Here is a 120,479-nt window from a genome sequence, read left to right on the forward strand (position 1 = left end):
CTGAGGGATGGGATGCGTTAAGGGAGGAAACAGCTTGGGGGAAGAAAGAGGTCTGGAGACGTTGAGTGCGTGCCCCCAGGGATCGGAATCGACGACCTGAGGGCAGGCGCTCGAAGAGGGGATGGCCAGGGTGGGACTCGTCAGCCACAATTTTCTGGGCTCTGGGCAGCATGCGCTTGGCATAGAGGGATGCTAGGGAGGGCAGCTCACAGCCGACGATCCTGCTAGCAGTGCGCACCACACGCTCCAGCTTGTTCTTGAGCAGCTGGGAGGTGTTGCCGTACCACACTGTGATGGAGAATGTCAAATAGACAGAGGTTGTGAAAAAATTAAATAAAAGTGGTTTGGGGTGGGGGTAAAACGTGAGTCTTATAAAGGGGGCTCCAATGTATTATATATTCAGGGTTTGAGTGTGCCTTTCGATGGTGGTTGTATCTGTGAATTTTGATCAGTATTATTCAGTTAATAAATTAAATGTTCATGAATATGAATGATTGAATGTCTATTTCTTTACCTACTTTTACAGCATACTAAACTCGACTTACTCAAAAATCATGCATGCGCAAATACACTTTCACAACAAATAAAAACATTCACCCCAGGTTCAAATTCTTAAATCTAGAACAAAAAACACAAGCAGAGAAAAACAAAATGATACCAGAATAATGAAACGAAATTTTAATCGAAAGGTAAGCGCAACTAATAACACCATACAATCACTCATTCTGATTTACACCTAGTTTCACCACAAGCACCACACTATTCAAAGTACAGATATTCCTAGGATGTTTTTCACCTGCACAAATGTGTCGGCTGTTCTTTCTTTCTTTCTTTATTTGGTGTTTAACGTCGTTTTCAACCACGAAGGTTATATCGCGACGGGGAAAGGGGGGAGATGGGATAGAGTCAATTGTTTCTTGTTCACAAAAGCACTAATAAAAAATTTGCTCCAGGGGCTTGCAACGTAGTACAATATATGACCTTTCTGGGAGAATGCAAGTTTCCAGTACAAAGGACTTAACATTTCTTACATACTGCTTGACTAAAATCTTTACAAAAATTGACTATATTCTATACCAGAAACACTTAACAAGGGTAAAAGGAGAAACAGACACCGTTCGTCGCCTCTTACGACATGCTGGGGAGCATCGGGTAAATTCTTTCTCGTCCCAACCAATATGGGACTCCCCCTAACCCGCGGGGGGGCGTTGGCTGTTCTCATAGCATTTTAACCAATCAACATATTAGATACGGAGGTCCCTTTCTTGCAAACACAGAATAGAAGCAAAAATAAAGCCACCAGAAAGCATAAAAGAAATCCACATCCCAGTTTCTTATACTTAATTTATTATTTTACATTCTGATGAAGGCCAACCCTTCTTTTTGAGCACAATTTGTACTTCCGCACATGATGTGTGAACAGGTTTGGCTTGAGCTACTGTTGGTTTTCGATTTGGTTATAACATTGTGGTGGTGGCTCACCAACAGGGAAACATTTTAAGCAAAGAAGATGATACCTAACATCACGCAGGTTGACCAATGAGATAATATCTACACACCTCATCCATGAAAAAACCCACCAGGGATCAACAACTTGACAACTTCATTCATCATGCACACTTAGACTGGAGCCACACTGTTGCAAAGAAAGCAAATAGTAGAAATAACCTTCTGTTGTAAGAAGTCTGTGATACAACGTTTCACCCAAAACTCCATCCCTGGCTTATCCTAAACACCATCACGTATATCCACAAACACAGAAATAAAATGACTGTAATCTGTGTCCCAAGAAAACAGCAGTCAAACTTGTCCAGCTGACCTCCGTCAACCACAAGTGGAAAAGGCAGGCTTACTTCACACCTGAACTTTTGAAGTACTGGAGTGAGCAACCACTTGTGTTGGCTTTTCATTAACACTTGGCATCAAAAGTGGACAAGATTGAACCGGTATGTCAGCTTCATTCTGCACACCAAACATTCAGTTGCATCACATCTGCTCATTTCAAAGCCAAAGGTGAGTGTAGTTTCATCTTCTCGTATTCAAAGTCTGTGGTTTTGACACTGGCGCTTAGATAGACCAGAGCATCTGGATTGCTTTGGTGAATCCCACATCGTTAAAGTTGAAATGGATCATGCCGGCAAAGCCCAGGATGCTGACGGTGTACCATACATACTGAATCCAGGGGACAAATTTCACCAGGTAGTCTGTCAGCACGCCTTTCATTCCCCTGCAAAACAAGACCACAATTAGAACACATCCTTAAAGCTATTTATGACTATTTATGACTTTCCGGGGGTACAGTTTTTTTTGTTTTTTTTTATACCTTAGTTGCATGCAGGATGCTTCAACCCATATTTTTTGCCCGATTTTTTAAATTTTTTTTTAAAGGAGAAACAGAATCCGTTAGTCACCTCTTACGACATGCTGGGGAGCATCGGGTAAATTCTTTCCCCTAACCCGCGGGGGGAATAAATCATGCTGCTTCAAGAATAACATAACATGAATTCATATCAATGTTTTTCCTTCTTATTGTCAATTGGCGCAATAGCCTAGTGGTTAGGACATGAGACACGAAGTTTCGAGGTCGAGAGGTCGAGACTTTGAATCTTCGCCGGGGCGTTTATTTTTTCCCCTTGATCTCTCTTGAAGATAAAATATGATGTCTTGAGAGAGCAAACCGGATGTTATCCCTGCAAAATTCAAGCGTTGACTGAAGCTCTCAAGGTCATACACGCAGTATAGGTGGGGTTTTGGGTAGCGTTTGCTGTACAGAATTCTGTACATGATTGTATCCCTATTTTTCAACCTCGTGGTCCCGGAAAGTCATAAATAGACCACAGCTTTAAGGCACACACTGTTGTACAGGACAAGGTATCAGGCATGGGAATTGTCCGCAAAAAGGAACTTACGTTTCAGCAAAAATAAAAAATTGTCCACGGCAAAAAAAAGGTAAATTAAATTATATGTATACTATTGTCTCTCTATCCATTATTTGCTTACACGAGAACTATCAAAATATTGGTCTAAAATGCTAAAATTCCTTCCGGGGGGCTTTGCCGCAGGGCCTAGGCGGCACCTGGACCTCGGCCTATTTTCAGAGTTTTTTCTATTTTGGAATTCCCATGCCTGGGTATACAGTGGACTCTCATTGTGCATGTATTTAGCCATGTATTGTGTTAGCTTAAACGCCCTTTGGGTCTAAAGCTGAATAAAACCTTGGAACCCCCCTTTCATGAACTTCATAAATCTAAGAAAATCAGGTCGGAAAATGGGGAGTCTTAAAATGGAGATAAATTTACTTAGGTTATGAAGAGTACATCTGAAAAAGGAGGGTCTTCAAAAGGAGGAAGTCCTAAATTGGAGGGAGGGGGGGGGGGGGGGGGGCTGTCCCATGAGGAGGTTTCCAGAGTGTGGAACACAACCATAAATGTGAATTTTTGAAATACTCAATTTTGAAGTTTCTTTTATAAGGTGTCCTCGATCCTCTAGACAAAACATACATGCCAAAATTGGCATAAAAAAGCAACGACAGACTCCTAATTTCCATTGTGACATCCGATAGCAGCAAACTTAAACTAGCTTGATGCAATTACATGTACAGGCAAAAACAAAACCCCATAAAAACAAAGAACAACCAAATAAATGTGATGCAAAACCTTTCTGTGTTAGTATTTCTGTATGCTACATGTGTTTTTCTTTTTGTTTCTTCCCTCTCTTCCTCTCCAAAAATGTCATTTAAGACAATTGGCACTTAAACCAAAACTTATGACTGGGAAATGAATTTTAAGATTTTTTCCCTAAATCGAAAATTTTTATCTAAATTTTGATTTGATTAATATACTTACCCGAATCACATAATTTGCATTGACCCACTTCGATGCTTAGGTTATGATAAAAGCTACCCCGTCTAGGTATAAGGGGAGCAACCCCAACTAAAAAAGTGACTGCACCAGAATGACTGACACCCTGGGTTACGTCCCATGTAGCCTACTACGTCATCAATGGTGCTGGTCACGTGATACCCCTTCAATCGACTAATAGCATACTAAAAATATCGAGCGGGGCAGGCGGGAGGGAATTACTTATGTGATTCGGGTAAGTATATTAATCAAATCAAAATTTAGATAAAAATTTTCGATTATAATTACATATTCTTACGCCGAATCACATAATTTGCAGATAACTCCAACCAGGCGGTGGGTAAGATCAAAAAAGTTCAAACTCACCATCAATTTCTGGAAATGCACTGGCCCGCTGCCACCAAGGCAGGCAGGGACCTTGATCCATCGTTACAGAGCGAAGCAATGTCTCTCAGATAAAAGCTGATGAATACATCGTCTGATCGCCAATAAGCCGTATTCAAAACTTCGCTCATTCTGTGGGACCGCAAGACGGCCAAGGAAGAGGCCCAAGGCAGCAATGTCTCCCTATTAAACTGATAAAGACAAAAGCCGAGCACCAGTAAGCTGTGTGCAGGACATCATCCAACCTTCCCAGACCGTAAAACGGCCGAGGAGGAGGCCCAGGCCCTGGAAAAAGAGCTCGGGCTGAACCTAGGGGAAAGATAGCCGATAGCTACGCCAAGGCGGAGGGGAAGAGAATCCCTCGCCAAAAAACTGGCCCACTGCCAAACATCAGGGAAAGAGCCGGTGAGAAAGAAAACATCTAGCTCACTCTAAAACCCTTGCCAGGAACTGGCCCACTGCCAAAAGACAGAACGAGGACCGAGAACCAACCTAAATGACAGTCGCAATGCCGCTCAGGCAAAAAATGCGAAAGACAGCATCAGAGAGCCCGTAAGCTGTGCTCAGCACTTCTTCCCATCTCCTGAACCATAAAAAACAGCCCAGAAAGGGGCTCAAGTCTTGAATAACCCGAGCCGAGTAGAGGGACAGACAAGCTGCCCCCCCCCCCCCCCCCCTTACTATTGGAAGGAAATGCCAAAAACCCTGGAAACGACTAAGCGTAAGGTTGACCGATCATAAATGAAAAGCACCAACCTTCCCCAGGACCGTAAGACAATCATGCCAAAGAAAAAGCCTTGGCATGGAGAGAGGCCCGAAAGGCCGGAGAGATAACGGTCAGCTCCAGAGAGGAGTGACCTGTTTCCTAGAAAGAGAGAGAGACGTCTGAGTACAAAAAACCAGAGTCAAACTCAAAGAAACAACTCAGAAGAGACGGTCACCAGAAGTCCACTACCAGTCCATGCAGAAGCACAGAGGGAGGTAAACAGAGGAAGAAGCGGCCTACGAAAAGTGTAAGCCGCCAGCAGAGCGGAGAACGCGGTGGCCAAAGCCTGATGTGACCGGTGACTCTAACCGAAATGACTAAAGTCAGAGTGATCACAAAGCAGTCTGCTTGTAGGTAAATGAAAGAAAATCAAAAACCCAAAACAGAAACGAGACTGGAAAGGAAAAACAGAAAACTGTGAAGCTAACCAGCCTTAAGACTCCCTGAACGAGAGTTCTCAAGAAGAAGGGCCCGAAGTAAATTTCGCGGCCGACCGAGCCCAGAAAATTCCTGAGTCTGGCTGAAAAAACCAAACACGTCTGATACCTCAGAACCGAGAATCAGACACGGAACACAACAGGCAAGAGTCCGTAATAGATGCAAGTGGTAGAAGGGTGACCTTAACAGGCAACCCACCCCACCGGAAGTCGACCCGACTCGCCTCATGGCAGGATGAGGGAGAAGAGGAAGACACAAATTCTAGAGACACGGAGACCGTAGTCGCCCATGCCAGGCAGGAGACTATTACACGAGCTAAGGCTGAGAGCCGGAACGCCCGTAGACCTGCCATCAAAGATGCTGGGCTGAAAGCCCGCACCAAGAAACCAGGAAATTAACTAGACCTCCACCGAAAGGGGAGGGTTAGCCAATAAAGCTGAGAAAAGTGATAGGCCACAAGAATGACCCCTCACCATGCATTGCTAAAACCAATGCAAACTCAGTAAAATCTGAATGTAACTTCCGAGGCCAACTCAAGTAAACCTTAAGTTTGGACGAAACACCAGAACAAGTCCGATCGCTAGAGAAAGACAGAGTCTAAATCGGCGAAAGACCCACAAGGACCGAGTCCAAAAGAGCAAACAACAACCACCACCACCAACGGAAGAAATGGCTGTTGTACCAGCCGAGGCTAAAAAACCCGGATGCCCTAATGCCGGCTGTTGTTCCCAAAAAACACAGACTAAGACGTCTGTGAAAGGAAGAACCTCTCCGGATAAACCTGAGCTGAGGACTTAGCCTGAAAAAGCTGAGTCTGCTTAGGTAGAGCCCGTTTTGCTGCTTCAAAGCTTGAAGAGCAAAAGAAGAGACCTGAAGGTCCCTACAAATCTTTATCTCCTTGGAGGCCAGGAGGCCAGGGAGGCCTTGGAAGCCAGGAGACCTTAGAGGCCAGGAGGCCTTAGAGGCCCGGAGGCCTTGGAGGCCAGGAGGCCTTGGAGACCAGGAGGCCTTGGAGACCAGGAGGCCTTAGAGGCCAGGAGGCCTTGGAAGCCAGGAGACCTTAGAGGCCAGGAGGCCTAAGAGGCCAGGAGACCTTGGAGGCCAGGAGGCCATGGAGGCCAGGAGGCCTTAGAGGCCTTGGAAGCCAGGAGACCTTAGAGGCCAGGAGGCCTTGGAGGCCTTAGAGGCCAGGAGGCCTTAGAGGCCAGGAGGCCTTGGGGGCCAGGAGGCCTAAGAGACCAGGAGGCTTCAGAGACCAGGAGGACTTGAAGGCCAGGAGGCCTTAGAGGCCAGGAGGCCGAAGAGAGACCCATCCACCAAGGGTGAAGAACTATGGGTGTCTCATTGATTCCTCACAAACCAGGAATGGGCGAGGAACAAGTCCCGTCTGAACATGACATGGGCATTGTGCAGAGAGGAAGGCCTTCTCCGTTCTAAATTCGCCCTAGCAAAGGTGGAGAAAGCATCCCCTGCGTCCTGCTCTTAACTGAGTGTAAAGGGCGCAAAGAACTCCGTAAAGGAGTGTCTCCGAGATGGAAGCAAGTTCCAAAAGCTGTCTGCCCACTTCCTCAGAGGGGAAGAGAGTCTGCTCAGAGAGCAGGGGACTCGAAACGTTCCCCAAAGAAGAAGTTCCGGCGTGACCGGCAAAGGTGCACGCAGAGGGGCAAAAGACGACAGCAAATTCCGGGACATCTTGGGCAAAGGCAACCTCCTCTGAGCCGCTAATGTCCCGAAGCTGGGAAGGCCGGAGCCTGAAGCCCCTTTCCTGCAGGTCAACGGCCAAACTTCACCCCTGACTAAGAGGAGGATGAGAGGCGTCGAAGACCAAAGGCACAGGAAGTGAGGAGAACGGCAGAACCCACTACCGAAGTGTGTGGTAGCTGCTAATCCGCCTGAGGCAGGGAGCCTGCAAGCCCAAAGGGCACTGCTGACGAAAAAACCAGACTCAAACCAGATGGGACCATAGCAGGTCCACTATCCAGTGAGCCCCCACTTCCGGCCGGAGCCAGAAGCGCAGAGGTCGCGTACGATCGCCGACATAAGGCAAGGTTCAAACCGAACGTGACCATAGTCTGTGCACTAACCAGTGAACCTACGCTTCCAGCCGGAACCAGACGCAAAGCTGTCGCGGACGACTGCTGAAGTAGGGCAAGCTCGAACCAGAAGTGACAGCAGCCTGTGCACTAACCGGTGAGCTCACACTTCCGTCCGCAGCCAGAAGCGCAGAGGTCGCGTACGACCACCGCCGTAAGGCAAGGTTCGAACTGAACGTGCCAGTAGCCTGTGCACTAACCAGTGAACCGATACTTCCAGCCGGAACTGGAAGCACAGCCGTCGCGTACGACTGCTGCCGTAGGGCAAGGCTCGAAACCGGACGTGACAGCAGTCTGTACACTAACCAGTGAACCTACGCTTCCGGCCGTAACCGGAAGCGGCGCTGTCGCGGACGACTGCTGAAGTAGGTAAAGGCTCGAACCAGAAGTGACAGCAACCTGAGCACTAACCAGTGAACCTACACTTCCGGCCGGAACCGGAAGCCCAGCTGACGCTGACGACTGCTGACGTAGGGTAAGGCCCAAACCGGACGTGACAGCAGCCTGTGCACTACCGGTGAACCTACACTTCCGGCCGGAACCGGAAGCGCAGCTGCCGCGGACGACTGCTGACGTAAGGCAAGGCTCAAACCGGACGTGAACGTAGTCCGAACACTAGCCAGTGAGCCTTTTACTTCCGGCCTGAGCCGGAAGCAGCTGTCGCGGACGACTGCTGACGTAAGATGTGGGACGCACCGGACGTGACAGCAGGCTGCGCACGAGCGGAAGAACCACTGCTTCCGGCCGGAGCCGGAAGCCCAGCTGTCGCGTACAACTGCTGGTGTAAGGCGGGGTTCGGTCCGGACGTGAACGCAAGTCGCTCACTAGACGGTGAACCCCTACTTCCTGCCAAAGCAGGAAGCCCAGCTGTCGGAACCGACTGCTGGAGTACGGAGAGGTTCTGACCCGACGTGAACGCAAGTCGCTCACTAGCAGGAGAACATCCGATTCCGGAAACCGGAAGTGCAGCTGCCGTAAACGGCTGCTGCAGACACCAACCTTGAAGTGGCCGGATCCCCGGAGGGACATGCACTGTTGCGCTACCGCAAGCGGAAGGCAACAAATGCCGGCCAGGAAGAGGAGAAGAAGATCCCCAAGGGACCGTCCAGAAACATCGCGGTGGACAGCAGCCTGGTCCGGAGAAGACCCAGAGTCTGAAGGAGAGAACGTCGCCTAACCCCCAGGCGGGGGGCAGAGCTGGCGACGAAGTCCGGCGCGGCAAACCTCGCGAACGAGGGAATCTATTTCTGGAAATAAGCAAAAGATAAGTGCAGACCCCAGAGCCCTAGACTCTGGAGCCGAAACAGACGTAAAACGACAGCCTTAGAGGCCAAAACGGACGGCAGAGAGCCAGACGGCCAATCGTCCGTAACATAAAAAACGGCACAGAACAACGTAAAAAATTGCCTAAAATTGTGCCAACATGAACAACAACGGAGTTCTTCAAAATAAGAGGCTGCTGAGGGATAGAGCTTAGCAGGGCCCAAGCCCTAACCCTCGGCCTTAGCTCCCTCTAATTCTCATTAACGGCCATGTAAGCACCGAGAGAAAAATAATCAAACAACTGAAACTAGCAAAGTCCGAAAGGACGCCAACCTTTCAGAAGCCAGCAAAGAGGGCAGCTAAAACCAGTTTAGGAGCTACCAAAGGCAGCTAAACAACTAGCTATACGAAGAGTTAAGCGTCCGAGTACGGACGAAAAATCAACATAACAACAACATGCTAGCTAAAAATGGCGACCAAGGAGGAAGCCACAAGTCTGAAAATAATAAAGTCCGTACAGACACAAACATTTCAGAAGCAAGCAAGCAAATAGATAAGCACGTACGTAAAAGCTACCGACGGCAGCTACAAAGCAAGCTACGACAGCGTTAATAGACCGAACACGGCTAAAACAACAGAAGCCAGACAACGTGCTAATGCAAATGGCGACCGTGAGGAAGCCAAACAACTGCTGAAAACTTCAGAGTCCAACGGACATGCGAAATTCACAGCAGAAACAATAAAACATACAAGAAAAAATGAACGATCTCACCAGCTGCAAGCCAGCAAGAAGTAGACGGGGGCCGAGGCCGGTGGGTGCCGTAGACACAAAACCAGCCAGAGCAAAAGCGAACACAACCGTCACCCTTGAGTGATAGTAGTCGATTGAAGGGGTATCACGTGACCAGCACCATTGATGACGTAGTAGGCTACATGGGACGTAACCCAGGGTGTCAGTCATTCTGGTGCAGTCACTTTTTTAGTTGGGGTTGCTCCCCTTATACCTAGACGGGGTAGCTTTTATCATAACCTAAGCATCGAAGTGGGTCAATGCAAATTATGTGATTCGGCGTAAGAATATGTAATTATAATCTAACTTTAGTTTAACCATGACATTTGACCAAGACAACTGGCAAACAATTGGCGAGCTTGCTAGAGCCCAATTTTTTTTCTTCTCAAAATTGACAGTTACATTCGTATCAAGTCGCGAGTCAGCGAGCTTGCTAGTGCCCTTTTAGTGTGTACCTTTTTTTTCTTCTCAAAATTGACAGTTACATTTGTATCAAGTCGCGAGTCAGCGAGCTTGCTAGTGCCCTTTTAGTGTGTGTACCTTGTACCTTTTTTTTTTCAATTTGCAACTCATAATAATTGAGCCCAAAACAGCTGCATTTATGAGAAATGAAATGACACGGACTAAACAAACCAAGACGTCTCTTCTTGACCCTCCCTTCCAAAGTGAAGATTCTGACGTCAAAAGCGAGAAAGTTTGAGAGGCGTCACGTAAAAATTCTGTCACCCCTTCTGCATGTCTTCCCGAGGACTGATAAGGAATTAGGACAGGAGCAGAGTAACCGTAAAATTCCGGTATTAGAAGCGGATTGACGCATTTCGATACCGGAAAACTCTGGTATATGTCCAGGAGTTAAAAGGGGGGTTCCACTGTATCAAGAAGCTTGTGTTGACCAGTCCACTGACCAGTGCCCATGGAGGTAAACGAAGGTGGTGAAGAGGTGGTCCATTATGGGTCCCTGGTAGAAGAGCGCTGCAGGCATGATGGCAACCATCGACACAGCAACAAAGCGCTCCACCTTCCAGTGGGTGGACGCCGTCATCATATGCCCCGAACCACGCTTCTCCTCTGAACATGAGAAACAAGTCAATCAAAATGTTAATCAATTCAGTTGAAAAATGAGGTCATCACAGTGCCCCCTCAACTTTCAGTAAAATACCGGATATGACATCACCAAAGACATTATAAAAAAAATTAGAGAAAAAAAGTTTGGGAATACCATCTGGAAGAATTTTTCTGTGAAGTTTCACTAAACCTGCCGAGTGGTTTTCTGTAAATCTGTCTTCACACACACATATACTCACATACATACACCACTACCCTCGTCTCGATCTATCAGTCTATCTGAAAATATTTCGATTTAGTCAAAAATGTAAAAACGATGCACATACAAATGTTCAGTCTGTGTATATATTTCAAAATCAAATTGACTGGAGGAAACTCCTCAGTACAAAATCATATTGTAGTCATTTGACAGAATTTGTCTTTGAAGACTACAGAACCAGCACAATGTTTTTTGTTATCTGACTGTGGCCGAATGACAAGTCTGGGCTCCAGCAGGGATGGCCAAATCTCAACATTTTTACTCGCCAGCCGGGTGTGTAACTTCAAGAAAGTCACTAGCCCGACAGAAATTTCACTGGCCCGGTACATACAGTGATCTGCAGTGTTTATATGGCTTGAAAACTTGATATTAAAACCGAAAGTGTTGCATTTGACCAGAATTTTCATCGGCCAGCCGGGCGAGTTGCCAGGCGATTTCTACTAGCCCGGCGGATTTTTGACTTGCCCCTGGCGATCGGGCGGACAATTTGGCCATCCCTGCTCTAGCAAATGTTTCTGAGGTTTACAGAGAAGAAAATAGACACATCTAATTACGTAATATGCCTACAGAATACCAGCACACACACTAGTCATTGAGAAGAATTCTTCTTTAATTTCAAAGACTTCAGAATCACTGCTCTTACTTTGACAGGGAGGCTGCTGTTGGCAGGGAGACTGCCCCACCTAAATAAACAGTTCACCAGTAGAATTAAGTGCTGTTCAATTGGCAGAATTTTAACCAACTTTTGTCGGATTGAAATCGCTCCCGAGTTGTTGAGGCCAAGTCAGCGAAAAGTCATGTGAGTGGCCCACACGATTTAGGTTCAATTTAGCCATGACTCGAAAACTCAGTTGAGTGCTGCTCTACTCGGCCATGACTTGGCACAGATTATTCGCAAACTTTACTCACAGCGCTTACTGATTAGTTAGCTCTAACCAAACTGCTCTTCCCGCATTAGGAGGTAGCTCCGATAGCTGAACCGGCCTTCAAGTCTTCTGAGAATCACCGCTTACGACAAGTTCGCACTGTTCACATGGGCAGCGATTTTGATTTAACTTAACGCTGACTAAAATCGTTTGAAAGTTGGCACAAAGTCTGCCAATGTGGCATGTGACACTCACTGACTGCACTTTACTTAAAAAATAAACACAAGTTTTCCTGATTAAAGTAGAAAAAGAATATTGCGGGATGGCAACTCCGGAAGAATTACCTGGCGTGAAAGGACCTCTGCGGGCACGAAAGTAGTCCAGGGCCCCATTGCTGGCAGAGCTAGTGGAGAAAATTTTGCTGGTTGTTTCCAGACTCAGTGCACCAGACTGCTGTTGCATTTTCACCAGCAGGCACCGCGTCCCTGTTACACAAATGTAAAATTATTTACGTTTCTTTAAATGTAACACACTTGCTATCCAGCATTTCACTGTTGCTCAATTTTTTTGTCTTTGAAACTATAAAAATCATGCGAACCTTTAGAAAGGTACAATTAATAAGTACTACTTTCTCATCCATCAAGGGCTTAGGAACATTGAAATACCCTTTTCTAATATTCCCAGCTCTTGGCAACATACAAAGCATATAGCAAAGAAAGTAGGACAGATATCTGGCATGAGCTGCAAAGACTTATGTTTCAAGCTCTCTCGACATTCAGAATCAAAGCAAAACAGAAAGGGCATGCACCAACTCACACACGCACAAACACACACACTGTGACACACACACACACATTGTCAAGTAAAGATGTTTTGCTATCTTCCTACTGTGGTCGATTGCTGTTGATTTGCTTTTAGTTTCATCTTATAATATCTAAACAAAGTTTGAGTCTTTGAGTTTGACCACATTACGGAACCGAATTTCACTCTAACTCTAAGTTGCCGGTCTGTGTGAAAATAAGTATACGCTTGTTTGTCAAAGGGATGCATTTGAATCATAGTAAGACGCGAAATTAATCAATATACATGTTTGTTTCGTTTGCCTTTGGGAGAATATTGATTCTTACCGCGACTGCACGTCCGAAGTATCGCGAACGTAGCCATCTTCCAAGGTGAGTTCGCAGAAGGTGAAGGTTGGGAAGAGCAATCACTCTGACATAAAGCTTTGACCGGAAGTGGTGGTTGCCCCTACTTGCCTCCCTTTTATTTACGGAGCTCGTTGATCTGGAACTCCTAAAGAGGAGAGTGCGTTCAATGGACAAGGAAACATTCCACTGCTAAAGTTATTTTTTGAACGACATTGAACGTTCGAAACAACGTAGCTGACAGCGCATCGTGTAGGACTTGCTAGCTTTTAGCGTTTGGAGAAAACTTCCAAGGAAGCTGATTGCCTGAGAAAAACAAGAAGCAAAGATGAGTGAGACCGTGAAAGTGGCTGTCAGGGTTCGGCCTTTCATATCCTTTACACGCGAAAACCTTTTCCTTTCCATAACATTTGTTTAACAATTAAATGCGCGTTTTGATCTTTGTTTTTGTTCTGTGCTTCCGATGATGTTTTTGTTTTTTTGATTAGATTTAGATTTTTAAACCGCAGTGTGGGAAAAATGGCATCAGTAAATGAGTAATGATCTGAGTAATTGCAAAATTCACATTGTGCATTGCGAAATGTTGTTTAGCTAGGTTCATTATGTAGCATGTTTTTTGGTTGAAACAGTGGTGTATTTCTCTCCCTGTCCTACATGTTTTATTTTTACAGGATGAGTCATAATGTTGTTACGTGAATTAGCACTACACTTGTATAGACCTTTTCGGTATCTGAGCAGCTCTCGCGAGACACGCTCTTTGTTATGCTTTGAACATCGCGAGAACTTCGAACCTTGGCTTGTGCAGCTCGCACGAGATTGCTGTACCGCATGCTTTGCTATGCTCTGAAGTTTGCGAGAGATTATGAGAGGTTGGAATACCGATAGGGTCTATTGGCTTGCCACAGCTAGTGAAATATATTTTATTGCAAAGAAGACATTTAATGTTTAGACAAACATATGAAGTAATATGGTAAAATGCCAGCACAAAATGTCTAAAGGAAGAAGATATAAATATTTGAATTTTGAGAAAAGAAGGGTGTCAACACATCCAATTATGAGAAGTAAATGATAATCAAGGATCGACCTTCACAGAGGTAAATGGAACATCAACATGTTTTGATGGAGTCTTTGAAGTAGTCGTTTTAAATTGAATAAAGCTTCACACTTTGACATTACATGAAAGTGCATAGTGAACAGCTTTATGAACTAACGCAATACAATGAAATCAAAGCAAGTACTATTTATTTTGAGTTACAAATATGTAACTACTAACAATGAAATCCGATAGGTCTTCTCAATTTGCACGAGTCATTTCAACAGTTTGATTCTTGTTTTTCTGTCTGGAAGGTATGCATATGAGCAATTCAAAGGTAACAGTTCCCAGTGATGTACATTTTTCTAGCAGCCTTTAGGACAATTGTCCTGAAGACTGAAAATCAATAGGACACAGTGTCCTGAGATTGCAATTTCAATAGGACAAAAACACGAATCGTAAAACCGCATTTAAAAAGATTTTTCAGTTTAAATTCTTCCACCTTCCGCGACTGTCATGACTAGATACTCAAAGGATTGAATCACATTTCAAAGTTATTTTATCTGCTTTGAGCTTTTTTTTCGGACCCATGTCGTTTCTCTTTCGTTTTATTTTCGTTCGAACGCACAACGGTTTTTCCGGATATTATGACGAAAAGTAATGCCTTGAGCATGTGCGAACATGCACGGGTGGTTCCCATTGGATTAAACGATTTATTGCCGAGCCAATGAATGCACTCGAGGCACCATATGGGTTCGGTTTTCTTTTTTACATTTAGTCAAGTTTTGACTACATTTTTTAACGTAGAGGGGGGAATCGAGACGAGGGTGTGGTGTATGTGTGTGTGTGCGTGTGTGTGTGTAGAGCGATTCAGACTAAACTACTGGACCGATCTTTATGAAATTTGACATGAGAGTTCCTGGGTATGACATCCCCGGACGTTTTTTGCATTTTTTCGATAAATGTCTTTGATGACGTCATATCCGGCTTTTTGTAAAAGTTAAGGCGGCACTGTCACACCCTCATTTTTCAATCAAATTGATTGAAATTTTGGCCAAGCAATCTTCGACGAAGGCCGGGGTTTGGTATTGCATTTCAGCTTGGTGGCTTAAAAATTAATTAATGACTTTGGTCATTAAAAATCTGAAAATTGTAATTAAAATTATTTTTTTATAAAACGATCCAAATTTACGTTCATCTTATTCTTCATCATTTTCTGATTCCAAAAACATATAAATATGTTATATTCGGATTAAAAACAAGGTCTGAAAATTAAACATATAAAAATTATTATCAAAATCAAATTTCCGAAATCGATTTAAAAACACTTTTATCTTATTCCTTGTCGGTTCCTGATTCCAAAAACATAGATATGATATGTTTGGATTAAAAACACGCTCAGAAAGTTAAAACGAAGAGAGGTACAGAAAAGCGTGCTATCCTTCTCAGCGCAACTACTACCCCGCTCTTCTTGTCAATTTCACTGCCTTTGTCACGAGCGGTGGACTGACGATGCTACGAGTATACGGTCTTGCTGAAAAATTGCATTGCGTTCAGTTTCATTCTGTGAGTTCGACAGCTTGACTAAATGTTGTATTTTCGCCTTACGCGACTTGTTTTGGTTTAAACTGTTTTATTCAACGTTTGTGCATTATTTACAAAAAACGCATATTGAGTAAACAACAACAAGCATAATGCTTATAGTGGTGTTTACAGTTTTCTAGAAAATTACATATAAATGGCGGCTATTGTACAGTTTAAATGAAAAGCAAGCAAACATGAAAGGAAAATTGAATGAAAATTGTACATCAAAACAAAAATCCGTTTAAGAATACATATATAATATTTATGGTGTTAGCGAGTAAGAGATAGGGAGGGAGAGAGGGAGAGAGGGAGGGAGAGAGGGAGAGAGAGAGAGAGAGAAAGAGAGAGAGAGAGAGAGAGAGAGTGAGAGAGAGAGAGAGAGGAGTAGACGTGTCAATTTTGCTTACACTTTACATGTTTATCTGTTCGAAACGGCCGGACTGTCCAATAAATTCCTGCACTGTTGAAAAGATTTTTTTGTTAATTTTTGTTTGCAAGGACGGGTTTCCATGAAGTAGAATATCTGTGTGTATGAGGTTGTTGGTTAGTTTGTTGATTGTGTTGTTTCTTGCAGCTAAGTGTAAACGGCATTCTAGTAAGAAGTGTGTTGCAGTTTCTGTTCCATCACCACAGTCGCATACGCTGTTTTCCGCAAGGTGTCGCTCAACTAAGTCTTTCTTTAGATCACTAATATTAAGTCTCTTTTTTGTGTGGATTATTTGGGTTTGTCGACTGCCACTGTAGAAGTAAACGGGAATTTGTGTGTCGTCTTTTGTTAAGTAATGTTTAAATTCCCCGAGGGACTCGGTTTACTGTATTTCTTCAGGTAGTTGGTTCCAGAGTACTGTTGTCGAAGGAAAAAAGGATGTTTTGTACGTTTCTGTTCGATGTGGGGGTATACTTCGTTCTAAGGGGCGGCGTCTGTGGTAGGGGTTGTTGGCTGCTACGAGAGGTGGGAGTGCTGCTTGTAGGTATGGGGGGGTCTTGTCGTGAATAATTTTATGGAACATTGTTAGTTTATGAATCAAAGAATCAGATCCCATATGGTGCCTCGTTCACTCAACAAACTGGTCACACGCAGTGCATACTTTCGCTTGGCAAAACCGAAACCAGCTTTCCTCACGCAGTGTTTACTTTCGCTTGGCAAAACCGAAACAAGCTTTCCTCTTGAAAATTGAACAGTCCGCATGTCCGCTTCATTGTCAAAAACGATCAAACCCTTGACCACTTCTTCTGTAGGTTAATCGGACCTGTGTCCTGCTGGGGTTAAAGCTATAGGTCCTGGGGAAATTGGATCGGTCAGAGACCGGAGACCGACTAAAATGTACATCACTGAGTTCCCTTATCACAAAGATATGAGGGAAATGGTTATTACAAGCATTTACGGTCCCTGCTTCAAAGATTTGGAGTACTGACATGAATGCTTATTTTGAAATGGCATTCTTTTTGTTGTTGTGTGTTTTTTTCCTTGACTGTTCTCACAACTCAAGAGAGTCCAACCGTAAGGCGGCCGTCATCATTGGCATGACTGGCAACTCCACCTCCATAAAGAATCCTGAGAACTTGAGCGCTGAACCCAAGAAGTTTGCTTTTGACTACTCCTACTGGTCTCATGACGGCTACAAGGAAGAAGCTGATGGGTATCTCTCGCCCAGCGCTGCAAACTATGCAGACCAGGTACTGACTTGTTATAGATGAACTCTGAAAATAACTCCAGACCTGGGAACCCATACGATTTAATCACATATTCTTACTCCAATTCTTATGAATGCATTGACTTTAGTCCCACATGCTAGATGTCGAAAAACCTCTCAAATTACCTGCCCTTAGTAGGGTGGTAACCAAGCTAAAAGCGACGCCATAGCCGTTGCTATGGCCTGACCTTGCTCGGTTACCCATAACACCCTGCGCACCACGTGAGCGCTAGCATCCGTAATGTTCATTCTCGACTTTCGACAACACACGGTGGACGTGTCCGAATTTCGCTCTCACTTTTGGCCTTCACATGCCTGCTCGTCCGTGAGACTAGCCGGTTCTTGGGGGTCTACCTGTCCGTCTACCTTTTGGTGAGATCTTTCCTTTTTACGTTTGGAATGTAAATGTTGATAGCTTTGTTTTGAACACGCACGCAGATAATTTTGTTCTGGGTGACTGTTTTCGCCGGTCTTAAAATGGCCGACAACAAAGCTAAACTGAGTGCGAGACTGGAAGGTGACAAGGCTCTTAGCCCAGTTAAGAAAGCTAAAGCTAAGAGTAAAGCCAAGAGCGTTGATTTGCCTATTATGCGGGTAGAAGATCCGTCAAATAGCACTTCGTTTGATGTTCCTATCCCTCCGAGGACGGGTTCCGTTCGCTCACAGCTCGCGTCCCCTGATAGGGGTGAGGAGCCGGGGCCTTCAGCCCTGGGCTCGTTGAAGTCCGAATTGTTTGATTTTATTTCTCAACAGTTTGCGTCTCGCTCTGGGGTCCCTCCTCTGCCTCCGGCGGTAGGGGATCCTTCCTCCCTGGCTCGGCTGGGGTCGTCGTCGTCGTCGACTATGGCGACTCCCGCGGATGGGGGGGGTGGCCGGGCGGCCATTTCTTCTGCGCACTTGCTTGGTGCACCTGACCAGTTCGGGCCTTCCCTCTCTGCCTCTGGTAGTGCTGCGGTTGCGCTCGAACACTCTCTCCGTAAGGAGAGGGGGTCTGCTTCCTCTCTTTTTCTTCCCGCTCAGCTTGCTTTTAGCAACACTGCAGTGGGAAGTCAGCTCTCTCCCCGGGTGGGAGAGGGAGAGAGGGGGCATGGTAAGTCACAGCCTGGGCTTGGTCCCACCTTGCCCCACTGGGGGCAGGGGGCTGTGTCAGCGTCTCACTCTTTCCCACCCACTGGGCGGGACTGGGTGGGGGCTGGTGTAGCGGCTCACCCTTTCTCGCCCGCCGGGCATGATCGGGTGTCCGCTGTTGGACTGGCGTCTCAGTCAGTGCCGCTATTGTCCACTGCTAGCAGCCGCCCCTCTCCCCAGCAGGGGTGGTGGGGTGGTGGGGCATCGGGACTACAGCAGGTTGACGGGTGGGGGCGGCCTTTCACGGTCTCGCCTCTCACTCAGTCTTACCCCTCGCAGGGTTCGCTTGCTACAGCTACGAGCCAACTCCCACCGCATGCAGCGGGCGGGGTAGCTCAAACTGGCCAGACCGGTTTTGACTGTTGGGGCCAAGCGCCCGGTCAGCGGTCTACCGACAATGGGCCTGGCGCGGCTTTGTTGGCTGGCCCCCTCCCCCCGCCTTCTTGGCGGGCTTCTGTGCCTACTGTCTACCCTTCTACCCCAGTGGGGCAGGGGGGGGATGGTGGGTGGCAAGCGGGATCGGGTCACGCTTTTGCTGCTCCTGTCTCCCCTCCTGTGTACAGTGATACTGTACAGGCTGGGGATTCGGATTCTTCTGTGGAAGATGAGGAGTGTGTAGTCTTGCCTTTTGGATTTAGGCAAGCCATGAGAAGAGCGGCTTGTGTGGCAGCTCGTTACTTTCCGGAGGGGGTGGTGGATTCAGGACAGGATGTCTCTTTTCCACCATCCGCGGCGAATGATTTTCGGCCTTCGCAGGAGAGTTCACAATCGTTTCGTTTTGTGGAATCACCTGCCGTGGCTTATCACATGTCGCAACTTTTGGCTCGTCCGGCCCCTCAGGGCAGCGGTCTGTCGCCAACTCCTTTCCCTTTGTTGCATGCTCATGATACAGCGCCTGCTTCAGCCGATCCATGGCTAGCGTCAAACGCGCAGGCCACTGCTTTTTCGCCGTTAGTGCAGAAAAAGCTGGACTGGAATGTGAAGTCTAGGAACTTTGTTCAGACTTTTGCTTTGCCGAGGGCAACTTTGCCAATTCCGCCGGAGTTGCTTGCCTTGTTGCCAAAGCAACCTTCTGCTAAGGAAGGGGTCTCGTTCTCGGACGCTTCTCTCTCTTCTCTGGAGGAGATTGGGCGTCTTGATCTGGAATTGGCTTCTATGGCAGAGTCTTTGCTCCGAGCTCTTACTCGAGCTGTGGCTGGCTCTTTGGAGCCGTTTAGACTCAGGGAAGACGCCTCAGCCAGTGATATCTCCACACTGCTTGCTGCTTTGGGGATGGTGAATTCTGAGAGGATGAGCATTTCAGCGAGGCTGTATGCTCATGCTGTCTTTTCACGACGTGATTTGCTGCTGTCTCAAGCAGGTTTTTCCCAGCAGTCCACTGTGGACTCGCTTCGTTCCTCGCCTTTTGTTGAGGGCTCTCTCCTGGGTAGAGTAGCCCTGGATGCAAGGCAGCGGGAAGTGCAGGAGGCTAAAGACAGACATCTCGTTGGGATTTCGTTTAAAATCCCAAAGAAATCTCAGTCTTCTTCTAAGCCTGCCTGGAACAAGAAGCAGCACAACGCCTCTCGTCCTAAGGAACAGGGAGATAAGGGCGCACCAGCCAAGGGTGCTCCTTATCCTAAGAAACCCTCGTTCGGGAAGGGGAGGGGGGGGGCTCGAAAGCCCTCCCCCCAATGAGGCTCTCCCGATCACATCACCCCTGTTCCCCCCACTTTTGTGGTGGCGGGGGGCCCCACCAGGGCCATTTCCATGTGGCAGGCGTTAGTGCACAGCCAATGGATTTTGCGGGTGGTGCGATCGGGATTCCGCCTGTTGTGGGAGGGGGAAAAGGCTCCCTTGACCAGGGTTCCTCCTCCCTTTCGTTTTCCGGCCAGCCTGGAGGCCAGAGCGGCCATAGAGACAGAGATCAGGTCTCTTTTGGCCAAAGAGGCTATAGAGGAGATTGTGGATCACTCCTCGCCGGGGTTTTACGGACGCCTGTTTGTTGTGCCCAAGGCGTCGGGCCGCTGGAGGCCTGTTCTCGATCTTTCGGTCTTGAACAAGTTTCTGCGGAAGATCAAGTTTCGTATGGAAACGCCAGCTTCGGTCAGGGAGGCCCTGCGCCGGGGAGATTGGGTGACTTCGGTGGATTTGACGGACGCCTACTTTCATATCCTTATGTATCAAGTGGACAGAAAGTGGCTCCGGTTCCGCTGGGGTCATCGGATCTTTCAATTCAGGGCTCTGCCCTTCGGGCTGTCCCTGGCCCCGTGGGTTTTCACTTTGGTGATCAGACAGTTGGCCGCGCTGATCAGGCAAAGAGGTATTCGTCTACGGACGTACCTCGACGACTGGTTGATTCTGAGTCAGAGTCAATCAGTGTGCCTCTTGAACACTCAGGTAGTGTTGAACCGGGCTCTGAGCCTGGGGTTCTCTGTGAACCAAGCGAAGTCGGAATTGACTCCCTCGCAGAGGTTTGTTTACCTCGGTATGGCGTTCGACACTGTCGCTTGGACGGTCCGGCCTACGCAGGAGAGGATTCAGAAGCTTCATGCTCTCATTTCGGCCGTGGCTGGCAACCAGCAGGCTTCGGTGAGGGTCCTTACCTCGATTCTGGGCCAAATGGAATCTATGGCAACTCTGGTTCCCTTAGGGAGGGTGTACAAGAGGCCTTTCCAGGCTGCGCTCAGCTCTCTCTGGGAGCCGGCTTCGCAAGATTGGGACAAAATCGTCTCCACACAGGGATGGTTCAGTCACGCGACGGCTCGGTGGCTGGACCTAGACTGGATCTCTCAGGGGGTCCCCATCTCTCTGCCCCCTCCGGACATAGATCTGTTTACGGATGCGTCTATGGCTGGGTGGGGGGCCCACATCGGGGGCCAGGCGGCCTCCGGTCTTTGGACTCAGGCCCAGCGTCTCTGGCATATCAATCGCCTGGAGTTGGAGGCTGTTTCCCTCGGTTTGCTTGCGTTTCTCCCTCTGGTGGGCGGCAGACATGTCCGGTTGCACACGGACAATACAACTGTCGCTGCCTACATCAACAAGCAGGGAGGAGCTCGGTCGTTTTCCCTGTCAGACAGGGCATGCGAGGTTCTGGTGTGGTGCCACTCGCATCGGATCATGATCTCAGCAGAGTTCCTGCCGGGCAAGCTCAACGCTCTGGCGGATGCGCTCAGCAGGTCCTCTCAGGTGTTGCACACCGAATGGACGATCACTCACGGGGCGCTCCAGCGCCTGTGGGCACAGGTGGAGAAACCCATGATCGATCTATTTGCAACGAGATTTTCAAAGAGACTTCCCATTTTCGTGTCCCCCTTTCCGGACACGGAAGCTTGGGCAAGCAATGCGTTGGAGATCTCGTGGAGCGGCCTTCAGGCCTACGCATATCCTCCCTTTCCTCTACTCAGCAGAGTGGTGAGGAAGGCCGAGCTGGATCGTCCGGAGCTCCTGCTGCTGGTAGCCCCCTGGTGGCCTTCCCAGCAGTGGTTTCCAGATCTGCTGTTGCTGGCAAAAGGGGTTCCGATCCCTCTAAATCTGGTGCGGGGAGAGCTCGTTCAGCCAAGAACAGGCATCCCGCACAGAGACCCGCAGGCCCTGCGCCTACACGTTTGGAGACTGTGAGGTCGGAACTGCGGAAATCTGGCGCTTCAGACTCTACGCTGGATTTGGTTTTTAAGGCGCATAGGTCCTCGACTGCGTCTGTGTATGCTTGCCATTGGGCCGCCTGGGCCAAGTGGTGTAGGGAGACGGGGGTCAATGCGGTGGCGCCGCGCTCCTTACAGGTGGCAAATCATCTTTCTTTTTTGTCTGCTCAGGGCAGTTCGGCCTCTGCTTTGAGAGTCCGACGTTCTGCTATATCTGCTACTCTGAGACAGATAGGCAGATTGATTAACGTTAACGGAGTGATTGCTAGTGTGATCAAAGGGGCCGCTCTCCAGGAAGCGCAGAGACGGACCTCTGTCCCGGCATGGGACTTATTTTTGGTTTTAGAATATTTGCGTTCTGCGGCGTTTGAGCCTTTGCAGGCTGCTAGCCTGACTGATTTAACACGCAAGACGGTTTTTCTGCTTCTTCTGGCTACTGCTCGGCGAGGCAGTGAGATACATGCCTTGTCGGGTTTGTCGGAAGACATCGCGTTTGAGCGCGATGGTTCAATGTCGCTTCATTTCCGGCCTGGTTTTCTCGCGAAAAATCAAAAGCCAGGCCAATCCCCGCCCGTGGTCCGAGTCCCCCCGCTTGGGACTATCTTAGCTTCGCACGATCCAGACTTAGCTAACTGTCCAGTTAGGGCCTTGAAGTCTTACTTGGCTCGCACTCAGTTGGTTAGGGCCAAAAGCCAAAAACTTTTGTTCATTTCATTGAACACGAAATATGACAGGGACATATCGAAATTGACCCTTACAAGATGGGTGGCGACCCTCATTAGACGAGCTTATGAGTGGTGGCTCTCTCAAGAGAGGGGGGGGCGTTCAGTCCTTCCTCTGACATCAGCTCGAGTACATGAGGCCAGGGCCTGGGCGTCCTCTGTGGCCGTCTTACGTTCAGGGCGATTAAGCGATGTCTTGCAGACAGCTTACTGGAAGTCAGACGATGTATTCATCAACTTCTACCTTCGTGACATCTCTTGCACGCGACTGGATGGCTCCAGTGCTTTGCCGGCTTTGGTGGCTGCAGGGCAGGTGCTTGCAAGGACATAAGTAAGTTCCCTCCGCCTTTAGGAGGAATCTGCATTCATAAGAATTGGAGTAAGAATATGTGATTAAATCGAAAATTTTTAATTAAATTTTGATTTAATATAATATACTTACCCAATTCTTATAGTTAATACCCTCCCATCCGTCCCCGCTGGATTATGTCCTTGGGGGTTTGTTTGACTAATAGTCTCGAATGAACATTACGGATGCTAGCGCTCACGTGGTGCGCAGGGTGTTATGGGTAACCGAGCAAGGTCAGGCCATAGCAACGGCTATGGCGTCGCTTTTAGCTTGGTTACCACCCTACTAAGGGCAGGTAATTTGAGAGGTTTTTCGACATCTAGCATGTGGGACTAAAGTCAATGCATTCATAAGAATTGGGTAAGTATATTATATTAAATCAAAATTTAATTAAAAATTTTCGATTTCTCTGTATTTTGTACCCTTGATTGTCTGAAATTATATGACCAGTACGGTCGATGGGACCAAAAAAAATTACCAAAAATCCCTAGACTACTTTTCTACACAAGCGCATCTTGAAGCCGATCCAGTATTTTGGATGTTTGAATGCAACGCGGAGTGCACTCCTTTTTCTGAAAATACGCCATGTTTCTTAGAGAATGTTCCAAGTGCAAAACAGGGGTTCCCAGATCTGTAACTGACTAACTCTGTCAGGTGTGTATGGGTTGTGAAAGGATGAAGACTTACTTTTAGTGTGGCAAGCTTTTATCATGTGCTCCTTGTCCATGTGTTTCAGATACATCCCTCGCTAATACTAGCTAAAATGTCATATGGGAAAGTTTGCCTCTCTAAAAGCAAAAGTATCCACTCTTTCACAATTCATACAAACCCGACTGCAATTTCCGAACACTGTCTAGTCAGGTTAACAGAACAAGAACATTTATTATTGTTTAAAATAAACATAAATTTACGTTAAGGCCTGCCTCATATAGTGGTAATAGTCCATTTGGTTTTCTGTTTGTGTTTTATTTTACAATGTGGTTACCAAAGGGGAGAGGGTTACAAGAGACAGAGGTTGGAAGTGGGGAGGGGATGACAGAGTCCGCACAGCGGTGAAGAGAGGGGAAGAGAAAGTATGTGTGGGCCCATGTAGGTGTTATAGTAATTATGCCTGCCTGGGTGTGTGCATGCATTTATGTGTGAATGCACCCGTGAATGTGAATTCTTCTTTTGATGGATCGGTAGAAATTAATTTGGAACTCTTTATTCAGGACTTCTTAATTGATAAATTCCGCTGCAGTAATGCTTACAAGAAGATAATTTCACAACTTAACCAAGTTTTAGAAATGCATGCAAGAAACACAAGCCATGTTGTAGAAATGCATGCAATAAACACAAATCTTGTTGCACAAATGCATGCAAAATAAACACAATGTTGCTGAAATGCATGCAATAAACACAAATCATGTTGTAAAAATGCATGCAATAAACACAATGATGTAGACATGCAAGCAATAAAAACAAGTCATGTTGTAGAAATGCATGTAAGAAACAGAAATCTGAATGTTTTTCTTCTTCTTGAACTCCAGCAAAAAGTTTTCAAGGATCTTGGCCTTGGCGTTCTGGAGAATGCGTGGAAGGGATACAACTGCTCGCTGTTTGCGTATGGCCAGACAGGCAGTGGCAAGTCCTACTCCATGGTGGGCTACGGAAACAACAAAGGGATTGTGCCGCTGGCTTGTGAGGAACTCTTCAAGGGCATCGAGGCCAAGCGGCAAAAAGCCGGCAAAGATGAGGACTATACGGTATGAAGAAGGAAATGAAGGGGAAGTGCAGTGAAACACCCTCCATATAAGACCTCCAAAATCTGACAATGTCATTCTCTTTATGAAGTAGGGAGGAGAAAAAAAAGAAAACTTTTGAGAGCAGACCACACTTGCAAGGAGTCTCAAGAAAAGGGTACACTTATAGAGGTTATGTTAAACAAAATTGAGAAAACAACAGGACTTGTCCTATTTAGAGTTTTGTTTTGTATCTATCAGTTCGTCAGTTTAGTATTAACTTTCATGCAATGTGGTGGCTTTTTCCGATTCTGATCAACACATTAATGTATAGAAAAGTTTAAAAATGCAGATGATATTATGAAATTGTACATGTATGCATATTTGATTGTTTATGAATATATTCTTTTCCCTTAGGATTTGTAGATGTTTGTCTCCATCATCCATGCCTCTGGAACTTGTAACCTTATTTGTGAATTCTGGAGCAAAGATACATGCAAGTAAGAGCTAACACTGGTAATGGTGTTTACCTGCAGGTGACACTGAGTATGCTGGAGATCTACAATGAGCAAGTGCGAGACTTGTTGAGCAAGGCGCCGGCACAGAAAGGTGGACTCAAAGTCAGGCAGCACCCCACCAAGGGATTCTACGGTAATTTTATTTTTGCTGTGCGTTTATTTAGAGCGTGGAAAGTTTGGCATATATTATAACCGTTTGAGGCTACACACAAGGGATGAATAAAAAAAAAAAGAAGGTTGAAACGTTTAATTATGGACAAAACAAAACGTTACGTTCACAGATATATATCAACCCAGTGGTCTTTTAAGTGCACAGACAAAGACTAATTAGACAAAACTTATCTGACAAAATGTTCAGCTGCTTGCAGGGAAGACACAAGCTAGGCAATCAATTACAGTAGGGATGAATTGTTATTCATAGACACACTGGTATATATCAGATATTATAAATCCCTGTTTATGTTAAGTAAAGTTATATTCTTGGCAGTAGTTGAAGTTACATGTACAAAGAGTCGAACGTAGTGTCATGAGAAGAAAAACAAGTCGCGTAAGGCGAAAATACAATATTTAGTCAAGTAGCTGTCGAACTCACAGAATGAAACTGAACGCAACGCAACGCAGCAAGACCGTATACTCGTAGCATCGTCACTCCACCGCCCGTGGCAAAGGCAGTGCCCGTGGAATTCGTTTTAACTTTCTGAGCGTGTTTTTAATCCAAACATATCATATCTATATATTTTTGGAATCAGGAACCGACAAGGAATAAGATGAAAGTGTTTTTAAATTGATTTGGAAAAAAAAATTTTGATAATAATTTTTATATATTTAATTTTCAGAGCTTGTTTTTAATCCGAATATAACATATTTATATGTTTTTGGAATCAACAAATGATGGAGAATAAGATAAACGTAAATTTGGATCGTTTTATAAATTTTTATTTTTTTTCACAATTTTCAGATTTTTAATGACCAAAGTCATTAATTAATTTTTAAGCCACCAAGCTGAAATGCAATACCGAACCCCGGGCTTCGTCGAAGATTACTTGACCAAAATTTCAACCAATTTGGTTGAAAAATGAGGGCGTGACAGTGCCGCCTCAACTTTCACGAAAAGCCGGATATGACGTCATCAAAGACATTTATCAAAAAAATGAAAAAAACGTTCGGGGATTTCATACCCAGGAACTCTCATGTCAAATTTCATAAAGATCGGTCCAGTAGTTTAGTCTGAATCGCTCTACACACACACACAGACACACACACACACACACGCACACACACACACACACACACACGCACATACACCACGACCCTCGTTTCGATTCCCCCTCGATGTTAAAATATTTAGTCAAAACTTGACTAAATATAAAAATCAGTTCTTGGAGAGGCTCTTCACCTTCTGTCCCTTGAACTACCAGACTTTTTGCTTGTTCTTTAGTTTTGATCGACAAGAGGTGCCAAGACATGTGCAAAAATACAATAGTTCTTCAGGGAATTGCCAGTCAAACAATGACATAGAGGAGTGTCAAAGGACTGGTTTTGACGGATTAATTTTTTTCTTTCTGTCACACTGCACTAGCAGTGGGTAGCTATTTTTGTTATTACATTGCTACTTATGACTGAAAATGTGTGATTATGCTGATAATGACTCATGTTCTCTGATAAACAAAGGGAAGTAAGCGCTCTAAATGCATACGAAATGTGTAATAGAGTAAGTGAGAGTTATTCGGAACCATTCTCCTGGCACCTGAGAGAATAACAAGCATTAAAATGAACGAGCAACTTTCATGACTTTCATGACTCTTGTTCTCTTTGCAGTGGAGTCTATCATCAATGCACCTGTGGCTAGTTATGCCCAGATTGACAATCGCATTCAGGAAGGGAATCGAACCCGTACCATTGCTTCCACCATCATGAATGCCACAAGCAGGTGAGTTTGATGAATAATTCTTAATTTTTGTTGTAAAATTTCCTCCTTTAAGTTATTGCTCATCTTGTACATTAAGTATGTGAACAATTAAACTCATTAAAAAAAAAAAAAGAAAAAAAAAGAAGACCTGCACCTGATCCTAGTTAAATTTAATACTTACTGCAAAAGTGAGTTGTCTGAGCATTTGCTTTTTTGTGTGTGTACAGTGGACGCCGCTTAATAAAACCGCGGTTAATAGAGCCAGCCGCTTATAAAAGCCGATTTCAGACGGTCCGGATTTATCACTATATCTTATGTATTAGAAAAAGCCGGTCAATAAAACCAACCCGCCGCTTATTAAAGCCAGTTTTCTCAGAGAAATCACGTAGTTTATGACTAAAACTCACATTATCTTGTTCTGATGTGGAAGACGACCAACAAACAAACACTCATAAAATCGTTCTTCTCTGCCGAGTAATGATTCGTGACGGTGACAGTGAAATTATTGATGTAGAGGAAGGGCCCCTAATATGGACCACTTTTTGTTTATTGCTGATAACTAGCTTGTTTTCTTGCGAAGAAGTTTCATTTTGTGGTTGGTAGTCCTTCTCTCTTAGTTTAACCGTTAAGCCTAATTAGAGTGAAATAGCTTTGATAGACCTTCAGCAAAAATTAAATACAGAAAAAAATCACAAAAGGTCCATATTAGGAGCCTGGGCGCCCAATATGGACCAGTGAAGCGGCCTTCACGAATCACTGTAAAAAGCCCCCTATACTTCAAAATAACATGATACAACTTAGTGTGCAAGTTAGACTAATTCAAATATGCTTTAGATTTAGCTGTTTCGGGTTGATGAGAGTATTATTTGAAGCACACCAGGAAACTAAAGAAGCTTATCAAAAACAGAGTGAAAATAAGTGAAATTATCAACTTTCACACAAAAAAGACTATTTGTTATATTTTTTTGAAATCTTGAGGGCTAGTTATAGATTATTTTCAGCAAGCTTCTTAATGAATTAATTAAAATTGCCTTTAGTTTTTATTTTCTTCGATTTGTTGAAGGTGGTCCATATTAGGGGACTCACACATACTTTGAGGTTTTGCTATTATTTTTTGTTTGCAGTAGAAACTCGGGGTACACACTGTTAAAATGTAACAAATACTGTCTTAGCTGTCATATATAGCCATTTTTGTGTTATAAAAGCTTTGGCTGTGGACAGAAACGAGTCTGTTTTAGGCAGCAAATTTAGAGTGAACGCTGCCAAAAGTGAAAAAAAGCGAAAAAGCCTGACGGTTTTGAGGTTTGTGTTTCTGCAACTGTTTTGACGTGTGCAACTTATCCAGAGAGGGTGAATAAAGCGAATGAAATTGTTTTGAGCGCTCTAGCGCCGTTAGTTTGTCAGAACAGGAGGTGGTCCATATTAGGAGCCGGTCCATATTAGGAGCCTTTCCCCTACCGAAGTGATCAAAGTACACGTACATGTACATAATTAAAACAAAAGTTCCACATCCTTCGTGAAGTTTTGTTTAGATTCAAACAAGTGTAAATGACGAAAGAAAGTGACTGAGTGACGCAAACAAAAGAGAAGATTTTTTTTTCTGTCGAAAATGACGTATTCCTAGACCGCCGGTTAATAAATCCGCCGCTTATTAAAGCCATTTTTCGTCGGTCCAGAAGTGGCTTTATTAAGCGGCGACCACTGTATTATCATTAATTACTAAAATAAATCTTGTTTTGTCTTGCTTTCCAGCCGAGCTCACACAATCGTGGCCATCAATTTTATCCAGAAAGCCCCTGATGAGAGCGGGAAGAGCATGACCAAGACGTCTGTCATCAACTTGGTAGATCTGGCTGGGAGGTAAGTGTTGTGCTTATTTCCACTACTGTCCACAGTTGCATTTTTTGTTTCCTTTAATTACTAACCAACTTGAGGTCAAAGTATGGTGCACGTTTTTCATTTGGTCAATTACTTCTCTTTTTTTTTTTCACATACATTAATTGTTAAGTTTTCAGGTCAGAGCTTCATGTTTTTAAACATTTTGTCAACCAAAGTTAATTATGAATTAAGTTGGCTATTTGCCAGACAGGATTACAATCAATATTCATGCTGCCAGGTAAGTGAAATTTTGCAGCCAACTTACTTGATTGATGTTTCTTATGGGAGTGGATAGGTCCCTTTGTGCTGATTTTTGTGTGTCGGGGTGAGGCAGTTGTCCCCCTTTCACTGCAGCTGCTCTGCATTGACGAAGTTCTCTCCCTGCCTTGAGCGTGAGCTATTTATAGTAGCTCTATGTTTCTGGTACGTCAGTAAACAGCGCACCCATGAGATGTGGATAGCTGTTTGTGATAGAATCTGGCTGTTGTTTTCACCTGGTATGCTCTTGCAAACCTTCGGTGATAAGTGTTGTTTAATGCCCTCACAGCAAAACCATTAGGGGCATGTTCCCGGTGAACCTTCGTGTTCACACAGCAGTTTTCTAGGGCCATATATTTAGCCCAAACCGACTCGTGTTTGACTGGCTTTGCCTCCAAAGGTGATTCCAGTGTTTTGTGCACTTGGTTTCACTTGTGTTTGATGTTTCCCACAGTGAGCGTGCAGACAGCACAGGAGCGACAGGGGATCGCCTCAAGGAAGGGTCCGCCATTAACCAGTCGCTGAGCACCCTGGGAAACTGCATCGCAGCTCTCGCTGCCAACTCTGGCACAGGAAAGAAAAAGATGGGTGAGAGAATGGTTCTTGCTTTCTCTCTTACTGTTTCCGCTGCATGTATGGAATAAGATGCGAGGTCAGAGCTTAATTGCGGTAATTGTAGCATGTAGCAAAGGCAAGGACAGTTTTGAAAGGCTTATGTTTCATCTCTAGTGCAAAATGTTCAAAGAGTTCTGTGATCCATTTACTGTGTCTTGAAAATTAGCCTTTTTTGAAAAAGCTCAGAGCTTAATTGCGGTAATAGTAGCATGTAGCAAAGGCAAGGACAGTTTTGTTTCATCTCTAGTGCAAAATGCTCATGGAGTTCTGTGATCCATTTACTGTGTCTTGAAAATTAGCCTTTTTTGAAAAAAAATTACAAAGTGATATATAGGCAGAGAAAACTTTATTATCTCAAATGAGAAATTCATTTGTGTATGTTGGTACAGTATGGAGGAATAAGCGTAAAACTCAAATTTATTCAATTTCTGACTGATTCAATCTCCTGTGTATCAGAAATATGCATGTACAGTAAAAGAAGTTCATGTGCAAGTATCTGTTATAGAGACCTGCCATGTTACAACGTATAATCATGCAGCTTAACTGGTGTTTATACAATGGTACCTGCGATGTGAGGCCCCTCTGATGAGAGTACACCTCCCATGAAAGGACACCTTCTGTTGTCCCCTTTGTCTATTATCTTTACCAAAACATACCTGTCATTACAGGCCACCTGCAATGTAGGGACTCTTTTGGCTGGTTCTAAAGGTGTCCTTTCATCACAGGTACCACGGTATTTGCATGTGTGTTGATTTGTTTCCGGGGCTCTACTGGTATCCATGCACGTTATCTTCAATGCATACCATGACGTTTTGAACAGGTTGAATGCTTTGTCATTTTTGCAGTGCCCTTTCGAGACTCTGTGCTGACCAAATTATTGCAGAATGCCTTGGGTGGCAACAGCAAAACTGTCATGGTGGGTGCTCAATTTTTAAAATGAGTTTAATCTTTCTCCATGCAATATTTTATTGTGACGAAAGTGTTTTGTGGTCTGGCTGCACATCATTGCAGTTTTGTCTGGTTTTGAGGTTTAAAGGTACTTTATACTGACATCTCTCCTTTCAAAATACCAATTTCAGATATGAACATTTATCAACATTTAGATGTGTCCAGCCATGTGCTTTTTGGCTGTAATGTGACAGCATCTATTCATTCTAAAAAAAAAACCCACCGACATTACATCAAATTCTGTTCTTTTATTATGGATGTATTTCTGTTCTTTTATTATGGATGTTAATTTGCACATCTGTCATGTACAATTTGCACACGCACATCCTTTGAGCTTGATTCACATCATTATAAGTTACGAATATTTGTCTGAACCACTCTTTTCCAGGTGACAATCAGTAAGTATAAGGCCATTGCTGCATGTTTTATTTTTCTAAAACTGTGTACATGTACAGTAGAACCTCCTTTTTAAGACTTCCAAAAATCTGAGAAAAGCAGGTCTTCCAACAAGGAAGGAGTCTTAATATGGGGGTAAATAAACAAATGGTTTATACAATGGTGCCTGCAATGTGAGACCCCTCTGATGAGAGTACACCTCCCATGAAAGGACACCTTCTGTTGTCCCCTTTGTCTATTATCTTTACCAAAACACTGCAAAAAGGACAAAGCATTCAACCTGTTCAAAACGTTATGGCATGCATTGAAGATAACGTGCATGCATGGATACCAGTAGAGCCCCGAAAGCAAGTCTATTTTTGCTGTAGATTTGGCTGTTTAACTTAAATGTTGAAAAAATATTGCTGCATCAAATTGATTAGTTGAAACTTCAGTTCTGCTTGAAATTGTTTGTTAATTGTTTGTTCTTTGTCTTTATTTCTTCACAAACTAATGCCTCGTTTAGTTGGACAAAACCTGGAGATGCTTTGCATGTTGTACAGCAGGTAGAATGAGTCAGATATCTCGTTGGCATAATGCAGTAGAGTATAGTGAAACATGTTTTAGATTTTAATTCACATGCCTGAGTTTATAGCAGAAGAAGTTCCGAACATGTTAACATGCATTTTTTACATACACCCAAAACACAGACAGGCAGATATAGACACACAGGAATTCAGAGACAGACAGACAGACACACACGCACATGCGTCTGCACACTCAGACACACATATGCACACATGCAAACACACACACACACACACACACACACACACACACACATACACACACACACATCCACATACACACACACACACCCACACACCCCCCACACACATACACATACACACATACACATACTCACACACACACCCACACCCACACACACACACACATACACACACACACACACCTGGGTACTCAGACACACATGCACACACAAACACACACACACAAACACACACACAAACACACACACATGCACACACATATGCACACACAAACACACATATGCACACACACACACACACACACACACACACACACACACACACACACACACACACACACACACACACACACACACACCAGTCACCTGCTTATCCATCCAATGGAATGTTTTACTGAAAACTGTTGATCTGAAGGTTTAAATCCTGACTGACTTTGGTGACTAAAAGGCAAAATTGATCGTGGCATACTTCTTTATTTATTTTTTTAAACAAATGTTCTTTTTCATTAACATCTTGTTCCTACTAAACATTGAAACATTTCAGTTGGTTGTAATAGTAATCAGTTGGGTTTTATTGATACATGTACTTACTTTGTACAAACAGCATGTACTAACTGGTTTAACAAACAAAAGCACAATACATGTAGTAGAAAAAAAGTTTGCTAAAATCTTGAGCATGGTTTATGCGGTAGTTGTCTCACATGCTACGACGTACTGCACTCGATGTTTTGTTTCATGACTGATTTATTTGTTGGTTTCTTTACTAAACAGTGGCAAAAAGTTAAATTGTTCTGTTTATATTTTGTTTTGTATTAGAGCAAGTAAAAACTCACATGGTAACTGATGAGATGGTCATAAAAATACTGAATAGTTTAATTGTATGTATGTTTCAAGCACTAGTGTTTACATTCGGTGACATCACTAGTTTCTCACATGTACTTCTTTTTAGATTCGTGGTTCATGTTTCTTTGACTAGACTGGACTGACCCTTTCGTAGTTCTCCAGCTTATAGGAGCTACAGGTCTAACGAAATGGTGGGTCAACATTGTTTTAACCAGGAAAGGCAAATTCTGACAATTATACATATAGCTCAGTAATGTGTTGAGAGAACAGGCGTAGTGCTTGGTATTTGTGAACTTTATGCTGAAAATATGTGTTCCACTGATGCAATATCTCAATTTGTGTGTGTGTTTTAGCGTTTAATAGGATTTTAATTTTTCTTTATTTATGCTCAGATTGCTGCGCTCAGCCCTGCAGATATCAACTATGAGGAAACTCTCTCCACACTGCGTTTTGGTATGTGAACCTTTGTGTCCTTGTTCAGTATTGTGAATGAATAAACATTTTGAAATAATGTTTAAAAACACACCCTCATAAAACACAATAATCTCATGGATGCCTTACAATATGAACATCAAATCTCTTGACCCACAGCCATAACCAGTGTTGCAAAGAACATAACAATGTAGTTAAGAAGTCATTGGTCCCTCGTGTTCTTTATTCAACTGACTGGATTTTCTGTCTTTTTTTACATTTAGTCAAGTTTTGACTAAATGTTTTAACATAGAGGGGGGAATCGAGACGAGGGTCGTGGTGTATGTGTGTGTGTCTGTCTGTCTGTGTGTGTGTGTAGAGCGATTCAGACTAAACTACTGGACCGATCTTTATGAAATTTGACATGAGAGTTCCTGGGTATGATATCCTCAGACGTTTTTTTCATTTTTTTGATAAATGTCTTTGATGACGTCATATCCGGCTTTTCGTGAAAGTTGAGGCGGCACTGTCACGCTCTCATTTTTCAACCAAATTGGTTGAAATTTTGGTCAAGTAATCTCCGACAAAGCCCGGACTTCGGTATTGCATTTCAGCTTGGTGGCTTAAAAATTAATTAATGACTTTGGTCATTAAAAATCTGAAAATTGTAAAAAAAATATTTTTTTATAAAACGATCCAAATTTACGTTCATCTTATTCTCCATCATTTTCTGATTCCAAAAACATATAAATATGTTATATTTGGATTAAAAACAAGCTCTGAAAATTAAAAATATAAAAATTATGATCAAAATTAAATTTTCGAAATCAATTTAAAAACACTTTCATCTTATTCCTTGTCGGTTCCTGATTCCAAAAACATATAGATATGATATGTTTGGATTGAAAACACGCTCAGAAAGTTAAAACGAAGAGAGGTACAGAAAAGCGTGCTATCCTTCTCAGCGCAACTACTACCCCGCTCTTCTTGTCAATTTCAGTGCCTTTGCCATGAGCGGTGGACTGACGATGCTACGAGTATACGGTCTTGCTGCGTTGCATTGCGTTCAGTTTCATTCTGTGAGTTCGACAGCTACTTGACTAAATGTTGTATTTTCGCCTTACGCGACTTGTTTTTCTTTCTTTATTTACGCAAGATTTACTTTTTAGCAGTTACAAAGAACTAAGCCAAGGTGAGCATATTTGAATTTGTATCTGTGTAGGAGCAACTGGTCTACTGATGGGGGCAGCAGGAGGGGGGGGGGGGGGGTGTGTGTGTTGAAAAATGGTATTAACCAGGACAGTCACTCCTTTCAGCTGACCGCGCCAAGCAGATCAAGACGCAGGCGGTGGTCAACGAGAGCCCGACTGACAAGCTGATCCGAGAGCTGCGGGAAGAGAACCAGCGCCTGATGGACATGCTGAAAGCTGGAGGGGGCGGGGCAGCCGCTGCCGCCATGGTTGGTCAAGGCTCTGAAGGACAGGATGGTCAGTTTGTTAATGATGTACAATACCGATATAATTATGCACAACCGGGCTGTGACCTTACAATTAAGTTTCTCCTGCTGATATGTTGAAGTCACTGAAACAAACTTCGTTCTCAAAATTCTTTGTCATTTCCTCGGGGGACATGCAGAAGAAGTGGCAGGATGTTTAGATGATGCCATTATTCACGTTATGAAGTCGTTTCAAAATTTGTTTGGCGTTTGATGTCAGAGATTTCACTTCGAAAGAGAGGGCCGAAGAGAGACGTGTTGTGTTGGTGTTTTTTTATCAATATCTTATGTCTTTAAGATGAGATAGGTTAGATATTAAAATATGAACACTTTATTGTCAATACTCATGCAATAATGAAGGTGTCTTGTTAACTTTTCTTTTATTCTACATATTTGCTGAAATGGCCATAGAAGTTGCAGCCATGTTCAGAAGTTTAAGGAGGTCATTGGTGTCACCTTTTCCCAACTGTAAAAAGATGTTTGGCCAACTACTGATGGTTTTCAGGCTTTTTTCAGGATCTCAAGGCTGTGAATGTAATTCAAGCTTAGTCTCAGCAGGTTTCAAGTACAACATTATGCATGCATACAACATAACTATACATGCAGTGTTGTTCCGAGACTCAGAGATGGATGAGATGAAACATGCATCTATATATATATACGACTTGTGTCTGTCTGTGCGCGATGCGCGGCCAAAGTTCTCAATGGATCTGCTTCAAATTTGGTGGGCTTATTCAGAGAGACCTCGGACACAACCTCATCGATGAGATATTTCAACACGTGCTCTCAGCGCGCAGCGCTGAACCGATTTTGGTTTTTCTGTTCATTTCACCATTCCCAGTAACTCTTCCTTATCTTCTCCAGTGTTTTGCGTTTATCTCCCTTCCTTCGTGTGGCGTCAATCCATATTCCCGTTACTACGTTACTATTTTTAGAAGGTCACTGCACGTTACTATTTTTAGAAGGTCTCTAGTGTTTTGCGCGTTTATCTCCTTTCCTTCGTGCGCCGGCAAAGCCGGCGTACACCCGGCTGAGCCGGGTCCCAGGCACAGCCTGGTATTCGGCTCTACTTCTTCCCGGCAAAGCCTGTACCCGGCGAAGCGGGTAATCATCTAGTACAACATAATTAAATTACATATTCTTACTCCGAATCACATAATAGCATTGACACACTTCGAGATGCCTAGGTCATGATAAAAGCTACCTGTCTAAGTATAAGGGAAGCAACCCCAACTAAAAAAGTGACAGCACCAATGTACTTGCCACCCTGGGTTGCCTCCCATGTAGGGCACTACGTCACCATTGGCGCGTACCAGTCATACACCTCAATCGACTTCTATCACTTGAGACTGACGGTCGTGTTTTGGCTTTGCTCTGGCTGTTTTTTGTGTCTGCCGACACCCACCGGCCACGGCTCCCGTCTTCTTGCTGGCTTTGCAGCTGGTGAGATCTTTCCTTTATAGTCTTTGACTTGTTTTTGTCTTCTGCTGAGAATTTCTTACGTCTGTTGGACTTTGAAGTTCTCAGTGGCTGTTGGCTTCCTTGTGGTCGCCATTTTTTGCTAGCACGTTGCGTTTTGCTATGTTGATGTTTTCGTCCGTACGCGGACGCTTAACGCTCTTGTAGCTTGTTGTTTAGCTGCCGTTGGTGGCTTTTACTCTTGTGTTAGCTTGTTTGCTGGCTTGCTTCTGAAATGTTTGCGTCCCTCCGGACTTGTTAATTTTCAGTTGTTGTGGCTTCCTCCTTGGTCGCCATTTTTCGCTAGCATGTTGTTGTTTGCTATGTTGATGTTTTCGTCCGTACTCGGACGCTTAACTCGTTTGTAGCTTGTTGTTTAGCTGCCTTTGGTAGCTACTACGCTTGTGTTAGCTGCCCTCCTTGCTTGCTTCTGAAATGTTTGCGTCCGTTCGGACTTCGTTAGTTTCAGGTGTTTGTTTATTTTCTCTCGGCGTTAACATGGCCGTCATGAGAATTAGAGGGAGCTAAGGCCGAGGGTTAGGGCATTGGGCACTCCTAAGCCCTAATCCTCAGCATCCTCTTCTTTTGGAAGAACTCTGTCTTTGTAGTTTTGGCACAAGATTAATATTTCGTTTTTCTGTGCCGATTTCTGCTACGGACGATTTGCCGTCTGGCTCTCAGTCGTCCGTCTTTGCCTCTAAGGCTGTCGTTTTACTACGATTTCGGCTCCAGAGTCTTGTGCTCTGGGGTCTACTCTTATCTTTGATTTTTTCCAGAGATAGATTTCCTCGTTCGCGAGGCTTTGCCGCGCTTGGACATCGTCGCCTGCTCTGCCCCCCGCCTGGGGGTTGGGTGACGTTCTCTCCTTGGCGTCTTTTGATGGCTGTGCCACAGACTACGGGTCTTTTCTTGACCAGGCTGCTGGCCGCCGGGACTTTTCTGGACTGTCCCTGTTGGGACCTTCTTCTTCTCTTCCTGGCCGGCATTTGTTGCCTTCCGCTTGCGGTAGCGCAACAGTGCATGTCCCTCCGGGGATCCGGTCACAGCAAGGTTGGTGTCTGCAGCAGCCGTTTACGGCAGTTGCGCTTCCGGTTCTCGGAAGCAGAGGTTCGCCGGCTAGTGTTCACATAGCGTTCACGTCCGGCTCGAGCTTCGCCTTACGTCAGCAGTCGTCTGCGACAGCTGCTTCCGGCTCACGCAGGAAGTAGAGGTTCACCGGCTAGTGTTCACATAGCGTTCACGTCCGGCTCGAACTTCGCCTTACGTCAGCAGTCGTCCGCGACAGCTGCTTCCGGCTCACGCAGGAAGTAGAGGTTCGCCGGCTAGTGTTCACATAGCGTTCACGTCCGGCTCGAGCTTCGCCTTACGTCAGCAGTCGTCCGCGACAGCTGCTTCCGGCTTCGGCCGGAAGTAAAAGGTTCACTGGCTAGTGCACAGGCTTCTGTCACGTCCGGTTCGAACCTTGCCTTACGTCAGCAGTCGTCCGCGGCAGCTGCGCTTCCGGCCGGAAGTGTAGGTTCACTGGTTAGTGCACAGGCTGCTGTCACGTCCGGTTTGAGCCTTACCCTACGTCACAGCAGTCGTCCTCGACAGCTGAGCTTCCGGTTCCGGCCGGAAGTGTAGGTTCACTGGTTAGTGCTCAGGCTGCTGTCACTTCTGGTTTGAGCCTTTACCTACTTCAGCAGTCGTCCGCGACAGCGCCGCTTCCGGTTACGGCCGGAAGCGTAGGTTCACAGGTTAGTGCACAGACTGCTGTCACGTCCGATTTTGAGCCTTGCCCTACGGCAGCAGTCGTACGCGACAGCTGTGCTTCCGGTTCCGGCTGGAAGTGTAGGTTCACTGGTTAGTGCACAGGCTACTGGCACGTTCAGTTCGAACCTTGCCTTACGTCGGCGGTCGTACGCGACCGCTGCGCTTCTGGCTTCAGCCGGAAGTGTGAGCTCACCGGTTAGTGCACAGGCTGCTGTCACTTCTGGTTCGAGTCTTGCCCTACTTCAGCAGTCGTCCGCGACAGCTTTGCTTCTGGTTCCGGCTGGAAGCGTAGGTTCACTAGTTAGTGCACAGGCTACTGTCACGTTCGGTTTGAACCTTGCCTTACGTCGGCGATCGTACGCGACCGCTGCGCTTCTGGCTACGGCCGGAAGTGGGGGCTCACTGGATAGTGGACCTGCTATGGTCCCATCTGGTTTGAGTCTGGTTTTTCGTCAGCAGTGCCCTTTGGGCTTGCAGGCTCCCTGCCTCAGGCGGATTAGCAGCTACCACACACTTCGGTAGTGGGTTCTGCCGTTCTCCTCACTTCCTGTGCCTTTGGTCTTCGACGCCTCTCATCCTCCTCTTAGTCAGGGGTGAAGTTTGGCCGTTGACTTGCAGGAAAGGGGCTTCAGGCTCCGGCCTTCCCCGCTCAGCGTCCGTCTTGGGCTCTTATGGCTTTTAGTCAGCCCCTTCGCTTACCACGTCGGACTCTCGTTCGGTTGATGGTTAGCAGACGCTCTCGGGATATTCGTCCCTCTTCAAGGTTGCTCTTGAAGCGGCGAATGAAGTCTCTTCCAGATCTTGCCCGGAAGGGGTTTATTGCTCGAAATTGCGTCTACCGACGTTTTTTCAATAAAGACTGGTTCCCAGTCGGCGAGAGAGAAGGAAGGCTACTTCCGTTTTAAGGTGTCGCCTTTGGTGGCCTTTCAACTCTTTCCCATCTTTGCCAAACCCTCGTCTTCCGGCAGCGGCTGCCTCTCGTTCCGGTTTCTTTGCTGTCCTCAGGGCCAGCTATGGAACTGGCATGGGTTTGGTTTGCCTCTCCTGCGCAGGCTTCTTCTTTCGGGCCTTTAGCGGCTCAGAGGAAGTTGCCTTTGCCCAAGACGTCCCGGAATTTGCTGTCGTCCTTTGCCCTTCCGCGTGCACTTTTGCCGGTCACGCCGGAACTTCTTCGGTTTTTTCGGAAGCCTTTGGGGAATGTTTCGAGTCCCCTGCTCTCTGAGCGGACTCTCTTCCCCTATGAGGAAGTGGGCAGACAGCTTTTGGAACTTGCTTCCATTTCGGAGACTCTCCTTTACGGAGTCCTTGGCGCCCTTTACACTCAGTAAAGAGCAGGACGCAGGGGATGCTTTCTCCACCTTTGCTAGGGCGAATTTAGAACAGAGGAGGCCTTCCTCTCTGCACAATGCCCATGCGGTCATGTACAGACGGGACTTGTTCCTCGCCCATTCCTAGTTTATGAGGAATCAATGAGACACCCTTAGTTCTTCACCCTTGGTGGATGGGTCTCTCTTCGGCCTCCAAGGCCTCCAAGGCCTCCTGGACTCTAAGGCCTCCTGGACTCTAAGGCCTCCTGGACTCTAAGGCCTCCTGGACTCTAAGGCCTCCTGGACTCTAAGGCCTCCTGGACTCCCTGGCCTCCTGGCCTCCAAGGAGATAAAGACTTGTAGGGACTTTCAGGTCTCTTCTTTTGCTCTTCAAGCTTTGAAGCAGCAAAACAGGCTCTACCTAAAGCAGACTCAGCCCTTTCAGGCTAAGTCCTCAGCTCAGGTTTATCCGGAGAGGTTCTTTCTTTCACAGACGTCATAGTCTGTGTTTTTTGGAACAGCAGCCGGCATTAGGGCATCCGGGTTTTTTAGCCTCGGCTGGTGCAACAGCCATTCCATCCGTCGGTGGTGGTGGTTGTTGTTTGCTCTTATGGACTTGGTCCTAGTGGGTCTTTCGCCGAGTTTGACTCGTCTTTCTCTAGCGATCGGACTTGTTCTGGTGTTTCGTCCAAACTTAAGGTTTACTTGAGTTGGCCTCGGAAGTTATCCAGATTTTCCTGAGTTTGCATTGGTTTTGGCAATGCATGGTGAGGAGTCATTCTTGTGGCCTATCACTTTTCTCAGCTTTATTGGCTAACCCTCTCCTTTCGGTAGAGGTCTAGTTAATTTCCTGGTTTCTTGGTGCGGGCTTTTAGCCCAGCATCTTTGATGGCAGGTCTACGGGCGTTATGGCTCTCAGCCTTAGCCCGTGTAATAGTCTCCTGCCTGGCATGGGCGACTACGGTCTCCGCGTCTCTAGAATTTGTGTCTTCCTCTTCTCCCTCATCCTGCCATGAGGCGAGTCGGGTCGACTTCCGGTGGGGTGGGTTGCCTGTTACGGTCACCCTTCTACCACTTGCAACTATTACGGACTCTTGCCTGTCGTTTTCCGTGTCTGATTCTCGGTTCTGAGGTAATCAGACGTGTTTGGTTTTTCAGCCAGACTCAGGAATTTTCTGGGCTCGGTCGGCCGCGAAATGTACTTCGGGCCCTTCTTTTTGAGAACTCTCGTTCAGGGATTCTTAAGGCTGGTTAGCTTCACGGTTTTCCGGTTTTCCTTTCCAGTCTCGTTTCTGTTTTGGGTTTTTGATTTTCTTTCAATTACCTACAAGCAGACTGCTTTGTGAACACTCTGACTTTAGTCATTTCGGTTAGAGTCACCGGTCACACCAGGCTTTGGCCACCGCGATCTCCGCTCTGCTGGCGGCTTACGCTTTTTCGTAGGCCGCTGCTTCCTCTGTTTACCTCCCTCTATGCTTCTGCATGGACTGGTAGTGGACTTCTGGTGACCCTCTCTTCTGAGATTTTATCTTTGAGTTTGACTCTGGTTTTTTGTACTCAGACGTCTCTCTCTTTCTCGGAAACAGGTCACTCCTCTCTGGAGCTGACCGTTATCTCTCCGGCCTTTCGGGCCTCTCTCCATCCCAAGGCTTTAAACTTTGGCATGATTGTCTTACGGTCCTGGTGAAGGTTGGTGCTTTTCATTTATGATCGGTCAACCTTACGCTTGGTCGTTTCCAGGGTTTTTGGCATTTCCTTCCAATAGTAAGGGGGGGGGGGGGGGGGCAGCTTGTCTGTCCCTCTACTCGGCTCGGGTTATTCAAGACTTGAGCCCCTTTCTAGGCTGTTTTTTATGGTTCAGGAGATTGGAAGAAGTGCTGAGCACAGCTTACGGGCTCTCTGATGTTGTCTTTCGCAACTTTTGCTTGAGAGACATCGCGCCGTCATCAGGATGGTTCTCGGCCTTTTTCCTGTCTGTTGGCAGTGGGCCAGTTCCTGTCATGGGGTTTTTAGAGTGAGTTAGATTTTCTTTCTCATGGGGCCCTTCCTGACTTGCGGCAGCGGGCCAGCTTTTTGTTGGCAAGGCTTTAGAGTGGCTTGGGATCTCCTCACCACCTTGTTAAAGCTTTCCTTTTTTCTTCCCCTTCTGCTCGGCCCGAGCTCATATTTCCAGGTCCCGGGCCTCCTCCTCGGCCGTTTAGGTCTAGGAGGTTGGATGACGTCCTACTCTTAGCTTACTGGCTTTCAGTAGGACGATGCCTCTCCAGTTCTTTGAGTGAGTTTGAACTATTTTGATCTTACCCACCACCTTGTTGGAGTTATCTGCTATTATGTGATTCGGAGTAAGAATATGTAATTTAATCGAACATTTTTATTTAAATTTTCATTTGATTAATATACTTACCCGAATCACATAAGTAATTCCCTCCCGCCTGCCCCGCTTTATAGTTTCTTAGTATTCTATATAAGTCGATTGAGGTGTATGACGTGGTACGCGCCAATGGTGACGTAGTGCCCTACATGGGAGGCAACCCAGGGTGGCAAGTACATTGGTGCTGTCACTTTTTTAGTTGGGGTTGCTTCCCTTATACTTAGACGGGTAGCTTTTATCATGACCTAGGCATCTCGAAGTGTGTCAATGCTATTATGTGATTCGGGTAAGTATATTAATCAAATCGAAAATTTAAATAAAAATTTTCGACTATACATGCAGTGTTGTTCCGAGACTCTGAGATGGATGAGATCAACTTACATGCATACAACATAACTATACATGCAGTGTTGTTCTGAGACTCAGAGATGGATTGTTCCGAGATTCAGAGATGGATGAGATGAAACATGCATACAACATAACTATACATGCAGTGTTGTTCCGAGACTCAGAGATGGATGAGATGAAACATGCATACAACATAACTATACATGCAGTGTTGTTCCGAGACTCAGAGATGGATGAGATGAAACATGCATACAACATAACTATACATGCAGTGTTGTTCCGAGACTCAGAGATGGATGAGATCAAACATGCATACAACATAACTATTCATGCTTTCTAATGTTGCTGTCACATTGGCGTGTGCAGCTGAGATGGAGGAGATGAAACAAGCATTCAACATAACTATTCATGCAGTGTCATGTTACTGTCATGTTTATGTTACTGCCGTGTCTATTGTCACTGTCGTGTTGGTGTGTGCAGCTGAGATGGAGGAGATGAAACAAGCACTGGAGGAGCAGATGAAGAGGAACCAGGAGGAGCTGGAAGAAATGAAGAAATCGTACGAGGAACGTATGAAAGACTCGGGAACTGCTTCAGCCGTGAGTTGTTTAACGCATGATGTAGCTCATGCAGAATCCCGTTAGAGGAAGTGTTATAGTTAGTGTTGGGTGGCAGTAAAGTAGAACCACCCTTTTAAACCCCCTACCCCCCCCCCCCCCCAATGAAAGAATGCCCCTGTTTCAAGACCTTGCTTTTTCAGATTTTTTTGTTCATAACTTCTGTAAATTAACCTCCATTTAAAAAAGACAACCAACTTCGGTATAAGCCTGTATTTTTTCAGATGTTTGAAGGTTTGAAAAGGGACGGTCCATTGTGATGGGAATATATTTTATTCTTGCTGTGTTTGGCAACCAAGACTTCTCTCTTTTTGACATTTACAGTGTTTGTTTCTTTTTGGGGTTGGTGGGGTGTTTTTTTGTATCTGAATGATCAGTTCATTTTCACGATAAAGGGGCAGCACAAAGTGTACACACAAGTGTGTGTTTACTCAAACAACAAAAATTACCTGGCTTTTAATTTTTAGATATTCCACCCCCACCTTAATTGTGTGCATATTCCACACCCACTTTTATTTATTGCACATACCATCCCCACCTTATTTTTGTGTATAATCCATACCCACCTTTATTTTGTGAGTATTTCATACCCACCTCACCCACCAATCATTCATGAGTAAAAGTGTTACTGTAACTCTAAAGTGGAAGTTTAGAATGAAACATATTTCATGCGGTCGACAATCTGTTGCTCAGGGTCAGATCACAGCAGACAAGAAAACTCAGGAAGAACGCCAAGTGGTCCCTCACTTCTGGAACCTCAACGAGGATCCTTCACTGACTGGCATGATTGTTCATTTTTGTCGTGAAGGTGTGTACAAAATGACAAAAATGTTGGTGATGGTGGTGGCGATGATGATGATGGCGATGATGATGACGACGACGATGACGACGACGACGACGACGACGAAAGCAGGGAAGCTACAGGCAACAGGGATTGTATGTTCAACAGAGATGCATAATTCATTAATAGACCGTTTAATAAAATAATGACAGAATGTATTTGAAGGTATTTTCTCCAAAAAGCTTCAGTGCTGACCCTAACATTTAAGCTTATTAATTCTTGTTTGACATGCATAGCGCACTAGGAAGGCAGAGGACATATAGAAGTAGAGCTAAACTTTGAAAGTGCTTAGAATTTGTATTGATATTGGTGTCTTTTCTTTCTTACTTTCGTATTTTCTTTTTTTGATTCTTTCTTTTGTTCGTTCGTTCGTTCGTTCGTTCGTTCGTTCGTTCATTTGTCCGTTCGTTCGTTTGTTTGTTCGTTCTTTTGTTCTTTCTATCTTTCTCACTTACATTCTCTCTTTCTTTCTCTCTTTCTTTCATTTATGTTCTTTCTTTATTTTTATCAGGTACATCCAAGATTGGCAACAAGAAGGCTTCTCCTGCTCCTCAGATTTTGCTGAATGGACTGAGGTAAGCAACTGGTACCAAGAAGAGGGAAGGGTGCACAGGGGTGAGAAGATCATGAGATACTTTTTGTTAACATTATCTTTTATCTCTGCATTGTTGAACTTATTTTGTAATTTGAACTCTGTTTGAAAAACTGAATTTTGATTTTACTTGTTTTTGCTGTTAATTATACAACTTATGTGTGAAACAAATTTGACCCTTTATTTATCAAGGGATATGATACGCCTCTGCTTGAACAAGAGGTCTGATTTCTTTCCTGAATTGTCGGGTGGTTACAGGTGTTAGAACTGTGGAAAACTGAATCAGATATACTGAAATGTTCATGAATAAAAAAAAGATTGATTGATGGAAAGTAATCATGGACAAACAAGCAACAACATTCAAACATTTTGTGAATGCTAGATTTTGTCAATGATTAGGCAGTCTGTTAATTAATCATTATTCTTTTTTGATTTACAGAAAAAAACAATTTAGTCACAAATTAGATGCAACAAGCTCTGAGATACAGGGGTCAGAATAAGGGGGGGGGGGGGGGAGGGACAACTTGAAGTTTGAAAGTTACGCTCTTTATGTACTAGCTGACCTTATTGACCTATGTCTCTTGGACAGTATCCAGCCCCAGCATGCGGTAGTGACCAACAAGAAAGGGGCAGTCACTCTGAAACCTGAGTCTGGTGCCAAATTATTGGTCAACGGCCAGGTCATCAAGTCTGAGGCCACCCTGCATCACAATGACAGGTACATAAGCATTGTTTTCTGTGTATTATTATTATTGTGAACTAGAAGGGGTGCTTATTCAGGAAAATCACCCAGCAACCAAATGGTGCTCACCCAGTAACCAGCCTGAAGCCTGGATAGCTCATGGGGGAGCAGCCATAGTTTGTGAGGACAAGTTTTTAGTGAATGCTCAAAATGTACATAATGTACATCTCTGTTGCAGACACGCTTGAACACATGCAAATTGATACAAAATCCATGACTTCTTTTGTTTTGTGAATCGAAACCTACCTTCTACAAACCAGCAGCTCAAGCTCAGTGTCCAAAATGTGTGTGTGCATGCTTGTCTGTGTATGATGTGTGGTATACATGTGTCTGTGTATGATGTGTGGTATACATGTGTCTGTATGCACCCGTTTGTCTCATTTCAGGGTCCTGTTTGGCTCAAACCACCTGTACGTGTTTCACCACCCTCAGGACGAGGCCAAGAAGGCCAAGGAGGGCAAGCCGGTCAAGGAACCGACGTACGACGAGGCTCAGGAGGAGATCGTCAAGCAGTCCGGCCTGGTCAAGGATGGTGGCAACAAATCCAAAGGTATACAGTGGAACACACACACACACGCACGTACGCACGATGCACGCACGATGCATGCACGCACACACACACACACACACACACACACACACACACACACACACACACACCTGTTAAGACAAATCTGAGAAAATTAAAAATCAAGGTCCCCGGCCCGTATGCTGCCTGAATGGCGTGGCAGAAAAGGTCATACACGTAAAAACTCACTCATGCCAAAATATGAGTGAATGTGGGAGTTTCAGCCCATGAACGAAGAAGAAAAAGAAAATCAAGGAGTCTTACGAATAGGATTAGCAGAGGTAATGAAAAGAAAGTCTGAGAATTCCTCCAAAAACGGCGTATGGCTGCCTAAATGGCGGGGTAAAAAAACGGTCATACACGTAAAATTCCACTCATGCAAAAAACACGAGTGTACGTGGGAGTTTCAGCCCACGAACGAAGAAGAAGAAGAAAGTCTGAGAAAATGGGGTCTTGAAAGGGAGGAAGTGTAAAATTAGGGGTCTTAATTAAAAGGGGGTTCTACTGTACAGTGCAGTGTTTGTGTGTGCTAAATTACTTCATCTTCCTTGTGCAGAGGACCTGCTGCTCCAGGAGGACCTGATAGAGCTGCTGCCCATGGTGAACGAGGCAAACGCCATGTCTGAAGAGCTGGACAAGAAAGTCAAGTACGAGCTGGCCCTCATCTCCCCACAGGCCCGCGGACTCAAAGAGGGACGCACAGAGGTACAGTGGAGCCCCCCTTTTAAGGAAACCAAAAAGGAGAAAATGAGGACTTGCTTCTTCTTCTTGGTTCATGGGCTGAAACTCCCACGTTCAATCATGTTTTTAGCACGAGAGGATGTTTACGTGTATGACCGTTTTTACCCCGCCATTCAGGAAGCATGCGCCGATTTCGGGGGAGTGAAGCTTAGAGGGAGTCTTAAAATGGGGGTAAACTTACAGAAAGTCTGAGAAAACAGAGTCTTAAAATAGAGGATGTCTGAAATTGGGGGGTCTTAAAAGGGGGGTTTCACTGCAGATGACTAGCACTGCTGTTGAAAGATTCTTTAGCTGCTTTCTAATAGATGTAGAACTCTTTGAGTTGCAGCGTAGTAGGAAGCAGCCTATATTTACACCCCCGGTATAGGGGTGTGTATAGGATTCGGTCGATGTGTTTGTGTGTTTGTGTTCGCAAGTAGATCTCAAGAATGAACGGACCGATCGTCACCAAACTTGGTGAACAGGTTCTATACATTCCTGAGACGGTCCTTACAAAAATTGGGACCAGTCAAACACACGGTTAGGGAGTTATTGGTGGATTAAAATTATACAAGGACTTATAGAGGCACACCCCCGTTGGTCAAAGGGAAATAACCATTCTCACTGCCACCAACTGAGAAGGTTATTTCCCTTTGACGGGGGTGTTTTTCCTATCGGAGGAATTTCTTGTTTCTTTATGTGTTTACTGGGAATGTTTTGATATTTAATCAAAAGTGTATTTTTAGGTAAAGGCAATAGACAGAGGGAAACAGCATGTGTCCTTTCCTAGGAACTGTCCTCTCATCGGAGGGGCATCACAAAGCATGAAACACTGTACTAAAAATGAATATAACTTTGTTAAGAGGATTTTTTGGGTCGGGGAAATAGCTCAGACAGAAGCTACGCTGGATTAAAAGCCAGTTGTCGCTATTACTATTAGGGCTTGGAAACATGAATACATGCAGGAAAAAGAAAGAAAAAAATGGGTAGCGCTGTACTGTATGGCAGCTCGCTTTCCCCAGTGAGAAAGTAGCCACAATTTCCATAAGGGCAACCTCACAGGACTAAATGAAATCTTATCCTTATCCTCATCCTTGGTCCTTGTGGTTGTGCCAGGTGATGGTGAAGATGAAGAACCTGGAGAACGGCAACGAGTTTTTGCTGGACCGCAATAAGTTCATCAACCGCAAGTACCTTATGCAGGAGATGTACCAGAACTTCATGGAGGGCGACAAGGACTGGGACGTTCCAAAGGTAACCCAACATTCCTCCATTTCCATTGAGCCATGAAACCCAAAACTATATTCCTGAAACAAGGAAGGGTTGTTTCTGGATTATTTTATTCAAACTACACATCATTACAAAAGGTGACAAGGTAACCCAACATTCCTCCATTTCCATTGAGCCATGAAACCCAAAACTATATTCCTGAAACAATTAGGAAGGGTTGTTTCTGGAACATTGTATTCAAAATACATTACTAAAGGTGACAAGGACAGGGACGTTCCCAAGGTAACCCACTATTCACCCATTTTAGTTTAAAGATCTGCTTCTTGTCTTGTCTTCCTCTTCTTCGGTCATGGGCTGAAAGTCCCATCGCTACAACGTGTATGACAGTTTTTTCCCGGCCATTTGGGCAGCCATACGTCGCTTTCGGTGGATTCTTGTCTTGTAATTCAGAGTTGAAACCCAAACAGGCTGCCTGCCTACATTCCACAGTGAGGTCTGTAAAACAAGGAAGGGTTGTTTGTGGAACATTTAATTCTTCTTCTTCTTCTGCGTTCGTGGGCTGAAACTCCCATGTACACTCGTGTTTTTTGCACGAGTGGAAATTTACGTGTATGACCGTTTTTTACCCCGCCATTTAGGCAGCCATACGCCGTTTTCGGAGGAAGCATGCTGGGTATTTTCGTGTTTCTATAACCCACCGAACTCTGACATGGATTACTGGATCTTTTTCGTGCGCACTTTGTCTTGTGCTTGCATGTACACACGGGGGTGTTCGGACACCGAGGAGTGTCTGCACACAAAGTTGACTCTGAGAAATAAATCTCTCGCCGAACGTGGGGACGAACTCACGCTGACAGCGGCCAACTGGATACAAATCCAGCGCGCTACCGACTGAGCTACATCCCCGCCCGAACATTTAATTCAAAATGCATTACAAAAGGGGACAGGTTTTCCAACATTCCGCAAAATGTTAATTCAGTGATGAAACCCTTACTGCCTACATTCCCCAAAAGGGTTTGTGGAACATACAATTCAAATTACATTACAAAAGGGGACAAGGGCTGGGATGTTCACGTAGTCCAATATTCTGCAATTTTAATTCAGTGATCAAATCCTTACAAGCAGACTGCCTCCATCCCGAAGTCAAATCTCTAAAAGAAGAAAGGGTTGTTTGTGGAATGTTTAATTCATGATACAATATCATGCCTGTTAACCCATACATGATGGTTCTTATATGAGTTTAACCAAAACTGTTCTCAACTGTGATATCATCTACCACATAACTGCATGACTTGATGGAAGCTAAAGCAAAAGAGACCTTCCCTAATGATATAACTGCATGACTTGATGGAAGCTAAAGCAAAAGAGACCTTCCCTAATGATATGCTATACCAATACCTGCACAGCTTAGCGGTGATTTTACACGAGATTTTCTATTGCTGGTATGACAAAGTCTCCTTAGACAAACTACATTCTTGAAATTCTTTGTCAGTCCCTGGCAAACAAGCAGAAGAAGTGAAAGAACTTTTATGTGACGTCATTATTTGCATTACAACGCGTTTTCAAACTATGTTCGGCTTCCAACATCAGAGATTTTCTGTTGAAAGAGAGGGTCAAAAACAAACGTCATGGGTGTATTTTTTAATCGTTATCACATCTGTTTAACCTTCTTTGCAGGAAAAAGCCCCCCCCCCACCTCCTTTTCGCTGCATATCTGTCTCGTTTAAATATAGAGTTTATGGTCGCTGACTGCTCCCTCTAAACTCACACGTCAAAAAGAGACGTCTTGGGTGTATTTTTTAATCGGTATCATATCTTTTTAAACTTTTATGCAGGAAAAAGATCCATTCTGGGAGCCTGCCTCTACCACGGACGTGCAGATTGGCTCGGTGCACGTGTTCCTGCAGTCCCTGGCCTACCAGATTGAGCTTCAGGAGAACCTGGCCATCACTGACTTCAAGGGCAACGATCAAGGTCACCTCAACGTGGAGATCATGCCCTGCGACACCAAGGGGAAGGACCTGCCTGAAGACGTCTACGTGGATGACCCAAAAGAATTGGTGAGTAATAAGTGTAGTGTGACAGGGTGACATAGTAGTCTCCCTTCACAGCAGACTCTGCAGAGTTGTCTGCCGGCGAAAAGCACGGGCTATTTATAGTAGCTTGACGCTTCTTCTACGTCGCCTGCTAGACACCCGTTAATTGTTGAGCTCTGTTTGTGATAGGGTCTGCCTGCTGCTGTCTCAGTGAATGCTTTTGGAAACCTATGTGTACCCTTGGCAGTTTTATAAGGCTATCAACGTAGCTCTAAATCTCAACCCTGTTTGACCTACTTTGCCTCCAAAGGTGATCATTGCGCTTCGTGCACAGCTCGGTTACAGTAGGATAGAGGTTGCTTGTCATTGTTTGTGCTGTTTTTTTCGCTACGGCAATAGACAATGTATCTATTGAACATTGGAATTTCCTTCTTTGAGCCATGTGACGTCAGAGTCCGATAAAAACACTTATTTTGGTGGCTAGTCCAGACTACAAAAGAGTGCATAATTGTGTGCATTCAATTGTAAAAAGTAAAGAAATTCCAACTAAACTTAATTAATACATAAACGTTATTTGTATTCTTGACCAAAATATGACATTTTACACAGATCTCGACAGTCATTGTTCACCCTGACCGCTGGTGCGGTTTCGGAGGAACACTGTAAAATGTCATATTTTGGTCAAAAATAGAAATAACATATACCGGTAATGTTCGTCAGTAGCTCTATCAGTTTTGTATAGGTTGTGAAAAAGTGAATACTCTTGCTTTTATTGATTCTTACTTTCCTAGGACACATTATTTGCCAGTCATAAGCCTGGGGTGTGTCTGAAACAGGTGAAGGTGCGGGTGGAAAGTTTGCCTCATAAAATGCAAGAGTATTCACTCTTTTGCAACGCATGCAAACCCAACAGAGTTATTTCAGGAATTCGTCCATTGCTGTATTGCAACTCTAGTTAGCAGAATGGTTTAGCAGCTGCATTGTGAGACTGTTTTGGATGTTGTTGTTGTTGTTGTTATAGTTGTTGTTGTTGTTATAGTTGTTGTTGTTGTTGTTGTTGTTGTTATAGTTGTTGTTGTTGTTGTTGTTCTTGATTTCATGCTTTTTTCATCTCTGATTAATTCCTTGCTTGATTATAAAGTGTTTTTTGTTTGTTCGTTTTCAGCTTGGTAAACCATTGAATTTCAAAGTGAAAGTGGTGAATGCCAGGGGCCTGCCAGGCAACATGAAGAAGGTAAACAACGTGCATCACACATTCATGCAGACTTACGTCCACAACAAGCGTGCACACATGCACTCCTTCTCTCTTCCTCTTTCGTTTTCTCTGTCTGTCTGTCTCGGTCTGTCTGTCTGTCTGTGTCTGTCTGTCTCTCCTCCTCTCTCCCTCTCTCCCCCCTCTCTCTCTCTCTCTATCTCACTCTCTCTCTTTGTCACTCTCCCTCTTCCCCCCCTCCCTCTCTCTCTCCCACTCACTCTCTTTTCCCCCTCTCTCTCTCTCTCTCTCACTCACTCACACACACACACACACACACACACACACACACACACACACACACACACACACACACACACAAATGTGTGCGCACACATTTGCATGTCATTTCAGTAAATTAACACACACACACACACACACACACACACACACACACACACACACACACACACACACACACACACATGCACACGCACACACAGATACACACTGCAAATGGATTAAAGCCTTGTTCATTATTTCTTCTTGACAGACCTACGCAACTTTCAAGTTTTACGTGGACGATAAAGCCACAAAGACTGGTGCTGTGCCAGATACCATCAACCCCGACTACAAATTTGAAAAGAAATGCTCTTACCCATCAGTCACACAAGGAGTGAGTATCTTAACTTATCCAAGCAAAGAGCCGCACCAAAAGAAACAAGTCACGTAAGGCGAAAATACAACATTTAGTCAAGCTCAGTCGAACTCACAGAATGAAACTGAACGCAAAGCATTTTTTCCGCAAGACCGTACACTCGTAGCATCGTCTGTCCACCGCTCGTGGCAAAGGCAGTGAAGTTAACAATACAGAAAAGCGCGGTAGCGGTTGCGCTGAGGAGGATAGCCCGCTTTTCTATATCTCTATTCTTTTTAACTCTGTGAACGTGTTTTTAATCCAAACATATCATATTGTCACAGGTCAGTTTTCGTCAGCCTGTTTCTTTCTGCGTGCGCCTTCCAAAGGAAGTTTATGGAAGGAAAACACGCCGCCTTTTCGTATTAGCTAAAGAAACAGGTACTGCCTTGACTTTACTTTCCTTCACTCTTTCCCATGCTCTCGAAGTAGCGGAGAAAGGTTAACATTGGTTTACATAATTTAATACATGGATAGTGTTAATACAATTCTTGCAATGCAGCACACATTAATCAGGTTAGTCTATCTTTTTGCTAAATATCAATATCGTACTAAATGTATCACACACTGTTCAAGCTAGTTCATGTTACTTGAATCACACTCTGATCAAATGTCTATTACTGCTGGATTTCAATTCTGTCATGGTAATCTAACGTGACTCCGCCGCTGCAAACGTTCTTCGGAATTTTCCCTTGGAGGACATCAAAACAAAAGGAATACACATAATGTTTATGAAGTTTTGACTTAGCTCGATGTCATTGAAAAGGTACTCGAGATGACGTGCAGCACTTGACTGGTCTTGAAGACCGCGCTCCTGGTTTAGGTCATCACTCTTCTTCTCAAGACACCATCATCAAGTTAATAGCAGTAGTAGTCTGGTTACATCTCTCTCCACAATTACGGCAACATGAGGAAAGGAAGATGAATGAATCAATTGGACCGTGGGTTCCTGAAACAGATCAAAGGGCCATATGTGTTACCTACACAGCCTGTCTAAAAAACTTGGTTTGTTCATATTTTATTATCGTTCTCATTCTATTACTGTGTTTCGGAAAATGGGGATTTGGCAACAGCGCACATTCAAACGTACACAACTTGACAACAACACAATGTACATGACTGACACGATACACTCATCTCCGCCCAGATCCCGTGGAATGATTGTCGATGTAATAATCACAGTCACTTACCTTCAAAGAAGGGGAACGGCTTTTCTTCCAAGCGTTCTTCGTTCCGTGGACTTGCGGAAAACGACCCTCTCGTGAAACGATTTTAGTTTACGTCAGTACACTTGGATACGTCACATGAATACGTCACTTGGCTACGTCGTGTAATGCGCGAGTAGTCTCGGTTGCCTATTCTATTCTTGACAGGTTCGCGCCTCATAATAATAATTCATGACAGCCCCTTTCTTGAGAATGAATTTCCCAAATTTAGTCACAATATGAAGCGCGACTTAAATAATCTGCTCCATGGTTGTCACAACCCGGTATTTCTTACCTCCTTTCTTCTTCACAAAAACGATTGGAGCATTGTACGGTGAGTTTGCCGGTTCAATGACCCCGAGCTTCAACATCTCGTCGATCTCGTCTTCGACCGTTTTCACCATCGCATGAGGTACGAGTCTCGGTTGAACAAACACCGGTTTCTTCTCTGTAAGTTCGATTCTGCACTTCTCCAACTTGGTAGTAATCGGTACATCAGTCAGATTCTTGGAGAATGCACTACAGATCGCTTTCGCCTCTTTTGTTCTTTCTCTACTCAATTCTTTACAGAAGTTCACGCTTGTGACATCTTCTGTACGAGTAGTTTCCAGCAGAGGAATCATCTTCTGAGCGTCTATTCGGAAGATATCATCGTTCATCGTATCATCTTCCTCGATGACTACGGCGATGTGTTCTTCTGCTTCTTCTTTTTTTTCGTCAATTCTGTTTCTGAGGTCGACAACGTATTCTGCTGACGTCTTCTGTTCACCTTCGACCGATTCATCAGTCCATGCACGACGCAGAACCTGCATGGGACCTCTGATGGTCTTGCCATACCGCATTTCAAAGGGTGAGAACCCCAGACTGTCTTGAGGTGCTTTCTTGGTTCTGCCTTTTGGCGCTGTTCTTTGGCATGTGTCACACGAGAGACAGTAACGTTTTATGTCTCCGACCAAACCTGGCCACCAGAACTCACACCTGATTCTATCAGTGGTTTTCTTCTGCCCGAGATGACCTGTCATCGGGTGGTCGTGCCCAAAAGAAAGCACTTTGCTTCTCATTTCTTTGGGAACAACGACTTTACTAGATTCACTCCCGGTTTTGTCGAGGGTTGTCCTGTACAAGATTTCTTTCTTGTATACATATTTCACACCGTGGAATGATTCTCCTGAAACAGCCATTTGGCGTACTTTTGCCAGTGTTTCATCATCATTCTGAGCCTTCTTGAGATCTTGCGGGGAATACATCTTGTGTGTATTTCTGTCATCATGACTAGTTCCCGGCACAGGTTTCTCATTCCGTTTTTTTTTTCTCTTCTCTTGCTTCCGTGTACTGACCGCCGCGTTGGTCTCACCTTGATACCAACTCGGGTCACGTACTGGAAACAAAGGGGTCTTCCTCTTGTTCTGGCCTACACCATACCATTTTCCTATGAGGACAGGATAAATGGGATCTTCGAGTATGACCACTTCGGTTTTGGCATCAAAATACGGACAGTCAATGTGGGCCACAGCCGTGGGACACAATTTCCGTGTTTTCTTCTCTGCGAGCGTAGTTTCTTTTTTCTTTGCCAAGTACCTTTCTTCAGGTATAAGGTCGGCCCTGACCATAATACCTGAGCACCCGGAATCGCGTAATGCTTTTACGATTCGGCCGTCTAATTTGATGAACACTTCCTCTTTGAAATCCTTCTTTTTGCACGACTTGCACAGCTTGTCAAGATGTACGGGGATTTCTTGTCCATCAAATTCATTTCGAACATGAACTGCGTGAACGCTTTCTCCCTTATTGGGACAAAATCGCGACAGGTGCCCTTTGCCCTTGCAAAAAAAACAACAGCCTGTGGCTTTCAGTCTTTGTTTTTCATCATCGCTCACGTATTTATGTTCTTTCTGTGACGATTTCTCTTTCGCGTCACTTTCGACGACGTTCGAACCTTTCGTGTTCGAAAACGCGCTGCCGCTAGAATGGTTTTGGTGAGATTGCCGTGGCCTGATGTTCGAACGTGATTGTTCGTACTCCGTGGCAATTTCGCCCATTTCTTTCGCAGACTTCGGTTTCCGATCAAGTACGTGCAACATCACTTCGGTAGGGAAGGTGTTCTCTAATTGTTCTCTGAGAACTAGATCCTTCAGATCTGCCACATGTTCATCGCACTTGGCTAACTCGATCCATTTATCGAGGATGCGCTCAAGTTTGGTGACATGTTCTTTGTACGTGTCAGATGGGTTTCGCTTCAGCTGACGGAATTTCTTCCGATATTGATCTGCTGTCAGTTGAAATCCATCATACAACGCATTCTTCAAAGTGTTGTAGTTGCGCGCGTCTTCGAAACTGAGTTTTGCATAAATGGTTCTCGCCTTTCCTTTCAGGAAATACACCATTCTCGTAGCTTTGCGTTCGTCGTCGAGGTGACAGTCGGTTGCATAATGTTCAAATTGTGCAAACCAACTCTCGATGTCGTCTTTGTCGTCAAGAAAAGGGATTTTTGGGATAAAGTCGTCATCCCCACGACGCCTCGACGCGTTATTGTTGGCGTTGTCTCGGCGTGCTTCCGTTTGTATCCTCAACTGTTCTAGCTGAAACGCGCGATCGGCTTCTCGTTCACGTGCGCGTTCGAGAACTTCACGTTCACGTTCGAGAACTTCACGTTCACGTTCACGTTCCTCTCGTGCGCGTTCTTCACGTTCACGTTCGCGTTCGTGAGCTTCTCGTTCCTCTCGTGCGCGTTCTTCAGCTACAAACTCACGCAAGTCTTTGCCTTCGAGTCCTAACTCTCGTCCTATCGCCAAGAGTTCGCGAGTCCACTCTAATCCGGATTTTACAGGGTGGATCGGACCTGCACGTTCATTACTCGCAGCGGATACATAAGTCGTTACACGCGCGCCTAACGTCTGAGAATCATTATCGCTCGATTCTCCTTGGGTGTTGACATATGTGTCACCACCTTCAACATCTGAGACTACTGCCTCGGCCGTATTCTGGTTCTGCGGGTCAGCGTTCATTTTTGCTATATGCGCCCTAGTACTCGGGTGTTTGGATGTTTGCATATCCTTTACGTTAACTCACACACAGATATTCACTGAATCAAACTGCAAATACGTGATGCTCGGTTGAAAAACCGATTTGACTAAACTGCTTTTCACACACTATTTACTAGAGAGAGAAAACTCTCCCACTATAGAATGAAGTGTTACTTTAGTGAAGCTCACTTTGCTACTTGAATTCATGAACGTTCAACGTTACCTCAGTAAACGTTACGTGTCCCAATGACACGATTTCTCTGAACCATTCTAATATCCTTTTACAACCACGGATACCTAACACTAGAATTTATGGTTCTTCTGGTATATGTCAAACAATATACCGTTCTATCGAGTGAACTTCATTTTAATATCTCATCGGCGCTCCATCAACGTGGACCTTTCGCCTATATTAATATCAACTCGATTCTATCGCACAGTAAGTCGAAATAAGATTCTTCAATTATCTACTGCTGTATAGACAATAATCTAATTTTCCTAACCCTTACTCTTGGCGTTGTGAAGTGTGACTGTCTGCAGAATCAACTTCACTTCCACGGTCCTTCTGGACGAAGATGAGTGCTATCCCTCGTATATAACCCAATTCGCCCACCAACCTCCCACGGCGACCAACAATATTATAATTTTGTCGACTAAGGGACACAGGATGGCCTGACAGGGTGTTAGTCCACTGTCTTCTGTTATAGCCTTTTGTTTAGCACAGCCAAATAGGGGGAACTAAACTACTATAACATTAGTGCTTTACGTGAATTATTATAGTGACGTCAAAGCCTTGCGTCACTCTTCATTTGGATTATTCCCGTGTGCTGAAGCACACACGTCAGACTCTGTTATCGTTAAATGATGAACTAACTATAAACATGAATAAATACAAAAGTTGATTTATACGATGATGAACATGAACGGACTAACACACAAACGAAAAACGAATAGGGAATTTGTTTGAAGAAAATTTGTTTGGGGAAGCCAAATTGAAATTACGAGTTACAAAATCCCGGACGAAGCCCCCATATGTCACAGGTCAGTTTTCGTCAGCCTGTTTCTTTCTGCGTGCGCCTTCCAAAGGAAGTTTATGGAAGGAAAACACGCCGCCTTTTCGTATTAGCTAAAGAAACAGGTACTGCCTTGACTTTACTTTCCTTCACTCTTTCCCATGCTCTCGAAGTAGCGGAGAAAGGTTAACATTGGTTTACATAATTTAATACATGGATAGTGTTAATACAATTCTTGCAATGCAGCACACATTAATCAGGTTAGTCTATCTTTTTGCTAAATATCAATATCGTACTAAATGTATCACACACTGTTCAAGCTAGTTCATGTTACTTGAATCACACTCTGATCAAATGTCTATTACTGCTGGATTTCAATTCTGTCATGGTAATCTAACGTGACTCCGCCGCTGCAAACGTTCTTCGGAATTTTCCCTTGGAGGACATCAAAACAAAAGGAATACACATAATGTTTATGAAGTTTTGACTTAGCTCGATGTCATTGAAAAGGTACTCGAGATGACGTGCAGCACTTGACTGGTCTTGAAGACCGCGCTCCTGGTTTAGGTCATCACTCTTCTTCTCAAGACACCATCATCAAGTTAATAGCAGTAGTAGTCTGGTTACATCTCTCTCCACAATTACGGCAACATGAGGAAAGGAAGATGAATGAATCAATTGGACCGTGGGTTCCTGAAACAGATCAAAGGGCCATATGTGTTACCTACACAGCCTGTCTAAAAGACTTGGTTTGTTCATATTTTATTATCGTTCTCATTCTATTACTGTGTTTCGGAAAATGGGGATTTGGCAACAGCGCACATTCAAACGTACACAACTTGACAACAACACAATGTACATGACTGACACGATACACTCATCTCCGCCCAGATCCCGTGGAACGATTGTCGATGTAATAATCACAGTCACTTACCTTCAAAGAAGGGGAACGGCTTTTCTTCCAAGCGTTCTTCGTTCCGTGGACTTGCGGAAAACGACCCTCTCGTGAAACGATTTTAGTTTACGTCAGTACACTTGGATACGTCACATGAATACGTCACTTGGATACGTCGTGTAATGCGCGAGTAGTCTCGGTTGCCTATTCTATTCTTGACAGGTTCGCGCCTCATAATAATAATTCATGACACATATCTATATGTTTTTGGAATCAGGAACCGACAAGGAATAAGATGAAATTGTTTTTAGATTGATTTCGGAAATTTAATTTTAATCATAATTTTTATATTTTTAATTTTCAGAGCTTGTTTTTAATCCGAATTTAACATGATTATATATTTTTGGAATCAGAAAATGATGAAGAATACGATAAACGTAATTTTGGATCGTTTTATAAAAAAATAATATTAATTACAATTTTCAGATTTTTAATGACCAAAGTCATTAATTAAATGTTAAGCCGCCAAGTTGAAATGCCTTCGTCGAAGATTGCTTTGCCAAAATTTCAATCAATTTTATTGAAAAATGAGGGTGTGACTTTTACAAAATGCCGGATATGACGTCATCAAAGGTATTTATCGAAAAAATGAAAAATAACATCTGGGGATATCATACCCAGGAACTCTCATGAAAAATTTCATACAGATCGGTCGTAGTTTACTCTGAATCGCTCTACACACACTCACACACACACATGCACAGACACACACATACACACACATACACCACGACCCTCGTCTCGATTCCCCCCTCTATGTAAAAACATTTAGTCAAAACTTGACTAAATGGAAAAAGAATATGGTACAGGAAAATTGACTCCTGAAAGAAAATGTAATTTTAGCATACTTGTGGTGTGTTTTCGAGCAAATCGTGCCATGTGCATCTAGATCTTACAGTGGATTCCCAGATTCTTCAGATTCGTCAAATTCGTCAGAAACTCAGTCAGATCCATAGTATGCCCTCAACCCTTTATTACTTTTGACAGTTGCTGGACTACCTGACCAACGAGTCGCTGGTGATCGAGGTGTGGGGGACACAGAAGGAGGAGGGCTTCAAGTCGGGGGCAGCAGCTGCAGGGGACAAAAACAAGCTGACCACCAAGGACCTCTTGTCCAGGGAACGGTCAAACCTGGGTGCGGCTGGAGCTGCTGGCGCCGGTACTGCTGCTGCTGCTGCTTCCAAGACGGTAAATACGCTGCAGTGACATATGATTTTGTTTTATTCATTTTATTTTATACTCTCGATTGGCCTGATGGCTTGATGGATAAGACGCCGGCCTCCTATGCGAAAGGTTGAGGGTTCGTGTACACACAAACAAAAGACCCAACACACACGGAAAAGATCCTGTAATCCATGTCAGAGTTTGGTGGGTTGTACAAACACGAAAATACCAAGTAGGCATCCCCCGAAACACACACACGCATGCACGCACACACGCACGCACGCACGCACGCACACACTCACACACACACACACACACACAGACACACACACACACACACACACACACAGACACACACACACACACACACACACACACATGTGCGCGCGTGAAAAAAAAGTGTATTTTTATGCTGCAACTGAACATTTTGTCAATCTTGCGTGCAGGACACCAATAAAGCCAAAGGAGACAATGCTGCGGCAGCTAAACAGGAAGAGGCAGCAGTTTTGGTGAGTGGGCTTTCTTCTTTCTTATAATCATTGTATATAGCTATTCTGATGAACACGTGGGGGAATTCGGGGGCTGTGATTGGATGGTCTCTTCCGATCATCAAAGCATAATGCTACGGAAGTCGGCCATTTTACTCAATATCCAAAAGCATATTGTCAATAACAAAGACGCATGGTTCCGGTTTACCCGTCTGTACCACACGATGTTTCAATCGACAACAACATACACTGACAACTTGAAATTCTTCTCGGGAATGTTTTTCAGCTTTACAAATGTCGATAGCATACCCTTTTCTGCTAACTTCCCGATGAAACAGGACTAAACCAATTATTTTCTGTCCCTAAACACCACAAAATGCCCAAAGTCGAAAGATGTAGTACAAACAGGGGAGTAAAACGGAACAGCCGTTTTTGTGTGCCTGTGTGAGCTCAGTTGCCGACTAACACAAACTCAGTTTCGCATTCGGCTTTTCTTATCTCGTAACTCCACACTAAATACCCCACTTCCCCCCTTAGGTATTGATGTACAACCCATGGCACTAACATTCATGTAGTCGTTTATAACTTAGGTTGAAAAGTTCGCTTCATGACGAGACAAGTATAAATGCCATTCACCCAAACTGAAAACTTCTTGCCGTCTGCTCGCGTTGTACGGATTAGCTGTTCTCTTCTCCTCCCCTTTTTGCATCCTAGTTCTTCAGTTGTTTCTAGTTCTCCGTTGATGTTGTGTTTTGGTCTTCTTCATAAGTAGTCTTGTTCAAAATGAAAAAAACTCAAACTTCTTTTTGTTGTATACGAATGAACTAATAAAAAGCTGTTTAACAGCTGTGTTGTCAAATCGAGTTTTTTTTCCAAAGTCAGTGTGGCGCCTGCGCAAAACTAATGCGCATAAGAAATGGCGTCTGCTATCAAAACCTGAGATCAACGCATCGACTCAAAAACTGTCATTTTGTAAGTTTGGAACAACAAATCAAGGTCAGAACAGCTATATAATCGCTATTGTGTTTTCAGCGTAGCAATAGGGTCCGATATTTAGACTCGAACAAGTATAATGCGACTCGTCTTTGACTCGTCGCATTATACTTGTCTCGTCTAAATATCGGACCCTATTGCTACGCTGAAAACACAATAGCTGGTAATAATGCTCTTCTTGTATCATATTATCATGTAACTCTCTTTGAGTAAATATACAGAAACCTCAGCCCTCTGTCATTCCTTCAAGTAACATTGGAAGCCCCCTGGTAAGTCCTCAGAAATTTAAAAATCTGTGAAAATCTTGAGAAAAAAAAAAGGTAGCATTAAAATGGAGGTAAATGTACAGAGACTATAAACAGAAAAGTTCAGAAATCAAGGCCTTAAATATGGGGGAGCAGGGTCTTAAATCAGGGGGTCTTTTGGGGGGTTGCCTCTGTATTCATTTGCTTTTTATCATGCTCACCTTATTAATATATTGATGTCTAACACTCTCGACGGAGATATACAGAAAACTCGGTCCTGGGTTATTTGGTTAAGTTATTCATGATAGTGGTCTCCATAGTATACAGAACTTGTAAGTGTGTATTGTTAAGAAAACTTTAGCTTTGTTTTCATGAACGAGAGACACATGTTTGATTCCTTTTACTTTTTTTTCCAGACAAAACTCTACGGTCTCATTGATGCAGCAAAAGCAAAGAAAATGACAGCAGTGCCCGTATGTATTATAATGTGTGTGTGTGTGTGTGTGTGTGTGTGTGTGTGTGTGTGTGTGTGTGTGTGTGCTGTGTGCATGTGTGTGTGTGTGTGTGTGTGTGTGTTTGTCTGTGTGTGTGTGTGTGTGTCTGTCTGTGTGTGTGTCTCTGTGTCTGTGTGTGTGTGTGTGTGTGTGTGTGTGCGTGTGTCTGTGTGTGTGTGTCTGTGTCTGTGTGTGTGCATTAATATTGCAAGGATGACACTGCAATCGCCAGTAATACACCTGCAGGAAATTATTATTATTTAAAACATAAGTGTAGGTCCAAACTGACTGCTGCAATTTCCCGTGGGAATACTCCATTGAAACATTCAGAAGTGTAAATTTAAAAAAAATCAGACCTGGCAAGTAGAATGGACAAATTTCTGAAATAACTCTGTCAGGTTTGTATAGGTTGTGAAAGAGTGAATACTCTTGCTTTTAGTGAGGCAAGCTTTCTGCACATGCTCTTTGTCCGCATGAGTTTCAGACACACCCCTCGCCAGTGACTGACATTTAATGTTATGTGGGAAAGTTTGACTCACTTAAGTAAGAGTATTCACTCTTTCACAACCCACACAAACCTGACAGAGTTATTTCCGCACTTGTCTATTGATAACAGGTGTTGCCTTATTAGACGTAATTACTTTTTGCAATAAGTTTTCTTGCTTTCTTTTTTCTTTGACAGATTGCTGACATAGAAGCATCACTGTACAAACATTACCCCCACTCTCCAGCTGTGCGCAAACCCTCTACTGCCGCTCCTGCCAATGACAAGAACAAAGGGAAGAAGGACACCACTTCACGCGCCTGTGTTTTGCAATAAGCTGCATGATATCCCTTCTTGTACCTGTGTTTTGTAATCTGCAGGATGCCGCTTCATGTGCCTGTGTTTTGCAATAATCAGCAGGATACCACTTCATGTACCTGTGGTTTTTGTAATCTGCAGGATGCCGCTTCATGTATCTGTGTTTTGCAATAATCAGCAGGATACCACTTCATGTGCCTGTGTTTTGCATTAATCGGCAGGATACCACTTCATGTGCCTGTGTTTTGCAACAATCTACAGGAAACTGCTACAGTGGAACCCCCCTTTTAAGACCTTCAAAAAATCGAAGATAATCAGGTCTGTAAAGGGATCTAGCCTTAAAAACGGAGGTAAATTTACAGAGGCCATGAACAGAGCATCTGAGAAAGGAGGGTCTTAAAAAGTCTTAAATTAAACACGTCACAGCCAATCCGGCCTCTCCCATCATGCAACAGAAAAAGGGGCGGGGCTTAGCAAAAATAGCACAACGCGTGGCACGCGATGTAAACACGAACAGGCCAGATGGAAGGAGAAAGTGGCTTTCTGTCTGTGCGAGCAGCATTTTTTCTTTTAACAGCTCCTTCAGAGTTTTTCACATTTCGTTTCTGAATATTTGTGATATCTTGCATATTGATTGCGTATCTTGTTTATATTTACAATACAATTGAACTTTCACACAGAGAACCTTTGTGTCAAAGAAATCAGTCACACAGAGAAAAACAGAATAACAATGTCAAGGCTGTAGATGTCAGGCTAGTCAAACGGACAAAATGAAACTTAGTCTTGGTTGCTGTAACTCAGTCACCGCTTATGGTACTTTCGCTGATACAGTAGTCCCTTCCATTTCCGGCCCTTTCGTGGGCGTGAACCTACCCGGAGCGGCCAGCTTTCCCATGACTAATGAGTTTTCCTTCTATAATTGACTCTTAATGGCCGTTAACCTGTCTGACGCGGTCAACGGTCACTGATTTTTGCCCTAAGGTGCCCCTCTTACTCGACAGGAGCGGCCACTTAATGGCCACTTGTCACTTTCGCGGGCGAGCGCCTGTGGTGTGGTGTGTGTGTGTGTGTGTGTGTGTGTGTGTGTGTGTGTGTGTGTGTGTGTGTGTTGTGTGCACAGACGGCACAGCACGAGCAGACGACATGAATACTTACGCATGCGCAAACTGTAAATACAGACATGCGCATACATGTACATTTACGGCAGTCACTTCCGGATCGATCACAGCTGATGTGAGTTTGAAACACTTGTTTATCTGACACTCAAATACATATATAATAATCCAAACAACACACATAGAAACATACGAAACAATAGCTTAGCCAGGACGATCGAGTTAAACACGCAAATAATTAAGATGTATAAACGAAAGCAAAACTAACAGAGACAATGAATCGGCGGCTCGTGGATGATCGCTTTCTTTTCTTCATGAAAACTTGATCGTGTTTTGGGGGTTTTTTTGGAGGAGGAGGGGGCCTGTAATGAACGGCCACCTGATATTTGCGGTCACCTTTGCAATGACTAATGGGTGACCGGATATGGCAGGTACTACTGTATTGCAGAAAAACAACACAGAATGAGCCAAAACCGCTAACAATAAACAAGTTTAGTACGTCACAACGTCAATGAACAGAATTCTCGAGTCAATTTTTGCATCAGACTCTGACTAAGTGAGTGGGGCAAGCGTCAAACACCACTAAAATGAGGAGGGAAATCTTGGCGCATTTTTTTGGCGGAATACTTGAACAGACCAATCATTTTCAAACTGACCAAGGACAAAAACAGGCTTGTGAACAGAATGGTGAGAGGGGAGGGTACCTCGAAATGTGTGGGTGATGATTTCACAGCACCAGTCCATTGCTGCAGTCTTAGTATAGTAGCTCCACCGACCACTGTCCCCTCCCCCCTCCCCCCCTCCCGTTCGTTCCCCCTTTCAACCCCCTACCACCTTGGAATAAACTGCAGAAGACCATTTGCATATCCTGGATTCTTCCATTTGTGTTGCCAGGGGCGACCCAAGATCCGAGTCCCGTTGTTTCCCATGTATTAGAACAAACCGAGTTTAGATTTCCCCTTCCTGTTTTCAAAGTAAACTTGGCCATCCTGTGAGGCACTGTCAGGGACAGTAATTATAGTTAGCGGGACCATGTAGACGAAGTCAACGGTGATGATCTGCGTAGTGTATACGCATACTTTGGGACAAGGTCTGTTATTCCACCCAGCGAGAGCCTCTAACACAATCAGTGTTGTCGACAGATGCAGGCAGGAAGACCTCAGTGTTTCACATTCCAACATCCGACGGTGATAGTAACTTAGTAAGGGCTAGGCTGCGGTCTGTAAGCTGTTTTGCACTGACATCTCTTTCTGTCTATGGAAATAAATGGCGAAATTTGATTTAACACTTCTCAACATTAACAGTGACCAGGAGAACGCAATAAGGAGACTATTTACTGAGAATCAGTGGCCATGTGACCTCGATACAGAGGCTGTCTCTCGTGTGCATGATGTAGTACCGTTAGGGTGCAGACGTGGTTATCTGATCCTGGAGGCGATGGTGAAACCGGAGACACGGGTCCTAGTGCAGGGCTCTCCTCTGGGGTAGGCCAGTGTGCCTTTTGTTTTTGCAGCCCGTGTGTGACAAATCATCGCCAGAGGTGGCTAGGTACAGGCCAATTGCCACACCGCAGGAATTTCGGCGTTAAAAAAGTACTCTACAAGAAGTATTGATCCATGCTAAACCGACGCGGTGCTTGGAATTGTGCATTGTACTTGGTGAAAAAGACGTCTTGCTTACATCAAGACAATGCAACACGGGTAAACATTAACCGAGAAATGATGCCCAACTGTGTGCTCAAACTAGTGAGAGAGCTTTATCCCAACCCCACAGGAATACCCTATCAAGGCCACAACTGGTGGTAAAGGTTAGTTGCATTTCTTTCTTCATATCCGATGTAACAAATACACATGCACCTGAGACAGCATGCTCTGGAACCAAATTGCCGCATGCCACGTGTTTTGCTATTTTTGGAACGCATGGTGTAAATCTGTGACGTCGGAGAGTGTTGACTCCGCCCTTTTCTTTGAACAAGATCCCCATTGAAATGTTTCTTTACAAATATCTTCTTTATTATGGAGAATTAACCTTATCTAAGCGCATAGGGCAGTAAATGTGTGAAAACCAGCTGTGTGAACAAAAAATCTGACACCGTAACTCATGCTTAACCGAGATATTAAAGAAAATGTAGGAACAGTATTTGTCCTTTGCCTGCAAGAGGTTTGAAATGATTTGCCAACGCAGAAGGTCAGGCTCCTTATATACTCCTGCCGGGCCTTTAAGTGGTCTTAAAAAGGGGGTTCTATTGTAACAGAAAAATCTTCTGAGGGATTTTTTGGTTGTTTGTTGTGGGTTTACTAACATACAGTTTTCTCTGATTCTAACAAAACTGGTGATGGACATCGCTGTTTTTTGCTCAAGTGATTTGTAAAGGGTTTTGTATCTTCAGCTGCAATATTTGTGTTACATTGTATCTATGTTTTTCATGTAAATGTGAACAAGAAGAATTTATAATCTGCAGCCATTGTTAATTAAGAACACAAATTATTCTAGCCCAATTTGTTTTATATTTTGGCGTGCAATTTTGTAAAAAAAAATTAAAAAAAAGTTTTGTGCAATTTTGTTCAGAGGTTTGAGTGTATCTTTTGCTCAGCATAATTGTAATTAATTGCCTCTGAGTGCAAAAATCAAAACAATTGATATCTCCTTTTATTTTTAATGTGACATGATTTAAAAATGCTGTATTTAGAGTTATTCTTACAGCTGTACTGTGATACATCTCCGTAGTCGCAATTACATGTATAAATGATGTTTGATGCCTCACATACTAAATCGTAAATTGTGTTTGAGAAATCACACTGATAAAGACAGTGACTTTTGGTGAATGGCAAAAAGCAAAAATGTCTTAACTAACCTGATTGACAGTCGGCTGGTTGTTGTTGTTGCTGTTGCTGTTGCTGTTGTTGTTGTTGTTGTTGTTGTTGTTGGTGGTTTTTTTCTTTCTTTTTCTTGTTGTTCTTGTTGTTTGTATCTGTCTTTGTGTGTGTGTGTGTGTGTGTGTGTGTGTGTGTGTGTGTGTGTGTGTGTGTGTGTGTGTCTCCATGTTTGACAAACAATGATCTTATGAGAGAAAACAAATTGTGAGCAAACTTTAGTGCCCTTTGAAGTCAGCAGTTCACAGTATTGGGACAACTTCTCTTTCGGGCCAATTACCTGACACGTCATTTATGTAATGCTGTGAAGGATTTAGAATGTGACAGTTTTAGTTTCCTTTTTACATTTAGTCAAGTTTTGACTAAATGTTTTAACATAGAGGGGGAATCGAGACGAGGGTCGTGGTGTATGTGTGTGTGTGTGTGTGTCTGTCTGTCTGTCTGTCTGTCTGTGCGTGTGTGTGTGTAGAGCGATTCAGACCAAACTACTGGACCGATCTTTATGAAATTTTACATGAGAGTTCCTGGGAATGATATCCCCGGACGTTTTTTTCTTTTTTTCGATAAATACCTTTGATGACGTCATATCCGGCTTTTTGTAAAAGTTGAGGGGGCACTGTCACACCCTCATTTTTCAATCAAATTGATTGAAATTTTGGCCAAGCAATCTTCAACGAAGGCCGGACTTCGGTATTGCATTTGAGCTTGGTGGCTTAAAAATTAATTGATGACTTTGGTCATTAAAAATCTGAAAATTGTAAAAAACAAAACAGTTTTATAAAACGATCCAAATTTACGTTCATCTTATTCTTCATCATGTTCTGATTCCAAAAACATATAGATATGTTATATTCGGATTAAAAACAAGCTCTGAAAATTAAAAATATAAAAATTATGATTAAAATTAAATTTCCGAAATCGTTTTAAAAACAATTTCATCTTATTCCTTGTCGGTTCCTGATTCCAAAAACATATAGATATGATATGTTTGGATTAAAAACACGCTCAGAAAGTTAAAACGAAGAGAGGTACAGCGCTGAACAGGCCTTTTGCACTAGCGGCGGACTACGGTCATTGTGAAAAAATGCAGTGCGTTCAGTTTCATTCTGTGAGTTCCACAGCTTGACTAAATGTAGTAATTTCGCCTTACGCGACTTGTTTTGTGTTGCTTTTGGAGTGCAGAGTTTGCCAAACTCACTAAAAGTTGCCAAATGATTGATATGCAGGATTATATTTGTATTGCCTTTTGGACGTGAAGTTGGTTGTGTTTTTGCAATTTGTTTCCAACGTTTTTGCAATGCATGTCAAGGCAGTCTTGAAAAACTGTTACCGGAAATCAAAAATCTTAGGAACTAACATTTTAGTCAAATAATATCTAGTGCAGACAATGTTTTTCACTTCTAAAAAGTATTACAATGTATTTCTTAAAACCAGATCTGTTATTCAACTTACTGTAAATATCTTCTGGTGTTTTCTTATTGTCTGGCTGTGTGAAATAACAATGTTTTTTTAATTGTTTTTACATTGATCTATAATGAAGTGTGTCAGATATATCTATTCAGTTTGTTTTTATTCTTTTGAGGTTTATGTTCAGTATCCGTCCAATTCAAGTCTAACATTACAATACTGTTGTTTATTTTTGGACATTTTGATTTTTGTGCAGTCTAAAATTCAGCAAACTGATACTTACCTACTGAAGTTTTATTTACAACAGTTTGTATCAATGCTGTCATTTTCCGTCCATTTCATTTTTGTTTCTGGAGATTTTCAGTTCTCTCTTTACCTCCTTGTTCCTTACTTTTTAAGTGATCCGTGAAAGTCCCATGTTATGCCATCTGGGTGAGAATTTATTCTTTAAGTTTAATACACCCTGAATATGCATGTTTCTTTTGAACATTTGTGGTAGTTTTCAGGAAAGCCTGGTAAAAGTCACTTATCACATTTTCTACTTATCGGGAGGAGAAAATTTACTGATTTTTACATTTTGAGATTGGTTAACTCTACATGGTTTAATCGCCCCCCGCGGGTTAGGGGGAAGAATTTACCTGATGCTCCCCAGGATGTCGTAAGAGGCGACTAACGGATTCTGTTTCTCCTTTTACCCTTGTTAAGTGTTTCTTGTATAGAATATAGTCAATGTTTGTAAAGATTTTAGTCAAGCAGTATGTAAGAAATGTTAAGTCCTTTGTACTGGAAACTTGCATTCTCCCAGTAAGGTAATATATTGTACTACGTTGCAAGCCCCTGGAGAAATTTTTTGATTAGTGCTTTTGTGAACAAGAAACAATTAACAAGTGGCTCTATCCCATCTCCCCCCCTTTCCCCGTCGCGATATAACCTTCGTGGTTGAAAACGACGTTAAGCACCAAATAAAGAAAGAAAATGGTTTAATCTATGTACATACCAAATGTGTTTGTGAAATTAAATTTGTAAAATTAAAAAAACAGAACAGTTGCAATTACTAACATCACTGTATCACTGAGCTCAATCCTTCTTGAACAAATGATGTGAACTCTTATCAAAACAAATGAAAGCAAGTCGAATCAAATCAAATTAAATCAAATCCTTTTGTTTACATGGCTGTGATTTTTATTGCAATGTGCAAATCTTTTCTTGTCTACCTACATGTACATGTATTGACTGGCCCTTTGTGTAGCTTCGTTTGAACAGGGATCTGATTTGATTTATGATGTGGTGTGGTTGTAATTAAATGATGGTTGCATTTATATACACAAAAAGCATATCAACTGTGTTCTCGTGACTCTTGGTATCTATTTTATAGTGAGTGCATGGATCTGAGTTTTCATGGGGACACCCTTGTTATGAGGACTTAACTTTTATTCTGGGATTGGAAATAAAATGTTTTAACCCTTTTCAAGACTGAACCAGGACCGCTGGTTTCAAGTGTGTTCTTTTGTGAGTCTATATTGTGCATGACTTGAAAGCTGTGTGTGTGTGTGTGACGCTAATTTTGAAGAATTCTTCATCTGCTTAGGCCATAGAGTTTTTGAATCTGTTTCTCTTTGTGTCTATGTCGGTTTGTGTACATGCATATCCATGAATAACAAGAGGCGAAGCCTTCAAGGCTCACGTAAGAAATCGACAAACAGTAACACAAACTCAATCACTCCGTCACACATACACACACACACACACACACACACACACACACACACACACACACACACACACACACACACACACACAGTAAGCATAGGTGAAACTATGCAAGAAAGCGAGACCCTGGATCTGCCAAGAAGTCTCGGCCCGCTCACAATAACAATGACCGAGACTTTCAGTAATTCCTTTGCGTGACGTCTAACCCTCTTACGTCATAATGTGACGTCTTCAAATAGTTTCTATCACACACGTCGAACACTTTTGACCGAGACTGACGTAATCCATAGACTCGGAAATGTTAAAGTTTCTACCACAGACATACACACATACATACATACGCACGCACGCACGCACGCACGCACGCACAGACAGACAAAGTTTATCATCGCATAGGCTACACTTACGTGAGCCAAAAATTCAAAATAATTTCAAAACATGGGGCTGTGTCACCGAATGTAATACAAATCAATCAATGAGGCTTATATCGCGCATATTCCGTGGGTACAGTTCTAGGCGCTCTGCAGTGATGCCGTGTGAGATGAAATTTTATACGGCCAGTAATTGCAGCCATTTCGGCGCATATTTACCTTTCACGGCCTATTATTCCAAGTCACACGGGTATAGGTAGACAATTATTAACTGTGCCTAAGCAATTTTTGCCAGGAAAGACCCTTTTGTCAATCGTGGGATCTTTAACGTGCACACCCAATGTAGTGTACACGGGGGGGAGTTCGGACACCGAAGAGAGTCTGCACACAAATTTGACTCTGAAATAAATTTCCGCCGAACCTGGGATCGAACTCACGCTGACAGCGGCCAACTGAATAAAAATCCAACGCGCTACCAACTGAGCTATATCCCCTAATGCAACCAAATGTCTTGCTAAACACAAAATCATTCCCCCCAAATCACCCAGCTGCCCCCTTCTCCAAAATAAATGAAGAATCTGTGAATGCATTTAAAACAAGCCGCTTTTGGACACACACAGGTACTTTTGACCTGTATAATTAGCCCAAGACCAAGAGGCAAAAGGTAAGGGGAACAACCTCAGTGTAGGCTGTACCGCAAAACGCGATTTCATTTATACTAAGTTGCTTCCCTTGACAAGTTAGCTCTCTTGTCACGGTACCACAGAGGTAAAGACGTGTATTCGGGACACGCTCTGCGTCTTTTCTGCTATCGGATTAAAAAAAAAATGTTTTAAAATGAAATGTCAAGTTATGTGCACACCTAGCTACTAGTGCCTCAGCCCCCTTCATGTGTACGTACACACAAGCACAAGACAACGTGTGCACGGAAAAGATCCTGCCGCGTAATCCATGTCGGAGTTCCGGATGGGTTATAGCAGGGACCTATATTAGATAGCAAACATGATAACACCGAGCACCAGCATACATTCCCGAAATCGGCGTATGGCGGGGTAAAAACGGACATAAACGTAAAAACGCACTCAGGCAAAGAGTACAAAAAAAAAAAAAAAAAAAAAAAAATCAAAAACAACCACGAGTGTACATTGAAGTGTCAGACCATGAACGCAGAAGACTGAAGAAGAACCTGGGCAAATGCCGGCGGGACGTTTTCAATATCACTGTCCAGTACTGTGACGATATAGCATACCAAGGCTAGGCTTCGCATTCCAAACGATCTTTCAGTTAACTTATTTTATGACCTCATGAGGTAGACCGATAGATTTTCAACACAAATGTTGCCAATGGTATTACAAAATTACGTAAAATCAAACATTTAATCATTATATCAGTAAAAATCGGCACAAATAGAAGCACTAACAATAGACGAATAAATTAATTTAATTAAATTATACAAAAAATGTAAAAACAAAACATAACAAGTCGCGTAAGGCGAAAATACAATATTTAGTCAAGTAGCTGTCGAACTCACAGAATGAAACTGAACGCAATGCCATTTTTCAGCAAGACCGTATACTCGTAGCATCGTCAGTCCACCGCTCATGGCAAAGGCAGTGAAATTGACAAGAAGAGCGGGGTAGTAGTTGCGCTAAGAAGGATAGCACGCTTTTCTGTACCTCTCTTTGTTTTAACTTTCTGAGCGTGTTTTTAATCCAAACATATCATATCTATATGTTTTTGGAATCAGGAACCGACAAGGAATAAGATGAAAGTGTTTTTAAATTGATTTCGACAATTTAATTTTAATAATAATTTTTATATATTTAATTTTCAGAGCTTGTTTTTAATCCGAATATAACATATTTATATGTTTTTGGAATCAGCAAATGATGGAGAATAAGATGAACGTAAATTTGGATCGTTTTATAAATTTTTATTTTTTTTTACAATTTTCAGATTTTTAATGACCAAAGTCATTAATTAATTTTTAAGCCACCAAGCTGAAATGCAATACCGAACCCCGGGCTTCGTCGAAGATTACTTGACCAAAATTTCAACCAATTTGGGTGAAAAATGAGGGCGTGACAGTGCCGCCTTAACTTTCACGAAAAGCCGGATATGACGTCATCAAAGACATTTATCAAAAAAAATGAAAAAAACGTTCGGTGATTTCATACCCAGGAACTCTCATGTCAAATTTAATAAAGATCGGTCCAGTAGTTTAGTCTGAATCGCTCTACACACACACACAGACACACAGACACACAGACACACAGACACACGCACATACACCACGACCCTCGTTTCGATTCCCCCTCGATGTTAAAATATTTAGTCAAAACTTGACTAAATATAAAAAGGAAGAAAAGTTACAGAGAGGTGCCGCTTAACCTCTTGTGTGATTGGTCTCGGAAAATAAGTACCAAGGTAGAGAGATTAATTTGTTTTTAAAACTCCATAACAGTATCCACGAGAACGCGGATTGGTTAGCGTGTCGATGTACACACATAGACAACAAAGTAATGAGCTTTTTTTGTTGGTGCTCAATTTCCTAAGTTGCTAATGACACCTATGCCCATTTTCCAAATTGATTTACATGTATTAAGAATGTCCATTCTGCTGTCGGTGGTGATTTGTGTTTAGTTGTTTTTTGAATCAATGCATCCAGGCTGGAGGATGGTGTTATCCCATACCAAAGCCGAGACAGATCTGTGAGGGGTGAACTTGATGGTGTTATCCCATAACAAAGCCGAGACAGATCTGTGAGGGGTGAACTTGATGGTGTTATCCCATACCAAAGCCGAGACAGATCTGTGAGGGGTGAACTTGATGGTGTTATCCCATACCAAAGCCGAGACAGATCTGTGAGGGGTGAACTTGATGGTGTTATCCCATACCAAAGCCGAGACAGATCTGTGAGGGGTGAACTTGATCGTGTACACACAGGAATACCGCAACACGGTGGCCTAGTGGTAAGGCGTCCGCCCAGTGAGCGGGAGGTCGTGGGTTCGAACCCCGGCCGGGTCATACCTAAGACAATCTAGTGGCTGCTCCGCCTGGCGTCTAGCATTATGGGGTTAGTGCTAGGACTGGGCCCGTATTCTTGAAAAAGCTGCAACATTGTGTCCTTTAAAGTCAAACTATCGTTTAACTACCGCCCAGTATTTATTTTTACTGCCCAGTAATTATTTATTTTCCCCCGGTATTAATGTGTGTCTGGCGGAAGGTCGGCAGCTATCAAAATTGGTTATTTTTTAGAATAGGAGATTCCTCATGCTAGCTCCTCTCTACAAACAATATTTAAAGAAAATGTATTCTTGAAAAAGCTGCAACTCAACTGCTTGGTGTTATTTATGAAACACCGGTAAGTCCTTACCGGGTTGTCTCCGAGCTGTAAAGTAAGATTACCCATCCCCCTCCTCTAAAGTCGCTACCTGTCAGTAACTTCACCAACACTGTCCATTAAAATCGTCAAGTTTGAATAAATCTTGTTCAAATATTGTTCGTAGATTTATGTCCCTCATGGACACACATTGGTGTCATTTAAGCACCAATGCATTGCGGTCAAATACGAGATTCTGCTCGCGAAAGATTTCAACTGATGCTCGATTATAACAGCGTGTTGCGAAAGCGTGCTAACGTCTTCTTTAATGCATTACAGTGGCGAGAATTTGTTGGCTGATTCCGTAGCCGAACGGTTATCGAATTTGCCTGATGCGCGTATGAGTCGACTTTAAATCACCATCAGGCCTTACTTTTTTTGTTATTAATTTTGTTTGTTTTTGTTTATTTTCTTCGTGTGCAAGAGAGTACGTTGTAATATCAAAATTGATTTTTAAAATTAATTTAAGGCGAGAATGAGGTTTTTTAAAATTTTTGGTTAACATGATATTACTGTTATCTACCTTGTATACGCCCACCCACCCTATGCACCAATTTTGCCCAAAAGTGGGGGGTGGGCGTTAAATAGGTACTATACCCTTGGCAGGAGCGGGTCCTTAGCTAGAAAAACGATATTTTGGTCATTTGCCATAGAAGTGTTCAAAGGATGCGTTATTGCACAAAACTCCCCCCCCCTCCCCCTTCTCTCTCTCTCTCTCTCTCTCTCTCTCTCTCACACTCTCACACACACACACACACACACATACACACCCACACACACACACACACACACACACACACACACACCCGTGAATCAACCTCTTCAGACATCACTTCCCGCCAAAGATGAAGCTTTGAAGATGAAGACCATTGTTGGAGCAGTCCGCGGTACAAGTCATCAACAACTGTACGACGAGTCAGGCTTTATTTAACTTTTAGAGAGGCGTAAACGTCAAAAATTGATATGATTTCACAAGATCGTACACCGTAAGGTGCCAAACTACTTACTTGTGATATTGCCACCATTAATATCAACTAATAACCCATATCGCCAGCGCAGACCTTTGGATAGGAAAGTTCCATCGTTTAACACTGAATTATACAGAAACTCATTTCTCCCATCTTCAACACAACTCTGGAATTCTTTACCAGACTACATAAAACTTAATGAGTCCCTAAGTGAATTCAACCACTTTTTGTCAAAAAACGATTTAAGTCCGCCGTGTTATTGGTATTCTGGAGATCGCATATCACAAACAATTCGCTGTAAGCTCAGGCTATATAGGCCTATAAGTGATCTTAATAACGATTTAGTGAGACGTCACGTTGCTACAGATGCATCTTGTGACTGCGGATTTCCGTCCGAAACCGTAAAACACTTCCTATTAGATTGTTCAAATTATCGCGAAGCACGTCAAGAAACCATACATACCCTCCCTAACCACAGTATTCACCTCCCCCACCTTCTAAATGGAGACAGACAGTATTCTCTAGATTTGAACAGGAACATTTTTTCCATAGTACACTCGTTCATTGAACGTTCAGGCCGCTTTGGGTAAACCAACAAGCCCGCTGTGGCTGTCTTCTTCGACACACCAGCATTGGGTTTGTCTCGTCAAAGTATCGAAATACGATCATGATAATTGGAGACGAGAGATGATGCATGCGTGTCTTCGTGTTTTCCAAGCCCTGAGACTTTCGCTGTGAACGTGGGATCTTTTTCGTGCGCATGTGTGCACACGGGGGTGTTCGGACACCGAAGAGAGTCTGCACAAAGTTGACTCCGAGAAATAAATCTCTCGCCGAACGTGGGGATCGAACCCACGCTGATAGCGACCAACTGGCTACAAAGCCAGCGCGCTACCAACTGAGCTACGTCCCCGCCCCCAGATTCTTCCTGTGGGAGGAACGGCACCACAAAGAATACCTGCTCGGTGCTCAGATGACCTTGAATGACCTTCGATGACCCGTGTCCATCTAACATTGGCGCGACCACCCCCACCTCTGACCCCAACCACAATGCCCTCGCTGTCAATATCACGCGGCGTTTCCGACATGAAAAAACATGGCCATTGTCCGGCATAGATCATTTCCATCTGCTGAAACCAGCTGCCCGACATCTCAACAGCCACAGGCTCAGAATTCACCATGCATCTACTGGCTTCTGGGGCAAAATATTTTAAAGGCCCACTCCGCCTCGCGAAACCAGTTTACTGTTCGCCTCACGGTCTCAGGTCTGGTCAGGCTTTTACATGGGATGAGACCATCCCTCCACTTGGTCACGTGCCCAAATTAAACAACCCGTGTGCTCTCTGGGAACACGGTGTGCATTTTTGTATAATTAATTTCGTAGAAGCCACTAGCGATTTTACAAATTCCATTTCACCACATCAAGCAGTCGAGGTGTTCATTTCTGTATTTTTACCAAAAGGAGGGATGGTCTTATCTCATGTAAAAGCCTGGCCACATATATGAGATGGTGAATCGAACTGTTTTCGCGAGAAGGACTGAGCCTTTAAATCAGCGTTGTGTAGCGTAGGGGTGCTCAAAAGCCAACAGTAAATTTTAACAATCTGCTTTCACACACTTTGGCAATGAAGTACCGGGAGATGTACCTGTGAAGGCAGCAGCGGATGGAAGAACCGGGGGTGTCGTGGATACCTGCGTGTGTTCCAGGTGCAGATCTTTTGTGCACGCTCTCCTCATGACTCCGCTTTGCACGGTTTAATGGGAACGGCAGGCGGGCGGGTAGGTATTAATGCCCACACCGCTTTTGTAGACCATATTGACAGGCCCACAATAAGGAGACATAAAAAAGGAGACAGACAAAACAGAGAAGAAGAAAGGATGGTCCGGTGCTTACTGCGGCACAAATCACCCCTCCACCGTATGCAGCCATTGTGTCTCTGACGAGGTATTCAGCAAGGATGCGTGCTCGCCCCATGCGTTTTTGCATCAATTGTGGTCACGATTGCTCCCTCGAGTCCCCTGAGGGTCATCTCACCCAGCCGGCCATCTGTTCGAGCTCCTCCCGTCAGGCAAGCGCTTCCGCGCTCTGAAGAGCAGGACTTCTCGTTTCAGAAACAGTTTCTTTCCTGAGGCAGTCCTTGCGGCCTCAATGGTGGATCGTTCTTAGATCTGTTAGATCTGTGATATGTGTCAGTTAAAGTTTTGAAATGGATCGAGTATCCTTAAATGAAATATCTTAATAGATGTAAGGGTTGTGTCCCTTGAATAACTGTGTTAGCATGTACTCGGATTTATTATATTGATGACTATATTTTTAGATATGATTTTTAGGGAATTCATTTATCTTTATCCATGCAACCTGTGATTGCTCCTGTCAGATTGGTGCTAAAGGAACAACCAGTCCGTTTTGAACTGTCTGGTTGGTGTGCACACGTAGTGGGCCCAGTGAGATTGAACACTTTGTCTGTACATAGTTGTTGTGATATATGCGTGTGGAAGGAGTGTGAAGTTTTATGCATACACCATAACAAAATCCTGTGCTTTGCATTTGGTAAATAAACTGTTTGACTTGACTTGGGAGCAGGGGACCAGGAAAAAGAATCGTCTTTTCTTTTCTCTTTTTGTCTTTTTTTCTATCCCCGTCCACCCTTCGTTTGTTGCCATCCTTTATGCTTTTTATCGCCTCCGAGTCCTTTGAAGCTCCATGCCTACATTTAGCAGTTTGCTGAGCTGCGTAGAGGGTGGTACTAACCGGACCCTTGTTAAGGGTAGGTTTCATTGTTAATTTCTCGATCGTTTTGTGAAACGGTGCACCTCCCTCCGTATGGGAACCATAGGGTTTTAGACTGCTGGACGTACGGGAAAATAATATTAGAGGATTTTGTGCCAATAATGCGTGATGGCCCGAGACTCAATACGTTTTGTGCTGCCAATTTGCAAAGCTTTCGTAGGTAAAGCTATTGTTAAGAGCATCAGTGAATCAACCCCCCCCCCCCCCCACCCCCCCCACCCCCCCCCCCACCCCACCCCAACAGACTCCTCCTTCCCTTCCTCCTCCTGTGTATTGTGCTGAGCAGCTGTGTCTGTTGGAATTATGGAGATGAATGTAGTGGTCGTCAAAGTGCGCGCGCGCGTGCGTGCGTGCGTGTGTGCATGCGTGCGTACGTACGTACGTGCGTGCGTGCCTGTATGTGTGTGTTTGTGTTTGTGTGTGTTCATGTGTGCGTGGGCGCGCGTGTATGTGCGTTTGGGCGTGTCGTGTTTACCGATTTTACTGTGGCTGCTTTTAATATCTGTTTTCACTGAAGATTTCTAAACATTGCCAGATCGGTGTTCATAATTTCAGAACGGTTCGGAACAATGGGGGAAACTTTGAATAGATTATTAAATACCATTACCGTAATTTCAGGAGCTACTGAGCTTGTCAAAACCACCGCTTATTGCATGTGAATTGCAATGATTGCATTACTTTGCAAGGTCAAATTAAGAGGAATATGAGAGCGACAAAGGATGTAATTCATGACATTTTAATATCCTTTATTGTCGACACAAGACATTTTCACGTCTGCATTTGTACCATACCCCTTCAAGAACTATCAAAACTGCTTTTTGCAGTATCCTCTCTAGCGAGTACAGCGGAACCTCACTTTTAAGATCCCCCAAATTTAAGACTTCGATCTTTTTAAGACTCTGCTGCCTTTTTTACTTCTTCGATTTATAAAAATATTGTCTGTTCATAACCTCTGTAAATGTACCCCATTTTAAGAGTCCCTCCTTTTTAAGACCTGATTTTCTCAGATTTTTGGGTCTTGAACGGGTGATTCCACTGTATAACAACTGTCTTCTTCCTGCCCCATGTGTGGCTGCATATCGAGCACAGTCCAGTCTCGTGGGCCGGCAATGCACAGACACTGAATGCCTAATGTCCTGCCATCACTCACTGACCACAATGGCGCGTGAAAGGAAAACGGGGGCCTCATTGACTTTTGTCAGACCTCTATTAGCAGCCCCATCTTCCTTTTGAGGCAAGACTCTAGGCTGACCCGATCTTGTGTAGCATTCTTCTTCCGTGACCTCGTCCCTCGGGGTTTTTCTGAATTACTTCCCATCCTTTTGATCGCCCCGTGTGACCCTTGCTACTCTGTCTCGTAGGGAACAGTGCGGCCTGGCCCTGTGTGACCTCCCCTATCTTCTTTTTCTCAGGACTGTCTTGGTCTTGGGGATTCCCGGCCTGTCGCCCTTGAGCGGGGGTGGGACTGATGCCGAGAAGATGGCTCGCTAGAGTGACAGCGCCTTGTCTTGGTGAACCAGGTCTCTGACCTAACATCCGCTCGTTTTCAGTCTCCAGTTTCATTGAAGTACTGCTCCATTGTTAACAATGCTTCTGGAAGAGTTGTCTTTCCTTGCTGCTTCTGGGCATGTGTCTGTGTACCCTCGGCTTCGCGTGCTCTCTTCAGCAGCTGCTGTTCTAGTCTATCATTTTTACTGTGTGTGTTTTTTCAGTTGTGCCAAACAAATCCTAGAATCAAGTTTCGAAATAACAAAGTTACACGGTCTTTGTACTGTATCATACCCTAGCTTTGGCCGGCCAAATCCACCCCACTGTGGTGAGAAATTGCGAGAGCCATGCCGCGTTGGGCTGTAATCAACTTTAGCTCTCAGACCAAGAGACGTTGACACGAATTTGAGATGTATTACTCAACTTCGCTCTACCTCCCGTCCAAAATAAATATTCGTTGACTATATTTAGAGCGAGTTGAATGATTTAATTGTGTTGCTGGAAACGGCAAAGCTTTGCCGCCTCGCAAACTCCAGCCAGCACTGTCGTTTTACAAGATGAGTTCAACGTCATTTACCAAGGTAAGGCAAGGCAAAGTTTACTTTAAAAACCTATGGGGTTACATGAAATAGGCAAATTCCAATAACAGGCAAAACAAAAAATAATAACAAGACACAACTCTTCACAACTATCTATCAAAAATATACAAACCAAAATTAAGCTAAGACGTGTTTACAGGAAGGAAAATTATATATCAAATGTAAAATAAATCAAAAATCGTTCGTAATGTGCTCAGTGAATAAAATGCCGAAAGTTCCCAAATGAGACCCTTTCATACTGCATACGACTGCATCTCCAAAGCTATCAAGGACGCTGTAAAGAGGTGGTCGTTCGTGACAATGATAGCGGGTCAGGTTGTAAAAACTTGGGGTCAAGGCATTGTCAGTAAGGTGAGGCAGGGTCAGTCTTAATGGATGCAGTCTCCGGACACACAATGAGCGCATCCCAGTGAAACTTTGCCCTTTGGTGAATAGGAAGAGGGTATTGGCATTGAGACAGGGAGGTCGTTAATTTGAGCTGGAAAAATTGCTGTTCTTGTGGGGTGCTCTCGGTGTGTACGTTCTGAAGTGATGATCGTTCTGGCTGAAGCTGAGTCACGAAACTATTTGTTTTTCCCCCATTAGTAACATATAGTAATTTGCTAAACTGGCGTTCTGAACTGTTCTTGTGTACAATATATGTCTGTCTGTCTGTGATATCTGTCATTGTACCTGTCTGTTTGATAAGATGCGTGTAATTGTGTGTGTGCATGAGTGTGCTTACCTTACGAATTCTGCTATTAATGCTACTTCAGGCGGCTCTGTGTGGGCATACGCATATTTCAGCTAGATGCGTGTTTAAATGTGTTTAAGAGATCATGTTTTAAGTTTGTTCTTTTTCCTTTCCTTCTTGGTGAGATTGTTTTTAATATGTGCAGGTTTATCTGTGCGAAATACCACTGTTACTCGGGTTAAAAGCACTGCAATATTTAGCCCAGGTGTAAGACTGGTAATTCAATCACCCTGCGGCAATTTCCGGTCCGTCAGTCTTCCTCCCACAATAAACATTCACCAGACAACTGGACACAAGAAGACTGGACACTCGGACAAGCCACGCTTGACCACAGCAGCATAGTCCACCGCGCAATCGCGCAGGTCACACTAACAACGGGAAGAGGCTTGACCCCGCTGCCCTCCAGGGTCAGGATAACAAAAAGACAAGAGAAGCCACGGGGTCAGCCAGGTCAAGGGATGAGCGCTGACCGACGTGACGTCACAAAGAAACCGTCGCAGATGTCTTTTGACCCTCTGATCTTCTTCTTTTAGTCAAAGGATTTCACACTGACCAGAGCTGTCTTGACCACCGCTCGGCCTGCAGCCCTGCTCGTCTTCTTTTTGTCACGTCGTGCAGTGCTGGTCATTAGCCCTCATCATCCCGTAGACGCTGGTCAAGGCTTCAATCGGGGTCAAGGATTGCTTGACCAAAGCTGTTCCCGTTTTCTTATGACAGACACAAAATAATGTCCTCTCCTTTCTCTGATTTTCTGTGCAATGCGAGAGCAATTTTCTCTTCTTTTAGCGAACCATTTTTGTGGAGGACGTTTGTGATTGGTCCCTTGGACAATGCGAAGCGCTAGATGTTCTTGTCTTTTTGTTTAATGACCTAACAAAAAATACAATATCAGTCTTACCCCGCCAGTTTCAGAGATGTTGTCTTGCACAGTATACGGAGCAACACATCGGGTCGCTCACCGTAACCTTGTAAGACAACATGTAAGCTTACTACAGAATACATCATGCGTTGTGCGTTTTTGTTGCTTTTTGTTATCGTAACCGTATAAGAGAACATGAACTTGCACAAAATATAATATAGTTTGTTTTTCTACACCTGTGTGATTTTCTTCTTAAAAGACAAACTAATAATCGAAAATGAAATTAAAAGAATAAATCGCAAATTACATGGACTCGAGCCTATCAGAACGACGCCAAAAGGAAGACGGAGAAGAACCACGGGGTCAGCCAGGTCAAGGGATGAGCGCTGACCGTCGTGACGTCCTAAAGAAAACGTCGCAGATGTCTTTTGACCCTCTGGTCTTCTTCTTTTCACCACAGAGTCTCGCACTGACCAGAGCTGTCTTGACCACCGCTCGGCCTGCAGCCCTGCTCGTCTTCTTTTTGTCACGCCGTGCAATGCTGGTCATTAGCCCTCATCATCCCCTGGACACCGGTCAAGGCTTCAATCGGGGTCAAGCAATCCTCGACCGGAGCTGTGTCCGTTTCTTTGGACTACGGCGCAAATGATTTGGCATTTCTTTTTGTAATTTCCTGTTTAATGCGAGGATGATTTTCTTTTATTCTGCAAACAATGTGGTCAGGATTTTTGTCTTGGTTCCTCAGTCGAATAACGCGACGATGATTTTTTGCTCTTCTTTCTGCGGACGGTATTAGATTTTTTTTAAATTTAATTTGTTTGATCACTCGATCAGAGTTTAAAAACAAAAACCAATTTGTGCAAGCAAAATGTTTGTGATGCCTGGAACAGTGCAAAAACGTGTAATCTGTTTCGTGTTGTTATTGTGTTTTCTTTCATTTTTTCTTCGGCGATGGATGCAGAGAACCAGATGTAGCGCGAAAGTTAGATCGTTAATTCTGACGTTTGAACAGATATACTGCCCACGAGTAATATACCTCACCAAAAGAAAGCTGTTCGGTACTTAAGAAGCAATTCCACTCTTGCACAACCAATCGGAAAGACACCTACGAAGTTGATGAACAAAATCCTGCATGCGTTTGTCTTTGAAAGGATTATTGTAAATTGACTGTGAGCAATTTGAACAGCAACATGACATGGGTGAGACCAACAAGGTTGAACCAAAAAAAAAAGAATTCTGTTCTTACCAAGACAGTGACAGCACAAGTACAACATCAACATGTTCGCCTATGGTGGCTTTTTCATGACACAAATAAAATGCGAACCAAAAAGTACAAGTAAAAGCAAAGCAAAAGCAAAACGCAGAGAACCAAAATGAATGGGGAAGATAGGATGGAGACAGATGCAACTGAAACAGAGAGGGACATACACAACCTAATAAAAATAGATGGAAATAACTCCAGCCTGAAAGGAATACGGAAGGAAACGCTGCACACTCCGGACAGGAAGAAGACAGAGAAGAACCACGGGGTCAGCCAGGTCAAGGGATGAGCGCTGACCGTCGTGATGTCACAAAGAAGCCGTCGCAGATGTCTTTTGACCCTCTGATCTTCTTCTTTTCACCACAGGGTCTCGCACTGACCAGTAGTGGAATGCATGAATGGAGACTATCAAGCTAGTTGGGAACTAAATCCAAAGTTCGAAACTATCGCTCTAGTGCGCAATGCATGGCACGATATTTTCAAATGTTCCGACCTAAGTTGGTGACTAACTTGGCCAAATTTGGTCCTCCTCCGAGGAGGACCAAATTCCTTAGTTTCGAACTATCGCAAAAACACAAATGGCGGCCGCCATGACAGTCTTTGATTTTGCTGTACAAAAAAATCAAATATTCGGCAGTCCGACGCATGAACCAAAGAATGATGTCGACAAAGAAGTTGAAACATTGATTGCGCTTTGGAGGGGGTTCACATACAAGTCGTGAAGTGACCGGCACAGCTGATTTGGGACACGATCTACCTTGAGTCGGGAGATTTGCTATCAACATTGACTAAATTTCCACTTTTTACATCAGCGACTGTACAAATTTGGCTTGTACATCTTCCTGTCGCTGATTTTAATCGGTTTGGATCATCCAACAGGTAAGAGCAAGATTCATCCGTTGTGTGCGTGTAGTTTGTGTGTCCCACGGTGTGTGTGTTCGTTTGTGCGCCTCGGTGTGTGAGTGTGTGTCAGATTATATTGCAATAATACATTTGTTAGAAAGTGAGAGCAAGGGTAGATCTAGATCTATGGGCCAGGCAGTACTGTCTGAGTGTCTCCGAAACCGTGTTCAGTGTCATAGGAAAATAGGCCTACGAGCCATTGTGTAGTGGTGACGATGAAAGATACAGTTGTTGTTTTTCTGACAGTGACATTGACAATGAACGATCGTCAATGCATCAATGATTATGCACAGCAGCATCGGTTTCTTCGGAACTGTGCACTGTTGACTGAATTTCCCACGGTGGAGCAATGAACAGTAGACACTAAAACAAAGCTAATCTAATGCATTGAAGCATCGCTGTAGATCTATCTCATTCAACTAACAATATAATGCAGTGAATGGCAAATCTATCTCTGAATGAACTGTTGTGTATCCTTATTTGCTGTAAATGTCCTGGCTCACACTGCACTCCCAACATTAGAAGTATGTTTTCTAAGCTGAATGCATGTATAATTTGATATAGTAAGTGTGTAAAGCCAAGAGTAACACTAACTGGCCCAAAACAATTTTTGTGTGTATACAAATGAAGAAAGAAACTGACTTCACTTGAATCACTGCCACTGAAAGTGTGTCTATTGTGTATTTTTAGAAGGGTTATTCAACAATGACTTATTTTTCTGTTTAAATACTTGATATTTACTCTGCATGAACAGAGTCAGAGGTAAATGCTGCTGTATAAACTATGATTGTGAAAGAGGGGATAAAAGAATCAATGAGCGAGTGGTTTAATTATAATACAGTTATTATTTATTGTTAATTAATTATTTTATGGTGTTTTTTTTCAGGCCTCCTAAGAAACCAGAGATGATGTGTGATGAAGTGTTCATACAGCTCTTGCATTCAGATATATATGGATTCTGGAGAGGATTCAGACTGAGTGGACATGCTGCTTTACAGACTACCATGAAGAGTAAGTCACACATTTCTGTACCACTACCAAGTACCTGCTTGTGCCTATTAAATTGTTATTGTAAAATTGATTTATGATATGTAAATTGGCACTGGTGATAGTAGTTTGAAGCTGTGTAGATGTTTTTGGCAGACTTTTGTACGTTGTGTTGTAAAGAGATCTGCGTTTCACATTAGATGCACTTACAATCTAGATAGATACATTCAGCTATGTCAACACTTGTTACATCTGAATCTGAGAGTAGTGGCAGGAGATGCAAGTTTATTGACACAAAAACATTACGGCTTTGTATAAAATAAATTCTTACATCTGTATGTATCCTTGCATAGTACAAATTTGTACTATTTATACAAAATGGTACATAAAGCTTGGTTTTAGTTCTCTTTCTCTTCTCAAATCCTTTGCCACTATTCTTAAAGTAAATTACACAGTGTGAATGAACTAATGCAGCACAGGAAAGTAAAACAAAATTGCAAGATAAAATGAAATCATTACTAATTTACTGGAATTATTTTAAAGGCACATACAGTTATTCTTCCCTTGGCTCACCATCCTAGATCTTGCCAGGCTTTTACATGGAATAAGAATGAATCTGTTCACTCGGATACTTCTACATTCAACACCCTGGCTTCTTCCTGCTCAGACTCAGAGTTAGATTTTGTTGTGGAAACCACTCTCAGATTAACAAAAATGTTACTTCTTTACTTCTGCTAGTGACTTTTGAGAAATTCGTTCATAAACAAAATTCAACTATGCACATGAAGCAGTCACTGACTGTCAGGGTGTCAATATTTTATGTGTCTGGGTGAAGTTATGTTCCTATCCCATGTACAACTGGCCAGATCTGAAATGGCCAAAATCTATGGGATCAACACACATCCCCAGAATCTTCATCACTGGAAAATGTGGTGGGTTGAATGTATTTTAATAAAAAGGCTGACAGGCGAGTGCTTTGGATCCTGAAAGTTCTGTTTTGGACTGAAATCGAGACACATTTCCCAATGAAACTGTATGGCGTTGATGCTGAAGAGCGAAAGTGTGTGGGTTGAGGGCACACTTGTTTTTGACTAAAATCGAGAAACATTTCTGCCGAGCACAAAGTTCATACACGCACAGATTTTTTTTAATAGTTTAGATTACAATATCACACACACCATCCCCGATCCCAATGGTCATGTGAAGAGCAAGTGCTTCCTCACCCCCCCCCCCACACACACACACACACACTGCTCAACACGTACACACCTTCTCCCCCCAACACACACCCTCCCCTCGCTAACCAAAACCCATCCCCGTGAATACTGAAGGTGCTCAGTTATATGTTTTCTTTATTTTTCAGGAAGGACCGCTACATTAAGGGAAGGCTGTTTGCGCCTTGGTTCCTGGGTTCGCTGGGGACGATGGTCAAATTCAGAGTACCATCACAATTCTGTGCTTTTCCATCTGATTCGGCTGAGAATGCTTGCAGAGGTTTCTACACTACCCGTCATAAAAAGTAGGCAGATGCGTTTGAGGGCAGATCTTACTGATGAGGCTGTTGATTGAAAAACCAAGTATATGACTGAAAAGGCCATTAATTTCCCTACTTTATTCAGAAACAAAATTGGGTTTTCATGACGTAGTGTCTATGCAGTGAAACCTGCAACACAGACACCTCCCCCCCCCTCCCACAAATCAAATTCACAAAATCAAGCTTCCCGTGTTAAAATCAACAACACAAATCAGAACAACTAAACCGAAACATGTTTTGCATGTCATTAGACAGAACAATCAAATCTTTATCCAAAACAGTCCGTTTTGTTCACATATATATATCTTGTCTAACATGAACGCTATGGCATGCTGAGCGTGTAGTTGTCAATCCTCTCAGTTTTTGAAGTCGTTTTAGCGGGTAATGAGACCAAAAATGGTACATTTCAGAACTCCTCAACGCATTGTCTTAAAACTGTCAGTGATTTGTGCTAACACACGTCGTTAAGTACAAAAATGAGACCAAAAAATGGTACATTTCAGTAACTCCTCAACGCATTGTCTTAAAACTTGTCAGTGATTTGGGCTAACACATGTCGTTAAGTACACACGGAATCTCAAGTCATGTGAGATATTAGTTCTGCTGTTGCGCGACATGCCAGAACGAATTTTAAAAATAAAAATGTACCCTGTCCAATGAACTGAATTTGTAAAAACAATTAGCATGCATTAAGAAAAATGAAAGCTTCAATTTACCTTTAATTTCATACATTTTCAACTATGACTGTTCACAGCGCACTTGTACGCACACACACATTCTTGGAAAATGCTCTTTCAAGAGCCATGATCAGTTAAGCGTGTCAGCCGTGAGCTTTTCTAGGCGTAGGCCTACATTTGCGCTCAGCGCTCTGAATGAGGCAAAATATTAATGTTCGCGTTGAAATCCTCATACCGCCAATGTCTGATAAAATATGTGTGGCGCATCTGTTATTGTTCTTGAAGATAACAAAAAATTAATTGTTTTTCAATGAGTCAGCGAAGACCTACCATCAATTTAAGAACTCTTTCTGGCATGTCAATTAACAGCAGACTAATGTCTCAAATGACTTTAAAATCCGTATGAACTTTCCCACATGTGTTACTACTGTTAGCACAAATCACCGCAACGTTGAAGGCAATGCGTTGAGGAGTTACGAAAACGTACCGGTTTTTGTCTCATTACCCACTAAAACTGCCTTTTACAGCTTCTCAGAGGAATGACACCTACACAAATCAACATGCCTTAATGTCAGTGTTAGACCAGATATGTGAACAAAACTGACTGATTTGGATGCAGATTTGATTGTTTTTTCTATTGACGTGCAGAAGATGTTTTGTTTTGGCAGTTCTGATTTTTTGTCAATTTTAACGCGGGAACATTGATTTTGCGAATTTGATTTTGCAGGGTGTCTGTGTTGTATGTTCCACTGTATAAACACTATGTCATATAAACCCAATCTGCTTTCTGAATAGGTTTGGGGAATGAATGGCTTTTTTCAGTCATATACAGGATAAACAAAAAAAAATGTAACACTAAAACAATGCTAATAACTTCTACATCTGTTGACCGAATCACTTTATTTTTAAGGTACATAAACCGCAACCAGTGCATGACCCTTCCACAAAGTGGACATTTTGTAGATCAAATGTAACTGGTCAAATGATGGTCTGACTTTTGTGCTCTATTTCAAGAAATAAATTCCAAATTCGGCGGTCGATTCACTAAAACGAAGTTTATCAATACTTACTTAATTTAAACCCTCCAGACTTTTAGCTTTTATATTATCTGAATGTCTGAGTATACACCCCCTAGATCATCGGTGACCTGAAGAAAGCAGTTATATACTCATAGACAGACGCGTGTGAAGCATGTTTAAATGTGGAGTACGCTCATTTAAAAAAAAAAATACACCAAGTTTGTTTGAGAATACTCCAAGTCCAAAACAGGGATTCCCAGGTCTGAATGTTGATTAAGGTATACTTTTGTGATTCGAATTGCCCCGAATGTTACAATCTTGAGCGCTTAGATCGGGCAAGTTTGGCTACCGCTCAATTTTAAAACCCGTACCGTTGAGTCGATCCCCAAAATTGGGAACTTAATTTAAAATTGCACAAAAGTCAGCCTATTTGATCTTCAAAATTGTCACTTTGTAGAAGGGTCATGCATAGGCTGAAGTTTATGTCCACAAATGTAGGTTATTAACTTGTTGTGGGTTGCATTGTTTTTGGGTCAACCTGTATTTGGTTTTTTTAATAAACGGCCTCATCATAAAGATTTGCCCTCAAACGGATCTGCCTACTTTTTATGACGAGTATTATAGTTGGCTCAGTGGCTAAAGAAACATTCTACAGGATGAATAAACAAACAAACAAATCTCATGATTCTCTGTGTTTTAATGTGTGTGTGTGTGTGTGTGTTTTGGGGAGTTTGTTTTGGTTTTTAGTGAGAGGATGGCTGGTGGTTTGGATGGGGTGAAAAGCTGAGTGACACTGTGATTGTGGATAATTAAATTGTTGTTGCTGCTGTCAGTTTCAAGGCACCGTTCTTCTTGCAAACGCCAAGTTTGGCTTACTATTTTATATCTGCATGGGCTCTTACATGAGGTTAGGCCATCTATACACTTTGATACATACCAAACATTTACATTCTGACTGGGTCATGTGCAAAGTTGGAATGTTTGAATGAATACATTTTGCGGATTGATGCCAGTAGAAGTTAAACAAATTAATTGATCAAACATTCCAACACTTCAAAGTAAACACACGTGTTTTTGACAGCTGGTATATGTTAAAGTGGAGGGATGGTTTTATTCCACGTGAAGCCTGCATGCCACATCTGAGACGTTGAGCGAAATCGTTTACACAAAATATGCAATCATTGTTTATCATCATTTAAATTAAAACGTTCATACACAATGACACAACAAATGTTGTCGGAAACTCAAAAGAACACATGAAAGAAAAGATGATCAATGCAGCAAAACGTGCCACTTGTACAGAGTGGGTTACAATTTCATTCTTTGTTTAATTTAGCCTTCACATTTCCCTTATCATATCTTATATTTTAACATCGTTCTGTTCTTATCAGCTTGAAATGTTTGCAGTTTTTACTCACGAAACAGGTTAGTCTTCTGAAGTCAGTGCAACATCAAAGCTAAAATTTCACACATGAGATGCATTTTGATGATCAGCTCTACCATACCGAAGCAATGCATTTAAACTGGCGCAGATTAATTTTCAAATGATGTTCAAGCAACAGCTAGCTTCCTTAGAGACAGTGTCTAAGTTACAAAATATAGTCATCTCAGTATCCAACTTCATTACCTCTGTTTCTTTGCTTGCTTAGAAGAACTTCTCAGAGTGTTTGCGGCATTCATCAAACAAGATCATACACATTAAAATATTGTCACTTCCTACTCATTGAATAATGTATTCATTGTATCTAATTATTCATGTTAAAGACCAGCACAAAATTGCAATCATTTAAATATGTCACTGACATAAAGTATTCTACCCGATCTGGAAAAAAGGAAGAAAATCATAAGTGCATGATTCAAATCACTGATGATGTCATTGTCTTGTAATTCGGTAGTGTTTCCAGTTAATCTTTTCTCTTTACATCTCACAATTCTTTTACTAGTTTATTTTGTAAGTAGAACACCAGGCCAAAACATTGTTGGCTCCTTTTGTATGACATCACACATTTTCAAGGATTTGCTTGCTAACTTGCTTGTTTCTTAATTTGTTTAATGATCGCTCCAAATTACATTCCTTCCTTTATCTGGCACTCTTGTTCTCAACTTTGTCCCTCCCTCTTAGCGGTTTAGAGAGAGAGGGAGAGAGTGAGTGAGTGAGTGTGTGTGTGTGTGTGTGTGTGTGTGTGTGTGTGTGTGTGTGTGTGTGTGTGCGTATGCCTGTGTGTGTGAGAGAGAGAGAGAGAGAGAGAGATAGAGACTGAGAGAAAGAAAGAGAGAGAGTTGATCTATTGTCTTGATTCCCTCATTCAATTTTCTTTTGTTGTATAGTGTAGAACTTAGACAGCTTCGTGACATACCTGTGGTGCGGTTTTATGGTCGTTTAACTCTCCATCGGTGAACCATGCAATTATTTCTCTTCAACGATTACTCGGTCTCTACTGACAACTCTAAACTCCACAAAACACGACTTTTTTCAGTTCAGAAATGTCAGTTTCGCTCCCATAAATTGAAACAAAAACTTAAATACATCCATACATCATTGTCTGTTACAAAGTTCCAGCTTTGCTTTAAAATGCACAATCAGTATGAGGGACACGGACCTTTTCCCAGTACATACCGACTGAGCCATCACTCAAATCTTCGACGACACTGACTCAGTTTTAGCTCTCGTAATGTGCGGAAGAACTGAGAGAAACATTTGCGTTCTGCCTATGTTTGTCTTGTTTGCTCGCCAAAATAATATTGCATCGATCAACCACTCAAGTTCGCACTGTTACCATGCTCCCAATCCCATGCTGGTTTGTTTACCACTTTCGAAGGTGAAGAGTTCACCGCGCCTGCGCAGTGACGGGGATTCCCCGTGACGTCACTTGAAAGTTATGACCTACTCTTTTTGTTGGTAACTAAGTAGTCTCGACCAAGTTCGCTCTCATGCATTGCAGACTGACTAAATCTTTAGTTACGAACTGCGTAGTTCGAACCTACGTTTAGTTGCTAACTATAATAGTCTCCATTCATGCATTCCACTACAGAGCTGTCTTGACCACCGCTCGGCCTGCAGCCCTGCTTGTCTTCTTTTTGTCACGTCGTGCAGTGCTGGTCATTAGCCATCATCATCCCGTGGACGCTGGTCAAGGCTTCAATCGGGGTCAAGGATTGCTTGACCAAAGGTGTGTCAGTGTTCTTTGTCAAAGGGAGAATTACAATCTGTCTCGTTTCTACGTTTGCTCTGCTTTCCCTAGCTTCCTTGCAAATTTGGGGGAGAACTTGTTTTCTTCTTTCAGGAAGTTTCTTACTTTGCAATGAATGGAAGAGTATAGTTATCATTTCTTCGGTATTGTTAGCGGTGGTTAGTTTAAAGATACATAATCACTGACCCGCTTTCGAATGTACATGCTTTTACAACAGCAACTCCAACTTGGACACATACCAAACACCAAACAGCCTGGCTGCTTCCTGTCCTGATTGGGAACTTTTGCCTCAAGGACGTTGTATAACGACACCCGTGTCAACAATCAGCCAATCAGTTTTAGAACGTGTCCATAAGCAGTCTGCTTGTTAACGTTCTTAATGTTGTTACTGTATATAACATGTATATAAGAAATTAATAAAAACACGCTTAAACCAACAATCAGCCAAGGCGATTTCAGTTGTGCACTCAATAGTGGTGCCGGCTACCTCAAAGCTGCATTTAGCTCGGTTGTAAGACGGCATCATTCGTCCCGCTGTCCGGAATGACAATATAACTAGTGTGATCGACAAGAAGAAGAAGAAGAAGAAGAAGAAGAAGAAGAAGAAGAAGAGATCGGTTGTTACTACAGTTTTGAATTTCAAGGCCGAACATGTGAACCTTCGGGTATACTTGCTCTGCCGAGAACAAAAATGGCTTCAAGACAACTATTGCACGGAAGGACACACTGTCATCGACATTAACCGACTTATACGCGTAAGTGGCTTGTGGACTTGGTTTAAACAAAATTGTATTGAAAATACATGACATGAAACAAATAAAAATATGCAACTGGGACACGAACTCAAGCAGATGCTTATCTTACGTGACCAAAGTGGGCTTGTGCGCTTGGCAGTTGTGTTTGCCGTTGTCGGTCCAGTGAGAATCAATAAACCATTTACTATAGAATAGACTATTAATCTATAACTCATACTTTACGCAGAACAGCGCCATGCGCAGGGAAACGGAAAAGAGGGTCAAAGGTAGCACAATGCATAAAACCGGCAAATCCCGAGTAAGAAACAGAAAAAAACCGAAAGTTATAAACATTTTATGAGAGCGAGGCAGGTGGGGAGTGGAAGCCCCACAAACCGCGTCAACTGATGTAAACTTAAGGGATCATGTCGGTTCGTTTCTGCCCTCTTTCTGCTCTCAGGACGTGCGTCCGCAGATTTTGATCAAGTACCCAGTGCGGTTCACTGGTTCGACCTGTCAATTAGAGGGCGGGACTGATAAAACGTGGCTTGCGTTCACCGCCCGCCTTTTTCTCGTCACATCGTGTCGTTTCCCTTTGCTCTGTCCAGACCGTAGTTACCTCCCTTCTTCTTTGTTCGAGAAAAATACAAAATACAGTCTGCAGGGGAATAGGAGAGAGTAAACTACATATGGCATCAAGGACAATTGACGTTGTTGTTGTTGCAACACTGGTTAGCTGCTGGTCCTTTTGAAATCCTCGCGCTTGACCAGAAGGTTGTGGTCATTTTGTCAGGTGACCGTGCAAAACTGATTGGCCACGGTGGCCCGCCTCCATACCCGTGCCCTGCGCAAAACACTTGAAACCAAACACATCACAATGAGGGCATGTGCTGGAAAATTGTTTGAAGTATGAACAGTATCATAAATCAAAATGATTAGGCTCAGCAACGGCCACGGTTAAATCGAACCTTTTATTTTAAACGCCGCCTCCGCCCCGTGAAAACAGATCGCCTGTCTGTCTCCATACCCTACACAAAACCGCAGTAACTATTCTATGCAAACGTACAACAATGAGGGCACACACTGGAAATGTGTTTGAAGTATGAACATTATCATAAATCAAACTTGAATAATTAAGCTCCCGCCCAGCAACGGTCACGTTTGAGTCGAACTTTTTACTGCAATATCTCTATGGAATATATTTTTTACATTTTGTCAAGTTTTGACTAAATGTTTTAACATAGAGGGGGAATCGAGACGAGGGTCGTGGTGTATGTGTGAGTGTATGTGTGTGTGTGTGTGCGTGTGTGTGTGTGTAGAGCGATTCAGACTAAACTATTGGACCGATCTTTATGAAATTTGACACGAGAGTTCCTGGGAATAATATCCCCGGACGTTTTTTTTCTTTTTTTCGATAAATGTCTTTGATGACGTCATATCCGGCTTTTTGTAAAAGTTGAGGCGGCACTGTCACACCCTCATTTTTCAATCAAATTGATTAAAATTTTGGCCAAGCAATCTTCGACGAATGCCTGACTTCGGTATTGTATTTGAGCTTGGTAGATTAAAAATTAATTGATGACTTTGGTCATTAAAAATCTGAAAATTGTAAACAAAATTTCTTTTTATAAAACGATCCAAATTTACGTTCATCTTATTCTTCATAATTGTTTGATTCCAAAAACATATAAATATGTTATATTTGGATTAAAAACAAGCTCTGAAAATTAAAAATATAAAAATTATGATTAAAATTAAATTTCCGAAATCGTTTTAAAAACTATTTCATCTTATTCCTTGTCGGTTCCTGATTCCAAAAACATATAGATATGATATGTTTGGATTAAAAACACGCTCAGAAAGTTAAAACGAAGAGAGGTACATGTACAGTAAAGCGTGCTATGAAGCGCCAAACAGGCTCGTCACTTTCACTGCCTTTTGCACTAGCGGCGGACTACGTTCAATTTCATTCTGTGAGTTCCACAGCTTGACTAAATGTAGTAATTTCGCCTTACGCGACTTGTATTTAGTTACCTCTGTCCGCTGGATGATCGTCAGATATCAGCTTAGACCATAGACCATTATCCTGGACCGCCAACTAGCTCTCTCTCCGCTGTTTCTCTCTATTACGAGGTAGCGGCCTCTCGCATTTAGGAACCTACGCTTACATGGCCTTTCAGAAATCAGGGGGATGTCATATCCGATGTCGATTGTAAACATGGAGGAAGTTGCCGAGGTAATTAAGTTCTGAAAATGCTAAAATAAACTCAGCTAAAGTGCATATGGAACATGTTTTTCGATGAGTTTTGTTAAGTTTAGTTTGGAGTTTTGGAAAATCCAGTTCATTGTCACCTACCATTGTCACAAATAACTGGAGCGTGCTTTCTTTTCACTGTCTTCAAATCGCTGGCCTTTCAAACTGGACGCTAAGCGCCCCTGAAAGTCGAGCGTCGTAACCTCGAAGGGTCACTGACGTGACGAGTTGGAGGTCCAGGCTATTTGGTCTATGCTTAGACTAAAACAATCACGGGATATTTAAATTTGTCTTGTTCTTTTTTTAAATTTTTTTTACTGGCTTTGATTCTTTGTCTGTCCGTCCAGGGTATATAAGTTGACCCCTATTCTTACCTCCGAAATGAGGTATATATGTGTAATTTTTCATTTGCAGTTTGGGCCACGTAATACAAGCGTTGGCTTGGGTTCGTGCACCGATTGTCGTCTGTTCCTTTCATTGCCGTATTATGATTGGATAAATAAAATGTTGTTAAACCCAGTTTTTTAAAATGAAGTCATAAAACAAAATGATGAAGTTGAGGAGGAAAAATCAAGTTTGGTCCTGGTTTTAAACTTGGAATCATTTTCCTATCCATTGGCCAGTCAGACCAGTGCCCTTGTCAAACAGGCAGCATGACAACGGAGCACCTGCTGCAGACTTGCCCACTACACGATGGCCTCAGGAGCCAGATCTGGGCGGAGGCGACCACGGTGCAAGGGAAGCTCTATGGCAGTCTGGACGACCTACAGCGCACGGCAACATTTGCGCGGAGAACCGGCGTTTCCATCTGAGTGATCAACAAGAAGAAGAAGAAGATCTTCCTATCCTTTAAAACCTCGCGTTATCCTGTAAAACCGCGCGAATAAAAACTAAAGTACTGTTAAATCCTCGACAAACAATGAGCTTAGGTCAAGAGGCAGACGACCGATGCAATGCTTGTTACCGGACACTCCGCCACGCTGTCCGGTATGGCGTCAGTCGGAAACGACAAAGCCTAAAGCTTTAGAGTTGACCAGTTGGACGCATAACACAGGAACGCGCAAGGACTACTTTCCACGCCTTGCCATTGTCCTGCCTCTCCCCCCCCCCTCCTTGTTCGAGTGTGTGACTTCACTCCTCGCTCAATTCCCCCCTTGTGACTTCTCGCTTAGGTCAACAGTATGTCCATGGTTATCGGACGCTGCGCGCAACCCCCACTATTGTCTGCATGTGTTGAACGATAAACATAACGGCCCGCCTACATCGAAAAGTAAACTCCAGTTTCGGGGTCCTGTCTGAGATTTTACCATTCGATCATTGCTTTGGGTGGAATTCGCGATTTTCCGGCACTCAGATATTGATTTCCTGTGATTTTCCTGACTCTATGGAAACTGAATCCTTCGTGAACAAACGCTTATGAAGAGTATTAATATTGATTTCCTGTGAATTTCCCGACTCTATGGAAACAAAATCCTTCGTGGACAAACGCTTATGTAGAGTATTAATATTGATTTCCTGTGATTTTCCCGACTCTATGGAAACTGAATCCTTTGTGGACAAACGCTTATGTGGAGTAGGAAGCTTTAATCCCGTACTGCCGCCAGTTTTTGGGGTCTTCGTTTGCGATGGGCAACACATAACCAAACAAAAAGCTTTCTCACAACATGTTATTTGGGAATTTAATCGTAAACGTTCTACAAAGAAAGAGCTCACAGATGTTGACATTGCTAAAGTTGTACATGTACCTTTGAATACGGCATGGTTTCCTTGAACATTATTGGTATTGAAAGTGTGCAGTAGAATATTAGTTGTTTGGAAAGAGTTTTAGTTGTATACCATTTCAGTGCTTGATATCGTGTTCTTTTCTTGGGTTGGGTTTCTTCATTGCTTTTTTTCTCCTTTCCTTCTTTCTTTCCTTCCTTCTTTCTTTCTTTCTCCTTTCTTTCCTTCTGTCTGTTTGTCTGTCTGTCTGTCTTTCTTTCTTCCTTACGGGCTGTATTTTGTGAACAAGACCTTCGATGAGCTACATGTGCAACCTTGTTCGATAACTGTTAGCAAAGTCGATCCGTTTCACTCAAGAGGATAAAACCAAAAATCTTAACATTCCAAAAGTTGTGAAACACCGTGAAGTTTTTCACCGCTAGGTTAGTTCTAAACAACTCTTCGGTTTAAAAATATTGAAACACTGACGAAGGGCAGCTGCAATAAAAACCCACAAATGATATTAAGCACCGACATTTGTTGGTCGGACATTCGATCCTTGCCACACCCTTCAACTGAAGATGCCCCAGTACGGGCAGTAATGAAGAGAAAACATTCCTTGTGGAACTAACCCGGGTCACCAGTACCACTTTAAAGGAGCAAGGATGACATTGCACACGGGGACGAACAAGGTATCAGGAGGTATTGTCTTGCCGAGTGGTAGTGGTTGGGGGGGGGGGGGGGGGTTGGGGGGAAGGAGGGAGGTATCAAATCTTGCGAGGGAGACACGGAACATCATGCAGATGTCTGTGTGGCTCTCTCTGTCTGTCTCTGTCTCCGTCTCTCTCTCTGTCTCTCCTTCTCGTCGCTCAATGATAAGGATGTGCATGCACGAGCGAGTGCGAGAGGAAGGAAGGAAGGAAGGAAGAGAGAGAGAGAGAGAGAGAGAGAGAGAGAGAGTGTGTGTGTGTGCGTGTGTGTGTGTGTCAGTGTGTGTGTGTGTGTGCGCGCGGAGAGGCCAATGCTCTATTATCAAGAGTGAAAAAGCTGGCGGGAGTCGGAGGCGAGGATGAAGTCTCCTTAGCAAAGTATAATCCTGTTTCTATAGGGGTGAAGGGTTAATATCAACACTCAAGGGAGGTAATGGACACAGCGAAGGGAGCTAAGCAGGTAGCTGGATGCGCGCGCAGATCTTGTGTCAAAGGGCAGCGGAAGACGATACTGCCTCTCCAAGCGCATTCTGATTCATCATCGCTCCACGCTATTTAAGTCCCTCTGACCGGACGCTACAGTCCTACGCGAATCTATCAAAAGAAGAATACAGAGTTATCTCCCATATGTTGTTCGCTAGCAGTGTTCGCGAGACAAAAATGATTGCAGATTCAATTTGGCCGACTTCGACAGTTGTCTCCGTTCTGTTCTTCACAGTTATGATAAAGACATCGTTCTAAGGTCAAAACAATCGAAATTTTGGGACTGCTGCCGGAAGGAGACCGTAATGTATGGTTGCATCACTGTCAAAAAATCGTCTGCTCCATCCAGCGACCGCCGAAACCAAACGGTGGATTATCACGTGACACTGTTGCCATATTTAGAGTTGTTTGCACAGTAAATACATCCGCGAAAAATAGCTCGCTTGAAACTGTCTAAAATAAAAATTCCTCTGTAATTTAACAATTACAAAACACCATGAAAAATCATTATTGACGATCGCGAATCTGCTTATATCAATAACACATTACAAAAAGCTCTAAATATGTAAAAAAAAATCGGTTTCCTTGCCAGGAAAGGAAACTCAAGGCATCCTGTCAGGGAGAGAATGAGCCGAACTCATTTTGACCTGAGGTCAGGATGCTCCAAGCGGACAAACAAAACGAAGAAGTGAGGGTTGAAAAGGCGTGTTTAAACAAAGAGAGAAGGAACAAATCAGTCACACAAACAGGAAGCAAATGCTACGATTTGTTCAATACTTCATTCCTTTTTTTGCTAGCATATTATTACCAGCTATTGTGTTTTCAGCGTAGCAATAGGGTCCGATATTTAGACAAGACAAGTATAATGCGACTATATAGCTGTTATGACCTTGATTTGTTGTTCCAAACTTACAAAATGACAGTTTTTGCGTCGATGCGTTGATCTCAGGTTTTGATAGCAGACAAACTTCTTACGTGCATCATGTTTGCGCAGACATGCACACCGCTACACGGTTTCTGACTTTGGAAGAAAAACTGACTCCAAGTGCATTCGATTTCACAACACAGTTGTTGAAACAGCTTTTTAAGTTGTCAGTGTATGCTGTTGTCGATAGAAACATCGCCGTGGTACAGATGGGTGAACCGGAATCATGCGTCGGCCATTTTTCTCAATATGCTTTTGGATATTGAGTAAAATGGCCGACTTCTGCCGCATTATGCTTTGATGATCGGAAGAAACCATCCAGTCACAGCCCCCGAATTCCCCCACGTGTTCATCAGAATAGCTATATAGTCTAATATGCTTATCACAACAGAGGCTTCAATTTGAGAGGCATCGCATAGAACGGGTTTGCTCTAAATGTTGCAACCTAGTAAAGTTTGAACATCAAAGATTTGATATTTTTATGCCAAAATGTTCTTTCGTTAAATCGGCTTGTCATATTGCACGAAATTGTTACAAATGCACAACCGGTTTTTACATTTAGTCAAGTTTTGACTAAATGTTTTAACATAGAGGGGGGAATCGAGACGAGGGTCGTGGTGTATGTGTGTGTGTGTGTGTGTGTGTGTGTGTGTGTATGTGTGTGTGTGTGTGTGTGTGTGTGTGTGTCTGTCTGTGTGTGTGTGTAGAGCGATTCAGACTAAACTACTAGGCCGATCTTTATGAAATTTGACATGAGAGTTCCTGGGTATGATATCCCCGGACGTTTTTTTCTTTTTTTCGATAAATACCTTTGATGACGTCATATCCGGCTTTTTGTAAAAGTTGAGGCGGCACTGTCACACCCTCATTTTTCCATTAAATTGATTGAAATTTTGGCAAAGCAATCTTCGACGAAGGCCGGGGTTTGGTATTGCATTTCAGCTTGGTGGCTTAAAAACTAATGAGTGAGTTTGGTCATTAAAAATCGGAAACTTGTAATTAAAATTATTTTTTTATTAAACGATCTTATTCTTCGTCATTTTCTGATTCCAAAAACATATACATATGTTATATTTGGATTAAAAACAAGCTCTGAAAATTAAAAATATAAAAATTATGATCAAAATTAAATTTCCGAAATCGTTTTAAAAACTATTTCATCTTATTCCTTGTCGGTTCCTGATTCCAAAAACATATAGATATGATATGTTTGGATTAAAAACACGCTCAGAAAGTTAAAACGAAGAGAGGTACAGTAAAGCGTGCTATGAAGCACAGCGCAATCGCTACCGCGCCAAACAGGCTCGTCACTTTCACTGCCTTTTGCACTAGCGGCGGACTACGTTCAGTTTCATTCTGTGAGTTCCACAGCTTGACTAAATGTAGTAATTTCGCCTTACGCGACTTGTTTGTTAGTATAGCCGCAACTTCGCATGTACAAAACTTAAACAGCTTTTCATCCAATGTCAAAGACAATAATCTGACTCAAACCAGCTAAGATACGGCATACCACCACGCACATCCGGCGAAATGGGTTAGAACGATGTCGTAAAAGCTCGAAAACTGCCGACAAGTGGTACAGTTGAGACTGATAACGACATTATACTGTCGAACCTGCCCTCGTAAAAGCTCGAAAACTGCCGACAAGTGGTCCAGTTGAGACTGATAACGACATTATACTGTCGAACCTGCCCTTGCAACCGCCTCTCGACTAACACTCCGAAGGATCTCAGATGAGTTTTTCTTAAATATAAGGTAACCTTCCCATAACGACCACTGGTCTATAACGACCACTTTTGGTCGGTCCCTTGGGTGATCGTTGTAGACAGGTAAACCCCCTTTGAAGACCTCCAAAAATCTGAGAACAGTCAGGTCTTCAAATGCAGATAGTCTAAAAATGGGGGTAATTTTACAGAGGTTAGGAACAAAACTTCTGCGAAAGCACAATCTTAAAACAAGTCGCGTAAGGCGAAATTACTACAAGCTGTCGAACTCACGGAATGAAACTGAACGCACTGTATTTTTTCACCAAGACAGTACAGCTTCGTCAATCCCCGCGTGAAAGAAATCGCTCACCTTCCACGTTCAAAACGTAGTGATATTGACACGCCAGATTAGCGCGGTTGCGTATTGTGCTAAGCAGGAAGGCGCGCTTTTCTGTATTCTTGTTAACTTTCTGAGCTTGTTTTGAATACAACCTATCACATCTAATGTTTTTGGAATCAGGAAATGATAAAGAATAAGATGAAATCATTTTTGGATCGATTTCTTAAATTTTAATCGTAAGACTAATTAATCTATTTTCGTTAATTGTGTTACGGAGGGTATTTACGTGAAAGTGTCTGTGTGTATTAATTACTCTATCAGAAAAATGAGTGTTCTACTCTGTTTACTAACTCACTTCGTCTCACACAAACACAACACTCAAACTAGGCACAAAGACTGAAACACGATTACTGCCCTTTGCCCTCGTACCTGTATTCAAAACATCACAACAAAAATACAAATATGATCTCTCATACAATCAACAATCTCTTGCATTCACTATAATAATAATGATAATAGCTTATGTAGCACGTGTACGTGTAAGAATAACCGTTTCTCGATGACGTCGTCACTTGTTTCACACAATCCTTCTGTTAATCATGTTTCCTGTTAATCACAGTATCTCGTTACGCACATTTCACATGTTACGTATTCTCCAGTGGTAATTCACACTACAGTGACTACTCACAATTCAGCGGGTTCATTGCTGGATCCAATATCACGCCAATGACAGAATAATGCTCATGGTGATATGGGGTGGGGTTCCACCGGGTCCCGGGCCAGAATTCCTGCGCTGCGTTACAACCTTGCGCCCACAATCAAACGATCCGTGGCGCCAAGGAGGGGATGCCAGTCTTCTTCCATCTTCCCCACAGCCGAGGGCATCCTCTCTCCCACCGGGGTGCTGTGTAAAAAGTGTATGCTACCGTAAGTCTCAACCACTCAATTCTTAGATAAACTTCTCCACAAAATAATAATTCCACTCTTACTCAATACTATTCATTCATCCGTCAACTAGCTTATGCTGTTACAGTATTACAACAGCTCATTTACAAATTACTCCATCACAAAAGAACATACAACATTCCTTTCCAAAATGGCTGACAACAGCTCACACTTCTCCAACCCAATTCACAACATTACTTTCACAGTTATTTCACAAGTCAAGATTACTGAGTAAAATACAATTCAATAAATACCTGTATATTCACAGCATTGAATCACACATGATTCATCCAAAACATGAGTCGTATAACAATCGACCTCAATGTCACTTGAGCAACATTCTGAAAACCGTAGAGACACAAACAGAGACGTCTGACTGCCCCCACTTCCAGCAATGTTCTGCTTAAACACAACCAATATGGCTACCTTCCTGTTAGCAATCTCCTCTCTCATTGGTCAGTCTTAAAACCCAGTAACCAATGAAAATATAGTTTGCAAAATCAGATCACCCCATTTCAACAGGTGATCCTTCCCTCACGCAGTCAAGCCATGCGAACCAAAAGTATGGCAAGCTAATCCGTACATATTTGTTAAAATTTTTTTAGACTGAACTATGTACAAATCCATTTGTCACAAATTGTGATCACATTTTAAGAGTAAACATGACATATGTATATATGTTTAGATTCAGAATGTGATGAGGAATACGATGCAATCAATTTTAAATCTGTTTGCGAAAAATTGATTTTAATGACAACTTTAATGAGCAAACTCATTAATTAATTTTTAAGCCTCCAAGCTGAAATGCAATACCAAAGTCCGGGCTTTGTCGAAGATTACTTGACCAAAATTTCAACCAATTTGGTTGAAAAATGAGAGCGTGACAGTGCCGCCTCAACTTTCACGAAAAGCCGGATATGACGTCATCAAAGACATTTATCAAAAAAACGAAAAAAACCTTCTGGAGGTACCATACTCAGGATCTCTCATGTCAAGTTTCATGAAGATCGGTCCAGTAGTTTGGTCTGAATCGCTCTACACACACACACGCACAGACACACACACATACACCACACCCTCGTCTCGATTCCCCCCTCTACGTTAAAACATTTAGTCAAAACTTGACTAAATGTAAAAAGGAATAAAATTGGTCTTGAATTGTGGGTCTTAAAAGAGGGGTTCCTCTGTATGCGACGAGCCCGTGTCAATGGAAATACTGTACCTCTCCCCCCCCCCCCCCCCCTTAACGCCTGTGGAGTGCCCGTTGAGTCTTGAGGTCGTCTTCAGCCCGATCCTTGAACTACATACACCACGCTCTTCTCGAGAGGCGGCTTCCGTTATCTGCCCTGGCCAGGTTGAGGACAGACGCTGAGAAACAACAGCGGGGGGAGGCGAATAATTCGTTGGTTTATTGTCGCCATAATCTCTGTTGTAATCTTGTGACCCGACGACAAAACAGCAAGGCCAGTTCTAAGTGTTTGGTCTTTTTTTAAAGTCATTTTTGTGAAGAAAAAAAGGCTGCGGTGTTATGATCGAAATGTCTTCAAAGTCGTAGACATTGGGTGTAGGGTATCCAGTAGATCTTGCTCGAATCCAATCAAAGGCTAGTCGGGCACTGATAAAACGTTAAGTAAATGTATATCAATGTGTCAGTTAATGGAAAAAGTTATGAACATTGTCCATGCAGTTCGTTTGATATCATCTAATGGACACATTCAACGGCTCTCTTTAAGTGTTCTGTTCAATGTGTCAAATACTGATTTGTTAGGATTTGTTAGTTCAATGGAAGGGCAAAATGACGAGCCTGACCTATTTCAGCAAATACATCATTATATGATGTCGTTATGTTGTGTTGTAGCCCAAAGAAAGACTTCATGACTCCTCCTGCGCTTGGAAACAATCTGGAAAGAGAGAATGCTTACTGTCCTACAGGCTATATATTACGCCCCTTTAAGGACATGGTATGGGTTATGTGATTCGAGTTTTACGCCCTCACGGCTTTTGATGTATGCGTGTTTAGGTGGTATCAGCCATCTGCACTTATGGTAGAATGACCAAGATCTTGTACGTGCCATTGTGGTGACGCGGGGGTGGGGCATGGCTTCTGTCTCTGGGTTTGCACATAAAGTTGACCCGTGTCCGTCCCGGCCCGAATTCAAAACCGAAACAATCTGTTGGTTGGAAACACCTCTTGTAGGCCCAACCCCCGCCTCGTGAAAACAGTTCAGCTCACTGTCTCAGATCTGAATAGGCTTTAACATTGGATAAGACCATCCCCCCTCCCCCCTCCCCCTCCCCCCCCCCCCACTTGGTTGCTTACCAACAATCCTGACTGCTTGCTGCGTTAAGTTGAATTTTTCAATTAATTATTTTTCACAAAGGTAATTCTTACCACTGTGCACAGGGAACACCCAAGCTTTTCATTTTTGGGACGTGACCAATTCGAGGGATTGTCCTATCCCATGTAAAAGCCTCAGTGACCAGATCTGAGACAGCTAGCCAGGTGAACTGTTTTCACAAGGCGGAGTGAGCCTTTAAATATTGAGTGATAACAGACCGTTTTGAACAATTATAGGAGTTTAGAAGAATTATTGAGAGTTTGATAAGCCCGTGTCAGTCCTGAGGTAATCGTGACCCGATTAGGTGAGGATTTTGGTTATTGCCCCTTCAGTTATAGGCACGTGTCTTTTGGGTCATTTGCCATCTGCCGGAAGTGGGATTTGTGTAGTGCCTTTGTGGATTTGACGTGCATAACTGTCCCGAGTTGTTGAAGTTAGCAAACAAAATTTGTCTCTTAAAGGCACAGTGCAGCTCACAGCCTTCGTTTTGCGTTTTTGTTGCAGCTGGGTGCATTTACAGTTCAAAAATCCTCCTATGGTAGTAAAATAAACCCAAAACTACCCAACGACGACATCTGTGAAGCTCGACAGTTTCTTGTTCACGCGAGTGCATAAATTAACCTAGTTATTACGTGGTGTTTGGTCGGAGTTCGATTCAACCACGGACCTAGAATGTAGGTCCGTGATTCAACTGAGTGATTCCGGCCTCGATTTTGTTTGACACAAACTCATGATGACGTCTGACGTAGTTTGCTAGTGACGTGTCTTTTTGTGCATGATGTGGTGATCTACCTGATCTAAATTTAGATCCAAAAATAGGTCAAGACCAGCCGGGTCCGAGTACGAAATTAATTCGTAAAAACATTGCAGTTCTTGACTCTTTGGGTGCAAGTCAATAAAACTTGGTAGTTCTTCCAACGGATAGCTGCCTGAGGTATGACTAAAAGCCCCAGGGGCTCCGTGCACCTGAATTTGACAAGTTCAGTACCTTTAAATCAACAGGTGGATTTGAACCTTTTTATTTTTTCCATTTAAAAAAAAAGTGTTTCGTCTTGTCTACACACTTGCAGCATTAAAGTAGGTCGAGGTCTTATCGCTGGAGTGTTTGAATTTTTCATTAAGCTGATGTTTTTCCCCTCATGGTTGCACTGTGTCCAACACATCCATTTAGTAAAAGGATTTACCTTATTGTACATATTGATTTGCGCCTCCACCCTCTCTCCTTCCCACTTCTCTCTTATCTTTCTCGCTTGCGCTTTGTCTCTGTCGTTAACTGTCTGTCGGTGTCGCTCTGTCTGCCATCTCTCTCTCTCTCTCTCTCTCTCTCTCTCTCTCTCTCTCTCTCTCTCTCTCTCTCTCTCTCTCTCTCTCTCTCTCTCTCTCTCTCTCTCAAAACTGTGCTGTAAACTAAGTTGTGTCTTCAGTAAAACTAACCTTTAAACAGAAGATCTATCACACAAAAATAAAGTTTTTAGTTACTCGCCCAGTTCCTGTAACGAAAGGGAATTCAGCGAGGTCGTGTGTGTGTGTGTGTGTGTGTGTTTGTGTGTGTGTGTGTGTGTGTGTGTGTGTGCGTGCGTGCGTGCGTGCGTGCGCACTGGAGCACTTACTACAGCCCTTCGGCTTTCCCATTCACGTCGCTCGTCTTTAAAGGCAAAGTCCTTCTGTTGTAAACGACTCGGCTTACAATATTCGATCTGACCAGGCTTGTACATAGACTGCTATCCCTCCACTTGGACATGTATCAACAATCAATATCGTGGGTCCTTTGTGTACAGAGTGGGAATTATTCGAAGAATTGATGTTTTCATTGACACTAGTGTCAATGTATAAGATTAATTTATCAGAAATGTACCACTCTGCACAGGAAGCAGTCGGGATGGCGAGGTTAGGCATGTATAATATCAAAGTGGACCCGGCACGGTTGGCCTAGTGGTAAGGCGTGATCGGGAGGTCGTGGGTATACTTGACATACTAATCCTTCCAGAGGATATCCCCATATGGGGTTGACCGGCACGGTTGGCCTAGTGGTAAGGCGTGATCGGGAGGTCGTGGGTTCGAACCCCGGCCGGGTCATACCTAAGACTTTAAAATTGGCGTCTGGCATTATGGGGTTAGGGCTGGGACTGGTTGGTTCCGGTGTCAGAATAATGTGACTGGGTGAGACATGAAGCCTGTGCTGCGACTTCTGTCTTGTGTGTGGCGCACGTTATATGTCAAAGCAGCACCGCCCTGATATGGCCCTTCGTGGTCGGCTGGGCGTTAAGCAAACAAACAAACAAACAAACAAACACACAAAAACAAATATCAAAGTGGGCCGATGGTCTTATTCCACGTGAGATCCTGGCCAGATCTGAGACGATGAGTCCAACTGTTAACACTTCAATAAAATACGAAAGACTGAGCTAACCATACAAAACGACAAGTCAGTGGTGCTTTTGTCAACATGAGTGCTAATGATAGCCGTAGAAAAAAAACAACACCCCGTAGACTGTTAAACCACAAACGGAGAACGTACCGCTTTAACCGTACGTTAAAAAAACAAAACATATATTTTTGTCGTTAATACAGTTAGCTTTAGTATGGTTTCTAGTTACGATGGAAAGTTTCGGGCGCACCTAGGTAGGGGCGGGTCCCTGTTGGAGGGTAAGCGGGGTAAGCAAGGGGGTGGGGTGGGGGGGGGGGGGGGGGCGGTAAAAGCGAGGACAAGTGTGCTGGTCGCGTGCTCGGGGGTAGGGGGGAGATCCGGGGGAGTTGCGTGGGTTTTAGGCACGTGGCTTGCACCTGCTAATGATTAGAAAAAAAGAGACGGGGAGGGATGGTGCTGTGGGTAGGGGGGGGGGGGGTGAAGGGGGGGGGGGGGGAGTTGAGTGTGCACGATGCTTTTTCCAGCGTCGCGGACGACGCTGGTATCTGCGGTCGGGAAAGACTTTCCACGAATTTGCCACAGGGCGCCGCCATGTTTTCTGTGCTCGACTGCGAGCAGACCACAGGCACATTACACCCAAAATTCTTGTAGGCATACACAGACGCAACATAGCATATACAGACAATAACACCCACAACACTTCAACTGCATATGAAAGGAATAAAAATAAATCCGCAAATCAGTCGCGCACAATACACCAGTTAGAAAAACAAGGAGTACCAAAGCGGCGTGCAGAAACTAAACTGACTCGGAGACTGAGAAGAAACATTTATCACACGATGTGGATAGCAAACATTAAAATAAAACAGATAAGTCAAGCAAAAAATAAACACAAATATCGAAAACACAATAAACAAAGGTAAAGAAAACAAAAAGAGATGCTTGCCGACAGTCAGTGTGTGTGTGCGTGGTTTGCCGTGTGCGTCAGCGGGGTGTGTGTGTGTGTGTGTGTGTGTGTGTGCGTGCGCGTGCATGCGTGCGTAGGCTACGTTCTTGCGTGTGTGCGTTCGAATGAGAAAGAAGAGAGAGAGAGGATTGAACAATGAGGTCACGTTCTCTGTCACATGAATACATATACACACACTGAAGGCTACTTCGGACACGAACACTTGCCAACAACTGTGGTTGGACATGCTTTTGAAATGTAATATTTTTTCGACATGATTTCTGGACATACGAATTCCGCTGTGTTGCCTACTGATGTTGCGAATGATGAAGGTTTTGAGTTGACTGACCTTGAGGAGGGATTGCATCAGGCGTTTATCGTCTCAAATTATATCCTTGCTACTTTTCAGGAGTCAACTATTGCCATTCATGGTAACTTGGATAGTCAATGTTTTTATTTGTTTGATTCCCATCAAAGAAACAGAAATGGTAACCATTCTTCAAATGGCGCTGCAGTTTTGATGTCATCAAGTTAATTCCTTTGCAGAATTGATTGATTTTCTCAAAAGCCATTATCAATGTGTTTATCAATTAACACCTGTTCATTTCTGTCCAACTGCAATGCAAACTCAATGTGGAGGAAACAAGGATTCATTACAAACAAGTCATCCCTGTACATCAACAGATTTATGTACCTCAATCAATACTGCTAGTATGAGTGACAGGAATCTAACAGAAAAAACAACCAAACGCAAATGTACTACTACTTCTACGACTCGTTTGAATGTAAAACAGAAATGTAACACTATCTGTGACAATGACGGTTCTACGACTCGTTTGAAGGACAGTATAGATCGAACCTTAACCCACAACTACGACAATTTGTGTCAGACTTTTTTGAACAGGAAAATATGCCTCTGTTCAACAGTAACCAAAACCGTCATGGAAGATGTTTTTGAAACTTTACAGAAATGTAACACTAGCCTATCTGTGACAATGTTGCTTTTGAATTGAACCCACATTTGTTGAACAGGAGAGAATGTTCCTGTTCAACAGTGCCCAAAACACTGAATCTGACGTTTTTGAATCTTTTCTGTCATCTAACTGAATCTGACGTTTTTGAATCTTTTCTGTCATCTAACCCAATTGCTCATGACTTCATCGATCTTGAACATGCCTACTTTTCAAAGAAAGACAGACAAAAGCGAAATCTGCATGTTAGCCATCTGCCTGAAATGGTCAATGCACTTTTGTAAAATTGTCACAGCTGTTATGCACTTTTGTGAAATGGTCAGTGCTGTTGTGCACTTATGCAAAACTTGGTGCTGTGCTGTTAACATTTGAACAAAATGCATTTTGTTCAAATGTTTAGTGCAACTTGCTACTATATAATCGCTGTATGCGCTTTGTGGTAAGAATGCACTGTTGTGAAAAGTTTGCGCTAAATGTTGGCACTATGCATCATTGTTGGAGCACCCTCCTGTAGATGCACCATGCTGAAAAATGTACTTATGAATCAAGCATTGACTGAAATAAACAATTTATATATCCAGCACAACATGCAATTCATTAACTTTTGACCCTAACCTTTAACACTTCCCAAAATAAATCTTTGGTGGACATTGCATCGACGCTGTTCATTTTGAATGAACATTTTTCTTGTTTGTGTTTGTCCGCAGACTGGTGTATCGACAACATGGTACATGATTATGACACGAAACCACACCGAATCTCGCTTGCTGTTCGACGTGTAATTTATTCGTGCATTCCCTCCACCCCCACCCCCCCACCCCCCTCCCCAAGTGTAATGTGCGCATGCATGCAGTTTTAGGACTTTTTAACTTCCTTTTCTTTTTTTTCTTTATTTGTTTCGCGCCAACTTTGTTCTCATTCTACATACAATGACGGAAAATACATGCTGTGTGTGTGTGTGTGTGTGTGTGTGTGTGTGTGTGTGTGTGTGTTGGTTTGGGTGTGTTGGTTTGTGTGTGTGTGTGTGTGTGCACGCGCGCGCGTGTGTGTGTGTGCACGCGCGCGCGTGTGTGTGTGTGGACGCGCGCGCGTGTGTGTGTGTGTGTGTGCCGGTGTGTGCGTGTGTGTGTGTGTGTTGGTTTAGGTGTGTGTGTGTGTGTGTGTGTGTGTGTGTGTTGGTTTGGGTGTGTGTGTGTGACGGGGGGTGTGTGTGTGTGTGTGTGTGTGTGTGTGTGTGTGTGTGTATGTGTGTGTGTGTGTGTTGGTTTGGGTGTGTGTGTGTGTGTGTGTGTGTGTGTGTGTGTGTGTGTGTGTGTGCCGAGGTAAGCGTGCGTGCTTGCGTGTTTGTTCATGTTATTGAGGCCGACAAAGAAGTAACTTAGTGTTTAGTAATTATTTAAAAAAGATGGTTCATGTATTTAGTATTTCAGAAATGCGTAATTAACTTCTGTGCACAGTCAAATCAGCACTGCAAAGTCAAGATCTCAGGCGCAAACACCACTCCACACACACGTTCTGTACTGATTTACAACTTACCATCCACGTATGGTGCATTACAGACGCACAAACGCCCTTAAGTATGCACGCGCTCGCAGGCACGCGCGCATGCACAAACGCACACACACACCACACACACACACACACACACACACTCTCTCTCTCTCTCACTCCTATGCCCCCCCCCCCCCCCTCACCGTTTTCCTCTTTATCTTCCTCAATATGCTTCCAGCCACTACCAGCACGACGACCACCACTTACCAGCAATTGACATACCTAGTTGTGTATGACAGCGACAGCATTAGAGACAAGTCAGGGTCGGGTCGGGTGGTTAGGGCCAGGACAAATATTGACATATTGCTATTTCATATGTTACGTGGATTTCCATTGGTCAATTGGGCAAAACTGAGCTCAGTGCAAAAGTGATATCGACGACATTTCCGTCGATATCAGTTTTGATATCGACGACCTCTTTATTGCTTCCCCACTTCAAAAACAAAAACACCTAAATTTAAAAAAAACCAAATATATATGAAAATGTAATTATCCCAGAATTGAGTCGAGCAAGTGACTAAAGACTTAGGGCGGGGATGTAGCTCAGTCGGTAGCGTGCTGGATTTGTATCCAGTTGGCCGCTGTCAGCGTGAGTTCGTCCCCACGTTCGGCGAGAGATTTATTTCTCAGAGTCAACTGTGTGTGCAGACTCTCCTCGGTGTCCGAACACCCCCGTGTGTACACGCAAGCACAAGACCAAGTGCGCACGAAAAAGATCCTGTAATCCATGTCACAGTTCGGTGGGTTATAGAAACACGAAAATACCCAGCATGCTTCCTCCGAAAACGGCGTATGGCTGCCTAAATGGCGGGGTAAAAAACGGTCATACACGTAAAATTCCACTCGTGCAAAAACCACAAGTGTACGAGGGAGTTTCAGCCCACGAACGCAGAAGAAGAAGACTAAAGACGTTTTGAAAGAAAAGACATTTTAAAATACTGAAAAGTACAAGAAAAGAGTGAACAAAAAGAAATAATAATCAGAGGGAGGGATATGGAACAGCCAAAACTGAGACAAATACTTTTGTAATTTCTTTACAGTAAATACAAAATGTCCAGAGAATTAGCAATATATCTAACATTGACTGACTGTGTGACGATATCTTCTGCTATTGGTCTGTTTCGACAGTGATATCAAAACCTCGACCTCCGGTCTCGATTTTGATATCACTGTCTCAACAGACCATAGCAGAAGATATCATCACACAGTCCGTCAATATTGGGTAATATTACCCCTCTGCACGCCTGATCTGCTTCTTTGACAGCCAGAAAGAGCCTCGTGTTCGTCTTACGTCGGCCTCATTTGAATACAGCTGCACACCGCGGCTAAGATTGCGAATTCGGGTCAGAGTACAGAATCGAGATTATCGACGGCCCACCCCTCGTTTCTCCGTCCCCTCTCCCCTCCGTTTTGCTCTCAATCCGCCCCTGTACTGATGTCCTTCTTCCTGTATGTCAAACAGCTCTTATTATACCAGTCCCACTTTTTAAAGTCCCTTTGCTTGGCCCGGGAGGGTATTGCAGATGACATTCTCTGGTTTCTGTTCTGGTGTGTGTTTGAGTGTGTGTGTTTGTGTTTGTGTGTACATGTGTGTGTGCGTGTGTGTGTGTGTGTGTGTGTGTGTGTGTGTGCGTGCGCTTTCGCGTATGTGCCAGAAAAGGGTGAAAGGGGTTGGGGGAGAATCGCAGATGGAGAAAGAAATGCAAACTTGCATCACATGCACAGTTATATATATCCCCCCCCCCCCCCCCCCCGAGTCATGCTGTATCGTCTTTCGCAAGACATTGAAGGTTACACCCTTTACATTTTGCCCCATCTCCACCCCCCACCTTCTCATTCTTGATTCATCTCTGACGTTTCCTGACACCATTTATCCGGTTTCAAAATCCTTCTGTTTAAAAATGATAGCGAGGGAAGGGTTTTGTGCAAAATGGTGGGCGGAGACAAGATGGAGATTCGACACAAAAATATGTTTATCAGGAAAGTGTCTCGTCTGTTTGTCTGTGGGTGCGTTTACTTTCTTCTTTCTTCTTTTTTTCCCTGTGCTGATGAACTCTTGATACACAAAAACAGGAAAAACCCAAGACTTTTGGTGGTTGTTCGTTTTTTTAGAGACGACCTTGAAAGTTGTTCGTACCTTATTTTCCCTCTCCTCTTTCCCCTCCCTCTTCTCATTCAGAATCCTTCTCCTTTTGTCACTTGATGGGTATGAAGATTGGAAACATTAAAATTGATTTTGATGCTGTAACGCAACACATCTTGAACACGCGGCCAGTACAACTGGCCTTGACACGGAACGATTCAAGGGGGGCAATCTCAAGTCATCTGAAAGAGGGAAATCCAAACGCAATCCGCCTTGTTCGATTTTATGGGCTTGGACGATAGAGAAAAATAAGAAAAGCAAAAGCTGGAGTCCAGTCTGGACGAAACTGCTATCAAGAACGCAGAATTGATTTGTTCTGAGTTTTTTTTTTTTAGCGTAAGCGCCATTTCTCATTTCGAATTTCTCATAACTGCTGTTCACCGCAGTGAAACCAACAAAGGGGCATCACTCTGGAAGAGTTTCCTGCTCCGATAAACATGGCGCTTACGGCTAAAAAAACCTCAGAAAAAATCAATTCTGCGTTCTTGATAGCAGTTTCGTCCAGACTGGACTCCAGCTTTTGCTTTTCTTATTTTTCTCTATCGTCCAAGCCCATAAAATCGAACAAGGCGGATTGCGTTTGGATTTCCCTCTTTCAGATGACTTGAGATTGCCCCCCTTGAATCGTTCCGTGTCAAGGCCAGTTGTACTGGCCGCGTGTTCAAGATGTAACGCAACACTCCTGATGTGTAAATCAATTTCCCTTGATCTTCTACTTCAGGGTTTAAGAAACAAACTGATAAAATCTCATAGATGTTGTCTTATTTTGGATTTTTCAAACCGTATTTCCACCTTTTTTTAACGTATCCTATTCTCATGTCTGTCTCTTAACCCGCCATTGTTTGTTTTTTTTTGGGGGGCGGGGGGGGCGCCGACAATTCATGGCGGAACGAACACTCGTCGAGTAAAAAGTCTAGGAAGCGGTGAATGTGTGTGTGTGTGTGTGTGTGTGTGTGTATCTGTACGGGTCTGTATGTGTGTGCGTGTGTGTGTATGCCGTGTGTGTGTGTATGTGTGTGTGTGTGTACGTACAAGCGTGATTGCGTGTGTGTGTGTGTGTGTGTGTGTGTGTGTGTGTGTGTGTGTGTGTGTGTGTGTGTGTGTGTGGCATGTGTGGTCTGTATGTCCAATCGTCTGAGCACTGAAAATAACTCTTGTCAAGTGTTTATTGGTTTTGAAAGAGTTGCTTTCTCTTGTTTTCTTAGACTCACTGAGGTTAGCCAACAATGCCATGTATCTATAGCTTGCCTCGTTGTTTCTATGAAAAAGCAAGAAAAAACAAGGGAAAGCAACTATTCCACAACCCAAAAGAATGCGACAGAGTAATTTCCGGAATTTGTCTATTTAGTCAAGGTGTTAGGGGAAAAAAAAATCAGAGACACACTTTCATTTGCCCAGGGCCTTTACTCGGAGTACCAACCGTCTAATTCAAATTGGATTCAAATAGACCACTCACAACCACGTGCAAACTGTTCTGTGTAGATTTACTTAAAACAACAGCAAAAAGTCAGAGCTCACAATTGGTTTTCTTGAGAGAGTACGGTAGTTACTACGGTAACCCATACCGGCACGGTGGCCTAGTGGTAAGGCGTCCGCCCCGTGATCGGGAGGTCGTGGGTTCGAACCCCGGCCGGGACATACCTAAGACTTTAAAATTGGCAATCTAGTGGCTGCTCCGCCTGGCGTCTGGCATTATGGGGTTAGTGCTAGGACTGGTTGGTCCGGTGTCAGAATAATGTGACTGGGTGAGACATGAAGCCTGTGCTACGACTTTCTTGTGTGTGGCGCACGTTATAAATTATGTCAAAGCAGCACCGCCCTGATATGGCCCTTCGTGGTCGGCTGGGCGTTAAACTGTGACAAACAAACAAATACCGACCCATCGCGCTGTCTGCTTCACGAAGCTAGTGACAGCGGAAGCTTTGACCCAGTTTGAACTCTGGCTGAGATTTTTTTTTTTAGAAGAAAAAAAGGTCCGCGATCGAGGTCACTTGTCTGGGCCTTTGTAATGTTACGTCGATATCTCCCGTGGGGAACGTTTCTCGCCCAGTTACACGCCGTATAAATGGGTGCATTTGAATTTCACGCATTTGAAAAATGTTTTCGTCTTCCCGCATTTGATTTTCCCGCATTTGGTGGTTTGAATTTCACGCATGTGAGCTTTTGAAAGTCACGCATGTGAGCTTTTGAAAATCACGCATGTAGTGTATGCGTTGGGGTGTGTGTATATGAGATCGAGTTGCTCGTGACCGATGATTGTGCTCATTTGAGTAAATCGGGTCCTTGAAGTCGAGACTTGTTTTCAATCGCGCTGGACATCCACGTATCGAACAACGCCATGTCTTTGATTTCTTGGTTTCACGGTCCTTGACGTATACACTCCCACGGCTGAGAATTGCCGGATTTCCCCTGTTGGTTGTTGTTATCGTGATGCTCGTCTCTTGCTGTGCCATGGCGAAATGAGCCGTGTAGTTGAACTGAATTGTGAGTTGTGAGCGAACCGTCGTGACGTATAAACTCCCACGGATTTCCCATGTATTCGTGTCTTGCTGAATTGTGATTTGTATTCACGCGTCTATACACGGGACTCACTCACGAACACACCGATGCAGGGGGGATACGTGCATGCGTGTGCATGCGTGTGCGTGAAATTCAAATGACAAGTAAGGAGAGATTTTAACTGGAAACCTGCGTGAAATTCATGTGTTAAGAAATGCGAGAAATTCATAGCGTGAAATTCAAAAGTGCGTGAAATTCAGTTGCACCGGTATAAATAGTTACATCGTGTTTTGTGATCATAACACAAACGTTACGGTTCTCACTAGCTCATGGGCAAAATATGAGGTGGGTGGCAGTAGCCTATATTTGTTGCTCAGAGAGGCGCCAAACATCTTGCTCTTAACTTTTGGTAGATGAAGAATGTTCAGTATATATTTTCCTTTCAATCCACGATACTACATTTGCCGATCTTAACCGTTGCTTCAGCATCTTCAACTCTCTCAGGTACTTACTTTTTGTGGAATATTGGGACGTTTGACCTTTGCGCGCGGCCCACGTATGCAGTTTGCACATACTGTAATGTCATTAGTTAGCTACAATATATCAAAGATTATGTGGTTCGGCCGTTTTCTTGTGTCTTTAACCATTCAGGTTTTATGACGTTGTGTAGTATGATACCCACACATGAATAGGTTACAGAACGCATAACAACTGCAGTAAAGGCTTGTTACGACACGCACTTCACTCATGTTACAGACCGCACTCCCAGAGAAACCCATTTTGTCGACATAAGATGAGAACTACCCACTTTTACACGCCCAAATCGTGAGTAGAGAAGTGTGAGAAGCTGACACTGAGACCGTGCATGTTAACAAATACCAATGCTTTATTTTAGCATGTGTTTCTCCACCATTGGAATGTGCTTACCCCATGGCACGGAAGTTCCTCCGCCACAGGACAAATTTGGCCAATCTAGAGGACTATTGTAAAGCAAAAAAAAATCATGTTCAGGCCAATATGTAATGCCAGAACAAAGTGTAAGGTGAGGAAGATGGGTGGGTGGTGGGTGGTGGTGTACGTACGAACATCGCACAAGCATAGATTACCATAAGTATCATCGACCTACAAAATATACGGCGGTAAAGAAAAGCAACAAGCATTCAGGTTATCGGTACCAGAGGTCAATGGCGACATTAAATCTACTTTGGCCGAACGCTTACACTGCACGCCAAGATTTGATCTATTGTTTGACCTCAATCAATCAATCAATGAGTCTTATATCGCGCATATTCCGTGGGTACAGTTCTAGGCGCTCTGCAGTGATGCCGTGTGAGATGAAATTTTATACGGCCAGTAGATTGCAGCCATTTCGGCGCATATTTACCTTTCACGGCCTATTATTCCAAGTCACACGGGTATGGGTAGACAATTATTAACTGTGCCTAAGCAATTTTGCCAGGAAAGACCCTTTTGTCAATCGTGGGATCTTTAACGTGCACACCCAATGTAGTGTACACGGGGGGAGGTTCGAACACCGAAGAGAGTCTGCACACAAAGTTGACTCTGTGAAATAAATTTCCGCCGAACCTGGGATCGAACTCACGCTGACAGCGGCCAACTGAATACAAATCCAGCGCGCTACCAACTGAGCTATATCCCCGCCATAAAGAGCAACATTAGAGATAGCGTCTTGTAAAAACAACTAGCATTGTAAGCAAAAAACACACCTTTCGAGCATTTCATCAATGAAGATACAGATTAAAAAAAGACGAGGGAAAATAAGAAAACGGTACAATACTCAACTGTGTCCACACATACACTTCCGTGGATTTTGTAACAGTGCCCTGAAAAAAATAGCTGCACGCATTCCATGGGTCATGGCTGTCAATTCGAAATAAACTTCGCCAAAACAATATTGCGAACATAAGCATTCATTCCCGCATCATTCATTCATCTTGGCTATCTAATACGATTTTCGAATCAAATTCTATACCATACAGGGGTCACGTGACAGCCGCTCAAATAAAGATAACCGCCTAAACCGACCTGACTTCAGATACCAAGTCACCAAAACCCTACTTTCGATCGAAATTAGTTAGTGCAAAAACGGGGTGGGCGCTTTCAAGGTAGTTGACGGTACGAACGGGATGTAGGCATTATTTCTCAACAAACTATCTGTGGAGGTATATATTTTACAGGCCCTTTTCCTCAATATTTTAAAAGACTTTTTATTAAAGAAGTATTATAATCTTTGCTGACTTTCGGTTGTTTCTTGCACGACTTTGATCGTATTACATACTAGCAGTCAGGGCACGGATTTTACCGGGGTATTCATTTAAAATACTTTATGGCCTCAAAAGCATTTGAAGACATGTGCTACCCATTCAGAGTGTCCCCATCAATTCCATTCCTTCTTACTTGGTTTTATCGAATGATTTACCTCCCTTTCTTGAAATAATTCCAGATATTTGAGCAGCAGTTTTAACTGATGACTTTACACCCCTTGAGCACAAGGTATAATAGCATGATAAGAGTTACCGTGGGGAGGTTCATTATCCGAGAAAGGAAACAATGAATCAAGAAACCCAGATGCACATCTGCGGCTCCTAGGCATGCAGTGTGCATGCCCACTATCTTGTTCCTGCATCTTGCCATCTCTAAGAAGATGCGACCACAGCAAGACAGACAGACAGACACACTTACGTTCATCTATATCTATATACGGCTTGTGTGTGTCTGTATGTTCGCTGTGTTCGCGATGCACGGCCAAAGTTCTCGATTGATCTGCTTCAAATGTGGTGGGCATATTCAAGTAGACCCCGGACACAATCTGGTCGATGAAAATTTTGAACACGTGCTATAAGCGCGGCGCGGTGAACCGATTTTGGTTTTTCTGTAGATCCATTTCCAGTAACTCTTCTTTATCTTCTCCAGTGTTTTGCGCGTTTATCTCCCTTCCTTCGTGTGGCGTCAATCCAGTACGGTGTTTGCAAGAATACTGAATGAGAAAGAGCTTCTTCCAAATCTGAAGTTTTATCTTCCTATCTCTATATATCTATACTAGAGGAATACCCGGCTTCGCCGGGGTGAATCGCGAGACAGAGACAGACAGCGTGGCGGTTCACCACAATCACCTTTGAAGGCGAAGTCCTGTCAAACGGGATTGAGAATTTTAGAGCTTATTTCTTAGCCCTATATTATCTGTTGTGGCTTCTCAAATGCCAGAACATACAGACAGACAAAAGCCGCTAGACCCCATCACAAAGAGAACTCTATAATCCACAGGTGTTGCCCACACACACACACACACACACACACACACACACACACACACCGAAGCCGTATATATATATACTAGAATGAATACCCGCTTCGCCGGGTAGCCGGCTTCGCCGGGAAGAAGTACTTAGAGCCGTACGCCGGCTTCGCCGGGTCCGAACAATGGACCCGCCAAGCTTAGGTCCCTCCCAGATTCGTGGAATGGGAACAGCACGAAAATGATTCAGTGGCCATAATGCCATTCCTGACCATATCGAGTCCCATCCTTGTCGACGAATGTAACCGTGTTAATCACCTTTGGAGGCGAACTCCACTCAAACAGGACTGACCAAGTTAGAGCTTATCTCTAAGCCCTTTTGAACTGTTATGGCTTCTCAAAGTAAGGCCAGTACATAAAATTACACAAAAGCCGCCAGACCACATCACAAACAGAACGGAACAATGCACAGGTGTTGCTCACATAGAGACACACACACACACACACACACACACACACACACACACACACACACACACAAACACAGAGAAGCCGTATCTATAGAGAGATAGATGACAGTGTATTTTTCGCGTGGCTATAAATTGATTCGACCTTTGCACTTTTACAGTGAGGATAATTTACGGGTCCAATTTACGTTCTGGACACTGCGGTGACCTTCTAAAAATAGTAACAGAACGCCGGGAATATCCGAAGATGCCCCCTTCATTCAAAAGTGCACCATACGAAGGAAGGGAGGTAAACGCTGAAAACATGGAGAAGATGAGAAGATAAGGAAGAGTTACTTATAATGGTGAAATGAACACAAAAACCAAATTCGGTTCAGCGCTGCGCGCTGAGAGCACGTGTTGAAATATCTCATCGATGATATTGTGTCCGGGGTGTAGCTGAATACGGTGTCCAAATTTGAAAAAGATCCACCGAGAACTTTGGCTTTGGTGTGTCGGTATGGGGGCCCGGGTAGCTGAGGTGGAACCAAAATAGCTGAGGTGGAACCAAAATCGGTTCAGCGCTGCGCGCTGAGAGCACGTGTTGAAATATCGACCAGGTTGTGTCCTGTACCGGGTCTACCTGAATATGCCCACCAAATTTGAAGCAGATCCATCGAGAACTTTGGCCGTGCATCGCGAACTCACACACAGACACACAGACACACACACACAGACACACAGACACAAGTCGTATATATATATAGATGTATATCTATAAATATATAGAGATAGGTGACAGTGTATTTTTCGCGTGGCTATAAATTGATTCGACCTTTTCACTTTGACAGTAAGAACAACTTACGGGTGCAAGGGAAGCGTTCTGGACAGCGCAGGCCAAAAAATAGTAACGTAGAAACGGGAATATGGATTGAAGCCACACGAAGGAAGGGAGATAAACGGGGTGAATCGCGAGACAGAGACAGACAGCGTGGCGGTTCACCACAATCACCTTTGAAGGCGAAGTCCTGTCAAACGGGATTGAGAATTTTAGAGCTTATTTCTTAGCCCTATATTATCTGTTGTGGCTTCTCAAATGCCAGAACATACAGACAGATAATGATAAAATCGTTTATTTAACGTCACTCTGTAAAAACATTGGCGACATTTGTCTTAGATTAAGAACACACACAGGCACGCACACAAACTTTCCCTTTATGTACAGTGGTTCACCACCCTCCCGCCCCCCGCACACTCTCGCTCATCTAATTAAAAATGGTGTTAAGAGATACTTGGATATAAAATGGTATTTTTAAAAGTTCTGATAAAAATATATAGTAGCTGTATGAGAAGCAATGGCGTCAGCCGCAGCAACGTCTCTTCATATCCAGGGACCAAGTGGGTGCGTGTGCATAAGTCCAGCGATAAGTTTGGGACCTTGCCACCCAAGGTCTTTATTAAAACTTAAAAGATAGCTTAATTTTTCCTTTGAGGTATTTGGCAGAATATTTCTATTTGAGTTTATAAACTGAGTCAGGGGTTGAAAGTGGCATGAGTTCAAATCACACTCCAAAGTCAAATGAGCAATGGTGAGGTCGGATTGACAGGTGCATTTAAGCTCTAGAAATTGGTAATTCCCAGCTTCTGCCCTTAGGCGGTTAATCCTTTTTATTACACGTGGGCATGCATTATAGGTGTTCATCTGTTTTGATGGGGCTTCCCGAATGAGCCAGCCAGAGCTTATAGCCTTGTGCATATATTTGTTCCTCCATTCTCTCCAGAGAAGAGAGTCTGTAAGGCTACTGATCTCAGAAGCAGACAATGGCAGGTCTACCTCGGAGGCGCCTATGCCTTGGGCAGCTTCTTTAGCGGCTTTGTCCGCTTTCTCGTTGCCAGGCACGTTCACGTGTGCTGGACACCAGACCAGGTTAATCTCGCTTCCTTTTTTTATAATTTTATTTGCCAGCTCCTTTATGGCAATGACAAGATCATGTCTTTTTGATCTTTTGTTAGATCTTAATGCTTCAATGGCTGCCTTGGAGTCAGAGAATATAGCTATCTTTTGAGGAGGAGTGTTCTTGAGATTGAGATGAACAAGCGACATGCAGATGGCAAGGAGCTCAGCTGAGAAGATCGAGTTTCTGTTGCACAGTTTAAATTTCCCAGTCATGTCATCGCTGGGGATTACAAAAGCTGCGCCAGCCTTCTTGTCATCCAACACTGACCCGTCTGTGTAAACATGAACATGGCCTTTGTATACAGTATCAATGTGCTCAAGGGCTTGTGTCCTGAGTAATAACTGATCATCCTTTGTAGCTGTGCAATATTCTGTGTCAAAATTCATTTCTTTCATTGTCCATGAGGGATCACGAGATATGGGGTTTTGGGCCACATCATTTGGGTCGACACTGATTTCACTAAAGAGTGAAGCATTGAATTGAGCCAGTGAGGAGAAAGTAGTGCCAAAGTGGGCCTTTTTGTTTTGGATATGATTGTAATGCGGTTGTAGCTCCTCTTTTGTTGAGTTTTGCACTGTGTTGGCTCGAACATTGTAATCTGCGCAGCACTTACGCCGCCACATGTCAAGAGGGAGGAATCCTGCTTGGTGGTATACAATGGCCTGCTTTGAATGCCTTGGGTGTCCGAGGGCAAGCCGAAGGGCACGACACTCCGCTGACTGTAGCTTATCAAGCCATTTTCGAGCCGACGAGAAGTAGGCCTCCTGTCCATATGATAGTCTTGATCTTATAAGAGCTCTGGTGATGTTTGTTAGAATAACTGGGCACTTTGCCCATGGTTGGGCAGCCAGTATTTTAAGAAGGTTGATGGTCTTATTTGCTTTGCTTAAGAGATACTTTAAGTGAGCAGTCCATAGTCCATTTGAGGTGAAAAGTACGCCCAGATATTTCACCTGCTGACTGGGTGAGACAACACATTTATCTAGTGAGAACTGTATCTTTTCTCGATCTTCCAGTTTTCGGTTTGTAAAGACAACGAATACAGTTTTCTCGGCAGAGAGAGTGAAGCCATTCTCCCGCATATAGTTCGCAATGTTATCTATAGCTGTTTGCCACTCTTTAGAGAATTTGTGTTCTGTTTTATAGGTTTTGTTTTGATACTCTTTGCATAGAGCAATATCATCCGCATAAAGCGTCAGTTCGGCTCCATGTGTTTTAATTGTCGATATGTCATGCAGCATAATGCTAAAAAGCAGTGGTGCTATTACTGAGCCCTGTGGCACTCCCATGTCAACTTTGCGAGTGGATGATTTGGCACCTTTATAATCAGTTTGAAAGGATCTGTTCAGTAGAAAGCTTTTTATGTATTGAAACATATTACCACTGATGCCTAATTGCTTCAATTTGAACAACAATCGTTGGTGCCATACTGTATCGTAGGCTTTTTTGATGTCAAAAAAGACAGCAAAGAGAGACTTCTTGCGTGAGAGAGCTTTCTTAATTTTGGAGGACAGTTTTACAATGTGATCCGAGACACCCCTGCCTCGACGGAAACCGGCTTGGCACAGGGGTATTACCTTTTTTCTTTCCATTTCATCTTCTAGTCTGGATTTTAGTATTCTTTCATAGATTTTGCTCAGATGGGAGGTCAGAGATATAGGGCGCCAGTTGGAAGGGTTAGCTCTTGGTTTTCCAGGCTTTAAAATGGGGATCACAGACAGACAAAAGCCGCTAGACCACATCACAAACAGAACTCTACAATCCACAGGTTTTTGCCCACACACACACACACAAACACACACACACACAGAGAAGCCGTATATATATATATGTATATCTATATCTATAAATATATAGAGATAGATGACAGTGTATTTTTCGCGTGGCTATAAATTGATTCGACCTTTGCACTTTTACAGTGAGGACAACTTACGGGTCCAAGGAAAGCGTTCTGGACACTGCGGTGACCTTCTAAAAATAGTAACAGAACGCCGGGAATATCCGAAGATGCCCCTAATACCGTACTGCACCATACGAAGGAAGGGAGGTAAACGCTGAAAACACGGAGAAGATAAGGAAGAGTTATGGTACTTGATCCCGAAAAAAAAAACCAAAATCGGTTTGCGCTGCGCGCTGAGAGCACGTATTGAAATATCTCATCGACCAGATTTTGTGCAGGGTGTATCTGAATATGGACACCAAATTTGAAGCAGATCCATCGAGAACTTTGGCCGTGCATCGCGAAGACACAGACAGACAGACAGACACAAGTCGTATATATATATAGATAATGTAGGACCAAACACTTGCGACGACAGCTCCTGATGCTTGATCACGACACAGCAATACATACCAAAATGTCATGTATTAGCCAAAGCATGAGTTTTCTTAGTTTTTTGTTAGGCATAATGCTAATGGAAGCTAACAAGCACTCATCTAGGTATGCACACATAGTGTGCTACAGTATTTAGTCTTAATACGTAAGTTTACAGTAATTATATTGTACAAAACTACATAAAAACAATAATATTTGGTAGTTAAGTTTGAACCTATAGTTGTGCGATCTGTAATATTTGAAAACCAAAACTTACTGCTGTCTGTAGGCTAACATGCAAGTTGTGCGTAACGTAACATTGTGTTTTCCAACTACATAACTTTGA

The 120,479-nt window shown here is 43.4% G+C and overlaps 2 protein-coding genes and 1 long non-coding RNA gene across 3 annotated transcripts; 2 read left to right on the plus strand and 1 right to left on the minus strand.

Annotated features, from left to right (window-relative positions):
* Positions 1 to 663: 663 nt before the first annotated feature.
* On the minus strand, positions 664 to 13,019 carry LOC138981953 (succinate dehydrogenase [ubiquinone] cytochrome b small subunit 2-like). The gene is made up of 4 exons (XM_070355137.1): positions 12,912 to 13,019; positions 12,129 to 12,269; positions 10,500 to 10,662; positions 664 to 2,227 (listed from the first exon to the last, which is right to left on the minus strand). The coding sequence occupies exons 1-4, from the start codon at positions 12,946 to 12,948 to the stop codon at positions 2,068 to 2,070; spliced, it is 501 nt and encodes a 166-aa protein (XP_070211238.1). The 5' UTR covers positions 12,949 to 13,019; the 3' UTR covers positions 664 to 2,067.
* Positions 13,020 to 17,014: 3,995 nt separating this feature from the next.
* LOC138981954 (kinesin-like protein KIF28P) lies at positions 17,015 to 62,674 on the plus strand. Its single transcript, XM_070355138.1, has 23 exons — positions 17,015 to 17,223; positions 24,592 to 24,807; positions 25,320 to 25,434; positions 27,120 to 27,231; positions 28,963 to 29,070; positions 29,801 to 29,934; positions 30,807 to 30,877; positions 33,310 to 33,370; positions 34,645 to 34,815; positions 42,540 to 42,658; positions 43,370 to 43,484; positions 44,029 to 44,092; positions 44,699 to 44,827; positions 45,238 to 45,401; positions 45,976 to 46,124; positions 47,256 to 47,393; positions 49,205 to 49,429; positions 50,571 to 50,639; positions 51,151 to 51,273; positions 58,478 to 58,678; positions 59,101 to 59,163; positions 60,797 to 60,853; positions 61,557 to 62,674. The coding sequence occupies exons 1-23, from the start codon at positions 17,071 to 17,073 to the stop codon at positions 61,692 to 61,694; spliced, it is 2,895 nt and encodes a 964-aa protein (XP_070211239.1). The 5' UTR covers positions 17,015 to 17,070; the 3' UTR covers positions 61,695 to 62,674.
* A 19,190-nt stretch (positions 62,675 to 81,864) lies between these two features.
* LOC138981955 (uncharacterized) lies at positions 81,865 to 85,582 on the plus strand. Its single transcript, XR_011460746.1, has 3 exons — positions 81,865 to 82,112; positions 83,023 to 83,147; positions 84,487 to 85,582. It is a non-coding gene; the product is annotated as an uncharacterized lncRNA (long non-coding RNA).
* The last annotated feature ends 34,897 nt before the right edge of the window (positions 85,583 to 120,479 follow it).

This window comes from Littorina saxatilis, linkage group LG12 (genome assembly GCF_037325665.1).
Source record: "Littorina saxatilis isolate snail1 linkage group LG12, US_GU_Lsax_2.0, whole genome shotgun sequence".
NCBI lineage: Eukaryota > Metazoa > Mollusca > Gastropoda > Littorinimorpha > Littorinidae > Littorina > Littorina saxatilis.

Coding starts and splice junctions, on each gene's coding strand:
- LOC138981953 (XM_070355137.1), bottom strand. CDS start 12,948: ATGGCTACGTTCGCGATACTTCGGACGTGCAGTCGCG. Junction 10,663..12,128: donor CAGAGGTCCTTTCACGCCAG/GTAATTCTTCCG, acceptor TCTCATGTTCAG/AGGAGAAGCGTGGTTCGGGG. Junction 2,228..10,499: donor GTTTACCTCCATGGGCACTG/GTCAGTGGACTG, acceptor CTTGTTTTGCAG/GGGAATGAAAGGCGTGCTGA.
- LOC138981954 (XM_070355138.1), top strand. CDS start 17,071: ATGACTGGCAACTCCACCTCCATAAAGAATCCTGAGAACTTGAGCGCT. Junction 47,394..49,204: donor AGGACTGGGACGTTCCAAAG/GTAACCCAACAT, acceptor ACTTTTATGCAG/GAAAAAGATCCATTCTGGGA. Junction 50,640..51,150: donor TGCCAGGCAACATGAAGAAG/GTAAACAACGTG, acceptor TCTTCTTGACAG/ACCTACGCAACTTTCAAGTT.